The sequence below is a fragment of the Hyperoodon ampullatus genome, assembly GCF_949752795.1.
Source record: "Hyperoodon ampullatus genome assembly, chromosome: 3".
Taxonomy (NCBI): domain Eukaryota; kingdom Metazoa; phylum Chordata; class Mammalia; order Artiodactyla; family Ziphiidae; genus Hyperoodon; species Hyperoodon ampullatus.
The window spans coordinates 72,055,971-72,177,866 of NC_136916.1; the positions used below are offsets into that span (position 1 = coordinate 72,055,971).

The 121,896-nt window shown below is 41.9% G+C and overlaps 1 protein-coding gene across 1 annotated transcript; it reads left to right on the forward strand.

The window, feature by feature from the left end:
* Window positions 1–15,133: 15,133 nt before the first annotated feature.
* On the forward strand, window positions 15,134–115,884 carry GABRA5 (gamma-aminobutyric acid type A receptor subunit alpha5; the record flags this gene model as incomplete). Its single annotated transcript, XM_079700806.1, has 9 exons — window positions 15,134–15,285; window positions 28,477–28,598; window positions 29,422–29,489; window positions 29,595–29,815; window positions 73,663–73,745; window positions 98,567–98,710; window positions 101,269–101,421; window positions 104,124–104,335; window positions 115,585–115,884. The coding sequence occupies exons 1-9, from the start codon at window positions 15,200–15,202 to the stop codon at window positions 115,882–115,884; spliced, it is 1,389 nt and encodes a 462-aa protein (XP_079556932.1). The 5' UTR covers window positions 15,134–15,199.
* Between the last annotated feature and the right edge of the window lie 6,012 nt (window positions 115,885–121,896).

Sequence of the window (121,896 nt, forward strand, 5' to 3'; positions counted from 1 at the left end):
ACTTTCATCACAATTCTTAATTGACCTTATTCTACGTGTTTGTCCAATTCCAACAAATGAGTATTTGAAAGCCAAGAATGCTTCTCCTTTAAATAGATGAGTAACGTAAACAGATCAATACAGGCATCTTTTATTTACATTTTAAAAGATGCAAACTTCTGAGAAAGAAGTTTGCAAATATATACTAAAAACACACATAGAAAACCAAGCTGCTGCTTTGGATCTGATCAAAACTTTCCCAAGTCCTTTATTTTCTCCTATTTTTAGTATTTCTTGAATATCTATAAGGTGTTTGGGAATTTGCAAATTTCTCCCAGATTTTAAAAAATTTATTTAAATATTTATTTTAAATTTTATTTAAATATTTATCAAATAAATATATTCATTTAAACATTTGTTTATATTTATTTAAATATTTATCAGACAGGAAGTAGTATAAATTTTACAGTAGTCATTAAATAAAATATGTATTTTCATTCCTAAGATAAACATTTTATAACCCATTTAGTCATTTTTGTGGCATTTATATTGAGGGTTCAGAATTGTAGTTATACTATATATAGGTGGAGAATGAGCTCTAGTCAGATTCAAAATATTACTACTAACTCCTGGATGATTCCTTGACAGAATTGACATTTTACAGCTGAGAATAACTCCAAATAAAATGTTGGTTTCTGTGAAAAATAAAAATATAGGGTTTTTTTCCTTCCTTGTCCCTGATTTAAATTAGCATAAGTGGTGTAGCCCATGGACGGTGATAGAATTGTGACATGTTGGACACATGAGAGCAAGTCTTTAGGGTTACAGCAGAAGAACCCAGATGTTCAGAGCCCTTCAAAGAGGGTCCATGCTGGGGCTGCTCTTTCCTTGCTAAACATGACTGTGACTTTTTGGTGGTGGGACAACATGCAAAATTATGCATGAACAGAAGACACTCTTGATGACCCATATTCTATATCAATCAAATGTATTTCATCATTTTGAATACTAAAACCCCAAAGTTTTAGCTATGAATATCACTAAATAATCTAAGATAAATAATCTATGAATATGAATCTATGAATATAATAATCTATGAATATAAATGAGTGCTCTGAGTTTCATAGTAATGTCTTCACATTTATATTTTGCTTTATATGTGTCATATATAACATTGCATTTGATCCTCTGGCAAACTGTAGAACAGGTATGCCTTTCATTTTTACAGAGGAGGTAGTGAAAATATAGAGAAAGTAAGTAATGGGTTCAAGTTTCTGAGGTTAATTATGGAAGAAAAGTCTATACCAAAACCTAAATTTTTCTCTGCAAATTGAGTGCTCTCCCTAGTGCCTCATTCTAAATGACTTTTTCAGACTAGGTATAATAGAAATGCTACCTTAATTTATTATGCAACATGACAAATTCACAAAATATGCATTTTATTTCTAGGAATAAGCCACTATGGTCACTTCTAAAATTGTGTATTACTTTTGCCTGTTTTTGAACTTTTAAAAAAATGGCTTCACACAGTAAATACAGTTTTGTGCCTGGCATTTGTTTAGGAGATTTTTGCATGCTGTTACATGGAGGGATCATTCATTACTTTTCATTACTGTATGGTATTTGATGATAATGAATATACCATAATTTATATATTTGACCTATTATGGATGGATATTTGTCACCAGATTTTGTCTATTATGAATAATGCTGTTAGGAATATACTTGTGCCTGTCTTTTGGGGCACAAGTGCACCCATTTTTACTTAGTATGTACCTAGTATTGAAAGTATTGGGTCATAGAGTATATGGATCTTCAATTTTAGTAGATAATATCAAGCAGTTTCCCAAAGCAGTTACATTAACTTACACTCCAATAAATATATGAGTTCCAATTGATTCACATCCTTAGCAATGCTTGAAATTGCCAGTCTTTTCAATTTAAGTCATTCTCACGCTATAGAGTGGTCTCTCATGGTGGTTTCATGTTTATTTCCCTGATGACAAGTGCCACAAAGAATCTTATCAAAACTTTACTGCCCATTTGGTTTCCATCTATGGTGAAACACCTGTTTAAAAGTGTTGCTGATTTTTTCCTATTGATTTTTAAGATATTTTATATTTTTTTAACATAAGGCCTTTGATAGTTAAAAATTTTGCAAATATTTTTCCCACTCTTTGGTTTCTGATAAACAAAAGTTCTAAATTTTAATATAGTTTAATCTATCAGTCTTTTTCTTTGTGCCTTTTCATGTACGATTCGTGTGGAATTGATTTTTGAGTGGTGTGAAGTTGGGAGCAAGTTTCTTTCAATATGAATGTCAAATTGAACTAGCACCATTCATTTTAAAAGACCACCCTTTCTCCACTACACCACAGTACCTCTTTGTCATATCCCAGGAGGTTGTATACCTCTGTTCATATTTGTTTCCTCTCCTTGTGTTGATACCCTATTATTTATATTACCATTGGGGGTTCTGGTTCAAGATGGTGATATGAGAATGTCCTGAACTCACCTCCTCCCATGGAGACACAGAACCTACAGCTAAATATGGAACAATTTCTTCTGAAAAAAACCCTAAAAATTGGCAGAGCTATCCCTTCACATCAGGCAAACAAGAGGGAAATCACATCAAAGTAAGTGGGAAAGGCTGAGACACAATCTCACCATAAAGCTCACCCACAGCAATGCAGCCCATAATCAGGAGGGAACTCAAAATCTGATGCTTCTCCCTGAGGAGCCAAGGGTTTGTACCCTACAACAGGCACCCCAGCTCCTAAGTCACACAACTGAGAGAAGAGCCCCCCCAAAACACCTGTCTTTGAAGACCAACATGGTTCGTGCCCATGAGATCTGCAGGGTTGTGGCAAATTGAGCCCAGGGCCCAGTGCAGAAGCAGCCCTTGAAAAGCTCCCAGACTTTATGTGAAAGAGACTCACTTCCTAATTTTAAAGCATTGGTCTGAGGGGCAGGGACTTGCTCAGATACTCCCCTGGGTTGGAAGCTGGCAGGTGCCGTCTTCCTGCTCTCCCTCTGCTAAAATCAGTGGGCACCGTTTTTTTTTTTCATTTTATTTCCCTTCTTCCTTCTTCTTTTTTAAATTTTCTTTTTTTTTTCTTTTCCTTTATTCAGCAGGTACCATCTTTGCACTCTTCCTCTGCTTCACTCTAACTAGTGAGAGCCATCTTCACCCTCTCCCTCCACCATGCTCCAGAACACCAGTATATCCCAGAGGACAGCTTCTACACATGTCCAGTGCCCTGTTTTTTAAAATTGAGGTATAGTTCATTTACAATATTATATTACTTTCAGGTATACAACATAGTGATTCAAAATTTTTATAGATTATTACTCCATTAAAAGTTATTATAAAGTATTAGCTATATTCCCCATGCTGTACAATATGTTCTTGTAGCTTATTTATTTTATACATAGTAGTTTGTACTTCTTAATCCCCTATCATGCCCCTCCTTCTTCCCTCTCCCACTGATAACCACTAATTCATTCTCTATACGTCTGTTTTCTGTTTTGTTACATTCATTCTTTTGTTTTATTTTTCAGATTCCACATATAAGAGATAACATGCAGTATTTGACTGTCTCTCTCTGATTTATTTCACTAAGCATAATACCCTCCAGGTCCATCTATGTTGTTGCACATTGTGTAATTTCCTTCTTTTTTATGGCTGAGTAATATTCTACTGTACATATAATCCACATCTTCTTTATCCATTCATCTCTTTGTTTTTTGTTTGTTTTCTGTTTTTTTGGGTTTTTTTGCGGTACGCGGGCCTCTCACTGTTGTGGCCTCTCCCATTGCGGAGCACAGGCTCCGGACGCGTAGGCTTAGTGGCCATGGCTCACGGGCCCAGCCACTCCGCGGCATGTGGGATCTTCCCAGACCAGGGCATGAACCCGTGTCCCCTGCATCGGCAGGCAGACTCTCAACCACTGCGCCACCAGGCAAGCCCTATCCATTCATCTCTTGTTGGGTATTTAGGTTGTTTCCATATCTTGGCTATTGTAACTAATGCTGATATGAACATTCTGTGTATTAATTTCATATCCTGCAACTTTATCCAGTTCATTGATGAGCTCTAATAGTTTTTTGGTGGCATCATGAGGATTTTCTATGTATAGTATCATGCCACGTGCAAACAGTGACAGTTTTACTTCTTCCTTTCCAATCTGGATCCCTTTTATTCCTTTTTCTTGTATGATTGCTGTACCTAGGACCTAGGACTTCCAGTACTATGTTGAATAAAAGTGGTGAGAGTGGGCATCCTTGTCTTGTTCCTGATCTTAGAGGAAATGCTTTCAGCTTTTCACTGTTGAGTATCATGCTAGCTGGGGGCCTACATTATATGGCCTTTATTTTGTTGAGGTATGTTCCTCTATACCCACTTCGTTGAGAGTTTTTTTTTTTATCATAAATGGATGTTGATACAGATGATGAACAGGTACATGAAAAGCTACCAACATCACTAATTATTAGAGAAATGCAAATCAAACAACAGTGAGGTACCACCTCACACTGGTAGGAATGGCCAGCATTAAAAAGCCTACAAATAACAAATGCTGGAGAGGGTGTGGACAAAAGGGAATCCTCCTACACTATTGGTGGGAATGTAAGTTGGTGCAACCACTACAGAAAAGAGTATGGAGGCTCCTCAGAAAACTAAAAATAGAGTTGCCATATGATCCAGCAATCCCACTCCTGGGCATATATCCGGACTAAACTATAATTCAAAAAGATACATAGGGGCTTCCCTGGTGACACAGTGGTTGAGAGTCTGCCTGCCGATGCAGGGGACACGGGTTCGTGCCCCAGTCCGGGAAGATCCCGCATGCCGCGGAGCGGCTGGGCCCGTGAGCCATGGCCGCTGAGCCTGTGCATCTGGAGCCTGTGCTCCGCAACGGGAGAGGCCACAACAGTGACAGGCCCGTGTACCGCAAATCAAAACAAAAACAAAACAAAACAAAACAAACAAACAAACAAAAAGATACATAAACCCTTATGTTCATAGCAGCACTATTCACAATAGCCAAGACATGGAAACAACCTGTTCATTGACAGATAAAGAAGATGCGGTATACACACACACACACACACACACACACACACACACACACACACACTGAATACTACTCAGTCATTAAAAGAATGAAATAATGCCATTTGCAGCAACATGGATGGACTTAGATATTATCACACTAAGTGAAGTAAGTTGTAAAAAGACAAATATATAATAGCACATATTTGGAATCTAAAATATGACACACATGAACCTATCCATGAAACAGAAAAGACTCACAGACATAAAGAACAGACTTGTGGTTGCCAAGGGGATGGGGAGTGGGGGAGGGATGGATTGGGAGCTTGGGGTTAGCAGATTCAAAATCTTATATATAGAATGGATAAATTACACGGTCCTACTGTATAGCACAGGGAATTATATTCAATATCCTATGATAAATCATAATGGAAAAGCGTATAAAAAAGAATGTATGTATATGCATAACTGAATCACTTTGCTGTACAGCAGAAATTAACACAACATTGTAAATCAACTATACTTCAATTAAAAAATAATTTTTTAAAAATGAATAAATAATTGGATGTTGAATTTTGTCAAAACTTTTTCTGCATCTATTGAGGTGATCATATGATTTTTATTCTTTAATTTGCTAATGTGGTGAATCACACTGATGAATTTGCAGATATTGAAAAATCCTTACATCTCTAGGATAAATCCCACATCATCATAGTGTCATAGTGTATAGTCCTTTTAATATATTGTTGGATTTAGATTGCTAATATTTTGTTGAGCATCTGGAATCTATGTTCATTAGTGATAGAGGCCTGTAATTTTCTTTTTTTGTGATATTTTTGCCTGGTTTATATCAGAGTGATGCTGGCCTCATAGAATGAGTTTGGAAGTGTTCCTTCATCTGCAGCTTTTTGGAATGGTTTGAGAAGGATAGGTGTTAACTCTTCCTTGCTTGGTAGAATTCAGCTGTGAAGCCATCTGGTCCTGGACTTAGGTTTGTTTTTAATTAGGAGTTTTTAATTACTGATTCAATTTCATTACCAGTAATTGTTCATACTGTTCATACTTTCTATTTCTTCCTGATTCAGTCTTCAGTCAGGTATTTGCCTATTTCTTCTAGGTTGTCAATTTTATTGGTGTATAGCTGTTTGTGGTAATCTCTTATGATTCTTTTATTTCAGTCGTGCTGGTTGTAACTTCTCCATTTTTATTTCTGAATTTATTGATTTGGGCCATGTCTCTTTTATGCTTGATTAGTATGCCTAAAGGTTTATTGATTTTATTTATCTTTTGAAAGAACCAGCTCTACTTTCATTGGTCTTTCTATGTTTTTAAGTCTCTATTTCATTTATTTCTGCCCAGATCTTTATGATTTCTTTCCTTCTATCAACTTTGGATTTTGTTTGCTTTTTTCTAATTCCTTTAGGTGTAAGGTTAGGTTGTTTGAGATTTTTCTTATTTCCTGAGGTAAGGTTGTATCACTATAACCTTCCCTCTTAGGACTGCTTTTGCTGTGTCCATAAATGTTGGATTGCTGTGTTTTCCTTTTCATTTTTCTCTGGGTATTTTAAAATATTTTCTTTGATCTATTGGTTGTTCAGTAGCATATTATTTAGCCTCCATGCATTTGTGTTTTTTTCCAGTTTTCTTTCTTGTGGTTCTTTTCTAGTCTCATAGCGTTGTGATCAGAAAAGCTGCTTGATATGATTTTAATTTTTTTTAATTTACCAAGGCTTGCTTTGTGGCCTAGCATGTGATCTATCCTGGAGAATATTCCATGTGCACTTGAAAACTATGTGTGCTCTGCTATTTGGGATTAGGATGCTCTCTGCATATTTTTTAAGTCCATTTGCTCTGATGTGTTATTTAAAGCCAGTGTTTTCTTACTGATTTTATGTCTGGATGATGTGTCCATTGATGGAGTGAGGTGGAAAAGTCCCTCACTATTATTGTGTTACTCTCAATTTTTCCCTTTATGTCTGTTAATATTTGCTGTATGTACTTAGGTGCTACTATGCTGGGTGCATATAAATTTACAATTGTTATATCTTCTTCTTGTATTGATTCTTTGATCATTATGTAATGTCCTACTTGTCTCTTTTTACTGTCTTTGCTTTAAGGTTTATTTTGTCTGATCGAAATATTGCTACCCTGCCTTTCTTTTGATTTCCATTTGCATGGGATACCCTTTTCCATCCCCTCACTTTCAGTCTGTGTGTGTCTTTAGATCTGAAGTGAGTCTTTTGTAGGCAGCTGATATAATGGTCTTGTTTTTGTGTCCATTCAGCCACCCTATGTCTTTTGATTGGACCATTTAGTCCATTTACATTGAAAGTAATTTTTGATAGGTGTGTACTTATTGCCATTTTGTTAATTGTTTGGGTTTTTTTTTTTTTTAGTTCTTTTTTGTTCCTTTCTTATTCTTATATTCTTTTCCCTTGTAATCTGATGGCTATCTTTAGTGTTGTGTTTGGATTCCTTTCTGTTTTTTTGTGTGTATCTATTATGGGGTTTTGGTTTGTGCTTACCTTTGAGGTTTATACAGATATATATATATACATATATATATATATGACTATTTAAAATTGCTGATTTCTTAATTTCAAACACTTTTAAACAACCTCGGCTTTTTACTTTCTAGCCCCCAAGAATTACTGTTTTTGACTTTATATTTTACACTCTTTTATTTTGTGTATCCCTTAACTACTTATGCAGATATAACTGATTTTACTACTTTTGTCTTTTAACCTTCCTATTAGTTTTGTACAAGGCTGATTTACTACCTTTACTGTATATTTGCCTTTACCAATGAACTTTTTATTTTTGTAACTTTCATGTTTTTAGTTGTGACTTTTTTTTGCTTAGAGAAGTCCCTTTAACATTTCTTGTAAATTTGGATTGATGGTGTGGAACTCTTTTAGTTTTTGCTTCTTTGTAAAACTTTCAATTTTTCCATTAAATCTGAATGAAAGACTTGCCAAGTAGAGTATTCTTGGTTGTAGGTTTTTCCCTTTTATCATTTGAAATAGGTCGTGCTATTCCTTCTGGCCTGCAGAGTTTCTGCTGAAAAGCCAGCTGATAGCCTTATGTAACCCTTGTATGTAACCTGTTGCTTTTCCCTTGCTGCTTTTAATATTCTCTCTTTATCTGTCATTTTTGCCATTTGAATTACAATGTGTCTTAGTGTTTTCCTCTTTGGGTTGATCCTGTTTGGGACTCTCTATGTTTCCTGGACTTGGACGTCTCTTTCTTTTCCCAAGTTAGGGAAGCTTTCAGATGTTATGCCTTCATATATGTTCTCTGCCTCTTTCTCTCTCTCTTCTCCTTCTGGGACCCCTGTAATGTGAATATTAGTATACTTCATGTTTTCTCAGAAGTCTCTTAAACTGTCCTCATTTCTTTTTTTTTTTCTTTTTTCTGTTCAGTTTCAGTAATTTACACTTTCTCACTCTGTTCATCCATTCTTCTCTAAGCTCTTTGATCATCTTTACAATCATTATCTTGAACATTTCATTAGGTAGACTGCCTCTCTCCACTTCACTTATTTCTAGGGTTTTATCTTGTTCCTTCATTTGAAACATATTCCTCTGTTGCCTCATTTTGCCTAATTTGATGTTTTTATTTTTATGTCTCTGGTAGGTTGGTTATGTTTCCTGACCTTTGATAAGTAGTTTTTTGTAGACATCCTATGCATCCCAGCAACATACTCCCCTCTGATTACCAGTGTTATATGCTCTAGGGTTGTCTCCTATGAGGGTTGTGTGGGTCCTTCTGTTGTGGCAGGCTGACAACTGTGGGTAGTTTGGTAAGCATGGCTGGCCCTAAGTCCAGTTGGTTGCCAGGCCCTGCCTTGTGCAGAGCCTGCCAGCTTCTGGTTGGTGAGTCTGTGTCATGGGGTGGCTGTCTGTGGAACCCTGGGGGGTTCTGGGGCTGGCGCTGGCTCAGTTGTGGGCAGAGCCACGTTCTGGGGTGGGTGGTTGCAGGGCTGGGGTTCCTGGATCTAGTGTCATCCTGCTGGTGGGTGTGGCCAGTTCTTGACATGGCTGGCTGTGGGTTCTGGGGTGTCCCAAAGCTGGTGCTGAACTGCTGGTGAGTGGGGCTATGGCCCAGTGGGTCCTGGGGCTGTTACAGGCCTGCTGATGTGTTGGCTGTGTCCTGACAAGACAGGGGGCAGGGCTGCAGTTGTCTTGGGGCTGGTGTCCAACCACTGGTATGTAGGTTCAGGGGCCAGGAGATCCTGGGGTTAGTGTCCACCGACCAGTGTGTGAAGCTGGGTCCTGGGGCTATGCTGGCTCATTGGCAGAAAGAACACAGTACTGGAGTCTCTGACTTCAGGGTCCAGGGGTTCCAGAGCTGCATTAGACTTCTGGTGGGTGGGGCCAGCTGTGGGGTATGCATTGTCCCAAAGCTTGTGTCAGATCTCTGGTAAGAGTGGCCAGATCCTGGGGTGGCTGATTGAGGGGTCCAAGGTGTTGGCCTGTGTTGGTCTGATGGTTGGCAGGACTGGGGCCCAATGAGCTTTGCAGCTGACGCTAGCTTCCTGGTGTATTGCTAGGCCCTGACAAGCCAGGGGTAGGGCTCTTGTGATCTCAGAACTGCTTTCTGCCTGCTAGTGGGTTGGTGGGGCCCAGGGGGCTCTGTGGCTAGTGCTTGCCCCCTGGTAGGTGAAGCTAGGTCTCAAGGTTTCTGGCTGTAGAGCCCTGGGGGTCCCAGTTCTGATGCCTACACACTGCTGTGTGGAGCAGTGTCCTGGGCCTTCTGGTGGACAAGGTCATGTCCAGGAATGGCTGGGGGCTTAGTGGATGTTAAGACAGCCTGTAATTGGTGGGTGGGGCTGTATCCCCACCCAGCTAATTGCTGGGCCTGAGGCTTCCCAGTACTGGTGCCTACAGGCTGGTGGGTGGGGGCAGGGCAGTGTTTCAAGGGTAAAAAGCTAAAGGGAGGCTTCCAAATGGCACTTGCCTGCATCAGTGCCCACATGGTAGAGCAGCTCCCCAAAATAGCTGCCACCAGTGTCTATGTCCCCAGAGAGAGCTGCAGTTGCCTCCTGCCTCTCCAGGAGACTCCAAAATTAGTGGGTGGTTCTGTGAATTGAGCTTTTATCACTTCATGTGCCCTGTTCTTTCCTACCTTTGTTCCTGCTCTTTCTTTTACCTTTTCTGATATCTTCTGTACAAATTCTTTTTCAGAGTCCAAATCAACTGCCACCTTTTCCTAGGAATCTTGCTTCTTCTTCCAGTCAGAACTGACGTTTCTGTTTCCTTAACAACCAAGACCCTCTTGTTTCTGTTCGGGCAAAGCACTAATAAATCCACTTTGAGTACATGTGAATCAATGAAGTTATGATTCCATTAATGAAAAGACTCAAACATTTATTAAACGCCCATCCACCAAAGGCTGGTCCTGCGATATTCATTCATGCTTTTAGCCTACGTTTGCCTCTTCTCAACACTTTTTCTGTATACAGCTGCTACAGGGAATCTGCTCTGGAACATGTACCTCCCCCACCAACAAAACTATTCAATGACTCCTTCTTGCTTGCAGAAGAAAGTTAACTGCTTGGCGCCACATTTCTTGTCTTCTGGCACCTGTCTCATCTTACCTGTTGCTATCTTTACCCTGTACTTGAATTTTCCTAAACACAAAATTACATACAGTTCCATGAACATGCCTTAGTTTACACAGGTGGACTCGGCTTAGAACACCCTCCATTCAACTTCTCACCAAGCTCTTCTTCTTCATGGAGACACTGTTTTCTCATTTAGCCATCTCTACTCCACCTACCCCGACAAACACAGCCTCCCTGTGCTGTCTCTGCTCTGGATGGGGTAGAAAGTGTCCACCCATCTCCCAGTTTCCCCAAGTTCAGCTATTTTAGGCTCTCACACTGGAAACTATTATGGAGACTGGTCCAACCCTAAGGTTATGTGGAACTGTGGTGCCCTCTACTGCTTTCCAGAACTATAACTACTTTGCTTTCTTTCATTCAATACAAGGGAAAATGCTAAAGGAACAAATGGGAATACAGCCGATAGACCATTATTTTTCGGGGCAAACATTGAATTCCATATTAAAACAAACATTATGAAACGGTAATATATATTCTTCTAAAATGTGAATTTCTATAAGGTTATGATATGCCTTATTATTTCACTATCCTTTCAGGTCCATCTGACCTAAGGCTCTGTTATATGTTCATAAATATGGAGAGACTGGGTTACCATTTCATCTCAAGGAGAAGGTAAATATTTAAGCCACATGCTTAAATACAATTTTAAAGATTAGCTCTTAGTAAACATAGTTTCCATATGTTCAATAATATGCACTGAAATTAAACTAATAGGAAAAACATGGAAATTAAAAAAATAATTCATCAAAAGAACATAAATTCTCCTACAGTTGATTTCATTGATTAAAATAATATTGTTAAAAATTAGTATCTGTAACTCTCACTAATCCAAAATAGTCCCTGGTTTATCTACTTTTTTTTTTTTTTTGCAAAAATTACTGAATGAATTTGGTAATCTCTAAAGCTTTAAATTCACTAATTATTTGAACTCTTTGATTTGCTTTATCCTGGGAAGAGTAGCTGTCACTGGTATCTCCAAACCTAGAATTCTAACACTTAGTAGGGTAAATTATATTGATTCTGATTGTTTTTAATTTAATGATTTTGACTGTCAATGAACTTTATCTTAGTGATATGACTTTTGAGAAATTATAAAATAAAGAAATGCCTGTGTTCAATTTATTCATTTTAGAATCAGAAAAGCTTTTCAAATGAGCATCTTACCTAATTTATATTTCATACAGAACCACTAGAATCTCAGTTATTTAATACTGTGACTAACTGTATATTCAGAATAACACTTCCTTATATTTGCAACATTTATGTATTTTTATGTCCTGTTCCTTAAATATATTTACAAGTTGTTATTTTTGGAAAATCTTAGAATTTTTGGAAAGTGCAAGTTCTAGCAGTTAGCTTAGATTTGGAATACATGGCATTAAACATAACTGAAGAACAGAGTGACTTCACACACTGAAAGATTAAAGATATTTTCTGGGGGAAAGCTAGAAATTCGCCTTTCTCACAATTATTCTGTTAAAAGTGATTGTAAACAACTCAGTGTCACAAAAGATGTGGAAATAATAGTACACTGCCCATCATGCTCTTGCTGGTTTTACTTTAAATCTTGAACATCTCCCCCTGGGTGTTCTCATAGCCAAAAGGCAGCTGCCTCCTGAGGAAACCAGATGCTGCCATCTTAAAACCAGGACTGTGCTTGCTTTTGCACCCCTATTCCGCCCAGGCGTCATTAGTGCCAGCCTCACCTCTTGGAGTGAGCACACTGCGGCAGAGACAGACACGATCCCAATAGTGAAATCTCACATGTGCGTGGGTGCAGGAGGCAGTGCCCTGCACCAGTGTCCGCGCCCCAGACCCGTTCTCAGGTCTTCAGACCCCAGGGCCCCTTGCTACTGACAAGGCGGCTTCTTGTCCAGAAAGGGAACTTCCTAAAACGCCCAAATGTATACTGCAATTAGGTAAGTGTTTAATTCTAATTAATCCAATTTTACTCTGACTTTCCTTCCCGTGGCGATGAATTACAGATTTAAAAAAGTAGCCTCACAAGCTAGCTTCCTTCTAAAGCGAGGAGCAGATGCGGACACAGAGGCCTGCGTGGAGGACTAAGGAAGACTGAGGCCAGGCCAGTAAGGTGCTCAGGGCTGGCCCTGGAACAGGAAAGCTCTCGGAGAAACGGCCTCCGGTGGCTGCCTGCTGACACGCCCTTTCCATCTCAGCTCTGAAAAAGAGGGATCGCTGCTTATTACAGGAGGCATCGATATTCTCCCGCAGGCTACCAAGAAACTTCATCGAAAATGTGGCCTATCCCAAACCTGGCCCAGCCGCGGGCCCGGAGCCCTCCCCCTCCGCTGAGCCGGCCCGAGGCGAGGGCGCATTTGGTGAGAGTCTGGCGGCCTCTACCGGAGCGCCTCTGCAGAGGAACGTTCCCCAAAGCCGGAGACGACATGTGGCGCTCGGGCGAGGTGAGAGCGAGCGCGCGAGTGCACTGGGGACGCGGCGGGGCGGAGGGGGGGCGGATCTCTGCAGCAGGGCAGAGCGCGGCCTCGGTCGCGGAGCGGAGCCGCAGGGCGGCGGCGGGAGCGCGGGGGGCACCGGAGCCTTTCGGCCCGGGAGGACTGGGGAAGTTCGCGCTGGCGGCATGGGGCGGTGACGCCGCACTGGCCTTCCGCTCCTGCCAGCCGGTTGAGAGCAGGCGGAGGAGGAGGAGGATGCACCCTTACCGACGGCTTGCCTTCCCGGGCCGGCGCGCAGGGTAAGCCCGGGCGCGCGGGACCGGGGAAGTGGGGTAAGAAGCTGCGGGCGAGGGCGACAGGACGGGCGGCCCCGGCTTGGTCCGCACCCTTATGCTCGGGGCTGCCTGTCTTGGGAAGGCAGGTGGAGACAGGCGGGGAGCCACGGGCGGCCGGGAGCGCAAACTTTCCCCCGGTGACAGCGGAGGCATAGCCAGCGCGGGAGCTCAGGGGGGTCCAGAGCGGCGCAGCCCCGCGGGACGGGGCACCAGGGCTCAGTGCCCACGGGCTCGCCGGTAGGAATTGGGGCGTGGGGCATCCGCCGCCGTCACTGGAGCCGACGGGCGGGATCGCCTATCCGGAGGGCCCCATCGGCCCCAGGCCTTCGAGGCGCGCGGCGTCCAGGAGCTTCCTGCAGGGTGGGCGCCGGCTCGGCGGCGGGGGGCGCGGGCGGGTCGCGCGAGCTGCTCGAGGCCGGGGGACACCAAGCCGGCACTGCACCGCGCGCTTCTCTCCGAGAAAGAAAGCGCCGCCCGGCAGGACGCTCCGCTCGGACCCCGGGCAGGAGCCGGGCAGGTCTGCTGGGGCCAGAAGCTAGCCGGGGAGGGTCGGCGAGCGTTTGGCGTTGGGCGCGCCGCTGCGGACCGGGCAGAAGGCCGACCCTGCCGGGCCGTGGGCACCAAGCCGGCGGAGGCTTACTTCCGCAGTGCCGCCCACGCGCCCACCAGCTCCCGCGAGCCCCCGCGGCGGTCCCGGGACCGTGGGAACGCAGCCTCTCTTTGGGGTCCCGGCTCCGGGCTGAGGGCAGCAGGAGGCGCCGCCCCGGTTTCCCGCATGCAGCGCCGCCTGCTCGCCGCCGGGACTCTGGCCCGGGTTTGGCGACAAGCCCCAGGACGCGCCCAGGCGACCCCCGCCCTGTCTTTCTCGACTCGAGGGCCTTGGATTCTGAGGTGGAAGTACCTGTTGTGTGTTTCCCATTTCCGGAGTTGGCCTGGGGTCGCCTCGGGAAAATGTTTCTTTTGAACACGCGGTGCTCCTATAAGATGTGTATCTATTTGCGTTATGCGCATATTGAGAAATATATGCCTTCGCTAAGGTTAGTTGCAGAGCCCAGGGATTGTGGCTACTTGGATTTCAAATGCATTAATTAGGGCCCAGCACAGAGCCCAGAGCCAAGAGACTTTCCCAAATGCAGTGATTTTTAAGTTCTTCAGTCATGGGGACAGATTGCTGAGAAAGTGGCAACCCTCCCTTATAAGCAGTTCTTATATTATCGTGATCTTGTAGAAGACCTGTTTCTTAAATGTGCCTTTTTCCCCCTCTTTCCATATACTGTCTCTCAGCACCTTGAAGAACAAGGAGTAGCTTGCTGACTTTGAACGCGTGGCAAATATTTCAGAAAGGTAAAAGTATTCCACTTGTGGATTTGACAGATGCAAAATGCAGTTAGATAACTTCAGGCATTGAATTTAATAATAGGACTAATGGATCATTTGATAACATGGTAAAAATAAAACAAAGTATTTGAGGCATGGGAAAAAATAAATTAGGGGAATGATTCTGCACCTTGAGTAAAAGTGAAAATTAAGCCTACTGTAATTTCTTTTTATGCCCCCATAAAAAGGCCAGTGAACACAGATAACTCCTGATGTGGAGCCGTGCTGCACAAGGACAGCCAGGCTCCTTTCTTTCTGAACTGTGTGTGTTAGCAGTGTGATTTGATTCCAGGAACTGCGTCACAGAAACATTCATGTTTATATATTTTTCCCCCTTTCAGCTTCAAGATCAAGGTTGAGAAAGGAACAGTTATTCTTCCAAATTCATCTGCTTCAGCTATTATTCTTATTGGGAATGGACAATGGAATGTTCTCTAGCTTTATCATGATCAAAAACCTTCTTCTGTTTTGTATTTCCATGAACTTAGCCAGTCACTTTGGGTAAGTTATCATCTATGCTTTGATTTTACGATTTTCGGGGCACAAGTGCCTTTCAGAAACTTTGCTGAGCAGTGTATTAGCAAACCTTCGCTGGCCACCTTTGCAGTCCCACACCCTTGAACTTGGTGTAAATAAATAAAAGAGTCCTTGCCCTACCCCACACTTTATTCCTGAGCAAGGCACTTGGAATAAAGGCACTTTATTCCTTTATTCCAAGTGTGGGTCTCTGAAGTGAGTCAGAGAAAAGAGGCACATTATGTTTTCAAAAGTGGAAGAAGATGGTTTCAGAGTTGGCTGTGTTTCCTCCCACTCAGGTTAAAGCACGATTCAGAAGTTGACCTGCCTAAAGGACATTTATTGCTTGTTAGACAAGGCAATGATCACCATTCTGATTGCCCTCCTTGGTGCCATTATGCAAAGGAATTTGCCTTTAAAGCCAGGCTCACACTAGGCAGCACTGACAAGGACTTGCAGTGGTCCTGGCTTGAGGCATAGGCCTTGAACTGTGGCCATCTGAATGCAGAGGTAGATACCAGAAACTACATGTGCCTGAAGATCTGCAGGACACCCAGGCATTTGGCGTTATCAGTTCCTTTCCTCTTCTTCCCCAAACTGTTCTGGCTGATCAAAAGGATTGTCACTTGAAGTTGGTGGAGTATAATTAAGAAGTTAAATTTTAGGACAAAAGTCACCAAGCACCCCTTCTGTGAAAATCAACTGTGGAGGTTGCACTTGTGTGAAACATGGAGGGATCTTCAGGGCACGGTGAATCTGCAACAGATCCCTACTAGCTGGCAGGAAGGAGGACCCTTCCAAGAGCATAACCTTCTCTCTTTGTCCTCTGGACATTTTCTGTTCTTTTGACATTCCCAGGTGTGTACAGAGGAGGAAACAGAGAGAGAGAGAGAGAGAGGCTTGTGACCATCCCCAGGTGTGTGGCTGGTACATGACGGCAGTGGGGCTGTGTACCAGCTCCGTCAGGGACTAGTCCAGTCCTCAGCACCGTGAGGAATGTGCACACTAACCATGCCTGTGGGACGTGCCTCTTAGCCATTCAGGGTATTCCCTTGGGAAAGAGCATTAGTTGTTATTCTTGCCTTGCTGCTTGTCTTGAGTGGTTATTTCCCTACCTGTGCCTTTGGTTTTCTTATCTGTTCAGTGAATGTCTTCCTTTTCAAGGGCTCTCCCTGCTGCTAAACCTTATAGGATTTAACCATGATGTTCCTACATATCTCTGCATGAGAAGTGTGTTTAGAAGTGAAATCATACACAATATTTAAATTTCCAAGTTAATACATTAGGTAGTTAATTTGCTTACTATATATAACGCATATATTTAGCAGTATTTCAGAGGTAAGAAATAGGCTAGGATTGAGAACATGTATTTTTTCCTAAGATTTTGGTCAGATATATTTTTGTGAATCTGCATTCTGTAGTCACGAAGGTATTGTACTCTCTGGTGGATGAAAGTCTGAAATATGAAGGAATGTGCATACCGAGTTTAGCCGTTAGAAGCAGCTATACTTTATTTATTATTTAATTTGATGGCTTTCTGAGGTTATCTTCAAAACAGAGATATATCTGTTAGTTTCTGGAAGCTAATACAGAGCAAGTGGTAGAATACCCCTCAATCTCCTTAGAGAATTAGCTGTTGGAGAAGTTTTGAATCTGTTAGATATAAGGTCAATAGTCCATCCCAAAACGATACCTACTGACTGCAGAAAATGTGTGAGACACAGAATAGTATGTGAAAAAGAAAAACATCCTTAATTCCACCACACAGAAACAATCATTCTTCATATTTTGGTGTGTTTTCTTCCCCTTGTTTCTATGCCTAGCTTTATACAGTTGGGATCATACTGTGCCTTCAGTTTTGTGTTTTTGTGCTTTCTTCATGCCAATACTTTGTTACTACAAACTTTGAAATGTATGATTTAAAATGGATGAATATTATTATGGTGCATAAATGCTTCATCATGGGCTACTTCCCTAATTTGGGGTGTTTACATTGTTTCCGGTTGTGCTGTTATTGCATTTTCCTACAGTGAACATATTTGGCTTACAATTGTTTTAAGTATTTGAGATAATTTCTATTAGAAGATCTTCCTGTAAGTGGGATTTTACGTCAGCTCCCCTGAGTACTTTTAGCTCTTGGTCCTACATGTCCAGTTGCTTCTGAGCACCAGGATCTGCAGCAAAGCAGGAAGCCCAGCAGGGTGTGGTTTTCAACAGAAGACATCTTGACACCTGGGGGCACAAGTCCCTATTTATTTCCCTTCTTATACAAGGCTCCTTTCACTTGCTTATTACTATAAATGAATTTAAGAATAATTTTGTCAAATTGCAAAGAAAGTTTCAGAACACTTATTTGGCTTAAAATCTTGACAAAATAATAGCTATTGCAATATAGAGTGCCTGTTTGTTATGTGGTCTGTTTTAGATAAACCCTAGGAGGAGCCTTATGAGCTAAGCATCATTAGCCCTGTCTTATGGTCGGGAAGGCAAGAGTAAAGGATGGCTAACTGGGGAAGTTCGCCAAGCCGGTCATGCTGGAGTTCCGTCCTCAGCCCTCCTCAGAGTGAACCTGCCTGGTGGTCCTGAGGCTCCCCTCCTGATTTCATGTGGTTTGCAGGGAAGGTCTAAGTCAGACTGATCTATAGAGGAAGGGGACATAATTTTGAAAGGTATTCTCTGCATTGGAGTAGAGAGAGTTTTCTGTTCTGAAATTACAGGAAAAAAAGAGTTTGGGTAAGCTCTGTTATTTCCCCCAAAGAAAGAGTTTATGTGATTTGGTTCTAAAGAAAGGTGAACGGGGAAGCATGTAAGGCCTTAATTTGAACATTGTGGGACAAGAGAAATGCTGATGCCTGTAAATACGTAAAGGAAACCAGACAACTGGTGGAGGGTTAGGAGGGTGACAGGAAACCAGTCAGGGAGCAGAAGGAAAGAGACAAGTACACGTGTGCTTTTGTGCAGTACAAAGTTATACCCAGTGTTTGTGAAAAGCATGTGGATTTGGCAATCAGGAAATTTATAAATGTGATAAGCAAAATGTATTTGGTGATTATATAAGATAATGTGAAATTGCTTTGAAAATATGTCTCATTTCTTCTCCTTCTTCTCCCTTTTATTTTCTAAATTTGATCAGAGCCACAAGTAGCTCATTTTCAGTAGCCTTTGTAATTCTTCTGTTAGTTTTAAGTTATATAACAGAGCATGAGTCAAGTGTATAACAGAACAGAGGCCTATTTGCCTGTCAGCCTTATGCAATGTCACGTTTAGAGACATGGTTTAATTTGAGGCATTATGATTATTTTAATGAGACCAGTAATCAAATGTACATGGTAAAAAAAAAACTAGCACAGAAACAATGTCTGAATCAATGTAATGTCAAAATACATAATATTAAATTTAATCTGGAATTAGTTTATCATCATTTGAAAACTCATACTTTATCAGACTTGATTGACCAGTGTTAATTGTAAGATAAATTTGAGGATTATCAACTCAATGATAAGGTAAAATCTGATTCCATTCATTTAATAGTATTAAACATTTTTTAGAGGTTTATCTATTGGAAAATTAAAAATGCATTAGAATTTTATCACATGGGAGCTACAATTCAAATAGACTTTGGAAAACAGTATTTTATAATTGGCAATTATAGGCAGATTCTTGTAGAAGTAGCTTAAGAATAGGAACAGATAAGGTTCTTCTTTATCTGTCTACACAAGTGTGCTAACCGGGACCTTTGGTTTCATGAAGAGGGCTTATTCATACACTTTCTCAAGGACAGTTCTCTTCTTTTAACTAGAGCAGAAAGTATACTCTCTCTGAGTCATTTAAGTAGTCACAATGTCTTTTTAAATGGCAAGTTCTCTCTTGTGAATCCCCAGATGGCAAGTTCTTCCTGCCTGTAGCTGCTGGTTCACAAGACCCAGGACAAAAAGCCATCGTAACAATTGTAAAAACACAGAGAAGTGCTGTGAAGCAGTTAGGACACACACAGGTGAGGGGGCGTCTAAGTGGAGGCTGCAGAGATGGCCAGAGATCTCACATATAGTAAACATTTTAGGTGACTAAGATCCTGCTACAGAGTAACGCCCAATATTTTTTAAGGCACCAAAAGAAAATACTTCCAAATTACACACTTTGTAGAAGAAACTCTTAGCAGGTTTATCATGCGAACAGGCAGAGCTTAGAAGGACAGTCAGCCAGAGTTGACCCAGCCGGCCCTGTCTGGCCATCAGCTCCAAGATGAGTCACTGGCTTGGTTCAAGGGGAGAAGGAGAATGTGGGCTTTTGGATTTTTTACAAAGGTGCAATTGCATAACATGCATATTTTAATTGGTGTGAAATTTCAAAGGAAAATATTAGAATCAAAAGTAGAAAAATCTTATCATAGAACTATGGTGGCAGCAACAATAATTATCAGTGTTTACATGAGTATTTCTCCTTCATTTCCAGAATGCATTTTCAAAAAAACGTACTGTTTAATTTTCACAAAACCTTCATTTTGTAGGTGAAAAGAGTTCAGGCGATAGAACACAGAGAAACATGTCTAAGTTTCATCACTGGAAAGTGGAAAAGTCAGGATCCATCTCCAGGCTCAGGGCCTGGGCTAGCACCCTCCATGCAGGACCTTTTCCAGAATGTCTGGATATTTAAGGTGCAACGAAAAGGGATAGAATGGGGGAAAATCTATACTTTGAAATGCCCTAACCTAGAACTCAAATAACACTGCTCTAAAGATAGTTGGTTTATCGCAGCCTGAATAAAATCAAATACAAAATATGTACTATGAAATATAATGTTATAGCGAGGGAACCATATTATAGGAAAATTAAGATATACTATGAAACTGGCTTTAGCAGTTCATTGAAAATTCTGTTTTATTTGTATTTATTTAACACTTTATTTCAAGGTCAAAAGGCAAACCTAAAAATAAATGAAACCCAGGACCAGTTCATTTTCAGTTTTAACAACAACAGAAAAAATTGGGCCATCACTCCATAATCAATTTGGTTCCTATTTCAGGGATGTAGGTGTCATTTTGACAGAGGACAGTGAAGCTGCTCTGTGTGGCAGCAGAATTACTAAGCCTGCCTGCAACTCAGTTTCCTAATCTCCAGGTGGAGTTAATAATGGATCTTATGTCACAGGGTTGATGTGAAGGATAAATTGCTGAATGAGTGCTAAATGCTGAAACATGGCCAGGTAGGGAGGGAGTGCTAAGTCCAGGCTAGCTGTCCTGGGTGTTGTGACCAGGAGACCCTGAGGTTTACTAGACCCATGGGGTGGGCACGGCAAAGTCATGTCAGCAGAGTCTCCCTTGCCACGTGAGGGAGCACATTCACAGTCACAGGTTCTGGGGATCAGGATGTGGGCATCCTGCAGTATGGTGCCCTGTGGCTGCATCAGTGTTTACTGAGTCCTTCCTACATGCCAGGCACTGTTCTAGGTGCTGAGACTCTGTGGTGGGCAGAGTAGAGCCTGCCTTCCAGGAGGACTCCTTCTAGTGTGCAGTAAACACGTACTTATCAGTTGGGTCACAAGGATTGCTGAGAAGAGTGATCAGAGTAGGAGGTAGTGAGTGTGCTGGAGAGAAGTGCTCAAGCAGATGTCTAAAGAAAGTGAGCATGTGAGCAGCGCCCTTCATGGAGATGATTGGACAGGTGAGAGAAGCAGCAGATGCAGGGTGATGAGGAAGCAGTGTGAGGAAGGGGAAGGTTGGTGGGAGGCAGGACCAGAGAAGCAGTTGGGAGGGTCAGATCATGAAGGACCTTGTAGGCCACAGTAGGTAGTATCAGGACGAGCAGTTGGCTGTTGAAGAGTGAAATATGAGCCCATTGAGATGTGACCGTAGAATGACAAACGTTAAAGCTGACTCTGGCTGCCGAGTGGAGAATACACTAAGAGTCCAAGGTGGGCAGGCTTAGTAAAGGAGGGACCAGGGAGGAAGTTAAGAGGCAAATGCAATGACCCAGGGGAGGGGCATTTCGGTCAGCAGGATCTGTTGATGGGCTGATGTGAACGTGAAAGAAGAGGAGTCAGGGATGATCTCCCCAGTGCTTGACCTGAAAACATGATGGGTTCAATTGGCTGTTGTTGAGCTGGTGGGGACAGTAGGAGAAGAGGCTGTAGAGAATCATAAGTGCAGCCTTGGACCTGTGAGATGCTTGTTAGATATCCAAGTGGCCAGGCAGACCATTGGACATACGGGTCCGGAGTCAAAGAGGAAGAGATTGGGGATGGAGACATGAACTTGAGAGAGACATTTAAAGCCATTAGATTGAATGAGATCAATCAGAGATTGAGTGTAGACTGAAAAAGGGTCCCTGGACAGCCCTGGAACACACCAGGGTTTAAGGTCAGGAAGGTAAGAAGCAGGCAAGCAAGACTGAGGAGAAGAGGCCAGTGAAGATAAGAAGAAGAAAGAGAGTCATGTCCTGCGATGAGCGGAGAAGTGTTGTAAGAAGGGGATGTGGTCAGCTGAGGGCTGAGACTGGACCTTCGGGTTTGGCAGTGTGGAGGAGTGGCCAGAAGAGAGCTTTCACTGGGAGGCAGTTGGGCAAAGCCTGAGTGGAGTGGAGCAAGAGAAGGGCGGAGAGACAGCAGAGACCTTTGAGCAGAAAACTCCAGTGAGTTTTGATGAGGAGAGAGGCTAAGGATGGAACAATAGCTGGGAGGGGATATAGGGTGAATGAAAGACTTTTTAAAGACTTGATGTAATTACTGATAGGAATGGTTGGGGGGAGGGAGACCCGTGTGTGATAAGCACCAGTATGATTCATGTGCTTTATAATCATATATGTGGGGCACCCAGTGTGGCTGGGGGGAGGGAAGGGGCTGAGTTTAGGGAAGTGGGCAGAGTCAGATGAAGGGGGTGTGGCCTGCAAGACCGGGACCTGGGTTGCACCTTGCAGGTGGTAGGATTCTGAACCAGGCTGCAGTGGTTGGGGACAGGAGTGGAGCATCTACATGGAGGGTGGCAGACAGGGGTAGGGTGGACTTGAGCACTGTCTACGGAGCTGACAGGCAGGACCAGGGGCACCTTTGACAGGGGCACCATCTAAGAGTTCTGGCATAATGTTTTATGGCCATGACTTTATCCACATAAAGCACACATGTCAATCCCCGTTTTCCACCATAAGAGGGAACAACTCTTATTTGGAAACTTGGGGTTGACTTTCACGTCTGGCTATATCCACCATTTTTTTTTTAAATTTTACATATTTTTTAACATGGTTAGCTAAAGTGGCGTGCAATGGAAATTTGAAGAAAACATCACAAAACCATGCCATTTAGAGGTACTTATTTAGTGAGCTTAAAGTAACAAGCAAATAAACTGAAGAGACATTTCTCAGAAGTAATTAAATACTGAAGAAAAAATGCAGAAAGAAATGCAGTTCAAGAAAACAGATAAGCTGCTGCTTAAAAGCAATTCTGTTCCAGTCCCGAAGTAAGTTCACATTCAAGCTGGCCTGCAGATGCAATTACCTATCCTATTTTATGGAAATCAAAAAATGCCTGTCAGCATAAGCAGAGATAACATCACAAGAAATGCATCACACATTGCCATCAATAGCACCATTTGTGGTACGGGACAAAAGATTTTTCTTCCACAGAAATGATGACATAACTTGAACTTGAACTTGAACTTGAACTTGAACCCTTTACTGAAATAAGGAGACCTCATCAGGCATCAGTTGGTAAAATGAAGCACCTTTAAAGATGGACTCCACCTCATAGTGTTATTACTAGCAGAGATTGTAATACTGATAGAAAAGATACACTGGAGTAAAATTTCCTCAAAAAGAAAAAGACTCTTAGATTTGACTACCAGTACAGCTCTTTGCTCACTCCTCTTTCAGAGTAATGCATGGATTCTACTGCAGGTTTCACCCTGTGTTCGTAACTGATTTTGGAGACAGTTCTCTTGGGATCCCTGCGCTGCTGTATTCAGACTCCTCCCTCCCCATTCCTCCCCGACTCCCCATCTGAAACGCTGCTGATGGCCTCATCCATCCCGCCTCTACCCCCTGCCATCACCTGAGCAATGGGTCTCTACGCCTCCAGTCTTGCCTCTTCTAAGTCCATCATCCCCAAGGTGCCTGGGGGCCACAAGGAAAGAAAATGTCCCTGTTAAGATGCTCTGAGTTTCCCACCACCTTCAGGCTAGATCCTAGCGGTGGAGCTTTTCACATGAATGCGCCATGATTTGAGCCACACACGTGGCTCTTCTCACCAGAGTTCAACGTACCCTCTGCAAATGTCGGTATTTCTTTTCTTTTCTTTTTAAAAATTTTTATTGGAGTATAGTTGATTTACAATGTTGTGTTAGTTTCTGCTGTACAACAAAGTGAATCAGTTATAAATATACATATATCCACTCTTTAGATTCTTTTCCCATATAGTTCATTACAGAGTATTGAGTAGAGTTCCCTGTTGTATACAGTAGGTCCTTATTAGTTATCTGTTTTATATATAATAATGTGTATATGTCAATACCAATCTCCCAATTTCTTAGTGCCACTGCTCACAACCCCTTCCTTTGGCTTGAGACCTGATCTTCATGCTTGAAGCCTTAGGTCTGCTTTCCTCTCCTCTGACCCCATACAAAGCTTGATCCCTCCCCTTTGAGTACATAGAATGCCCTGCATATTGCAAAGATTCCTGCACCAACCATATTCTACAGAAATCCTCTGGGAACGTGGCTTATTCTTTTAGATGCAGTCATGTTCCCTAGGTTGGGGATGCCACCTTTCTCATTGACACCACCAGTCCTCACCACAATACCAGGCACATGGTTGATGTCCACAATACCTTTGTTGAGCTGAGCTGCTGGGATAAGCACTGGGCCCAACCCGACAGCCTCTCTGAAGACGTGAGAGAGAAGAGTCACTCTCTGGGGTCATTTGGAGTCACTCTGGCAGTTGGCTCAGAGAGCAACCTTTCTGTTTCCAATCTAGACAGGCTTAGAACAGTACCTCTCCCCCATGGCTGCACATGAAGATCACTTGGGGACATTATAAAATACCAGTGCGCATTCCTCCTGGGTGAATTAAAGCTGAGTCTCTAGGGCCTAGAAACCCCTAGAAACCCTGAAGAGGCTAATGCAGAAGTCACAGAATCAAACGCCTTGAAGAGACCAGATGTAAGACCACAGGGACAGGTGGGAAATTTGCACAATTGCTAGAGTTGACCCTTTCTAAAGTCATTCACATTTATTGTTCTGAAAACTCTGCTGGTGAAATAAACCCATTAGTGGACCACGTTTCATGGCTGTCTGTTCCCCACTCCACCTCATCAGAAGTCTCTGAAAGACCCAGAACCTCAAGCCTGGCAGGGGCCACTCATAGCGTTTTAGGAAGCCCTTCCACCTCCTGAGCATCTTGTACCACCCGTATCACTGCCCATGTCACAACCACCAGCTTCCTTCCTCAGTCTGGAATATGGGGCTCAGAGTTCAAGTTTAGGGATCGAGTCCTTGTGCCTTTTGTATAGACCTGTACCTGGGTAGGAAGTTATAAAAAATGAGGATGTTTTAACATGCGTGGTTAGGTCTACATTTCCTTTATGATCCCTTTTCTGGAATATCAATCTGAAAATATTGCAACTGTTTCATAGACTAAATGTGACATGTGTTTGTAGAAAACAGGCAGTAACTATAAGGAAACAGTTCATATTTTCAGAGAACCTAGTTCATTAATCCTGATACTGAAGGGGAAATCAAATTTTTCAAGCATTTCTACTTTATCTAAGGTCGTTCTCAGAAATAACGGATCTAGTCTCAGCTCACAAAATCTGCTTCTCCCCGAGATCAGAGCCTTCAGCTTATCCTGGAAGCAGCTGTGTACTCACAGCTTACCTGAGGGCCGGCAGAGCTCTTTGGTTTTACTCAGAACAGTGAAGATGCAAGCTGGAGCCTGCTTTCTGTACCTTAGAGGGCTGAGGGCATCTTGTGTTTCCACCTGGAGGACTCGTGGATTTGCTCACTGCGTGGAATTGCTCACCGAAGGCACAGCCCACTCTTTGTGTGTTACTTTGTTTTCCTAGCCCAAATGGAACAAAGCAAGCTGAAGTCACTCTGTATATTAGAAGCAGTCTGTAAAGATTATACAACTTGATATGTATGAGCAAGTTCACCAGACCCCTCTGAGAGTCTCCTGTATGCTGGCACGTCATTTGCTTTCAGTGGTAAGGGAAGGGCCTTCCTCTCCGTAGCAGTGAAGATGGTGCATTTTGTAACAACGAGCTGCAGATGAATGGTTTTTGAGGAGGATCTATGGACTGAGGAGGACTTCCCAGTTGTTCACGAGAGGAACCTCTACTCCTGCCCCGACAGGCATTTTCAGGACTTTTTTAGAAACCGTTTCCTACCTCCTAGGGCCTACCTTCAGTAAAAATAGAGAAAAAAATCACTGCAAATCCCCAGCCATGGCCTCTCTAAAAAAAAATTTTAAATCCACAGATAAATAGAAGAAGCAATTACAGCAAAAGATGGCAGATATTGAAATTCCTGCAAGAAAAGTGTAATTATATGTAAATGGGTGTAGATATATTTGAACTCTTTTTAAAATTTTGGCCAAAAAGTGGAAGAAGAGCTTTGGAAGTCTTAGACATTGCATACTATCCCATTGCTTTTGGCAATGATTTGGGTATTTGTGAAGCAGGATTCAGAGCCATGTGGAATGGTGTTTGTCTGAGTCAGTGGTGGAGCAGTGTACCAGAGTATCTGGGAGGCAGTTCCCCTGGAGACAGGCACTGGGACTGCATGGTCTGTGGGCATCTCCATAGTCTCTATCTCTGGACAGTCAAGGCTATTCAGAGCAAATATAATTTAAGAACATTTTCACAACAGATGTAATAGTTTTTAAAAATGTGCTTGAAACATTAAAGTATGCTTTTTCTTTTATTTTTTCTCATTGTGACTTTATTTTACATTTTTTATTGAGATATAATTGATATATAACATTGTGTAAGTTTAGGGTGTGTTGATTTGATACATTTATATATTGCAATATGATCACCACCTTATCATTAGCTGACACCTCTATCATGTCACATAATTATCATTTCCTTTTTGTGATGGAAACACTTAAGATCTAGCCTCTTAGTAACTTTGAAGTTTATAACACAGTATTGTTAAGTATAATTACTATGCTGTGCATTAGATCCCCAGAACTTATTTACCTTCTAGTTGGAGGTTTGTAACCTTAAATAACATCTCCCCAGTTCCATCACCCCCAGCCCCTGGTTACCACCATTCTACTCTGTTTCTACGAGTTGGCTTTTTTAGATTCCACATACAAGTGATAAGCCTTTTCTACTAGTGTGCATGCTCTCATCCCTCCTCTAAGTTAAAGAGCCAACGGGGACCTTCCAAAAATTGGACACTTGGACCAAGCCCAGAATTGAATAACCAAACTGGTGAGAGTTATGAGCACCATGCGACGTGGACATTGAGGTCAGATTTACTTTGAGCAATAGTTGTTCAACTGGGCATGTTCAGAGTTCCTTTCATAAACTTGGAGGACAGTGTTAAGCCCCTTTGTTCTGACATTAGGTCTTCAAGGCTGAGTGCTTTGTCTTTCTAAAGTGTGAAACTACAATAGATGTCAGAGAAAAGAGAATTCAATATTTTTAAATACTAAGTCACAGAGTAAAAAAAGTATGTGTCTGTGGGCTCCATACTAACAGGGCTGAATTTTAGGTTGTTAGAGCTTCAACAATATGCATTTTAATGGTGATGGGAAAATTAGATCCAAAGAACTTTATAGTGTCTCATTCAAAAGGGAGTCACTTTAGGCCATTAGAGAGTTGATCTGTTTAGATGCAGTCAGTGAAAATGACCAATTTTTGAGAAGTGGGTGGGGCAGGTACTGCCCTCAGTGCTGCCCTCAGATCCACCTGCTGATGGCAGGGCTCAGCGTCCATTCCAGCCACTTCACAGAAGAGAAAGTGCATGAGCACAGTGGGGCCCCACAGTCAGGCACTACAGGGAGGTCCCAGGAGCCCTCTGTTCTTCTCCCAAGTACCAAGGGTGCTTGACTTCTCGGGACCACAGCTGGCTCTCAGCTGGGTTGAGTTCCCCTTGAAGCCAAGCCAGATGTGCAGGTCAGGTTCTTGGTAATAACACATATCTTGCTATTTGCACTTCTGAAAAAGCAGCAATGGATGCCTGAGGTGGAACCCATGATGTTCAGGTGTGTTACCGTCTTCTAGACTTGTGACTTTCTTTCCCTCCAGATAACTTCCTCGGTTTGCCCAAATCTGCTCAGGGCCATTTCTCATTTCCAGGTGCTCCATCAACATACACTTTTGAGGCCTGGATAACTTCACTGAATTGTACAAACTAGACTGTTCTTCCTGTGAACCTCCTAGAAGGTTCTGCCCGTCTTCTCAGGGTTTTATCGTAAGTTGACATGTTGGGTCACACAGAACACTGTGCTCCCTTAGTCTCTCCTCTGTGGCGACATCACGTAAAGCCAGGGTTTTCAGCCTGGGCTTCACAATTTCTGCTCCCTGCATCCTGTGCTTTGGCTGGAGCTGTGTGTGCTGGCAGCTGGCAGTGCTGATGGTACAGAAGCCCACAGACTCTGTCGTCCCTTCACCATATGCTCCAGTCCTGGCATAATGCTCATAGCACAAATGCTCCCAATTAAGGATACAGGGAAATTTGGGCACACCAATCTTACTTTCAAATTGGATAAAGTTTTTAATGTCTCCCCGACACCCTATAGTCCATTGCAGTTGACTCACTAACAAAATGAAGACTCAGTTTTTCTGTGTTTAAACCAAACTTCTGAAATACCCTGTGAGTGGGTTAGGTTCTGCTAGTCCATGTGCAGTGACTAATATGTCTTAAAAATGGCTACACTATTGACACAAACAGCTCTTCAGAATCTGGGAGGGATGGATTTTGAGCATCACGTAAGGTTGATGGGCGACCAGCCCAGAGCCAGCATTCTCTGGCTGGCTATTGAAGAATTAGGGTTATTCAATATATTCAAGAATAAGGCTTATGTATGCAAAACAATAACCTGGGTAGTACAGGAGATCATTCTTAGATGCCCTCCCTTCAAGACAAGTCACCATATTATTCCCTGGTTTCTATACTTTGAGAATAATTTGTAAGAAATAATTAATACAAGCTTGAACTCTTTCTTTTGTTTCTCCATTAAAAAGCTTTTCACAAATGCCAACCAGTTCTGTAAAAGAAGAAACCAATGACAACATCACAATATTCACCAGGATCTTGGATGGGCTCCTGGATGGCTACGACAACAGACTGAGGCCTGGGCTCGGAGGTTGGTGTATGCTCCTTGGCTGAGGCCCTCGAGGCCCAAGGGAAATTTTTGCTTAAACCCAGCTCATGTTTCCTGTGGTTCAAACAATTCCTCAAAGAGCTTCCCTGCTAGGAGTTTGAACTGGTGGTGTTGCTAAGGCTTCTGCATATTATCATTTTCCAGATGCAAGAAGCCAGGGGAAGTGGTTTCCCTGCAAACTCCCTTTTCTCCCCAGATAATGGTAAGGCCATTCTGGTCCACTTAAGGAGGAACCACTTCTTAGGTGTTACTGAAGCGGAGGTTACCCTATGTTAGGAAATACTTTATAATCAATGTCATACCCTCCCATCTATGCGAGTCCTTTTCAGAAATCCACTATTCAGTGCAAGTGCTCATCACACCATTACATGTTACAGGTTTAATTTTTCACTAGAGCCATAATCACAGTTTTTACTTTGACCCTATATAGTTGATAAAACTAAATGTATAGTAAAATATGCTTTCAGGGTACAACTGGCTTAATTTTGTGCTGAGAATCATGTGCCGTTTCAGGCATGTGTGGTGCCCTTGGCTCTAACCGATTTAGATGTGGTACATTTGAACCTGCTCTATTAGGTAAGGAGGGACCTTCTAGCAAATACATTCCCAGAGGAATATGGTTAGTCTTTCTCCATTATTTGCATTTTTAGCAGGGACATTTACTTAAAGCATCATTTGACATTCTCTGCCTTTTTGGCAAGACAAGTCCACATAGGCTCCTTGACACCGTTTTACTCCACCCTGAGTTATGTCCCTCTGAATTGTGAGCTGGGGCCCTGGTGAGGAACCTGTGTCTGTGTTTCAGAGCGTATCACTCAGGTGAGAACGGACATCTATGTCACCAGCTTCGGCCCGGTGTCTGACACGGAAATGGTAGGTGTGAGGCGCGGCCCCACCCAGACCACTCTAAATCCTGAAGGCACTGGCCCAGGGCCTCCTCTCCTTGAGTTGTCACCTGGTTGCCTCCCTTTGCACTAGGAATACACCATAGACGTGTTTTTCCGACAAAGCTGGAAAGACGAAAGGCTTCGGTTTAAAGGGCCCATGCAGCGCCTGCCTCTCAACAACCTCCTTGCCAGCAAAATCTGGACTCCAGACACCTTCTTCCACAATGGGAAGAAGTCCATCGCCCACAACATGACCACGCCCAACAAGCTGCTGCGGCTGGAGGATGATGGCACTCTGCTCTACACCATGCGGTGAGTGTGCTTAGTCGTGCCCTGGGCTGCCGGGCAGGGGTGGGGGTGGGCGGAGCCGAGAGGAGATGGGCTGGTTTGAGGATTCTGTCGTGTGTGTGATGGATATTTTTTACCTTGACCTACCTATACTGATGTCCATGTAGCTTATTTCTTTGGGCTGCTATGGGTTCATAGTATTTATCTATATTTGTTTTTTGATTCAAGATCAAGGGCATCTTTGTTGTTGTTGTTTTTTCTGGCTGTGCTGGGTCTTTGTTGCTGCACATGGACTTTCTCTAGTTGCCGTGAGTGGGGCTACTCTTCGTTGTGGTGCACAGGCTTCTCATTGTTGTGGCCTCTCTTGTTGCAGAGCCTGGGCTCTAGGTGCTTGGGCTTCAGTAGTTGTAGCATGCAGGATCAGTAGATGAAGCGTGCAGGCTCAGCAGTTGCAGCTTGCGGGCTCTAGAGAGCGGGCTCAGTAGTTCTGGCCCACCAGCTTAGTTGCCCTGCAGCATGTGGGATCTTCCCGGACCAGGAATTGAACCCCTGTCTCCTGCATTGGCAGGCGGATTCTTAACCACTGCACCACCAGGGAAGTACAGACCAAGGGCATCTTTGGAAGAGTGACCCAGATAATGTAAGTTAGGGAAATTTTATTTTAAAAGAAATTTTATTTTAAAAATCTAAGGAGAACCCTTTTTTGTTGCAATTGTGCCACGCTTTTGACATTTTAAAAGTCTGTTTCTTGTATGGTTTGATAACATTTCAAATGCTGAGGTTAAAATTTAGTATTTCTCATTTAAAATGATCATTAGTCATTTAAAAAAAATTCTGAATTATTCATTGCATCTGAGTAAATATTGACCAGAGAGACTCCTTTATAGCTTTTCAGGTTCCATGGTGGGCCTAAGTAGACTTTAGAAAATATTTTTTAAATTAACAAAAAAGAAAGAAAGAAAGAAAAAAGGCACTAAAGCCAAGTTAAAAAAAAAAAAAAGCACATGCATTTATGTAGCTGTTATTGGAATTTCTCTATCTTAGTTACAATTCTTCACAATAAACTTTATATTTAAAAGAATAATCATAGTGGAAAATAATATTGATACAGTCATCTTCAGAGGCTGCATGTCCTAACGTAATTTTGAGGAACCCTTTGGCACATTGTGTCCCAAACTTATTTGACAGCAGGTCTCGATTTATAACAACCCAATAAGGATTCTGATCAGTGATCTGTGCACACACCTGGGCATTTTGTTCCAGTCCTCACTCTTCCCTTTTCCCTACATTGATCTGGAAGGTGTTTCACCCATAGATGGAGACAGGAGTTGTGAACCCACGTCAGTGTCCGAGGCAGTGCCTTCTCCATGCAGAGAGTATGTGAAAAGCTGAGAAATATCTTAAGGGTCGACAGTTAGTCCTTTGTCATCATTCTATGGAAAAGGAAGCCTGGGCAATGAAATCAAGAACACTTTGTTCAGCCCTGTGAGCAGAGAGCAGATATGGAGATGAGTTCCACATCCTGGAGGACTCTGGGGGTCCCCACAGTGGGGACACTGTGTGGGCCTACTGTTCTGCGTTCCGTTCATAGAATAAAAATACCCCCGGTCCCCATGGATTATTGCCCTTGATTCACACCTGGTTCCTATCCTGCAGAGATCAGTTAGGTCCATCGCCTAAGTCAATGGGATGCTTTCATCCCATGCACAGTTACTTGGACAGGATGGTGAGATAAACCCCTGGTCTAGAAGGGGAAGAGGCAGCAGAGGGGCCTCTTAATGAGTGTCTGTGTACCAGGCAACTTCACAAACACAGACAGCCCTTCAGTCCTCAGACAGCCCAGCCAGCTAGGGGACACCATTTCCATTAACCAACAAACAGCTTGAGGCTCAGAGATGTTTGGTAATCAGCCCAAGGTCACACAGCTAAAGAGGGGGGCAGCAGGAATTTGAGTTCAGGTATGAGCAATTTCCTTCTTTAATCCACCACATTTGAAAATTGGAGGGATGTAACATTATTAGGCATATAATGGCCTTTGTCTTACCTTTGTTAAAGTGTCATGCGGAAGACGGTGAGACCCAGAGCAACTTGTCAGCAGTAATTTGTCCTTGTTTATGTAGAGGAAGCCTGCTGCTAACGAGTTGCAAAGTTGATGACCAATTTTCTTTTTCAGTCTTATAAAACATTTGGAAAGTGGAAATAGTTCCACTTGAAAGTGTTAGGAATTTTAATATGATAGCTATAGCTGTAATTTGATAGCATTTTAATCTACTGATTTAGCAAAGACAGCAAAATGGCAATAGGAATTAACTAGTGATAGGACGGATCACACACACAGCCCCGTCCAGGTCCCACCCTGTCACTGAGCGTCCAGAGGTACAGCCTTTCTGTTTAGCACCTGGGTCACTCCTGCCAAGCTTTATAAAAGCAGTGATATACTTTGACCCAGTAATTTCTACGTAATGTCCATCTTAAGGAAATACTTAGGAATAAGGACTAAGCTTTAGGCACAAAGGTTTCTATTGTCATATGGCTTATGATACCAAACATTGGAAAAAATATAAAAATTCCATACAGTCTTCAACTAAAATTATATTTAAAAATTTTTATTCAGACTTTGGACCTACCTAAAAAGGTGGAACATGAACATGAAGAACAAACTAGGATTCACGTGATGCACTTTTAACCTGAGACAAATGTTGAGAAATGTCTTAAAAAGTACTGTTAGCAACTTCTAAAAAGTAACTCTATAGCGATTATGGTACATGGGAGGGTTTCATTTATGTAAAATCCCCACCATGCTCCAGAAATCATTTAAGGTAGTATTCAAAAGCACACACAATTCAGATGGCCAAAAAAGCCAAGGGAACATAAGCCATTGATGCCATTTGCTCCCAAAATGTCTTTTCTAAAAAGCCTTATTAGGTGCTTGCCTGGAAGTGATCTACAATTTCAGTTCTGAAGAACTTTCTACCACCCGTGTGTAATCTGTTTACAGGATCTAATGATAAAAGTCACTAGCTGTTCAGGGTAAGCCTAAAGAAAGTGACAGACATTTCCTGTTGGACTGTCAAGCAGAGGACACACAAAGTACCAAGCAGTTTCTTCCAGGATGTTCTTGTAGCAAACAAAATGATATGTTTTATAGAACCATCCCCAGAGTTGTGCTTCAGATGTCAGGCTGGTGGCCAGGCATCCTCAAGGGGACCCTCAGCACAGCAGTCTCCTCGGTCATCCTTGCCAGAGCTGGAGAAGGAAGAGGCACAGAACCCAGAGCCTGACTTCAGTCCACCCAAGGACTGAATGACTGTCTTTCTGGCCAGGCTTGCTAATTGTTTGTTTTTTTTGCGGGGTAGAACTTTAGGTCATCATTGAGTAGCAGCAAGTTCTGATTTCACTCCCCAGCAAGCCCAGGCAGTCCTGGGTGACCACATCTCTCAGGGCACATGCCAAATCTCATGGCACATTTTCTTTATAACAAGTGAGCTAGGAGATAGTGACCAGCTCTCATCTCCTTTCCTCCACACCCTTGGAAGGTGCAGACTCTTGTGAGGACCACCTTAGGGCTTGTTCCCCTGGCCTTTGGGTCCCTGGCAGAAGAGCCAGTCTCTCTTACTTAGTTTCTAGTGTAGGAAACCACAACAGGCAAGAAAGGAATTACTAGAAGGGAGGCTCTGCTAGTACAACACAGTATCAGAAAACCTGGCTGCTGTTCCACCCAGGATCACCATGTCCACGCCTGTGGGCAGGCATTTGAGAGTGCCGGCGACTGTGCCATCGTGGGTAATAGAATGCCCTGCACTTGGGAAAAGAGCACTGGACAGAGAGCACTGCATTGTCACTCTGGCACACTATGAATTCCCCCATGCTATTTTTATTTTGAGAAAGGCATATTTTATGATTGTTTACACCCCATTTAGATTTTCATTATTAGTGAAAAACACTGCTTTGAATTGGGGTGATAGGAAGAGAAAAGAGCGTGGATTTTGGAGTTAGGCTCACTTAAGTTCGAGTCTGGACATGATCATAGAGCGGTCATGAGTACTTTGTTGTTTTACTTTAATCTCTTAGAACCACTATTTGTTCATTTCTTTTTTTTTTTAACATCTTTGTTGGAGTATAATTGCTTTACAATGTAGTGTTAGTTTATGCTGTATAACAAAGTGAATCAGCTACATGTATACATATATCCCCATATTCCCTCACTCTTGCATCTCCCTCCCACCCTCCCTATCCTACTTCTCCAGGTGGTCACAAAACACCGAGCTGATCTCCCTGTGCTCTGCGGCTGCTTTCCGCTAGCCATCTATTTTATATTTCGTAGTGTATATATGTCAATGCAACTCTCACACTTCGTCCCAGCTTACCCTTCCACTCCCTGTGACCTCAAGTCCATTCTATATGTCTGTGTCTTTATTTCTGTCCTGCCCCTAGGTTCATCAGAACCTTTTTTTTTAGATTCTGTATATGTGTGTAAGCATATGGTATTTGTTTTTCTCTTTCTGACTTACTTCACTCTGTATGACAGACTCTAGGTCCATCCACCTCACTACAAATAACTCAATTTCCTTTCTTTCTGTGGCTGAGTAATATTCCATTGTATATATGTGTCACATCTTCTTTATCCATTCATCTGTCAATGGACACTTAGGCTGCTTTCATGGCCTGGCTATTGTAAATAGTGCTGCAGTGAACATTGTGGTACTTGACTCATCTTGAATTATGGTTTTCTCAGGGTAAATGCCCAGTAGTGGGATTGCTGGGTCATATGGTAGCTCTAGTTTTACTTCTTTAAGTAACCTCCATAGAGTTCTCCATAGTAACTGTATCAATTTACATTCCCACCAACAGTGCAAGAGGGTTCCCTTTTCTCCACACCCTCTCCAGCATTTATTGTTTGTAGATTTTTTGAAGATGGCCATTCTGACTGGTGTGAGGTGATACCTCATTGTAGTTTTGATTTGCATTTCTCTAATAATTAGTGATGTTGAGCAGCTTTTCATATGCTTCTTGGCTATCTGTATGTCTTCTTTGGAGAAATGTCTATTTAGGTCTTCTGCCCATTTTTGGATTAGGTTGTTTGTTTTTTGATACTGAGCTACATGAGCTGCTTGTATATTTTGGAGATTAATCCTTTGTCAGTTGCTTCGTTTGCAAATATTTTCTCCCATTCTGTGGGTTGTCTTTTTATCTTGTTTATGGTTTCCTTTGCTATGTAAAAGCTTTTAACTTTCATTAGGTCCCATTTGTTTATTTTTGTTTTTATTTCCATTACTCTAGGAGATGGGTCAAAAAGGATCTTGCTGTGATTTATGTCATGGAGTGTTCTGCCTATGTTTTCCTCTAAGTGTTTTATAGTGTCTGGCCTTACATTTAGGTCTCTAATCCATTTTGAGTTTATTTTTGTATACAGTGTTAGGGAGTGTTTTAATTTCATTCTTTTACATATAACTGTCCATTTTTCCGAGCACCACTTATTGAAGAGGGTGTCTCTTCTACATTGTATTTCTTGCCTCCTTTATCAAAGATAAGGTGACCATATGTGCGTGGGCTTATCTCTGGGCTTTCTATCCTGTTCCATTGATCTATGTTTCTATTTTTGTGCCAGTACCATACTGTCTTGATTGCTGTAGCTTTGTAGTATAGTCTGAAGTCAGGGAGCCTGCTTCCTCCAGCTCCATTTTTCTATCTCAAGATTGCTTTGGCTATTTTGGGTTCTTTTGTGTCTCCATACAAATTGTGAATTTTTTTGTTCTAGTTCTGTGAAAAATGCCATTGGTAGTTTGATAGGGATTGCATTGAATCTGTAGATTGCTTTGGGTAGTATGGTAATTTTACAATACTGATTCTTCCAATCCAAGAACATGGTATTTGTGTCGTCCACAAATCTATTTGTGTCGTCCTCCATCTATTTGTGTCATCTTTAATGTCTTTCATCAATGTCTTATAGTTTTCTGCATAAAGGTCTTTTGCCTCTGTAGGTAGGTTTATTCCTAGGTATTTTATTATTTTTGTTGCAATGGTAAATGGGAGTGTTTCTTAAATTTCTCTTTCAGATTTTTCATCATAAGTGTATAGGAATGCAAGACATCTCTGAGCAATAATTTTGTATCCAGCTACTTTACCACGTTAACTGATTAGCTCTATTAGTTTTCTGGTAGCACATTTACGATTCTCTAAGTATAGTATCATGTCATCTGTGAACAGTGACAGTTTTACTTCTTCTTTTCCAATTTGGATTCCTTTTATTTCTCTTTCTTCTCTGATTGCTGTGGCTAAAACTTCCAAAACTATGTTGAATAACAGCAGTGAGAATGGGAAACCTTGTCTTGTTCCTGATCTTAGAGGAAATGGTTTCAGTTTTTCACCATTGAGAACAATGTTGCCTGTGGGTTTGTCATATATGGCCTTTATTATGTTGAGGTAAGTTCTGTCTATGCCTACTTTCTAGAGGGTTTTTATCATAAATGGGTGTTGAATTTTGTTGAAAGCTTTTTCTGCATCTATTGAGATGATCATATGGCTTTTATTCTTCAGTTTGTTAATATGGTGTATCACAGTGGTTAATTTGTGTATATTGAAGAATCCTTACATTCCTGAGATAAACCCCAGATGATCATGGTGTATGATCCTTTTAATGTGCTGTTGGATTCTGTTTGCTAGTATTTTGTTGAGGATTTTTGCATCTATGTTCATCAGTGATATAGGCCTGCAGTTTTCTTTCTTTGTGATGTCTTTGTTTTGGTTTTGGTATCAGGATGATGGTGGCCTTGTAGAATGAGTTTGGGAGTGTTCCTTCCACTGCTATATTTTGGAAGAGTTTGAAAGGATAGGTGTTAGCTCTTCTCTAAATGTTTGATAGAATTTGCCTGTGAAGCTATCTGGTCCTGGGCTTTTGTTTGTTGGAAGATTTTTAATCACAGTTTCAATTTCAGTGCTGCTGATTGGTCTGTTTATATTTTCTATTTCTTCCTGCTTCAGTCTCGGAAGGTTGTACTTTTCTAAGTATTTGTCCATTTCTTCCAGGTTGTCTGTTTTATTGGCATAAGTTGCTTGTAGTTATCTCTCACGATCCTTTGTATTTCTTCAGTGTCAGTTATTATTTCTCCGTTTTCATTTCTAATTCTGTTGATTTGAGTCTTCTCCCTTTTTTTCTTGGTGTGTCTGGCTAATGGTTTATTAATTGTGTTTATCTTCTCAAAGAACCAACTTTTAGTTTTATTGATCTTTGCTATTGTTTCCTTCATTTCTTTTTCACTTATTTCTGCTCTGATCTTTATGATTTCTTTCCTTCTGCTAACATTGAGTTTTTTCTGTTCTTCCTTCTCTAATTGCTTTAGGTGTAAGGTTAGGTTGTTTATTTGAGATTTTTCTTGTTTCTTGTGGTAGGACTGTATTGCTATAAACTTCCCTCTTAGAACTGCTTTTGCTGCATTCCATAGGTTTTGGGTCATCGTGTTTTCATTTTCATTTGTTTCTAGGTATTTTTTAATTTCCTCTTTGATTTCTTCAGTGATCTCTTGGTTATTTGGTAGTATATTTTTTAGCCTCCATCTGTTTGTATTTTTTACCATTTTTTTCTGTAATTTATATCTAGTCTCCTAGCCTTCTCGTCAGAAAATATACGTGATACTATTTCAAGTTTTTTAAATTTACCATGGCTTGACTTGTGACTCAAGATATGACCTATCCTGGAGAATGTTCCATGAGCACTTGAGAAGAAAGTGTATTCTGTTGTTTTTGGATGGAATGTCCTATAAATATCAATTAAGTCCATCTTGTTTAATGTATCATTTAAAGCTTGTGTTTCCTTATTTATTTTCATTTTGGATGATCTGTCCTTTGGTGAAAGTGGGGTGTTAAAGTCCCTTACTATGATTGTATTACTGTCGAGTTCCCCTTTTATGTCTGTTAGCATTTGTCTTATGTATTGAGATGCCCCTATGTTGGGTACATAAATATTTACAATTGTTATATCTTCTTCTTGGATTGATCCTTTGATCATTATGTAGTGTCCTTCTTTGTCTCTTGTAATAGTCTTTATTTTAATGTCTATTTTCTCTGACATGAGAATTTCTACTCCAGCTTTCTTTTGATTTCCATTTGCATGGAATATCTTTTTCCATCCCTTCACTTTCAGTCTGTATGTGTTCCTAGGTCTGAAGTGCATCTTTTGTAGAAAGCATATATAAAGGTGTTGTTTTGGTATCCATTCAGTGAGCCTGTTTTTTGGTTGGAGCATTTAATCCATTCACATTTAAGGTGATTATCGATATGTATATTCCTATTACCATTTTCTTAATTGTTTTGGGTTTGATTTTGTAGGTCCCTTTCTTCTCTTGTGTTTCCTACCTAGAGAAATTCCTTTAGCATTTGTTGTAAAGCTGGTTTGGTGGTGCTGAATTCTCTTAACTTTTGCTTGTCTGTAAAGGTTTTAATTTCTCCATCAAATCTGAATGAGATCCTTGCTGGGTAGAGTAATCTTGGCTGTAGGTTTTTCCCCCTCAACACTTTAAATATTTCCTGCCACTCCCTTCTGGCTTGCAGAGCTTCTGCTGAAAGATCAGCTGTTAACCTTATGGGGATTCCCTTGGATGTTATTTGTTGCTTTTTGCTTGCTGCTTTTTTGTTTTTTAATTTAATTAATTAATTTTTTTATATAGCAGGTTCTGATTAGTCATCCATTTTATACACATCAGTGTATACATATCAATCCCAATCTCCCAATTCGTCACATCACCACCACCCCCCCCACCCCCCCCACCAAGCTGCTTTCCTCCCTTGGTGTCCATACGTTTTTTTCTCTACTTCTATGTCTCAATTTCTGCTCTGCAAACTGGTTCATCTGTACCATTTTCTAGGTTCCACATATATGCGTTAATATACGATATCTATTTTTTCTTTCTGACTTACTTCATGCTGTACGACAGTCTCTAGATGCATCCACGTCTCAGATGACCCAATTTTGCTAATTTTTATGGCTGAGTAATATTGTATTGTATATATGTACCACATCTTCTTTATCCATTCGCCTGTTGATGGGCATTTAGGCTGTTTCCATGACCTGGCTATTGTAAATAGTGCTTCAATGAACATTGCGGTGCATGTGTCTTTTTGAATTATGGTTTTCTCTGGGTATATGCCCAGTAGTGGGATTGCTGGATCATATGGTAGTTCTAGTTTTAGTTCTTTATGGAACCTCCATATTGTTCTCCATAGTAGCTGTATCAATTTATATTCCCACCAACAGTGCAAGAGGGTTCCCTTTTCTACAACCCCTCTCCAGCATTTGTTGTTTGTAGATTTTCTGATGATGCCCATTCTGACTGGTGTGAGGTGATACCTCATTGTAGTTTTGATTTGCATTTCTCTAATAATTAGTGATGTTGAGCAGCTTTTCATGTGCTTCTTGGCCATCTGTATGTCTTCTTTGGAGAAATGTCTATTTAGGTCTTCTGCCCATTTTGGGATTAGGTTGTTTGTTTTTTTAATATTGAGCTGCATGAGCTGTTTATAGATTTTGGAGATTAATCCTTTGTCCAATGATTCGTTTGCAAATATTTTCTCCCATTCTGAGGGTTGTCTTTTCATCTTGTTTATGGTTTCCTTTGCTGTGCAAAAGATTTTAAGTTTCATTGGGTCCCATTTGTTTATTTTTGTTTTTATTTCCATTACTCTAGGAGACGGATCAAAAAATATCTTGCTGTGATTTATGTCAAAGAGTGTTCTTCCTAGTTTTCCTCTAAGAGTTTTATAGTGCCCAGTCTTACATTTAGGTCTCTAATCCATTTTGAGTTTATTTTTGTGTATGGTGTTAGGGAGTGTTTTAATTTCATTCTTTAACATGTAGCTGTCCAGTTTTCCCAGCACCACTTATTGAAGAGACTGTGTTTTCTCCATTGTATATCCTTGCCTGCTTTGTCATAGATTACTTGACAATAGGTGCGTGGGTTTATCTCTGGGCTTTCTCTCCTGTTCCATTGATCTATATTTCTGTTTTTGCGCCAGTACCATATTGTCTTGATTACTGTAGCTTTGTAGTATAGTCTGAAGTCAGGGAGTCTGATTCCTCTAGCTCTGTTTTTTTCCCTCAAGACTGCTTTGGCTATTCGGGGTCTTTTGTGTCTCCATACAAATTGTGAAATTTTTTTGTTCTAGTTCTGTGAAAAATGCCATTGGTAATTTGATAGGGACTGCATTGAATCTGTAGATTGCTTTGGGTAGTATAGTCATTTTCACAATATTGATTCTTCCAATCCAAGAAGATGGTATGTCTCTTCATCTGTTGGTATTATCTTTAATTTCTTTCATCAGTGTCTTATAGTTTTCTGCATACAGGTATTTTGTCTCCCTAGGTCAGTTTATTCCTAGGTATTTTATTCTTTTTGTTGCAATGGTTAATTTGAGTATTTCCTTAAGTTCTCTTTCAGATTTTTCATCATTAATGTATAGGAATGGAAGAGATTTCTGTGCATTAATTTTGTATCCTGCTACTTTACCAAATTCATTGATTAGCTCTAGTAGTTTTCTTGTGGCATGTTTACGATTCTCTGTGTATAGTATCATGTCATCTGCAAACAGTGACAGGTTTACTTCTTCTTTTCCGATTTGGATTCCTTTTATTTCTTTTTCTTCTCTGATTGCTGTGGCTAGGACTTCCAAAATTATGTTGAATAATAGTGGTGAGAGTGGACATCCTTGTCTTGTTCCTGATCTTAGAGGACGTGCTTTCAGTTTTTCACCATTGAGAATGATGTTTGCTGTGGGTTTGTCGTATATGGCCTTTAATATGTTGATGTAGGTTCCCTCTATGCCCACTTTCTGGAGAGTTTTTTTTTTTATCATAAATGGGTGTTGAATTTTGTCAAAAGCTTGTTCTGCATCTATTGAGATGATCATATGGTTTTTATTCTTCAGTTTGTTAATATGGTGTATCACATTGATTGATATGCGTATATTGAAGAAATCTTGCATCTCTCGGGTAAATCTCATTTGATCATGGTGTATGATCCTTTTAATGTGCTGTTGGATTCTGTTTGCTAGTATTTTGTTGAGGATTTTTGCATCTATATTCATCAGTGATATTGGTCTGTAATTTTCTTTTTTTGTTGTATCTTTGTCTGGTTTTGGTATCAGGGTGATGGTGGCCTCATAGAATGAGTTTCAGAGTTTTCCTTCCTCTGCAATTTTTTAGAACAGTTTGAGAAGGATGGGTGTTAACTTTTCTCTAAATGTTTGGTAGAATTCACCTGTGAAGCCATCTGGTCCTGGACTTTTGTTTGTTGGAAGATTTTTAATCACAGTTTCAATTTCATTACTTGTGATTGGTCTGTTCCTATTTTCTATTTCTTCCTGGTTCAGTCTTGGAAGGTTATACCTTTCTAAGAATTTGTCCATTTCTTCCAGGTTGTCCATTTTATTGGCATAGAGTTGCTTGTAGTAGTCTCTTAGGATGCTTTGTAATTCTGTGGTGCCTGTTGTAACTTCTCCTTTTTCATTTCTAATTTTATTGATTTGAGTCCTCTCCCTCTTTTTCTTGATGAGCCTGGCTAATGGTTTATCAATTTTGTTTATCTTCTTAAAGAACCAGCTTTTTAGTTTTATTGATCTTTGCTATTGTTTTCTTTGTTTCTATTTCATTTAATTTTGCTCTGATCTTTTTGATTTCTTTCCTTCTGCTAACTTTGGGTTTTGTTTGTTCTTCTTCCTCTAGTTCCTGTAGGTGTAAGGTTAGATTGTTTATTTGAGATTTTTCTTGTTTCTTGAGGTAAGCTTGTATAGCTATAAACTTCCCTCTTAGAACTGCTTTTGGTGCATCCCATAGGTTTTGGATCATTGTATTTTCATTGTCATTTGTCTGTAGGTATTTTTTGATTTCCTCTTTGATTTCTTCAGTGATCTCTTGGTTATTTAGTAACGTATTGTTTAGCCTCCATGTGTTTGTGTTTTTTACGTTTTTTCCCTGTAATTGATTTCTGATCTCATAGCAGTGTGGTCAGAAAAGATGCTTGCTATGATTTCAGTTTTTTTAAATTTACTGAGGCTTGATTTGTTACCCAAGATATGATCTATCCTGGAGAAAGTTTCATGCACACTTGAGAAGAAAGTATAATCTGCTGTTTTTGGATAGAATGTCCTATAAATATCAATTATATCTATCTGGTCTATTGTGTCATTTAAAGCTTGTGTTTCCTTATTAATTTTGTGTTTGGATGATCTGTCCATTGGTGTAAGTGAGGTGTTAAGGTCCCCCACTATTATTGTGTTAGTGTTGATTTCCTCTTTTAGAGCTGTTAGCAGTTGCCTTATGTATTGTGGTGCTCCTGTGTTGGGTGCGTAAATATTTACAACTGTTATATATTCTTCTTGGATTGATCCCTTGATCATTATGTAGTGTCCTTCTTTGTCTCTTATAATAGTCTTTATTTTAAAGTCTATTTTTTCTGATATGAGAATTGCTACTCCAGCTTTCTTTTGATTTGTATTATGCATGGAATATCTTTTTCCATCCCCTCACTTTAAGTCTGTATGTTTCCCTAGGTCTGAAGTGGGTCTCTTGTAGACAGCATATATATGGGTCTTGTTTTTGTATCCATTCAGCCAGTCTATATCTTTTGGTTAGAACATGTAATCCATTTACATTCAAGGTAATTATTGATATGTATGCTCCTATTACCATTTTCTTAATTGTTTTGGGTTTGTTATTGTAGGTCTTTTCCTTCTTTTGTGCTTACTGCCTAGAGAAGTTCCTTTAGTATTTGTTGTAAAGCTGGTTTGGTGGTGCTGAATTCTCTTAGCTTTTGCTTGTCTGTAAAGGTTTTAATTTCTCCATCGAATCTGAATGAGATCCTTGCTGGGTAGAGTAATCTTGGTAGGTTCTTCCCTTTCATCATGTTAAGTATATCATGCCACTCCCCTCTGGCTTGTAGTTTCTGCTGAGGAATCAGCTGTTAACCTTATGGGAGTTCCCTTGTATGTTATTTGTCGTTTTTCCCTTTCTGCTTTCAATAATTTTTCTTTGTCTTTAATTTTTGCCAATTTTATTACTGTGTGCCTTGGCATGTTTCTCCTTGGGGTTATTCTGCATGGGACTCTCTGAGCTTCCTGGACTTAGGTGGCTATTTCCTTTCCCACGTTAGGGAAGTTTTCTACTCTAATCTCTTCAAATATTTTCTCGGATCCTTTCTCTCTCTGTTCTCCTTCTGGGACCCCTATAACACGAATGTTGTTGCATTTAATGTTGTCCCAGAGGTCTCTTAGGCTGTCTTCATTTCTTTTCATTCTTTTTTCTTTATTCTGTTCGGCAGCAGTGAATTCCACCATTCTGTGTTCTAGGTCACTTTTATCCATTCTTCTGCCTCAGTTATTCTGCTATTGATTCCTTCTAGTGTAATTTTCATTTCAGTTATTATACTGTTCATCTCTATTTGTCCTTTAATTCTTCTAGATCTTTGTTAAACGTTTCTTGCATCTTCTCGATCTTTGCCTCCATGCTTTTTCCGAGGTCGTCGATCATCTTCACTATCATTATTCTGAATTCTTTTTCTGGAAGATTGCCTATCTCTGTTTCATTTAGTTGTTTTTCTGGGGTTTTATCTTGTTCCTTCATCTGGTACATAGCCCTCTGCCTTTTCATCATGTCTATCTTTCTGTGAATGTGCTTTTTGTTCCACGGGCTGCAGGATTGTAGTTCTTCTTGCTTCTTCTGTCTGCCCTGTGGTGGATGAGGCTATCTAAGAGGCTTATGGAAGTTTCCTGATCTTCCCTTGCTGCTTTTAATATTTTTGTTTGTATTTAATTTTTGATAGTTTGATTAATATGTGTCTTGGCATGTTTCTCCTTGGATTTATCCTGTATGGGACTCTCTGTGCTTCCTGGACTTGATTGACAATTTCCTTCCCCATATTAGGGAAGTTTTCAACTCTAATCTCTTCAAATATTTTCTTAGATCCTTTCTTTTTCTCTTCTTCTTCTGGGACCCCTTATAATTTGAATGTTTGTGTGTTTAATGTCCCAGGGGTCTCTGATAACTGTCCTCAATTATTTTGATTCTTTTTTCTTTATTCTGCTCTGCAGTAGTTATTTCCACTATTTTATCTTCCAGGTCACTTATCCATTCTTCTGCCTCCATTATTCTGCTATTGATTCCTTCTAGAGAATTCTTAATTTCATTTGTTGTGTTGTTCATCATTGTTTGTTTGCTCTTTAGTTGTTGTAGGTCCTTGTTAAACGTTTCTTTTATTTTCTCCATTCTATTTCCAAGATTTTGGATCATCTTTACTATCATTACTCTGAATTCTTTTTCAGGTAGACTGCCTAGTACTCTTCATTTGTTTGGTCTGGTGGGTTTTTACCTTGCTCCTTCATCTGCTGCATATTTCTCTGTCTTCCCATTTTGTTTAACTTACTGTGTTTGGGGTCTCCTTTTCACAGGCTGTAGGTTTGTAGTTCCTGTTGCTTTTGGTGTCTGCCCCCAGTGGGTGAGGTTGGTTCAGTGGCTTGTGTAGGCTTCCTGGTGGAGGGGACTGATGCCTGTGCTCTAGTGGATGGGGCTGGATCTTGTCTTTCTGGTGGGCAGGGCCGCATCTGGTGGTGTGTTTTGGGGTGTCTATGAACTTAGTTTGATTTTAGGCCGCCTCTCTGCTAATGGGTGGGGTTGTGTTCCTGTCTTGCTAGTTGTTTGGCATGGGGCGTCCAGCACTGGAGCTTGCTAACCGTTGGGTGGAGCTGGGTCTTAGCCTTGAGATGGAGATCTCTTGCCAATTGATATTACATGGGGCCAGGAGGTCTCTGATGGTCCAATGTCCTGAGCTCGGCTCTCCCACCTCAGAGGCTCAGGCCTGACACCAGGCCAGAGCACCAAGACCCTGTCAGCCACACGGCCAGGTACGTGGGGATTTTCTTGCCTTTTGGGAAGTCTGCGGTCTTCTGCCAGCGTTCAGTACATGTTCTGCAGGAGTTGTTCCAAATGTAGATGTATTTTTGATGTATTTTTGGGGAGGAATGTGATCTCCAAGTCTTACTCCTCCGCTGTCTTGAAGGTCCTTGTTTGTTTATTAACTTTCTTTCAATGCAGTGAAGCTGCAGGGTCTGAGAATGTCAGTTTGAAAACGTGATTGTATATACAGCTATTCCTTGAATGGCCACTGGGAGGTAGCACAGTCACATTTTTGCATAGCGATAGGCTGATGGCACCATGAAGTTATAGTATAAGTAACTTACTTGAAGGAAATTATATACATGTTACATGTTTGATTTGTGGGCAATATATTTGAAGAAAGTTATACATATGTAAGTAGAAGTTTTTAACTAAACACTGGTATGTGTATGAGAGTGTCTACATCCCTACTTATAACACCAGTATCTGGTTAAAAATGTCTCTCATGGTGGCACAGTGGTTAAGAATCCACCCGCCAATGCAGGGGACATAGGTTCGAGCCCTGGTCTGGGAAGATCCCACATGCTGTGGATCAACTAAACCCGTGCACCACAACTACTGAGCCTGTGTTCCAGAGCCCACGAGCCACAACTACTGAGCCTACGTGCTACAACTACTGAAGCCTGCGCGCCTAGAGCCTGTGCTCCACAGCACGACAAGCCACCACAATGAGAAGCCCGCACACCACAACGAAGAGTAGCCCCCAAGTGCCGCAACTAGAGAAAGCCCGTGCACAACAACAGACCCAAGGCAGCCAAACATAAATAATAGATAAATAATAATAATAATTTTAAAAGTCTTTCATGACACCAACAGATATATTGGCCAAATCTTGAAATTTTTAAGATAAAATTTATGTTAATGACAAGAATCAATGTATTATTTAAATATTTGTAAAACATGGAGAATCACCAAATATGGAATACAGTTATGGCACCCAGACCAAAGAAAATCAATGTTAATGGTTTGATGTGTGTCATGTACATGTGTCTGTGTGGGGGCACACCTGCATACACATGTGTATATCTGTGTGTGTCCACACATACTCTTCTGTAGTTTTTGAGTGGTCTCATTCTCTGAAACTTGTTTTGTAAATAGCTTTATAATTTGAAATATATTGAACACCTTTTTCTTGTCATCAAACGTTGTTCTCAAGTATTGTAATCCATCAAATTCCATCAGGTCAGTATCCTGTCATTATATAGTCTCTAAAAAAATTCATGTCATTTCCATTTTTGTCCTCGGTGATAAACATTGCCATGCAAGCATATAATTCTACCCATTGGATAAATTCCAGGAATTGGCCAAAAGATAAGCCTTTTAATATGTATTTCCATGTTGCTCTCTAGAAAAACTGTACCAATTCCCCTCCCTCCAACAGGCGGAAGAGGGATGGTCTCTGTTACTTCCTCACTGACACTTTATCTGTGAAACTGAAAATGAAGCATCAGCCCATTTTGCTACATGAGATGTGATCAACAATAGAAAAGTCTATGTGTAACAGTTAGCCTGAGATTTATAGTCACACCAGCTCACAAGCTGTTCTGTGAAACGAGTCTTACAGAACAGCTTGTGAGCTGAGTTGACTGAAGATGACCTTTGCTCCTAAATGGGGGGCCTGGGAACCTGGCTGTACAGCACAGCCCTCACCTCCATCTCCCCATCAGGTGTGCACCCTTGCCCTCTCTCGGTTTCCTCGGGCATGGACACCCAGGCTTCCCCAGACGGCTCCCTGAAGCTTCCTGCTCTGCCAGCCCACTGGCACCTGGCTCAGCTCAGGGTCCTCTGGTCGCAGCCCCAAGTCATCTTGTCTGGAGCGTTGGCCACCTGCATCTGATATCCCGGTTGAACTTCTGAGCATCTTGGGGAAGGGCCCATGTCTTGATCATGCATGATTCTGTGTAATTTCATACACTCCATGGACTCTGGGTGCCTGGCTCCTGGGCTGGCCCTCAAGAGGAATTTACTGCATGTTTGTGAAGGAGTATACGGTAATGAACAGACCACATTCCTTAATCTAGCCCGTTTCCGTGCTTAGCCCTTAGCTTCAGGGATTTGGAAGGGAGATCTAGAAAATTTCTCTTCCACAAACATGCTCAGTGCTTAGGTTTCTGCCAGTTTTATATTGATTCAAGTTTATGTTTGGCTAACAAATTGTACTTTGGGGATACACATGAGGACATTTTAATACAGGTTTCTTGCCTATTTGGTTTGAAAACATGACTGGAATTATTCTGGGTCAGTTCACTCCAGTTAGTCTAGACTTTTGGACCATTAGATTGGACCACATCATCCTTTGCAAATGGGCAACTCCAGCACATTTTTGTCTTTTTAGGTTCTGGCCCCACAAAGGTTGTCAGACACTCAGTCCTAGGCTCCTGGCACCGTGCTCTCCTGGGCTGGAGTCTCGGGCTTCCCTGTCCAGGCAGGGACTTTCTTGAAAAGGAGCCACCTGCAAGCTCAGGGCCACAGCTCACACAGTGTTGAGGAATCTCTAGTAACCTCTCCTTGGAGGCAGTTGTGAAAAGTCCCAGGCAGCTGCTGGCTGGGGACTTGGTCCCAGACACCATTCCCAACCTTACAAAGGTAAGGTCCAGGCCCTCAGTAATGTCAAATGGAAAAAACCTCTTGACCTGGGCTGCTAATTGCTTTTCAAAAAGGTATATAGCCTTTATTACTTGCCAGATACTTTAGCAGTATAAACTCATATAACCCTCAAAACACCCTAAGAGGTTGGTACCATCATTATCCCTGTTCATAGATGAGGCAAATGAAGCAGGTGAAAATGAATATGCAGGAATTAGTCCATCAATAAAGCCCAAATGCCCAACTCACCTGCCTATACCTACTTTACCATAATGTCTAAGAAACGTACAGCCGTCAGCTATGCACTCTCAGCCAACATGGGTGAAAACAGTCACCACCAGGTGGTGCCCCATCCACTTACATTTAGGAGGAATGTATCAGACCCAAGGAAACTCTGTTTTCACCGAAACACTTTTCAGTGAAAGCAAAGTGCTGCGTTTCTGGAGAGTTTTCCCATGAGACACACTTAGCGTGTCTGCAACCTACCTGAGGTTTCTCAGAGCCCGGAAATCTGTCCTTAGCCCCACAACCTCACCCGCACACAACTGTCCTGTACCTACCACCAAGTCATTGGGACACCTGGGTGCTTACTCAGTGTCGAAAGGCTGCTGAAGAAGTCCTCCCACCTCCTCACCTGGGGAAACATGAAGGTCCTTCTAGGTTGCTGAAATTGGTGGTCTCAGCTCATGCATAATCATCTGTCCACGCTTTGAGTTTGAGATAATCCATAAATGTCAGACAAGTACCTTTCATAGTATAAAATTCAGAGAGGTCACTGTCTCTCAGTTACGTGGCTAATGCCCTGAGGATTTCTGTATTTACCCTGAAAATGATTATGCATATGTCTGATACTTATGGAGAAGAATGAAGGCACCAAGTCATCAGTGCTTAAAATATTTCCCAAGTGGCATGGAATCATGAGTTTTGGGTTTTGTTTTTCCTATAATCTGTGCTATCTCTAATGTTAAGATACAGGGCTAGCTACTGTAACTTTTTTTTTTTGTGTGTGGTACATGGGCCTCTCACCGCCGTGGCCCCTCCTGCTGCGGAGCACAGGCTCCGGACGCGCAGGCCCAGCGGCCACGGCCCACAGGCCCAGCCGCTCCTTGGCATGTGGGATCCTCCCGGACCGGGGCACAAACCCATGTCCCTTGCACCGGCAGGCGGACCCTCAACCACTGTGCCACCAGGGAAGCCCTAACTACTGTATCTTAATATTAAACTTAAGATTAAATAAAACATTGAACTTAATGGTAAATAAAATTTAAAATTCAGTTTCTCAGTCATACTGGCCACGTTTTAAGTGGTCAATAGCTAGTCAAAGAAGGGCTTCAGTATCTGACAGCACAGATACAGGACATTCATATCATCACAGAAAGTTCCGTTGGAAACCCAGCCTAATCCAACAGAAGCAGAAAAGTTTCTTAAGGGTCATATTTTTCTATTGGCCCTGATCATAGTTGTACACACAGCACATAGACCAGCAATAGCCAGCTTTTTGCTGTAACACATACAAAGAAGGGATGACAGTCAGAGGATACCAGGTATCCTCGGATTTCAGTAAAATTTTAGAATAGCTTTGAAAAAAGTTAAGGCGTTTATGATACAATGCTTTTTGTATATTTGTTTTCTAGTTTTATTAGGGTAATTGACATATAACACTGTATAAGATTAAGGTATACAATTTGTTGATTTTGACACCTTATGTGCTGCAAAATGAAGACCACCATCATATTAGGTAACACCTCCATCACTCACATAATTACCATATCTTTTTTTGTGGTGAGAACGTTTTAGGTCTCCTCTGTTAGCAACTTCCAAGTATGTGATGCAGTATTATAAATATAATCTCCGTGCTTCCACATTAGATAGCTAGAACTTATATTTTTAACTAGAAGTTTGTACCTTTTTACCATCTCCCCTATTTCACCCACCTCCCAACCCCTGGTAATCACAAATCTACTCTTGTTTCTATAAGTTTGGCTTTTTAAGCCACATAATATTTGTCTTTCTCTGTCTAACATAATGCCCTCAAGGTTCATCCGAGTTGTTGCAAATGACAGAATTATCTTCTTTCTCATGACTGAATAATTTTCTGTTGAATGTACTGGTATGTGTATATATCATATCCTCTTTATGCAGTCATCCAGAAAAGGGTACTTAGGTTATTTTTATATCTTGTCTATTTTGAAAAAACCCTGCAATGAACATGGGCATGCAGATATCTCTTGGAGCTAGTTTTCACTTCCTTTGGAAATATTCCAAAGTGGGATTGCTGGATCATATCGTAGTTCTATTTTTAATTTTTTGAGGAGCCTCCATACTTCGTTTCCTGTAGTGGCTGCACCAACTTACATTCCTACTAACAGTGTAGGAGGGCTCCCTTTTCTTCACATCCTCTCTAACACTTGTTATCTCTTGTCTTTTTGATGATGATAGCCATTCTGACAGGTGTAAGGTGGTATTTCATTGTTGTTTTGATTTACATTTCCCTAATAACTAGTGATGTTGAGCATCTTTTCATGTACCTGTTGGCCATCTGTATGTCTTCTTTGGGAGAATGTCTTTTCAGTTCTTCTGCCCATTTTAAAAATTGGATTGTTTGTTTTTTGCTATTGAGTTGTATGAGTTTTTTATATGTTTTGGAAAATAAACCCTATCAGATATACGATTTGCAAATATTTTCTCCCATTTCATAGGTTGCCTTTTCATTTTGATAATTATTTCTTCTGATGTGCAGAAGCATTTTAGTTTGTGGAGTCCCCCTTATTAATTTTTGCTTTTGTTGTTATATCCAAAAAATGGTTGCCAAGACCAATGTCAAGGAGCTTTTCCCCTGTGTTTTCTTCTAGCAGTTTTATGTTTAAATCTTTGATCTACTTTGAGTTAATTTTTGTGAATCGTGTAAGATAGGGATCTGATTTCATTCTTATGCACGTGGTTATCCAGCTTTCCCCACACCAAGTATTGAAGAGACTGTTCTTTTCCCAATGAGCATTCTTGGCTCCCCATGAAATATTAATTTACTGTATATTTGAGGGTTTACTTCTGGATTCTCAATTCTGTTCCATTGGTCTGTGTTTCTATTTTTAAGCCAATGCCATACTGCTTTGATTACTATAGCTTTGTAATATGGTCGAAATCTGGAAGTGTGACACCTCCAGCTTTGTTCATCTTTTTCAGGATTGCTTTAGCTATTCAGTCTTTCATTGTTCCATACAAATTTTAGTATTGTTTTTCTATCTCTGTGAAAAATGCCTTTCAATTTTGATAAGGATCGCATTGAATATACAGACAACATTGGATAACATGGACATTTTAACAATATTGATTCTTCTGATCCATGAACATGGGTTTTTTTCCATTTGTTTGTGTCTTTTTCAATTTCTTTCATCAAAATCATGTTCTTTTCAGTGAACAGCTCTTTCTCCTCCTTGGATAAATTTATTCCCAAGTACTTTATTGTTTTTTGTGCTATTGAAAATGGGATTTTTTTCTTTTTTTTTTTTTTTTGCGGTAGGCGGGCCTCTCACTGTTGTGGCCTCTCCCCTTGCGGAGCACAGGCTCCGGAGCACAGGCTCAGTGGCCATGGCTCACGGGCCCAGCCGCTCCGCGGCATGTGGGATCTTCCCAGACCGGGGCACGAACCCGTGTCCCCTGCATCGGCAGGCGGACTCCCAACCACTGCGCCACCAGGGAAGCCCCGGATTTTTTTCTTTATTTAGATTTTTTTTATTAGTGTATAGAAATGCAACTGATTTCTGTATGTGATTTTGTATCTTGCAACCTTATTGAATTCACTGATTAGTTCTAACAAGTTTTTGATGGAATTTTTAGGATTTTCTATATATAAGATCATATCATCTACAAAAAAGACAATTTTAGTTCTCTCCAATGTGGGTGCCTTTTATTTCTTTTTCTTGCCAGATTGCTCTGCATAAGACATCTGGTAACTATGTCAAATAGGAGTGGTCAGAGTGAGCACTCTTGTCTTGTTCCTGATATTAGAGGAAAAGCTTTCAGACTTTCACTGCTGAGTATGATGTTAGCGGTGCTCCTGTCATATATTGCCTTTATTATGTTGAGGCATGTTTTATACTGAAATTGGTAGATGTTTTTATCATGAAAGGATGAATTCATTTTCAATGAATTCTTCTGTTGAGATGAACATATGATTCCTATCTTTTATTCTATTTATGTGATATATCATATTTATTGATTCCCTGCATCACTGGAATAAATCCCACTTGATCATGGTGTATGATCTTTTTAATATGCTGTTGAATTTGGTTTGCTAATGTTGGTTAGGAATTTTTGCATCTAAGTTAATCTGGGATATTGGTCTGTAGTTTTCTTATAATGTCCTTTCCTGGCTTTGGTATCAGGATGATGCTGACCTTGTAAAATGAATTTGGGAGTGTTCTCTCCTCTTCAGTTTTTTTGGAAGAGTTTGAGAAAGATGGGTGTTCATTTTTCTTTTTATGTTTTGGTAGAATTCATCAGTGAAGCCATCTGGTCCTAGGCTTTTCTTTGTTGGGAGGTTTTTGATAATAATTAAATTTCCTTGCTCATTTTTCATCTGTTCATACTTTCTATTTCTTCTTATTTCAGTCTTGGTAGGTTGTATGTTTCTGGGAATTTATCCATCTCTTCTAGGTTATTAAATTTGTTGGCATGTAGTTGTTCATAGTAGTCTTTTATGATTCTTTGTATTTTGTGATATTAGTTGTAACATTTCCTCTTTCATTTCTGATTTTATTTGTCTTCTCTCTTTTATTCTTAGTCTAGCTAAAGGTTTGTCAGTTTTGATTATCCTTTAAAAAAAAAAAGCAACCCAGCTCTTAGTTTTGTTAATCTTTGTTTTTTCCTGGTCTCTCTTTCTAAAATTTCTGCTCTGATCTTTATTATCTCATTCTTCTGCTAACTTTGGGCTTAGTTTGCTATTTTTCTAGTTCCTTGAGGTGTAGAGTTAGGGTGCTTATTTGAGCTTTTTTTGTTTTTGTTTTTAGTCTAGGCATTTGTCTATAAACTTCCCTCTTATTCCCTCTTAGCATTGCTTTTGCAGCATCCCATAGGATTTTTTTTTTTTTTTTTTTTTTTTTTTTTTTTTGCAGTACACAGGCCTCTCACTGTTGTTGCCTCTCCCATTGCGGAGCACAGCCTCCGGACGCGCAGGCTCAGCAGCTGTGGCTCATGGGCCCAGCCGCTTTGCGGCATGTGGGATCTTCCTGGACCGGGGCACGAACCCGTGTCCCCTGCATCGGCAGGCGGACTCTCAACCACTGCTCACCAGGGAAACCCCCATAGGATTTTGTATGTTGTATTTCCATTTTCATTTGCTTCAAGATATTTTTTGATTCCCCTTTAGGTTTCTTCTTTGACCTATCGGTCATTCAAGAGAGTGTCATTTAATTTCTAGATATTCATGAATTTTTCAGTTTTCTTCCTGTCATCAATTTCTAGTTTCATACCATTGTGGTCAGAAAAGACACTTGGTATGATTTCACTCTTCTTAAGTTTGCTAAGGCTTTTTGTGTCCTATCACATGATCTATCCTGGAGAATGTTCCATGTGCACTTGGGAAGAATCTGTGTTCTGCTGTTTCTGGGTGGTGTGTTCTGTACGTGCATGTTAGGTCCATTGGTCTAAAGTATGGTTCTAGTCCAACTTTACTTATACATTTCCTGTCTGGATGTGTGTATATTGTTGAAAGTGGGGTATTGAATACCCTACTATTATTGTACTGTCTATTTCTCCCTTCAGATATGTTAATATTTGCTTAATGCAAATAGGTGTTCTGATGTTGGGTGCATATATATTTAGGATTGTTATATCATCTTGATGAATTGACCTGTTATCATTATATAATGACCTTGTCTGTCTCTTGTTACAGATTTGGTTTAAAATCTATTTTTCTGGTGTAAATACAGTTATCTCTGCTTTCTTTGGTCCATTTTCGTGGAATATCTTTTACTATCCCCTCACTTTGAGCCAGTGTGTGTCCTTAGAGTTAATGTGAGTCTCTTGTAGGCTACATATGGTTGGTTCTTGTTTTTCAATCCATCCACCTACTCTCTATCTTTTGATTGGAGAATTCAATCCGTTTACATTTACATCAAGTAATTTGGTTGGATAAGGACTTATGATTGTGGTGGTGGCCAGAGCCAGTGGTGTGCACTCAGCTGCAGGGGTCAGTTGCAGACACACATGTAGTGGTGGAGGCCAGGAGAAGCAGCAGGGACAGGGTCAACCGTGAGGGTTCTGGCTGTCTGTGTGCACTAGGGGTTGCTGGATCATGCCATGGGTGCAGCAGTGGAGACAGATGACGAGTCTGGCTGGGGGCTTGCTGGTACACGGCTGGAGGGGAAGGGCCAGCTGCAGGGAGCACAGTGGTGCAGGTGAGTGACAGAAGACAGGGCCCAATTTGAGCCCACCAGCAGTTGTGGCGGCCTTGGCTCTCGTGTGCTCTCTTATGGCTACACAGTCTCCCCTGAGTGTGCACACTGTAGTGGAGGCTGGCAACGTGCACAACCCCACTGGAGGGGCTGGCCTCCAGTGCGTGCATGGTGGTGAGAATCAACGGTGGGTATCTAGGCTGGAACTCATGCATCCACAGAAGCCTGGGATGGCTGCTGGTGTGGTGCCTGTGCTCTGTCAGGGGCACAGGGGAGGGAACGAGGAAAGACCCAGGTGGCTGGAGTCAGTGAAATATCTATGGGGTGAAAGCTGGAGAAATCTACAGGGGTTTGATGGTGGCAGTGCCACCTTTGGTTTCATCAGTGGCAACATCTGCTGGTTTTGTCTACAGAGCAGGGCACTATCACTCTGCTGTCTGGCTGCTCCTAGTAGCCCCTGCTTTTCTTTCTGTTTCTAGCCATGTCTGTATATCAGCTTTGCCGGTCTTGGTTGGGTATAAGTGAAACAGTACCTTTGCACGGTGCCCAGAATAGCTGGGGAACCTTATCGCTCACCCAGCTCTTCCTTTCCTGGAAGTGGAAAGTGAGCTCTAGATCTCCCAGAGCTATTTTTATTCATGAATAGCAATTGTTGATCTTTGTGAGTGGAAGGAGACTGGCGTCTTCAAAATGATGATGTCACTCCCTTACAATCTTTTTTTTTTAAAGATTTAAAAATTTTTTTAAATATTTAAATGATTTTTTAAAAAAGCATTTTAAACGTATTAATGATCAAGTAGACTAAATATTTTTAAAGACATCCAACAAAAAATAATAAACATTGCTAATCTAATTTTTATTATTGAATGTATTTTTTTCCAGTTGAATCTAATTTCTTTCCCATAGTGCTTCAGACAATATTAATAAGGTCAATAAACAGACCTTTAAATATAAACAGAGGAAATGTTATTTTCTATTAGCATTAAAACACAGAGAAGAAAAAGAACATGGGAGAGAATAATAGGAAGGGCCCTTTAGGTTGGGCGTGGGCCCAGGAAAGTCTTCTCTAAGTCACTTTGCAATTGTGGCCAGAAGGAAAAGGTGGCACTGGCTGGCTGTCCTGAGCCAGCATTTTAAGGAACAGAGGAAGGGCTGATGCGGGGAGAGAAGTGCACGGGTTTAAGGTTAGGTATCTGCTGCCTTCTGAAAAAAACAGGGCTTGGAGGAATCAGGCTTCTGACTGGGATCACGATGCTCTTAGGGGCACCTAAGGGCTCCTAAGAGCACCATGCCACATCCAGGCAGGAGACGAGGGCAGATCTGCTGGAGGCAAAACCAAAGAACAAAATGGGTAGACTCATTTTGGAGGGAGAACTGCCAGGACTTGCTGGTAGAATTGAAATGGATAGATATGTGTGTGAGAAGTGTCAAAAACGATTCCCAGATCTGTCTTGCAAAGCAGTGCTGTTCCGTAGACAATAGTTTGAAGGAATGAATGGCTGGGGACACCTGAAGGGCACCAGGGTTTCCTGAAAGGGTCAGAGGAAGGTTGAATTTCATGTTAACTATGCTCAGACTGTGCAGCCCTGAGGCTGCTAAGTGCAGACGAAGATGCAATCACACTCGACATTTTGGGTTGACTTTCAGCACATTGCTAAACCCTTTCCCTGGGTGCCAAACGGCAGAGGCCAAGCCCTGAACAGTGGGCTTGAGGGGACAGCAGATGACAGAGCAGTCCTGATGGGGGTCTGCCGGCCTCCCCGCCCCTGTGGTCACCTGCACCAGGGGTGCTCCATCAGCCTCTAAGTGCACAAGCTGTGCTTAGCCCTGCCTGGAAAACAGACAGTTGTACAGATGTCTGGAGGACGTACTCCTCCTCCCTCCCTGCTCTCTGTTTTCCTAGTGCAGTATTGAGCTTGCGGAAGGACATCGCACAGGATGTCAGTGCCAGAGTCGGAGCAACATGTAAGCCTGTGCGGGTGTGTGGGGGTGGTGGTGAGGGGACGAACCTTAATCTTCCAACTGAAAGTATGTTATTAAACAGGGGAGGGGGAGGCAAGACGAAGATCTGTTTGGCTCATCTCCCTGTGTGTTAATTTAAATAACTAAGCAGTGCTCATGGGAGCAGACCTGTCAGCCGGGATGACAACCTCCTGCCCGTCCCCCCTCAGCCCTTCACTTAACCATCTTTTTCTCCCCACTTGCTCCATCCCTTCTTCAATTTACAGTTACCTGAAAGAACTTTAGTTGGTGCATAAACACCATCCATGGACCCGGATGTCATGGAAATGGAGGCAGGCATATTTAGGAATACGACAGTGGGGGCCTGTCCTCTTGGGCTGGTGGGCAGGGGACCAGGTTAACAGGAGGAGTGATAGAGGGCTGTCTGAGCTGGGTCTTGAGGAGGTGTGGCTAGTGGGGTGAGGGGGAGTTGCAAGGATGTTCTAGACATAGGGACAAAAATGTGCAAAAATATGAAAATAGGAGTCAGAGTGAAGTAGTATAAAAAATGTGTGATGATATCAGAATAGACCTAAAAGGTGGGCAAGGACTGATTTAAAAGGTCCCTGTATTCAGGGCTAGTTACTTCTGCTTTGGGCCACTGGGAACTTCTAGGACAAGGAGCAGAACATTTCCTGACCCCCTGACTGGCCACCTTTCTCCTTTCCTTCTCAGATGTCTTGGGGTAGGGATCACTGTTCTCTGTGGCAGGTCAGCAGCAAGTGGGGCTCATGGCTTCAGGCTGTTGCACTGTCTCTGTTACCTGTTTGTAAAAGCTGGTCCCTGATTGTCAAGGATCAGCCGGGTCAGACCCACTTCCCCTCATGGTCCTTCATCTTAATCCCTTGGCCTCTGAACACTGGGGCCTGAACTCCATCTACAAGTGTTCACCGTCCTTCACTGTATAAACCTGTGTTTTCCTGTGCTCTTCTCTCACCAGACCCTTCCTTTCCTCTCACATTAGGAAGACGCTAATACCTGTTATTTTAGCCTCTTGAGGTGCGTGGTGTACTCTCCCTTGGGGAGGTTGGACATATATTTTTCCCTATTCTGTAGGGCGTTGAACTGAGACTTGGGACCCTCTCAAAGACACACAGACCCAGAGGCACAGCTGGGCCAACAGAACATCAGGCCCTCCGGTGTTTTGCCTTCTCATCTCACTCCCGGGTTCCTTCTCTGAAAATTCTTCAGTTTCCATGGCCCAACCTATCTATTTACTTATATGCTGTAAAACACAAGCCCTTATTTCATCTTGTGTGGTCCCGGGTTCCCAGTGGCCTTTAGGACACCCCCTCATGCACATCTGCTGAGGTCTGAAATGTGGCCCAGAGTTCTTCCCAGATAGCAACTGCTTCCCTAGTTTTTGGTTGACCAAATGGTTCCTTTTCATTCTTTCTCTGTTATGTGGCACTGGCCCTTTTTTCCAGCCCTGGCTACCAGGGGCCGCCTATCCCTCAAGTCCTGCCCTGCCTGCCAGGCCACTCAGGCCCTTCACCTCTGCCGGTAATGTTGCACTTGGCTGACTCCTGGCTCTCGGGGAGCCATTCTGAATTATTCATTCTGAATACAGAAGCCAAGACCATTTAAAACGCAGTCTGAGTTTCCCTTGTTAGGGATGCAGAGCTTGTTAACCAACTTACAAGTTCTTGACCTGACACCACTTGTGTGCAGGCTCTGGAATGATTCCACTTGGGTTGGAATCCTAACTGTGCCACTAATTGTGTGACATGGGAGAAGTTTTGTAACTTCATTTTTAAGATGGGTATAAAAATAGTACCCGTGTTCTAGGATTTTTGTAACTATAAGTGAAAAGAGCTTTTTCACAGCACACGGCCCAGAGGAGAAACCCGTTTAGTTATTGTCAGCCAGGCTGGGTCAAGGTCTCCACGAGAGCCAGGTGGACCCCACTCAGGCTTTCCAATGAAGGGATGAACCTCCCTTTTGTTACACGTTTTTCCTCCAGAGTCGTCAGTTTACATCCTTCCCACCCTCGGCCATTCCCCAACCTTGAATTGTTTTGGAACCCAGCACCTCTGGCTGCTCCTTCACTCTGTATCACACAGGGGTGTAAAGACTATTTGGAATACATTGACTTTCTTTTTAAGGGCTATGAGGTATCACTTGGTGTGTGTGTTAATGTTGCCCCCAGATGAACCAAAGATTTCTTGCTCTCTCTTCAAAGCAACCATAAAAGAGCTGTTCAAAAGATCTCATAAAAGGCATATGAAATGGAACATAATGTCTCACAAATTCAAAAGTTTTCACCCCCTTTTTAAAGTCACTTGTCAACAGTCCAAGTTTAACCAATTCAGGTAGATTTCCTCATTGTCTGTTTCAGTCTGTATGCCATCATTTGTCAAGTCAGAAAGGTGCGGGGGGGGGCTGCAGGTGAGAAACATATGAATTGGCTATTGTCATGGGCTGAATGGTGTCCCCCCAAATTCACACATTAAAGCTAAGCCCAGTTTCCTCTGAGTGTGACTATATTTGGAGATAGGTCCTTTAAAGGGGTAATTAAGTTAAACAGAGGTCTTTAGAATAGGTCCTAATCCACTACGACTGGTGTCTTTATAAGAAGAGGAGATCAGGACACAGGCACAAAGGGAGACCGTGTGAGGACAGAAGGCGGCCGTCTGTAAGCCAAGGAGATAGGCCTCAGGAGACACCAGCCCTGCTTTGATCTCAGACTTCCAGCCTCCAGATCTGTGAAAAAATTCATTTCCATTGTTTTAGCCACTGAGTCTATGACACTTTGTTTTGGCCGTCCTAGTGAACTCACACAGACATCAATGAAAAGCTACAATGCCATACAAACCATCCCAGCCCACTCTGCACAGCTGTCTCACCTGCACACTCAATTCCTTATGAACTTGGAGAAGTACAAGTTACTCACTGATAAAGTCTGAAGTTTCAGAATTCACATGTCATTTATGTCTACTAATGGTAAGGAGAGTGGAACCCAAATCCTCTTGTCGGTTTTCCTGTTTTATGCTCAGCTCCTCCACTACACGTATCTGATCCTCTGCTCTACGAACTTGCATCCTGAAGACCAGTCAGTGCTACTCGTAGGGTATTCACTGTGCTGGGGGTAAAACCAACCCAGAAAGGGACTTTGTAGGGCACATTTTATCATGCTATTTTCTAAAAGTAATGCCATTTTCCTAAGTCGATGGCATTTGGGGACTGGTAGCCTTGAGCTCAGTAATTTCAACAATAGTGAGAGAAAACCTTCCTGATTCACAGAAACTCCATACGGTTCCAAAATATTTGGCCACTTAATGAGAATGATAGACTGACACAAAATAAGTTGCTAGAGTAGAAAATAGAGGATTCTGAAATATGAAGTGGAAAGAAGAGATTGATGGTCAGACCACAGTCATGGAAATCAAGAGGAGTGACACTGAGGGGCAGTTCTAGGTAGAAAATCACTGAGTCTCTGAGTTTGGGCAAAGAAATCCCCACTGTCCAGTGAAGCCAACAGAAAATTTAACCAAGTCCTTGCATTATGGAAGATGTAGCCGCCACTCAGTTGGGGCTCAGCCCTCTAGCATCACCCAGTACAGCAAGTGTCAGTCTACTCACCCACGTGCTCCAACACCACCCTTTCTATCAGCTCTCCAAAAGAAGGATGTGGTCATCATTTGAAAGATTCTGGGTTGTTAAAATATGTTAAATAACTTTATAAATCCTGCTGTAATTGTCCAATATCTGCAACATTCAGAATTCTGGAAGAAGGGATTCAAGGATAGAAAACTGCAGCATCTGTGGTGTGGAAGACTTGCACTGGGGCTGCAGACCCTGTGGGCTTTAGGTCACTGGGCAGCATGCCCTCTGGCTTCTCTGTGAGAGAGGCTGAGGTTTTTCTGTTCACTACTTCACTTACCCAGTCTTTATTATTTCCTTCCTTCAGTTAGCTTTGGGTCTAGTTTGCTCTTCTTTTTCTGGTTCCTTAATATGTAAACTTGGGTTATTGATTTGAAACTTTTCTTCTTTTTTTATTTTTATAAAGTTATTTATTTTATTTATTTATTTTTAGCTGCATTGGGTCTTCGTTGCTGCACACGGGCTTTCTCTAGTTGCAGCGAGTGGGGGCTACTCTTCGTTGCGGTGCGCGGGCTTCTCGTTGTGGTGCGCGGGCTTCTCATTGCGGTGGCTTCTCTTGTTGCAGAACACGGGCTTTAGGCACGCGGGCTTCAGTAGCTGTGGCACACGGGCTTAGTTGTTCCACGGTATGTGGGATCTTCCCAGACCAGGGCTCAAACCCGTGTCCCCTGCATTGGTAGGTGGATTCTTAACCACTGCGCCACCAGGGAAGCCCCTTTCTTCTTTTTTAATGCAGACATTGACAGCTCTGAATTTCACTCTGAGCACTGCTTTTGATGCATCCCATAGGTTTTCATATGCTATATTTTTGTTTCCATTCATCTCAAAGTTTTTTTCTCATTTCTTTTGTGATTTATTCTTTGACCCATTTGTTTTTTAGGATTGTGTTGTTTAATTTCCACATATTTGTGAAATTTTCCATTTTCCTTCTGTTATTGATTTCTAATTTCATTCCATTGTGGTCAGAGGAGATGCTTTGTATGATTTCAATATTTTGAAATTTATTGAGACTTGTTTTGTGGCTGTTCATATGGTCTATCTGGGACAGTGTTGTATGTGCCCTTGAAAAGAGAGCTGTTGTTGGATGAAGTTCTCTATATACGTCTGCTAGGTCTAGTTGGGTTACAGTGTAGTTTAAATCTTCTATTTCCTTGTCATTATTCTCTGGTTTTTCTAACCATTATTGAAAGTGGGATATTGAGGTCTCCAACTATTATTGTAAAACTGTCTATTTTTCCTGAGTTTTGTCAGTTTTTGCCTCATATATTTTTGAGGCTCTGTTGTGAGGTTCATATATGTTTATAATTTCTATATATTTTTACTGGATTGAGTCTTTTGTCATTATATAGTGTCCTTCTTTGTCTCTTGTAACAAATTTTATCTTTAGCTCTCTTTGTGTTATGTTTGGGTGGAATGCTTTTTTCCATCCAGTCACTTTCAACTTATTTGTATTTTTGGAACTAAAGTGAATCCCTTGTGGATAGTATATAGTTAGTTCATATTTCTTTATTGATTCTATCAGTCTCTGCCTTTTAATTGAAGTGTTTGTTTCATTTAGATTTAATATAACTACTGACAAGGAAGGATTAAAGATAATGTAGTAAGGGGTGTTGTTATGGGCCAAACTGTGTCCCTCCAAATTCGTATGTTGGAATCCTAACCCCCAGTACCTCAGAATGTGACTGTGTTTGGGGATAGGGTTTTTAAAGAGATGAGTAAGTCTATTTGCTTTCTGCTTTATTCATTTTTTGGTTCCTCAACTCTTAAATTATTGCCTTCTTTGGTATTTAATTGATTATTTTTTCTAGTGCACTACTTAAATGCTCACCTCACTTCTCATACTGCATATATTTTTAGTTATGTTCTTTTTTTTTTTTTTTTTTTTTTTTTTTTTTGCAGTATGCGGGCCTCTCACTGTTGTGGCCTCTCCCGTTGCGGAGCACAGGCTCCGGACGCGCAGGCTCAGCGGCCATGGCTCACGGGCCCAGCTGCTCCGCGGCATATGGGATCCTCCCAGACCGGGGCACGAACCCGTATCCCCTGCATCGGCAGGCGGACTCTCAACCACTGCGCCACCAGGGAGGCCCTTAGTTATGTTCTTAATGGTTACTCTGGGGATTTAAATTAATATCTACATGTATGACAATCTAGTTTGAATTAATGCCAACTTAGTTTCAATAGTATATGAAAACTTTGCTTCTATATTTCTGTTCCCCCTCTTATGTTGTTATTGTCAAAAATTACATCTTTATACATAGTGTGCCCAGTAACATAGACTTATAATCACCACTTCATGCATTTGTCTTTAAAATCATATAAGATAATAGAGAAGTTTATGAACCAAAAATAAAAATAATACTGGCTTTTATATTTACCTATGTCTTTACCAGTACTGGTATTCTTCATTTCTTCATGTAACTTCCAGTTACTGCTAGTGCTCTTTTGTTTCCACTTAAAGGACTGCCTTTAGTGTTTATAATAGAACAAGTCTGTCACAATGAATGCCCTCAGTTTTTTGTTTATCTGGAATATCTTAATTTCTCCTCCATTTTTGATTATCTTACAAAATTATCTTAATTTTGATTATCATAATATGGATACTTTTTTCTTCCAGCACTTTGAATATGTCACTTTACTGCCTCTGACTTCCATAGTTTCTGATGGAAGTCAGTTGTTAATCTTATCTAAGACCTCTTGTTCATGAGATTATAATTATAATGTGTCTCAGTGTGGATCTCTTTAAGTTTATCCTACTTGGAGTTTTTTGAACTTTGATGTTAGATTAATATTTCTCATTAAAATGAAGACATTTTAGGCCATTATTTCTTCAAATATTCTTTCTGCCCCTTTCTCCTTTTTCACTAGTTCTGGGACTCCCATTATATATGTTTTCGTATTCTTGATGGTATCCCAGAGGTCTCTTAGGCTTTGTTCATTTTTATTCATTTTTTTCTCTCTGTCCTCAAACTGGATAATTTCATTTGACTTATCTTCAAGTTTGCTGATTCTTCCATCTTCTCAGATATGCTGTTGAAACTCTCTAGTGAATTTTTCATTTCAGTTATTTTTTTTTTCACCTGTAGAATTTCTATTTGGTTCTTTTTATACCTTCTATCTCTTTATTGATATTTTATATTTGTTGAGATATTGTTCTCCAGGTTTCCTTAATTTCTTTGTCCGTTGTTTTCTTTAGCTCCTTGATATTTAAGGCAATTGATTTAAAGTGTTTTCTAGTAAATCCAATGTCTTTGCTTCCTCAGAGACAGATTCTGTTAATTTCTTTTTTCCCCTATGAATGGGATATCTATTTTTGTGGGGTTATTTTTTTTTGTATGCCTCAATTTTTTGCTGAAAACTGGATGTTTTGATTATCATAATATGGTAACTAGAGAAATCAGATCCTCCTCCATCCATAGAGTTTCCTGTTTTGCTTTTTGTGGTATTTTTGTTTGTGTAGTGAGTTTTCTCAACAACTTTTAAAAGTTTGTATTCTTTGTCATGTGTGGTCACTCTCATTAGCTTAATGGCCAGCTAGTGATTTGATACAGATTCCTTAATAACCTGGAGCAAAAAAACCAGAAAATAAAAGCTCTCTTAGTCTTTGCAGATAGACTCTGTGTGTATGTTGGAGTGCTCTTTAAAGTTTAGCCAGTTTACAACTTTGCCATAGCTTTCACTTCCTGCCTGTACAGATCCTGAGAGTCAGCTGGAGATGAGAACTTAGAGTCTTCTTGGGTCTTTTCTGAGCATGTGTCCAGTCCTGAGCATGCACATGGCCTTCTAGATTCTCTGGAATATGTGGGAGCTTTTCAGCCCTTATTTCCCCAAGTATCTCCTCCTCAGCCTCTCCTTCCTAGGCTTTCAGTCTGTCTGTTGCTTGCCCCAACTTTATCCATTTCCCCTGTGACTGTGGTGAATACATTTGCCTTTAAATGTTTTCAGTAAATAACACCCTAGGAAGACACCTCTGAGTCAGTTGAAACAAAGGCAGACCCTTGAACCAATCCTTCAGGGACCCACCAGACAGATCAAAACAAGCAACTAACATTCTTTGAGAATAAGGTCCATATCATTCCTGTTACCAGCAACCTGAACGAGGAATGTGAGTTCCCATTTTCATGCCCACTGCAGAGCTAGAGAGTGGGGGCTGGTAACAGGGTAAGTTAAAATGCTACAGAACCTGCTTACTGGTTTTCAGGCATTTTGTTGTTGTTGTTAAGTTTTCTCTGGCTGTTGTAAGTTTTTTATCAGATTCCAGAGTTCCATAAAAAGTCGATGCTGACTGTTTTTGCAGCTTATTCACTGCTTTTGTGGATGTTCCCTAGTCCCCCACTTCTACTGATGTCACCTTTGCTTCTCCTCTAGGATTTTTAAAGCATTTACTGGGTGTTAGGCATTGTACTACATATCTGTATTGGTATTTGGTATGTCAGGACTTAACACTGTAAGATAAGCTTTATATAATCCCCTTTATAGGGAAATGTGGGCACATGAAGACTGAGCTGAGTGTTGGGGCTGGGTCTGTTTGATTTCACTGTCTATTCCATCTTCTCTGTAGCCCATGACACTGTTGATTGCATTGTGCTTTATGATTAGAAATGTACTTGAATTTCACTTTGAGAAAGGAGTGTCTTTGCATAATTTTGCTGCTCCTTATTTGCAGCAGTCTTTTTATTGACCAAGCTTGTGTTTATTTTCCTACATTTTATTTATTAAGGTTTATTGCTGGGTGTGTGGATACACATAAAAAATTAACCAAAATGTTTCCGCTCTCACATCAATCATTACAGTGCCTTCCTGAGGAACACAAGCATTAAAAAAGAAATAGCCATGTTAATCAAAATAAATCAGTAAAGTTTATATCCCTTTTTGATAAGAAATATGGCTAAGTTAAAATTATCACACATCTACTAGTTCTCCCAAAATATAGAAGAATTCCTAGCATCTTCTTTCTAACAGCTGAAGAAGAATGAGAATCCTAATAAATAGTGCAAGTTCAGAGAGGATTTTCAGCCAGAATAATTCTGATGGTTGGTCCCTTGTACATCCCTATTACATTGAAGAGTACAAAATGAATCAATTAGATTTAGAATGACTTATGAAATGTGTAACTCAAGCTGGAAGTAAATTGTAGAATTTGGCTTCATTGCTAAAAGGAAGAGCTTCATTATGTTATCTCAATAACAGTTTTGTGGGTTTTTTTTAAGTATGGAACTTTACAATTGTATAAACCAAAACATGCATCATTTTAGTATAGTCTTATTGGAACTTTCAGATAATGCCCTAAGTTCTGCTTTCTGCAAGCTTGCACTTCACTGAATTTAAATTCTATTGCCTTTTAGACAAGTCACTGCACCCTTTATTCTTCTGCTCTCCACTGGCTGCTGCCCACCCCAACCTGGGCTGTACCTGCTGATCTTGGTATCTCATCTCATCTTTATCACAGGCAAAGGCCCTGCTTTAGCTTTGGGTAGGGTCAGGGTTAGTGCTAAGATGGAGATCCCTCAGGAGGGCGACTAACCAGGATAAGCACCATGGCCAGGCCCTGAAGGAAACTAGGCTTGCAGTTCTGGTTTGGATCAAACTTAATTACAATAGATCTACAACTGTCACCAAAGGGACCAGTATACACAGGTTAGTTAGTAAAAAGATGGGGTGGAAGTGGCTGAACCTGGCTATGACCTCTGGGTTCCAACATACATTGTTCCCAACTTGTCAATGTTTAGATTTAAAAAATTCAGTTTTTACATAGCTGAGCTTTAGAATGTTTTCCTCAAAACATTATTATGAATTGTAGTTAGTTTCAAGGAAAACCAGCGATGCCTAAATGACAAATAATAAACATGGTATATCACTATTTATCACGATACACGGAGTAATGATTGTTTATAAGAAGAGAAATGCATTCATGCATTTTTTTTATTGAATGAATAAGTTTGCAGCTCTTCCTGAGCACAGGAGTATAGAAGAGAAAGCTCCAGTAAACAGGATTTTGACATCAGGCAGAGCTCTTGAGGAAGTTTCTGACGGAGAAGCAGGGCTATCTCTATTCCTAGCGCTAGTGACTCAATAAATACACATGAGTAGACATGTTATATTAATAAAAAGACCAGTTCTTTGTAATACCTGAGTAAACTTCTTTTATTTGCCAATCTAGAGGTAAATCAAATATAAGGAAAACAGGCATATAACCCTCAGAACTGGGCTTCCTTTCAGAGACCTTCCCCCGACGACCCAGCACAACAGGTACTCCTCATGCAGATATTAATCTATAGCTTCTTCATCTCTGAGGATGTGACTCAGGTGTAGAGCAAGGAAGACTCTCTAGAGTGTTGAAGGAGCCCTGCACAGCCCCATCCAGGTGGGAATAAGCCAGAGGCAGCACAATGAGCCTACAGAAAAATAAAGATGTTGCCTACAAAGAGCCAGCTGAGAGTGCCAGCTTTCCTCCATCTCCAAAGCTGGCAGCCCTTCAGATGGGTGCAACCATAGTAAACAGAAGTTATGTACATTAAGTATTCTTATGTTCCTTACAAAGACTCACTTGGAAAAGTATCAGCCAAATTAAGCCTCACCTCTTTCCCGTAACACCAATCATTAGGTGCTATGTTAGTATTGAATTTCAAGAGTCCCCAAATAAATTTCATATATTGCCTGAGAGTCTTGATAGGAAGGTGATGTTTCCACTGAATGACCAGTGGAAGCATGTTATTCAGCCATAAAAAAGAATGAAATAATGCCATTTGCAGCACCATGGATGGACCTAGAGATTGCCATACTGAGTGAAGTAAGTCAGACAGAGAAAGACTATCATATGATATCACTTATATGTGGAATCTAAAATGTAACACAAATGAACACATCTAAGAAACACAAACAGATATAGAGAACAGACTTGTGGTTGCCAAGGGGGAGGGGTGGGGGAGAGAAAAAAGAAAACAGTGGAGACGCAGCTTGCAGCTCAGTCACTGACCAAGCCAGGCCACCTTGCCTGAGGCGTCTGGTCCATTTCATTATCAAGCCTGTGATTTTCATGACAGTGAATACTTTGTGAGCTATTTATAAGTTGACCAAACCAAATTTCTTTCTCAACTTTGTGAAAATTATTTAACAATTGGTTATTGGATTAGTAATATTATTATTATTTTATTTTATGGAAACTACTGTGCTAGTTTTCTATTGTTGCTGTAACAAATTACCACAGGCTTAGTGGCTTTAAAACTATACAAATTTATTATCTTACTGCTCTGGAGACCAGAAGTCTGAAACAGGTCTTATGTTGCCAGGATTGTGTCTCTTCTGGATTCTCTAGCGGAGAATTATTTCCTCACCTTCCCCAGCTTCTGGAGGCTGCCTGCATTCCTTCATTCATGGCCCTGCATCACTCCTTCCACTATCACTGCTTCCAGCATCACATCTCCCACTTCAACTCAGACACTCCTGTCCCCTTCTTATAAGTAGCCTTGTGCTTACATTGGGCCTGCCCAATAATTGGGGTAGTCTCCCCATCCCCAGATCCTTAATTTAATCTCATCTGAAAAGTCCCTTTGGCCATGGTAGGTATCACGTTCATAAGTAGGAAGTATTAGGACATGAACATCTTTAGGGAATCATTATTTTGCTTACCACAATCTGTTTTCTGCCCCCCAAATTCATGTCTGTCCCATGTGCAAAAAATATTAATCTCATTCCAATATCCCCCCAAAGTCTCAACTCATTACGGCATCAAAGTCCATAGTCTCAACTAAATCTCATTAGCTCCAAAGTTCCAAATCTCATCATCTGAATCATTTAAATCAGCTATGTGTGAGGATTTGGGTATGATCTAGCCTGAAGCACAATCCTCATCTGTGAATTTGTGGAACTCAATAAACAAGTTAACTACCCACAAAATACAATGGTGGGACAAGCATAGGATAACAGTTAAAGATATTCCCATTTGAAAGGAGAGAAAATAGTAGGAGAAAAGGAAGCACTATTCCCCCCCAAATTTCTAAATCCAGTTAGGCAAACAACAGTAGGTTTTAAGGCCTGGGGCTAATCCTCCATGATTAAGGCTCTGCCCTTAGAGTCATCCTGCCTTTTTCATGAAGGGTAGCACATGTTTGCAGTTGAGTAGTTTCTTTCAGCCTATTTCCTGCCTGTGGAATGTTGGTGTTCTGACAGCCTTCTTCCATTTTGGCCTCTATCTGTCCCATTCAGCCCAAACTGACAGTGTTTCTGCTGATATAAAATTTTTAAGAATCATTTACATCTCCTGTGTATGTCTTAAGAATTTACACTACCAGACCTCCTTCATAAATCTTTCATGGATAATTCTTTTGCTTACATGGCTGAGAGGACCCATGAGTCACACATCTAATTTCCTCAAAGAGTCTGAGGCAGTAGCAAAAGGTCCAACCACACCCTTGGCTTTCCCTTAAGAGTATGTTTTCCTGACAATGAATCTCCTAATTATAGCATCTTTTGCAACCTGGATAAACTGAGAATTTCCCAAATCAAGTCTTGGTCCCTTTTTTGTTGGCAGTTCTTACCTTAATCTGTCTCTTCTCACATTTTACTATAAGCAACAGGAAGAAAAAACAGGCCACAACTTTAACACTTAGCTTGGACTCTCCTCATCTAAGGGTCCAATTTCATCATTGTATCAGTTTCCTGTGGCTACTGTAACAAATTACCACAAACTTGGTGACTTAAAACACATTTACTGCCTTACATTTCTGGAGACCATGAGTCTGAAATCAGTTTTGGCGGGGCTGTACTCCCTCTGGAGGCTCTAGGACAAAATCCGTTTACTTGCCTTTTCCAGTATCTAGAGTGGCATGCCTGCATTCCTTGGCTCAGGGCACCTTCCTACATCTTCAAAGCCAGCAGCACAGCATCTTCAAACATCTGTGCTTTCATCACATCACCTTCTTTCTTTTATCTATGTACAATTTCCTTTGCCTCTCCCTTATAAGGATCTTTGTGACTGCATTTAGTGCCCACCTGGTTAATCTCCCCATCTCAAGACCCTTAATCACATCTGTTAAAGACCCTTTTCCCATATAAGGTAATGCTTACAGCTTCCAGGAATTAGGACCTTTTATCTTGAAGGGGCATTATTTAGCCTACTGCAATCTTTTACAAGTTCCACTTTCCACATAAGCTTTCTGTCACTATACAGCGAGAATCTCCTTTCCTCCAAGTTCCAGTTTCCTCATTTCCTTCTGTGACCTCACCATTAGGGCCTTTGATGTCCATATTGCTACCAACAGTTTGTTTATGACCATATAATGTAGGTCTTCTCTACCATGTTTCTCACTGCAAGTTCTCATTACAGAATCATTAACATTCACATTTCAATTAACAGTCTGTTCAACGTAGTCTAGGCTTTTTCTATAATGAATCTCAAAATTCTTCCAGCCTCTTCCCGCTGCCCAATTCCAAATCATTTCTACTTTTTTAGGTATTTGCTACAGTAGCATCCCACTTCCAAGTACCAAATTTTGTATTATTTTCCTATTGATGTTGTAACAAATTATCACAAATTTATTGGCTAAAACACAACCAATTTATTATCTTATAGTTCTGGAGGTCGAAATTCCAAAAAAGGTCTTACGAGGCTAAAGTCAAGCTGTAGGCAGTAGGATTGCATTCCTTCTGGATTCTCTAGGGGAGAATCCTTTCCTTGCCTCTTCCAGCTTCTAGAGGCCACCTGCATCCCTGGGTTCATGACCACAATCCCATGACCTCTGCTTTTGTCATCACATCGCCTCTGACTCTGACACTCCTGCCTTCCTCTCATAAGGACTGCTGTGATTCTCCTGGGCCCATCTGGATAATCCAAGATAAACTCCCCTCTCCCAAGGGCCTTAACTCAATCACGTCTGCACAGCCCTTTTGCTATTTAAGATAACATATTCACAAGTCATGAGGTTTGGGGGATTAGGACATGGACATCTTTGCAGGACCGTTATTCTGCCTACCACCACACCTTCTATTGCACTGAATATTCTCAAGTAAATGAAGAAGGCTCAGATCTGGAGAGCATATTGGGTAGAAATCTCTTTACACACCTGTTAACTATTCTTGTTTTTTTCAGAGAATAAAGCAGCTGTTATTATGTCTCTTTTTCAAATGGAAAGGCTGGACTAGAGAAGTTAAGCAGTTTTACAAAGTTGCACAATTCATTAATGGCAAAGCTACTCTAGAATTTGGCTGTTTTTTTGTCTTTTTGTTTGTTTTGCAGTACGAGGGCCTCTCACTGTTGTGACCTCTCCCGTTGCGGAGCACAGGCTCCGGACGCGCAGGCTTAGCGGCCACGGCTCACAGGCCTAGCCGCTCTGCGGCCTGTGGGATCTTCCTGGACCGGGGCACGAACCCGTGACCCCTGCATTGGCAGGCAGACTCTCAACCACTGCGCCACCAGGGAAGCCCGAATTTGGCTGTTTTAACATCTGAAGCACATGCCACTGCGGGCTGCCCCTGGGCAAGCAGAGAGCTCTCTAGGGAGTTTACATCCAAGTTGAAGCAAACAGCTTAACTCACAAAATGCCCTTTTTCTTACCCTAAAATTAAGATGTTCAAAAATGGGATATTATGTTCCAATAAGTCAATGCCTGAATGTCTTTAGAAACAGAAATTTGACCTTTGGGGAAAAAAAGCTGGATCCTTGGATCTACCAGTAATTCAGTAAGTTTTTCCATAGGCATATTCCTTAACCTTTTGAGAAAAGTAAGGGTTTCTAGGAGGTGACCTGGCTGGCTCCTTTGAGCTCTGACAGTCCACATTCCATGGAGTGCTCTGATCTCAATTCTGTGTGAAGGAGGTTGGTTGTACATCAAGGGACACTGCATTTTAAGAACCCCATGAATGGAAGGGTCCCTCTTATCTAGAGATATTATTTGAATACTATAAAAGCATAGGCCTTTTTTGAAATACTTAAAGGATCAAAAATTTAAGTGTTGTTCTCTTACTAAGGTTGAAACATTTGCTATTGGAGAATTTATCTGAATAATACATTCACTCCTTAGAGGAGAGACACTATCATAGATGAAGTATGTTTTTCTGATGTTTGGAATTCAAATTCTAAAGAGGTCTATTAAAATGGGGGAACAATCTGTGAGGCTCTAATGTTAGCATTTATCAAGATGGTAATTGTAGAATTATCTTTTTGATGTTTTCACTGGAATTATTTTTTTCTTCAAAAGGGTTTTCTGGGCTTCCCTGGTGGTGCAGTGGTTGAGAGTCCGCCTGCTGATGCAGGGGACACGGGTTCGTGCCCCGGTCCGGGAAGATCCCACATGCCATGGAGCGGCTAGGCCCGTGAGCCACGGCTGCTGAGCCTGCGTGTCAGGAGCTTGTACTCCGCAACAGGAGAGGTCACAGCAGTGAGAGGCCCACGTACCGCAAAAAAAACAAACATACAAACAAACAAAAAAGGTTTCTTTTTACATCCAGCTAAATTCTGTCCACCTGTCTCTACCCACCCTCTCTCCTCCTGCTATATGCTAAAAGCAGACTCCTTGGTATACATTCCTTGCCATCGTTAAATGTTGTCAGCGCAGTGGTTTTGACCTAGATCTCAGGACCAAACAGCTAGAATAAAACAAGACACCAGATGCTGAGACCAGAGTGACAGAAAGGATGGCTCCTCACCTCTCTTATAAACACACGGTGTTGGCCAAGAAGGAGGAGTACGTGAGGAAAAGGAGGAAAAGCCAGGAGTGGGCAGAGTGCCAGAGGTGGGAGGTCAAGTCTCCCTGAGGGGTCTACTCTGACAAGTAAGGGCAAGCAACAGGAATGCAGGTGGCAGTGCTTCCAGTGGCCCTGGGGATCAAAGCAGAGACCCAGCACCAAACAGTGGGGAGAGGAGTTAACTGTGATTCACCACATCATCAAGAATTCAGCCAACAGATCTGGCTTCAAGGCAGCCTCCAGACCCAGTGGGCCATAGAGTGTTTTCTGGGGAACAGAAGCCCAGTTATGGGAGCTCCAAGACATGGCAGTGTCTGGAGAGAAGATTCTGCCATGGAAGGATCATCTCCACGTCACCCTGCTGGTGGGAGTCCAGCCCATAGTTGTTGATATTATTGGGGGCAACTTGAAGACTGCAGCACTGGGTCTGCTGGTTGAAGTCTGCTGTGCATACAGCAGGGCTTGGACAGTCAGGACCACCTGAAGCACCCTGCCCCCCCTCACACTGTTCCCACTGGCTGAGCCCAGCATCTTCCTTACACCAAGGCCATCAACTGTTGGAACAGAGGCCGTAGACCAGCACTGAGATGTACTTTTCTAATTGGAAGCATTCTCTGTTCTCCCACATCACCATTTCTTCATGTGCTTACTTTCATATTTATTGCTTTGTACCTGGCACTATAGCTTTATATATACTTTTTATTTCCCTACTATAAATTTGCTTCTCAAAGAAATTCTAGATTTACTGAGTCATTGTGATTTTATTCTCTAGAACATATTTGACTGACTTAAGTTTTCTGCCCCACTATTGCTTTGTTTAACAAATGGCTTAAGTTTACTAACAAGATAAAGTAACACTATTTTCCTTTATGTTGTCCTTCTCACAGGCTGTGGTTTTTAAGTCCTGTTTTCTTAATTCTAATAAGTAAATATTCCTTTACCTTCCCCATTTTGTAGTCTCTAATAATAATCCTTTTACATAGTTTATGCTTGAAGATGTCCACACATATACAAATATATGTATATGTATATTACACACACACACATCTGCATGCTAGAATTAAATATTTACCTTTCAAAGTCATGATTATGCAGAGATTTTAAAGATGTGGGAAATACCCCTGCTCTAATGTTAGGTAAACAGAAGACTGAATTTTATAAACCAAGAACAAAAAGAAAACATCTGTAGCTGTGAAGAAGTCTGGACAAGGTGTACCAGGTGAAATTATAAGTGAAATGATATGTATTTGTAATTTTCTTCTTTATAACTTTTCTGTATTTTCCATATTCTTCTACGAATATAGGTGGCATATAATTTTAGATATCATCTCCCCACCTGAATATGAGACTTTTGTGGTATATTCTCATCCATGTGCACTCACACCCTCTGGAACTCACTCCATTTTGGGGAGAGTGGTACCCCCAGGCAGAGGCAGCAGATTTCCTCTCCGTGATGGGCACATACCTTCCTTCCACTGACGTGTTTTAGCTCCATTCAGAGAATACATGAATTGACTACTCCATCTGCAATCATCAAGTGTGAATTACATGCCCAATTTAATAGCAAAAAAGTTAAGCTATCTTAAAAGAAGGAAGCAGTAAGGGCAAAAATGACTGTGTTTACATTTTTATTCTCACCCCAGGCACATGGGCAAGATCCAGACTTAATATAACAAAATAGAATTGTAACGTCTGTTTAAAGTTGAAAATTGTGCAATTTGATTTCATTTTATGCAATTACATTTCATTTTAAATAATAGAATTAAACACTAAGAACAGAAGACTAACTCATTAAAGAAATTTAGATTTACTACTTAATTAGTAAATCTGTAGGGAAATAAAAGCACCACAGCATGATGACTCCACAAATACAAACAGAGCTTTGGGTCACACAGCCTGGGGGGCACGTGCTATTAGGGGCTCTGCATTCTTGTCCGGATCCCTTAATATCCATGCCTCACTTTCTTACCTTGAAACTGGGGCGATAATAGCAATACATTGTGCTACTCTAATTAGATATGTTAATGCAGGTGAAGCACTTAACACAGTCCCTAGCCCAGACCAGCAACTCTTATGATCAGCACTGTTTTAGTCATTGGTGACAGTGGTAGTGGATGGTGGTATTATTATTTGGAAGACCAGACTTGGATTAAAAACCATAAGAAAGTTGCTATCATAACACAATTTCACTTATTCTATAGTTTCATGACATCAGCCCAGTACACAGTAATTATAGCCAGCTTCTGGTCGAAACTTGGACTGTGTATTTATTCCATATTTATACTTTTGAACTTATAAATTATTTTAGAACATACATATATTTTCAGCCTTGTCAAGGGAAGTTTTATTGATTACTGTGGGTAAGTGATGGGAGAATAAAAGAATAAATTATCTTTAAAGGCATCTCAAATTGCTTTACAAGCAGTAATGTATGTACAGACACTCCCAAGCCACAGAACTCCTGAGTAGATTTGATTTAAACCTTATTTCTAAATGATATTCATCTACAATGCAATCCTATGTAATTTGGTGGGACAGTTTAGACAATTTCATAAAAGATAGTAATTAAAATAATGAGTGGAGTGCTTAATATGGCTTTCGAAATGTGATGTCCAGTAAATAGCCAGAGTCAGTGAGTCATTGAAAGGTCCCCATCTCTTGTTTTTCAGCTTGACCATCTCGGCAGAGTGCCCAATGCAACTTGAAGACTTCCCGATGGATGCCCATGCCTGCCCTCTGAAATTTGGCAGCTGTAAGTTATTTTCACAAGTAAGAATCATGGATATATTTTGGGGGTTATGTCCCCCAAAGACAGAGACGCATTTAGGTTCTATATGTGAGTAAGAATGAGATGAGCTGCAGTCTGCTTGGGAAGGCTGGAGAGTATTGTGGGACACACACCAGGCTGGTTTCCTTGCTTGTAACTGAGAATGCAAGTGGAGGCACTTGCCCGTTAGGGTATGCTCCTCAGGAAGCAGTTCCCTACCCCTAGACCTGCACCAGGCAATTCTTTCTTGTCTTCACTTCTCAGATTGCAGGTCACCTCCTCCAACAGGCCTTAATGACCCAATTTCGGTTACCCACCTGATAACTCCTTATTGCATGGTAGTTATTGCTATGCTGAGTCATTTCTTCTCAGATGTTCCATATGAACATTTGATTATTTATATGTGGGTTATTTAATTTTTAAACAGTTTGGGGATTTTCCTGTTATCTTTCTGTTACTGATTTCTAGTTTAATTCCATTATAGTCAGAGGACACCCTCCATATGGTTTCAACTTTCTTTACATTTATGGGGGTTTATTTCATGACTCAGAATAGGATTCATTTTGATATTTGTTCTGTGAACACTTGAAAGTCATGTGTACTTTGCAGTTGCTTGGTGGAATGCTCTACAAGTATTGATTAGATCCTGTTGATTATGGTGTTGTGAGTTCTATGTTGTTTGCTGATTTTCTGTCTACATCAATTGTTGAGAAAGAGGTGCTGAAATCTCTGACTGTAATTGTGCAGTTGACTATTTCTACTTTCAATTCAGTGGGTTTTTTGTTTCATGTATTTCTCAGGTGTTATTTGGTGTATACACATTCAGGATTATAATTTCTTGTGGATGAATTAACCCTTTATGATTGCATAATGTTCGTATCTGTCTCTGGTAATTTTCTTTGCTCTGAATTCTACTTTACCTGAAATCCATATGGCCACTCTTTCTTTCTTTAATTAATATTTGAATGATGTATATATTTCCATATGTTTACTCTAAGCATCATTACGTTAAAATGAGCTTCTTGCAGATGGTGTATAGTTGGGTCATTTTTTTTTTTTTTTTTTTTTTGCGTTATGTGGGCCTCTCACTGTCGTGGCCTCTCCCGTTGCGGAGCACAGGCTCCGGACGCACAGGCCCAGCGGCCATGGCTCACGGGCCCAGCCGCTCCGCGGCATGTGGGATCTTCCCAGACCGGGGCACGAACCCGTGTCCCCTGCATCGGCAGGCGGACTCTCAACCACTGCGCCACCAGGGAAGCCCTGGGTCATATTTTTTAATTCACTTTGCCAGTCTTTATTTTCAATTGGTGTATTTTCATAATTTACATTTTATGGAACTATTGGTATGTTACGACTGAAGTCTGTCATTTTATTTGATTTTTTGGTCTTCCATTCTCTATGTTTTCCATTTCTCTATTTTCTTTTTCCTGACTCCCTGTGGGTTAGCTGAACATTTATTATGATGCCATTTTTATTTATTTACAGTGTTTTTGTGTATATCTTCTTGTACATCTTTTATTTTAATTTTATTTATTTATTTTTGTCTGTGCTGGGTCTTTGTTCCTGCACACGGGCTTTTCTCTAGTTGCGGCAAGTGGGGGCTGCTCTTCATTGCGGTGCACGGGCACGGGCTTCTCACTGCAGTGGCTTCTCTTGTTGTGGACCATGGGCTCTAGGTTCTAGGCTTCAGTAGTTATGGCACATGGGCTCAGTAGTTGTGGCTCGCGGGCTCTAGAGCGCAGGCTCAGTAGTTGTGGTGCATGGGCTTAGTTGCCCCGCGGCATGTGGGATCTTAGTTCCCTGACCAGGGATCGAACCCATGTCCCCTGCATTGTAACAGATTCTTTACCACTGGACCACCAGGGAAGTCCCTAGCCATTCTTTTGGGATAGATTGCTGGCAATAAATTCTCTTAGTTTTTCTTCATCTGAAAATACCTTGATTTCTCCCTTCATACCTGAAGAACATTTTTAATGAATATAAGATCCTGTTCTGACAGTTCTTGTGGCATTTGAAAAATGTGCTACTTTGCTGTTGCCGCCATGGTTTCTGATGAGGAATCTGCTGTAATTCAAACCATATTCTCTTTATAGGTGAGATATCTTTTCTCTCTCTCTATTTATTTATTTATTTATTTTTGCAGTACACGGGACTCTCACTGTTGTGGCCTCTCCCGTTGCGGAGCATAGGCTCCAGACGCGCAGGCTCAGTGGCCATGGCTCACGGGCCTAGCCGCTCCGCGGCATGTGGGATCTTCCCGGATTGGGGCACAAACCCGTGTCCCCTGCATCGGCAGGCAGACTCTCAACCACTGCGCCACCAGGGAAGCCCTCTTTTCTCTCTTGTTGCTTTCAAGTTTTTTTCTTTGACTTTAGTTTCAGAAGTTTGACTATGATGTGTATTAGTGTGGATTTCTTTGGGTTTACTGATTTGGGATTTACTCAACTTCTTGAATCTATAGATTTTGGTCATATTTAGGACGTTTGACCAATTATTACTTTGAATACTTTTTCTGCCCCATCCCCTTTCTCGTCTTCTTTCCTGACTCAAATGACATGAATATTAGATCTTTTGTTGTATTCCCACAAGTACTGAGGCTCTTTTCACTTTTTTTCTATTACATCTGTGTATGGTCACAGGCCCCTCCAGATGGCTGTTCCCTTGTTCTCTGTATATCCCTTGCCTGACCAGTGCCTGCTTCACCTACACCCTACTCATATGACTGGCCTACATACTTGCCCCAGGCCCCAGCTAATGACTGTTCTAGCTTTAGATAAGAACTCTCCACTCTGCTTATCAAAGGGGTGGTGAGGGACAGACCCCTCTGCTGGTTTCCCTGGTAACCAATGAGGTAACCTGATACAATTTCCCCCTATAACTGGCAATATCTCCTTCCACCCCGGGAGCAAAGACAGCCTCATGTCCTGTCCGCCATCCGCTAAACATGGTGGGGTGTCACTCCAGGACCTTGCTTCAGAGGTGTAAGTTCCCCCATCCATTAAATTGTTGATGTTTCTGTCACTGGCTCTTTCTTCAGTCTTAAGGATGGGCAAGTAGAGGCCTTGTAGACCCACAGGGTGCAGCCCAACAATCTGTTTTTCAGATAACTTAATTTTGATTGTTCTATCTTTAATTTTACTGATTCTTTCTTTTGTCCCCTCCATCTTTCTGATGAACTCATTTACTGAGCTTCTTATTATGGTTATCGTTTTCTTTAATTTTATGTGTCAACTTGACTGGGCCACACGATGCCCAGACATTTGGTCAAACCTTATTGTAGGCATGCATGTGAGGATATTTTTGGATAAGATTAGCATTTAAATTGGTTGACTGAGTAAAGCAGATTGCCCTCTCTAATGTGGATGGGCCTTGTTCAATCAGTTGAAGACCTGAATAGAAAAGAAGGGCTGACCTTCCCATGGGTAAGAGGAAACTCCTCCTGCCCGATTGCCTTGAGCAGGAATGTTGGTCTTTTCCTTCCATGCAAACTGAAACAGCTCTTCTTGGGTCTGCAGCCTAACAGTTCTCAGACTGGAACTACACCATCAGTTCTCCTGGGTCTTCAACTTGCTGATTGAAGATCTTGGGACTTCTCAGCTCCCATTATTGCATGAGACAATGCCTTATAATAAACCATGTATGTATGTGTGTGTGTGTATAGATAGACACATATATATATACATATATATATGTAAATATATGTATATGTATATGTGTCTATATATAGAGAGAGAGACACACACACACATATATGTATATATATCCTATTGTTTCTGTTTCTCTGGAGAACCCTGACTAATACAGATTTTGGTTATGAGATGTGGGTGCTACTGTAGCAAATACCTGGAAATGTGGATGTGGCTTTAGAACTGGGTAATGGATAGAGGCTGGAGAGTTTTGTGGTACATGTTAGAAAAAGCCAAGATTGCTATGAAGGGACTGTTGGGTGAAACATGAACGTTAAAGGAGATACTGGTAAGGGCTCAGAAAGAAAAAAGGGAGCTAGAGAGAAACCTTTATTCTTCTTAGAGAATGCCCAAAGAATCATGAACAGAATGGTGGTTGAAACTTGGATGTTAAAGATCTTCTGGTGAGGTCTCAGACAGAAATGTGGGACAGATTATTGGAAAGTGGAGGAAAGATGCTGCTTGTTATGAACTGGCAAAGCACTTGACTACAATGTGTTCCAGTGTTTTGTGGAAGGTAGACCTTGTGAACAATGAAATTGGTTATTTAGTTGAGAAGATTTCTAAGGAAAGTGCTGGAGGAGTGGCTTGGTCCCTCTTGACAGCTTAATAGTAAAATGTGAAAGACAAGAGCTGAATTAAAGAAGGAATTGTTAAGACAAAACAAAAAATGAAAAAAAACCCAGAACTTAAAGATTTGGAAAATTCTCATACTCATATTGCAAAAAAAGAGGAAGTTTCTTCAGGAGAGAACACCAAATAAAAAGGTTACCCATGGTGTTACTGGCCATCTCAATAGAAGGCAGGAAGAAAGACCCCAAAGGCAATTCAGAGACCATCAGGGCTGCCAGTCCCACCCCAGGTGCAGAGTGCACAGGCCCAGGGGGCCAGACAGCCTCCAACTGGGCTTCAAAGGGCAGGGCTGCCACCTAGCAGAGCCCTGGGTGCCACGCCTTGCAGGGCAATGGGCATGAGGCTGCTGCCTCAGAACATTGAACCAAGGAGAATTATTCTCAAGCCTTAAGATCTAACGGAACTTGCCCTGCTAGGTTTTGGACTTGCTTGGGACTTGTCACTCCTTATTTCCTTCCACATTCTCCCTTTTGGAACGGGAATGTCTATCCTATACCCATCCCACCATTGTATTTTGGAAGCAAATAAGTTGTTTCACAAGTTCACAGCTGGAGAGGAATTTTGCCTCAGGATGAATTGAGTCTAGATGATATTTAGATGAGACTTTTGACCTTAGATGTTAGAGTTGATTCTTGGAATGAGTTAAGACTTTGGGGATACTGGGATGAAATGAATGTATTTTGCATGTGAGAAGGACATGAATTTTGTGGGGCCAGTGGTAGAACACTATTGACTGAATTATGTCCCCCCAAAATTCATATTTTGAAACCCTAATCTCTAATGTTACTGTATTTGAAAATAGAGCCTTTGTAATTAAAGTTAATTGAAGTCATAAAGGTAGAACCCTCATCTGGTAGGATTGATGCCTTTATAAGTAAAGGAAGAGAGAAATCTCTCTCTGTCTCCACATGTATGCAATGAAGAAAGGCCATGTGAGAACACAGTGAGAAGGCAGCCCTCTGTAAGCCAGGACAAGAGTCCTCACCAGAAATTGAATCTGCTAACATCTTGATCTTGGACTTTCCAGCCTCCAGAACTGTGAGAAAATAAATTTTGATTGTTTAAGCCAATCAGTCTATGGTATTTTGTTATGGTAGCCCAAGCAGACCAACTCAAGTGCTAAAACTTCTCTTTGTTTTTTTTTTTTCTCTCTTCTGTTTCTTTGCTGAGACTTTCTATTTTTTCACTTGTTTCAAGCATGTTTGTAATTGGTTGTTGCAACATCTTATGGTGGCTGCTTCAAAAATTCTTTTTTAAAAAGGATTTTTAAAAAGTAATTTTTTAAAAGGTAATTCTGACATCTCTGTCATATTTTCTTTGGCATCTATTGATTTTTTAAAAAATTCAGTTTGATCTTCCTGGTTGTTGTTAGGACACATGTTTTTTTTATTGGAACCTGAACATTTTGTGTATTATGTTATGACAATCTGGATTTTATTGAAACCTTCTATTTTAGCTAGATTTTTAAAGCCACTGCTCTGGCAGGGAAAGGTGCAGCACGGCCTCATTACTGCCAGGTGGGCTTCCCTTCAGCCTGCACTGACACGGGGGTGACTGGGCTCTTGCTCCTGCTGGGTGGACGCAGGACTCCGAGCTCTATACAGGTCTTCACTGACACTATGTGGGGTAGGGTGGACTTGGGGTGGCAGGAGTCTGAGCCTCCACTAAGCTTCCTGTGATGCAGCCCCAGCAAGGAGCAGGAGGACATGCTCCTGCTGATTAGGGTGGGAGTCCAGGCTCCCCACTTGGCCTCTAGCCCACTATGGAGAATTGGCATCAGTGCTGCCCAGCAAGGATGGAAGCCCCGCTCCCTCGCGTTGGACCTTCGCTGATACATGCTGAGTGTGAAAGCCTAGGCTCTCCACTCTCTTTGCTGGCCTGGGGTGGGGTAGGGCAACATCTTTTCTGTGGTATTTGACTGGAGTCGAGTGATATTTTCTGTCTTTATAGGCTGACCCTTTCCTGCTCCTTTCATGTGGTGTCCAGAGTTAGTAGTTGTTACCTACTAACAGCAACTCAGCCATTACTGGCAAGGAACTTCCTTCGATTCTGAGGGTTTCCTTTTATATTGCTTCTATAATTCCAAAGGAATTTGGGGGATTAGGAGAAATAAGTATGTGTGATGAGCCAAAAATTAAGTTGGATGTGAATAATTCATTTTTTTCAAACTATGATCTTCAAACACCATGGAGAGATAAAACATACATTTATTTGAGGGAAGTAGTATAATGGAAAGGGACTCTCACTAGGATTTATTTAAACCACTTACTGACATCGGATAGCTATGCACATCAGTAGTTGGGGCAAAGCCTTCAAAAGATCCCTAGGGCACCTCACTTGGGAATCACTGATTCATGTCTCTAAGAGGAAAATGAGTTGTATAACTTAAAATTATGCTACTCTTTGTACCTGAAAGTTATGCTCTTCATTTCATCAAAGGTAAAAACACTAAAAGTCAAGGATTGTTATTTTTTCATCATTAGTTAAATAAATTCAAGTCAATGTGATATTCAGATTTAATGGCAATGGTGTGCCGGGCAGGAGCACAAAAGCAATTTTTGGTGAAAAAAAGTATGTGAGCTTTTAACCGTTCTTCATATCATCTCATATTCAACAACTCACCAGCTGCAGTTATATCATTTATCATATTCAAAGCTAAAGTATGCATCTGATAGGATCTTTTCATTTCAACATTCAACCAAACAAAACAAGATCAATTTATATATATATATATATATATATATATATATATATATATATATATATATAAATTTATTCACTTCTTGAACTCCATAGAGAGACAAAACCAATATAACCATTGCTTGAACTCAGTAGAGATATTGAACTCTCATGCCAAATTTCTTTTTATCTGCCTGATATTTGAAGACTGGTTTGAAATAGATGAGATCACTTATTTATATTTGCTCTTATTATCATTACTATGATATACAAGGCAGTTTAAAAGATTTTCCTGATATATCATGTTTGCATACAATTGATCAAGAGCTAGAAAACTGCATAAACTTCACCTTTCCTCAGCTTGTATGGTTTCAGCTCAGGACTTAATAGATTTAAGAGAAGAAATGCTATTCAATGAAGTGTTTTTCTTACTTGTCTTTCATCTTTTGGATTTACTAAAAATAGCTGCTTGGCCAAGTAGTTCACTTCTACCATCAGCATCGGAGCCTGCAGAGGCTAAATGTGATAGTATAATGAGTTTCAAATTACCCAATCCAACAGTTCTCTGCTATTAGGAGACAAAGCAATGCAAACAGTCATCATTATTCTAACGAGCCACATGCTCTGGCTTCTCTAATGCAGAGCTGGATTAACAGACATTCTGTTATTGCTATCTCCTCTCTCAAGAATTCAAACAGTTGTTGAAATTAGCTCTGACTTATAGAGGGATACTTCTCAGTACATAAGGAAATTCCTTAAATATAATGGCATGGCTTACATTTGGAAGCAAATGCTTAAACAAATCAAGACCATTTAGAAGAGAAAAAAACCAATTTTTTTGTTCATTTTATTTGTGAAATGGTGCCTTAAGTATTAGATTAAGTCATGAGAAAACATCTGGATTCATGAAAATATATTCTATATTAGACATGGACACTGTTTCGGTGGATCTCCAGTAGAGGGAATTTCAGGCCGTCAGGGGTAAATGTCCTGGGGGTAAGCTGTCAGCGCATTCAGACATGTGGGATTACAACTCCACTCCTGCCTTTGTCATGCCCAATACGGAGTGCCTCAGCTCACCTGTCGGTGGTCTAGAGTGCACGTTTCGGAGTGCCTGATGTGAGGTCTTAGAAATACATTGAAGTTTTGTCTGTGTTGTGCGTTAGTTAACCTTGATTACTATCTAACAGCTATGTCGGGTGTGCTCTGCACTCAGCACTCTGCTAGGTGCAGTGAGAAAAAGAAGCATGACCGGTGCTCAAGGAGCTGATGATGGACATGTTAGATAATCAGGTTAAAACCCTTGTGAAACTGAAGGCCATTAGGGGAACCTCCTCATGGGGGTCATATTTTGAACTGAGCCTGGAAGGATTTGGATAGAAGAAGGCATAATGGATATAAGGACAAAGCACAAATGACAGGTGATCAGTGAGTGGAGGACACCCTTTGGGCAAGTGACAGGACAGTGTTACAACCCAGATAGGAAGGGCCTTAAATCCCAAAGTGTAAAAGTAGTAGGCAGAGCAGTGATGTTGTGGAGTAAGGGGAGGATGTGCTGAAATCACTATTTTGGAAGTGAAACCAAGCACTTAGAATGCCATGAAGCAGTAGAAGTGATGAGAGCCGAGAGCAGGGTGGTGGCCGGTGTGACAAGTAGATTTTGAGATGGACTCTGGGCGTGTGTATAAGAGTCAAAGATGGCATCATGATTTTAAGACCAGGTGACTTGGAAGTAATTGGAAGGAGCTGCTGATTTGAATGTATAAAAAGCTAATCAGTTTATGAGAGGGTAAGAAAATACATGGAGGGATTTCCTCCTCATAGTCCCGGCCTTTGACCTGCCTCTCACTCTTCTTCACAAAGGAAGCAGCTTTTCTGCTGGGAGGGTGACAGTCCTTTGTCCTTCTTTCCTGATTTGGTCCCATGTAAGTCTATAGGCACAGAGAGCATGGTCTCTTGACTCTCCCTCAGACCAGCCGAGACAGTGACCCCAAGTAATTTTACAAGGACCTGACTGTGGGGTGGTGATGGGCCATGTGACTAGCAAATCTCAGGCTTCCAGTGTCGCTTCCTGGGTAACAGGGCAGCAGTGTTATCTGTTCATCTCCATCTGCAGAGAGCTGCACTCACTTCCCAGTTGATTCTGGGCAAGGAAAGTGGCCTGGCAAAGCCCCACTGATCTAATTGTTACCTGCTTAATTGAAAGCAGGGATACTGGTTATGCAATAGGCCATTAGAAATAATGTAACCACAGACATTTATATTTTACAAATTTTCTAATTTAGATTATGGAATCAATGTGTCAGGTACTGACTTGATTTTCAGCTCAAGAGACTGAGACTCGGTACCGTTGAGGATGGGCAGGTCACGCAGGTGATGGGTGGTGTCACCTGGGGCAGGTACTCTGCCCGTTCCCACCTCCAGTTTTAGAAGAGGGAGGAAGGCTGAGGACATGGGTGTCAGAGAACTGAAATCCTGTACGTTTTACAAATCACCAAAATTCCAATTACATCCTAACCTGCATTTCTAATGCCAAAGGCAGTGAATGCACAGAGTAAAAGAGGTTTCCTCACTGGTTACTGGCAGTTCCTGGGTGTCTATGCAGCCTGTCAGAAAAGACTAACCAGTGGTCCTCACACACGGGGTTTGCTTTTGACAGACAGTTAGAAAGTGAATTCATGTAGAAAGATCTTCTCATAAGACTGGATTTGACACCAAGCAAAACTTCTTTCCAGCCTATGGCTATGTTTCTTATAACTACTATTTATTTATAACTGTGTGTCAGGCATGAGCTAAATACTTGACATTCATGAATACACTTTACCCTTAAGCACCCCTAGGTTGTTTCCCTCAATCTGCAGATGAGGAAGTAGAGCTTTGAGCGTGAAGAGGTTGTCGAAGATCATCCCATAGTGAAGGTCAGATATGTTTCTCTCTTAGTTAGGCAAAAACTCATTGCTTCTAAAAGGCCTTGGAAATAAGGGGTTGATGTGCCATTGTGGCCTTTTATTCAGGATTTGCAGTGCCAGAAGTGGACAGACAGGAAGTGTCAACCCAGGGACAGAGCTGCTCTGAAAGCAGTGATGAATTCCCAAGTTAGTTGTGGATGAAAATGTTTCAAACCTTCTTGCCTGGCTCTGCTGATGTGTGGTTGGAGGAAGGCAAGCATTATGTTTCTGGAGCTCTAAATCATGACAGATGATGGCAGCATGGCAAACTTGATGGCCTTGTTTACTGTCGTCCCCAGATAAGAGATAGGCTGCCACACCTCTGACACACAGAGAAGAATTTTTTTTTTTTTGCGGTACACGGGCCTCTCACTGTTGTGGCCTCTCCCGTTGCGGAGCACAGGCTCTGGATGCGCAGGCTCAGTGGCCATGGCTCACGGGCCCAGCTGCTCTGTGGCATGTGGGATCCTCCCGGACCGGGGCACGAACCCATGTCCCCTGCATCGGCAGGCGGACTCTCAACCACTGCGCCACCAGGGAAGCCCCACACAGAGAAGAATTTAGTGTTGCTAAATGCCCAAGCAGAAAGGCACATGAGTGCCTCATTTATTCCCATCCTTAATTTGATGGCGAGAGCAGAACTCACGGTGTTGAACTGACGTGCCGGAGGCCGCGCTGCCTCTTGTTGCTGCTGTTACCAAGGCCATTAACATCATCAATATCAATAGGCCATTTAATATTTACAGTTTGAAAAACCAGAGGATATAAATTATTAATATACATTGTAGGTGACATTCATACATCACTCTGATTTCAAGTAATTTTTGTCTAGTTATAATTATTATTTTATTGAGTCCTTATGGTAAGATAAGTATTATTATCCACCCCCACCCCACCCCCCGCCAACAATGGAGAAGGAGGCTTGGAGGACTGGTGCCCAGCGAGCCTGCACGTAACAGAGCCAACCTCTCCCCTGCCACTGATCCCTGCAGGACAGACATGCTTCCCTGGTCAGTGCACCTCTTAGCCCCAGAGCTCAAGGACAGCCACCCCCAGTCCCACTGAGAAGAGTGATGCCCAGCCTGCAGTCAGGACCGTGTCCCCAGCAGTCCAGTCTGCACGCCTACCTCTGTGCCTCCACCACCCCACAGGTCCCACCTGCATCCCCACATTCTCAGTCGACGTCCCTCCAGGCCAGCCGAGGAAGCACCTGTCCCACTCTCCCAAATGCCTCATTCGTCCGGAAAGTCCTCCCTCTTCAGTGTGTTGGCAGCTCTGTGCCCTCTTTCCCCTCTTCCTTGGGGATGCTGGGCACTGAGTAGGTAGCTCCATGGGGGAGGGGGAGGGGGAGAGGGGAAGCATAGTTTTCTGTGCTCCGTACTCTTTTTTTTTTTTTCTTTTTTTATTGAGGTATCATTGACATATGACATTATTTCAGGTGTACAACATAATGATTTTTTTTACATAGTTTTACATCTATATTGGAGTATAATTGCTTTACAATGGTGTGTTAGCTTCTGCTTTATAACAAAGTGAATCAGTTATACATATACATACGCTCCCATATCTCTTCCCTCCTGCATCTTCCTCCCTCCCACCCTCCCTATCCCACCCCTCTAGGTGGTCACAAAGCACCGAGTTGATCTCCCTGTGCTATGCGGCTGCTTCCCACTAGCTATCTATTTTACGTTTGGTAGTGTATATATGTCCATGCCTCTCTCTCGCTTTGTCACAGCTTACCCTTCCCCCTCCCCATATCCTCAAGTCCATTCTCTAGTAGGTCTGTGTCTTTATTTCTGTCTTACCCCTAGGTTCTTCATGACATTTTTTTCCTTAGATTCCATATATATGTGTTAGCATACGATATTTGTCTTTCTCTTTCTGACTTACTTCACTCTGTATGACAGACTCTAGGTCCATCCACCTCACTACAAATAACTCAATTTCATTTCTTTTTATGGCTGAGTAATATTCCATTGTATATATGTGCCACATCTTCTTTATCCATTCATCCGATGATGGACACTTAGGTGGTTTCCATGTCCTGGCTATTATAAATAGAGCTCCAATGAACATTTTGGTACATGTCTCTTTTTGAATTATGGCTTTCTCAGGGTATACGCCCAGTAGTGGGATTGCTGGGTCATATGGTAGTTCTATTTGTAGTTTTTTAAGGAACCTCCATACTGTTCTCCATAGTGGCTCTATCAATTTACATTCCCACCAACAGTGCAAGAGGGTTCCCTTTTCTCCACACCCTCTACAGCATTTATTGTTTGTAGATTTTTTGATGATGGCCATTCTGACTGGTGTGAGATGATATCTCATTGTAGTTTTGATTTGCATTTCTCTAATGATTAATGATGTTGAGCATTCTTTCATCTGTTTGTTGGCAATCAGTATATCTTCTTTGGAGAAATGTCTATTTAGGTCTTCTGCCCATTTTTGGATTGGGTTGTTTGTTTTTTTGATATTGAGTTGCATAAGCTGGTTGTAAATTTTGGAGATTAATCCTTTGTCAGTTGCTTCATTTGCAAATATTTTCTCCCATTCTGAGGGTTGGCTTTTGGTCTTGTTTATGGTTTCCTTTGCTGTGCAAAAGCTTTGAAGTTTCAATAGGTCCCATTTGTTTATTTTTGTTTTTATTTCCATTTCTCTAGGAGGTGGGTCCAAAAGGATCTTGCTGTGATTTATGTCATAGAGTGTTCTGCCTATGTTTTCCTCTAAGAGTTTGATAGTTTCTGGCCTTACATTTAGGTCTTTAAACCATATTGAGCTTATTTTTGTGTATGGTGTTAGGGAGTGTTCTAATCTCATACTTTTACATGTATCTGTCCAGTTTGCCCAGCACCACTTATTGAAGAGGCTGTCCTTTCTCCACTGTACATTCCTGCCCCCTTTATCAAAGATAAGGTGACCATATGTGCGTGGGTTTATCTCTGAGCTTTCTATCCTTTCCATTGATCTACATTTCTGTTTTTGTGCCAGTACCATACTGTCTTGATTACTGTAACTTTGTAGTAGAGTCTGAAGTCAGAGAGCCTGATTCCTCCAGCTCCATTTTTCGTTCTCAAGATTGCATTGACTATTCGGGGTCTTTTGTGTTTCCATACAAATTGTGAAATTTTTTGTTCTAGTTCTGTGAAAAATGCCAGTGGTAGTTTGATAAGGATTACATTGAATCTGTAGATTGCTTTGGGTAGTAGAGTCATTTTCACAATGTTGATTCTTCCAATCCAATGACTTGGTATATCTCTCCATCTATTTGTATCATCTTTAATATCTTTCATCAGTGTCTTATAATTTTCTGCATAAAGGTCTTTTGTATCCTTAGGTACGTTTATTCCTAGATATTTTATTCTTTTTGTTGCAACGGTAAATGGGAGTGTTTTCTTGATTTCACTTTCAGATTTTTCATCATTAGTGTATAGGAATGCCAGAAATTTCTGTGCATTAATTTTGTATCCTTCTACTTTACCAAATTCATTGATTAGCTCTAGTATTTTGCTGGTAGCATCTTTAGGATTCTCTATGTGTATTATCATGTCATCTGCAAACAGTGACAGCTTTATTTCTTCTTTTCTGATTTGGATTCCTTTTATTTCCTTTTATTCTCTGATTGCTGTGGCTAAAACTTCCAAAACTGTTGAATAGGAGTGGTGAGAGTGGGCAACGTTGTCTTGTTCCTGATCTTAGTGGAAATGCTTTCAGGTTTTCACCATTGAGGACGATGTTGGCTGTGGGTTTGTCATATATGGCCTTTATTATGTTGAGGAAAGTTCCCTCTATGCCTACTTTCTGGAGGGTTTTTATCATAAATGGGATTTGAATTTTGTCAAAAGCTTTCTCTCCATCTATTGAGATGACGGTATGGTTTTTCTCCTTCAATTTGTTAATATTGTGTAAGACGTTGATTGATTTTCGTATATTGAAGAATCCTTGCATTCCTGAAATAAACCCCACTTGATCATGGTGTATGATCCTCTTAATGTGCTGTTGGTTTCTGTTTGCTAGTATTTTGTTGAGGATTTTTGCATCTATGTTCATCAGTGATATTGGCCTGTAGTTTTCTTTCTTTGTGACATCCTTGTCTGGTTTTGCTATCAGGATGATTGTGGCCTCGTAGAATGAGTTTGGGAGTGTTCCTCCCTCTGCTATATTTTGGAAGAGTTTGAGAAGAATAGGTGTTAGCTCTTCTCTAAATGTTTGATAGAATTCGCCTGTGAAGCCATCTGGTCCTGGGCTTTTGTTTGTTGGAAGATTTTTAATCACAGTTTCAATTTCAATGCTTGTGATTGGTCTGTTCGTATTTTCTATTTCTTCCTAATTCAGTCTTGGCAGGTTGTGCATTTCTAACGATTTGTCCATTCCTTCCAGGTTGTCCATTTTATTGGCATAGATTTGCTTGTAGTAATCTCTCATGATCTTTTGTATTTCTGCAGTCTCAATTTTTACTTCTCCTTTTTTATTTCTAATTCTATTGATTTGAGTCTTCTCCCTTTTTTTCTTGATGAGCCTGGCTAATGGTTTATCAATTTTGTTTATCTTCTCAAAGAACAAGCTTTTAGTTTCATTGATCTTTGCTATCGTTTCCATCATTTCTTTTTCATTTATTTGTGATCTGATTTTTATGATTTCTTTCCTTCTGCTAACCTTTGGGGTTTTTTTTGTTCTTCTTTCTCTAATTGCTTTAGGTGCAAGGGTAGGTTGTTTCTTCGAGATGTTTCCTGTTTCTTAAGGTAGGATTGTATTGCTATAAACTTCCCTCTTAGAACTGCTTTTGCTGCATCCCATAGGTTTTGGGTCGTCATGTCTCCATTGTCATTTGTTTCTAGCTATTTTTTTATTTCCTCTTTGATTTCTTCAGTGATCACTTTGTTATTGAGTAGTGTATTGTTTAGCCTCCATGTGTTTGTAGTTTTTACAGATCTTTTCCTGTAATTGATATATAGTCTCATAGCGTTGTGGTCAGAAAAGATACTTGATACAATGTCAATTTTCTTAAATTTACCAAGGCTTGATTTGTGACCCAAGATATGATCTATCCTGGAGAATGTTCCATGAGCACTTGAGAAAAATGTGTATTCTGTTGTTTTTGGATGGAAAGTGCTATAAATATCAATTAAGTCCATCTTGTTTAATGTATCATTTAAAGCTTGTGTTTCCTTATTTATTTTCATTTTGGATGATCTGTCCATTGGTGAAAGTGGGGTGTTAAAATCCCCTAGTATGAATGTGTTACTGTTGATTTCGCCTTTTATGGCTGTTCGTATTTGCCTTATGTATTGAGGTGCTCCTATGTTGGGTGCATAAATATTTACAATTGTTTTATCTTCTTCTTGGATCAATCCCTTGATCATTATGTAGTGTCCTTCTTTGTGTCTTGTAATAGTCTTTATTTTAAAGTCTATTTTGTCTGATATGAGAATTGCTACTCCAGCTTTCTTTTGGTTTCCATTTGCATGGAACATCTTTTTCCATCCCCTCACTTTCAATCTGTATGTGTCTCTAGATCTGAAGTGGGTCTCTTGTAGACAGCATATATATGGGCCTTGTTTTTGTATCCATTCAGCCAGTCTGTGTCTTTTGGTGGAAGCATTTAATTCATTTACATTTAAGGTAATTATTGATATGTATGTTCCTATTCCCATTTTTAAAATTGTTTTGGGTTCGTTATTGTAGGTCTTTTCCTTCTCTGTCTTTCTGGCCTAGAGAAGGTCCTTTAGCATTTGTTGTCAAACTGGTTTTGTGGCGCTGAACTCTCAGCTTATGCTTGTCTGTAAAGGTTTTAATTTCTCCGTCAAATCTGAATGAGATCCTTGCTGAGTAGAGTACTATTGGTTGTAGGTTTTTTTTCCTTCATCACTTTAAATATGTCCTTCCAGTCCCTTCTGGCTTTCAGAGTTTCTGATGAAAAATCAGCTGTTAACCTTATGGGGATTCCCTTGTGTGTTATTTGTTGTTTTTCTCTTGCTGCTTTTAATATGTCTTCCTTGCATTTAATTTTTGACAGTTTGATTAATATGTGTCTTGGCGTATTTCTCCTTGGATTTATTCTGTATGGGACTCTCTGTGCCTCCTGGACTTGATTAACTATTTCCTTTCCCATATTAGGGAAGTTTCCAACTATAATGTCTTCAAATATTTTCTCAGTCCCTTTCTTTTTCTCTTCTTCTTCTGGAACCCCTATAATTCGAATGTTGGTGCATTTAATGTTGTCCCAGAGGTCTCTGAGACTGTCCTCAGTTCTTTTCATTATTTTCTCTTTATTCTGCTCTGCAGTAGTTATTTCCACTATTTTATCTTCCAGGTCACTTATCCGTTCTTCTGCCTCAGTTATTCTGCTATTGATCCCTTCTAGAGTATTTTTAATTTCATTTATTGTGTTGTTCATCGTTGCTTGTTTCATCTTTAGTTCTTCTAGGTCCTTGTTAAATGTTTCTTGCAGTTTCTCTATTCTATTTCCAAGATTTTGGATCATCTTTACCATCATTATTCTGAATTCTTCTTCAGGTAGACTGCCTATTTCCTCCTCATTTTTTAGGTCTGGTGGGTTTTTATCTTGCTCCTTCATTTGCTGTGTGTTTTTCTGTCTTCTCATTTTGCTTATCTTACTGTGTTTGGGGTCTCCTTTTTGCATGCTGCAGGTTTGTAGTTTCCGTTGTTTTTGGTGTCTGTCCCCAGTGGCTAAGTTTGGTTCAGTGGGTTGTGTAGGCTTCCTGGCAGAGGGGACTCATGCCTGTGTTCTGGTGGATGAGGCTGGATCTTGTGTTTCTGGTGGGCAGGTCCATGACTGGTGGTGTGTTTTGGGGTGTTTGTGGCCTTATTATGATTTTACGCAGCCTCTCTGCTAATGGGTGGGGTTGTGTTCCTGTCTTGCTAGTTGCTTGGCATAGGGTGTTCAGCACTGTAGCTTGCTGGTCGTTGAGTGAAGCTGGGTGTTGGTGTTGAGATGGAGATCTCTGGGAGATTTTCGCCATTTGATATTACGTGTAACTGGGAGGTCTCTTGTGGACCAGTGTTCTGAAGTTGGCTCTCCCACCTCAGAGGCACAGCACTGACTCCTGGCTGCAGCACCCAGAGCCTTTCATCCACACAGCTCAGAATAAAATGGAGAAAAAGTAGAAAGAAAGAGGATAAATAAAATAAAATAAAATAAAGTTATTAAAATAAAAAATAATTATTAAGAAAAAAAAATTTTTTAAGCAAAAAAACCCCCAAAAAAACAGACGGATAGAACCGTAGGACAAATGGTGAAAGCAAAGCTATACAGAAAAAATCTCACACAGAAGCATACACACTCAGAAAAAGAGGAAAAGGGGAAAAAATAATGAATCTTGCTCTCAAAGTCCACCTCCTCAATTGGGATGATTCATTGTCTATTCAGGTATTCCATAGATGCAGGGTACGTCAAGTTGGTTGTGGAGATATAATCCGCTGCTCCTGAGGCTGCTGGGAGAGATTTCCCTTTCTCTTCTTTTTTTGCACAGCTCCCGGGGTTCAGCTTTGGATTTGGCCCTGCCTGTGCGTGTACGTCGCTGGAGGGCGTCTGTTCTTCGCTCAGACAGGACAGGGTTAAAGGAGCTGCTGATTCGGGGGCTCTGGGTCACTCAGGCCGGGGGGGAGGGAGGGGCACGATGCGGGGCGAGCCTGCGGCGGCAGAGTCCAGCATGTCGTTGCACCAGCCTGAGGCGCGCTGTGCCTTCTCCCGGGGAAGTTGTCCCTGGATTATGGGACCCTGGCAGTGGTAGGCTGCACAGGCTCCCCAGAAGGGAGGTGAGGATAGTGACCTGTGCTCGCACATAGGCTTCTTAGTGGCGGCAGCAGCAGCCTTAGCGTCTCATGCCCGTCTCTGAGGTCCGCGCTGTTAGCCGCGGCTCGCGCCCGTCTCTGGAGCTCCTTTAAGCAGCGCTCTTAATCCCCTCTCCTCGCGCACCCGGAAACAAAGAGGGAAGAAAAAGTCTCTTGCCTCTTTGGCAGGTCCAGACTTTTCCCCGGACTTCCCCCCGGCTAGCCGTGGTGCACAAACCCCTTCAGGCTGTGTTCACGCCGCCAGTCCTTTCCCTGCGCTCCGACCGAAGCCCGAGCCTCAGCTCCCAGCCCCGCCCGCCCCGTCGGGTGAGCAGAGAAGCCTCTCTGGCTGGTGAGTGCTGGTCAGCACCGATCCTCTGTGCGGGAATCTCTCTGCTTTGCCCTCCGCACCCCTGTTGCTGTGCTCTCCTCCGTGGCTCCGAAGCTTCCCCCCTCCACCACCCGCAGTCTCCGCCCGCGAAGGGGCTTCCTAGTGTGTGGAAACCTTTCCTCCTTCACAGCTCCCTCCCACTGGTGCAGGTCCTGTCCCTATCCTTTTGTCTCTGTTTATTCTTTTTTCTTTTGCCCTACCCAGGTACGTGGGGAGTTTCTTGCTTTTTGGGAGGTCTGAGGTCTTCTGCCAGCGTTCAGTAGGTGTTCTGTAGGAGTTGTTCCACGTGTAGATGTTTTTCTGATGTATCTGTGGGGAGGAAGGTGATCTCCACGTCTTACTCTTCCGTCATCTTCCCCCGGCCTCCCCCGTACTCTCTTTAGATACATGTCTGTGCTCTCAGTCTTTCCTGACTCTCAGAACTGCCCTGGTCACTGGGACCTGTTGCCCCAAGGTTTGAGCTGTTTTTTCCTTTTGAGCTTTGGGATTCATGTTTCCCAACCCACTCACATCTTCCAGGGGTTATGGGGGCCACCTTAACTCTTTTGGCCAGGGTACAGACTCACAGCCCACGTGTGGATTGGGACTGGAGTGGGGGTTGTTAGTGGGACATTGGCAGCCCTCCTCACTGCAAATGTAGCCGGGAAGGGGGAGGCCAGCTTCACAGTGCAGCAGCTCTGCTTGCCATGAGGCAGAGGAGCTGGAGGAAGATGCAGGACAGTGGCACAGGACAACAGGAGCACAAGCTGCCTGAGCCAGTCTGGGGACTGCCAGGAAATGCTGCCTCATCACCATGTACCGTCCACTCCATACTCACAGCCCCAGCTAGAATCCAGTGTGGCCACTCTGCTCAAGTCCATGTCTCAGTACCATGGCCCTTCAATATTCAGGGTCCTGTAGCATCTAAATAATAGGAAGATAGAAATCTCATGTCTTTCATAGGGAACTCAGGGCACCATCCAAGTCTCAGCATATGCGTGGTGGTGTCTGTGACCAGACACTTAGAAAACAGCTTGCCAGGGTGGAGCACATCATCAGGCCTCACCTCCCTCATCCCCAGCCATGTTCCCCCAGTAGAGAAGGGAAATTACGGCAGAATGCACTGTGTTGGGTAGCTCCAGTGCTGTCCATGTGAAATCAACACTTGTGTAATACCTGAAACTTGGAAATGGTAGGTCATGCTAATTTAAATAAAACATGACAAGAACACTCAACCTCCACCTGCTGTGTAAGTCAAGTGTAGCATCCATGTTATTCCATTGACTGCTGTAGCTGGTCTACTCTATTTACGTCCTTCTATTTCATGTCTTACTAATATGCAGATGAACATTGGAATCATGTCACTAATTCTCAGGGTTCTGACCACCCCCTCGCCGAGCAGTCTTCTGATAAGTTGGGATCCCATATGGCTTTGCTCAGAGACAGGATACACTGGTTTTTGGAACCATGTTGAGTAACACACATCTGGAGGGAGAATGTCTAGCACAAGAAAGAAAGTGATACAACTTCACTGAAAGATATTTCAACCTAGAAGACTACTTTGTGTTGTTCTCAGCTCATACATTAGCAGTCAGAAATGCTCTGTGACTGGGAATGCCTGGGGTGCTCATCTGGGCCCATACTACGCATGGCGGCCCCTCAGACATTCCCTGACCAGAGGCAACGCTGAGGCTGGACTGGCCTTTGTGGTTCCCATTACGATTGCAAGGCATTCTTAGCAACAACCACCAGGGAACTTTGAAAAAACAAGGCTTATTACTCAAAGGTCTCAGAGGGTACACAGCACGCCCAGGGCCACACAGCACTGTCATGGGTAAGGGAGAGAGAAAGAGTGCAGACCCAGAGCTCTACCCTTATTGGGGTCCCGGGTCGGGTGCTTAGGGTTTCACCAGTTCAATCTTTATTGGCAAATTTAAAACATAAGAACAGGAATTAGGCACTCTAACTAGGGAGAAGTGGGGTCATCAAATGACCAGTTATCTAGGTCACCTTGGGTTTTCTAGAAGGGGAACCGCATGGGTGGCCTTGCCCTTTATCTAGTAGTGTAGCTGGGAATATGCCTATGTGAGGTGGATGCCTTTTAAATAGTTGCCTCGGCAATGGAAAACTTAATGCCAGGCACTTACAGTACAATCAAAAAGGCTTACTGTCAGGCACTTTCACTCCAAAGACCTAAATACACATCAAGTCCGTGATAAAAAGACTCAATACCATAAGATGTCATGTCTCCCCAATCTGTAATCTATAGATCCAATTCATGTCCAACATAAATTTCATCAGAGTATTTCTGGGAAAGCCTGATGAGCGGATTCTAACATGTATATGGATGAGCAAAAGATCAAGAACAGCCAGGGCCCCATGAAGAAGAAAAGGGGGCACCTTGCCCTTCCAGCTGTTCTTGTCTAGAATTCTAAAGTCTGCGTAGTTAAGACAGGGGAGATTGAAACTGGGGTAGAAAAAAGGAGAAGAACAGAGAATCCCACAAGAGAGAACCCACGCCTGATGAAGACCTTACTTGTCAGAACAGGCCCTGCAAGTACGTGGGTGGGAGGGACGGCTTAATGATTTCGGTGGCAGCACCAAAAACCACATGGAGAAGATCTGATTGGATGCTTGTGTAGGAAAATATATACAGAAGTCAACTCTCTGTGATCAAGGCCCTAATGGTTAAAGATGGAGCATTCCAGCTTTGATACAGGGAGGCCTCCAAAATAAGATGCAGAAAGATTAAAAGATTGGTAGATTTGACTAACTTAACATACCATGTATCAAAAAATTAAAAAAAAATGAACAAAGTGAAATAGCCACAAACTTGAAGAAGACATTTGCAACACATGGAGCAAAAAAATATGTATATCAGAATATATTTGAAAACATGAATCAATGGGTAAAAAACACAAAACAGATTTCACAAAGAAAACATAGGCAAGGCAAAAAAAGCCCCTTTGTTTAGTGCTGTCTGCCCAGAAGGTACAACTACAAAGCAAACAATGCAATGATTATCATAAAGTTCAGAATACCACCTGTGGGGAGAAAGTGAGCCTTTAGTGAGTTGTGCGTGGAGGGCCTAGAAGGTTCTGACATTTTCCTCTGTGTTAAGCTCAGTGTTTGCTACATACATGCTTGTTTTATTATTTTCCAAGTGTTATGTATACACTTTTGCACATAAAGCAAGAATAAGGAAGTGATGTGCACTAGCAAAGAAACTCCCACACTTAGTGGGAACACGGCTCATTACTAACGTGACCTCTTCTGGCTCCTTCTGTGGAGAGCTCTGATCACGCGTGTAGTCCTGCTTGTCTGCCCCAGCAATGGCCACACCAGGAGCCCATTCGCAGTGTTGGGCACCAGCCCTGCCTGGTGGAGTCCCGGAGCCTGCTGTCCTGCTTAGGGATGCCTTCCCTGCCAGCCCATCCCATCTCCTGAGACGTCTGCCGAGGCCTCCCTGTGAGGGTGCACAGGTTCTGTTCCATCTGGAGTTGGCGTCAGGCTGCGAGCCAAGCACACAGCCTTGTCCAGAAGGCATTGGGTGCTGTGTGTGGCAGCTGGGAAGATGCACAGGTTTGTACTACAGAACGGGTGTGCGGGTTTACCTTCAGGGCCCTCAAGAGCCAGGGGGAACACTTGAGCTCCCCTGTTCCTTAAAGCCAACTACTCCTCTGGAAGTGCTCTTGCCGAGGTGAACAGATGCCATGAGGCCCCGAGGCCGCTTCTCAGCTGTCCTCTGAAGCCTGTGGCACAAGCCCCTGGGAAGCACACTCCCCATGTCCTCCCACTGCAGTGGCCGCTGCGCCAGTGGCTCTGCAGCTCCCTCCTCACCTTCCCAACCTCTAGGCCCTGCAGCGCCCCCCACCTCCACCAACATTCACTCTGCAGGTGACCCTGTCACCAGCCCCTGCTTCAAGTGACATCTGTGTGCCGATGCCTCAAGGAGTCACATCCTCACCAGGGACCACTCCCATGAACTCCTGACTTGTGTGGCCCACTGTCTGCTCAGCATCCCGAGGAGACCTCTCATAGGCCTCTCAACTCTGAAATGTCGGCACCTGAATGCTGCTCTTTCCTCAGAAGTTGGGTTGTTCCAGAATCTTTGCCATCCTAGAGCGCAAATGACCCGTCCAGATGCCTGGTTTGGTCACCCTCTTCCTCTCACAGCTCACATCTGATTTGTTAGCTGATTGGATGACCCTTTCCTTTAAAATGTATCCCTATTTTCTCCTCTTTTTACCACTTCCAGCCACTATCATCTTTCACCTGAATTATTTTAATATTGCCCTAAGCACTCTCCTGTTTCTGTTCTTTTCCCCCCTGCATTCTAGTCTCCTGTCTCAGCCAGATGGGTCCTTTTACAGCATGAACTAGGCTATGTCACTTACTTGCTTATCCCCGCCCCCCCCCCCCCCCCCCTTCCTGGCTAGCTCAGAGTAAAAGGCAAAGCCTTAAATAGCCTTGAGGCAATGTTTATCTCGTCTTTTCCTCTGCCCTCTTCTGTCTACCCTGGGCAGCCACACTGCCCACCTGCCTTCTCCCCAGGCATTGTAGGCACACTCTTGCCCCAGGACATGTGCACCTGCAGTGCCCTTTTCTGGGATACATGTCCTTCTGACAACCATGTGGCAGGCTCCTGCACAGTCCTTGGGTCTCTTAAGTTATGCCTTCCCAGATTACCTTATTTAAAATAACACCTCTTTCCTCTTCATAGCTTATATTTCTCCATAGCACTTACTACCACCTCACATGTAACATGTCTTATGTATATTTGTCTCCCTCCTCTGGGAGAAAGTCTTCTGTTTAGCAGTCCATCTACCTGTTCCAGTTTTCTACTGCCATGACAAATCATCACAAACTTAGCAATTTAATTGAAGCAACACATCTATTAAGTAAGCTTATTGTAGTGATCATTTTGCAATATGTATCAATACATGTATAAAGTCATGATGCTGTACACTTTAAACTTATACAATGATACATGTTAATTATATCTCAATAATTAAAAACTTATATTATCTTACAGTTCTGTAGGTCAGAATACAGTGGATTTGCCTGGTGTTTCAGCTCTGGGTCTCCCATGGCCAGAATCATCGTGTCAGCAGGGCTGCTTTCCCTTCTGGAGGCTCTGGGGGCAAATCCATATCCAGCCTCTCTCAGGCTGTTGGCAGGATTCAGTTCCATGGGTTGTAGGCTGAGGTCCCTGTCTCCTGCTGGCTGTCACCTGAGGGAGTCATTCTTGCCTTCTATGGGCTGCCCACATGCCTTGGCTCATGGCCCCTTCCTCCACCTTCAAAACCAGCAATGGCAGTCGAGTCCTTTCTTTCTGCTTCGAATCTCTCTGAGCTGGGTCTCTCTGACTGGCCCCAGCTGGAGAAAGTTCTCTGTTTCTAAAGGCTCGAGTGATTATACGGGGTCCACTGGGATCATCTAGGATAATCTCCTGATTTTAAGCCCATAGCTTTAATTCCATTTTGCACAGTGCCTTTTGCTGTGTAAGGTAACAGTCACAGGTGTGACACCAGGGGTAAAGTTTCTGCCTTCTGCACCACCCTCCCACCAGGGCAGCATGGACAGCAGGGCAACAAGTGCCTTCTGAAAAGAGAGACCTTTATAGTAGCTGATGTGGTTAGATGCTGCTCCAAGTTGTTAGAATCAAAAACAAACAGAGGGAATTCCCTGGTGGCACAGTGGTTAAGAATCTGCCTGCCAATGCAGGGGACACGGGTCCAGTCCCTGGTCCGGGAAGATCCCACATGCCGCAGAAACCCACATACTAAAGCCCACGCTCTGCAACAAGAGAAGCCACCACAATGAGAAGCCTGCACACCACAAGGAAGAGTAGCCCCCGCTCGCTGCAACTAGAGAAAGCCCACACGCAGCAACGAAGACCCAACGCAACCAAAAATAAATAAATAATTAAAAACAAAAACAAAAACAGAGACCAGACTTGAAAATTCCCTGAGCAGACAACCAGTTTAGTCCTACAAACAAAGCTTAATTTAGCTTATTTTGTAAGGCTAACTTGACCTGGGTCATTTCTTCCTTATGCTTCTGAAAATCATAAGCAAAACTTAAACTGTTTCCCAAGGTTGATATGAGGTAAGTACTGACCATTTCCCTATCATTTAAGAAAATTTTGATACTGTAACCAACACTGTGAAGAATAAACAAACCATCACCACTTTCCCACTATACAGGATGCTTTGCAACAGTGTACCCCTGAGCCTCAATCCATGTTTTGGTTTGAGTGCTCCCGGTTTCCAAACTGTCTTTTTGGTGTGTATTCATTACTTCTTGGGTGATTCATTGTTCTTACTTTGACTGTTTGTGAACTGTTGACAAGGCACTCTATGCATTACATCCTTACAGAGCTCTTGTAATGACAACAGGAGCCCTAAGAGCTGGGAGAGCCCCAGGCCCTGTGGTCTCAGGCCCGTGCAACAGTGAACCCTGAACAGAAGATACCCCGTAGGAAGCACTGGGCCCAGTTTCTGAGCACTCTGCCCTTTAGAAATGAGAAGGGCCTGAACTGTGATGCTGTCTGCCCTGGTCTGACTGCCTGTACTTTCTTTAGGTCATTTAACTTTGCCTTTCTAATCATCTCTCTTACTACTTTTATAAACATCGTTGGTTGTGCCACGCTGCAAATGATTCCATGTTTACACCCCTTTTTTCTCCCCCATACAGATGCATATCCTAATTCCGAAGTTGTCTATGTCTGGACCAATGGCACAACCAAGTCAGTGGTGGTGGCAGAAGATGGCTCCAGGCTAAATCAATACCACCTGATGGGGCAGACAGTGGGCACAGAGAACATCAGCACCAGCACAGGTAAGCCTCACCCCCCATTCAAGGCGCACACCCTGGGAGAGCCCAGGACTCTCCTTAGCTGCCCGGGGCCTGTTGTGCTGTGCTGGCCACAAGGAGCCTTCCGCATCGGGCCCCCTCCCTCCAGCCGCACATGGAGGCATCAGCTGTGGCATCCTGGCATTAAGGGTCATGAGAGGCATTAATCTGAGGTGCATTTGCCTCCATGTGAGCAGCCCTGGTGACTGCAGGTCCTGGCCGGAGGCCTCATGGACCTACTTATATAACATAGTCTTGCCCAAGCACTGAGACATGAGGGCAGCAGCCTCTGCAGGAAAGGTAGAGAGCTTCCTGCAAATACTCTCATTTACCTGTTCTGCTATCTCCCCACTTTGAACATTTCAGAGGTTTTCCTGGGGTTGAATTTGGGAAAGCACAACCGGGCAGCATAGAAATAGACGAGGCCTTAGCAGGTGCTGTCACACCCGCAGGCACAGGGCTGGCCTGAGCCCGCAGGGCAGCACAAGCCGGGCTTCACCTGACACAAAGTGGGCAGGATGTCCAAAGGAACACAATGCGTTCCCTTCTTGCACCTGCAAAGGGTGTCCTCAGACACCTCCTGGCCACAGGAAGCCCAGCCCTAGAGGTCATGGTCACAAACTTGGCTGTGAGCAGGGGAGGGTCCTGCAGGGCTTCTCATGGCAGGAGAAATGTGGAACAGGGATGGCGTAAGTCCTGCTTGCAGCATGAGTTCTAAGCCTCAAATGTTACCCTGGTCAGCGTCCCTCTGTCAGCATCACCACCCCCTGGAGCTGGCTGGAAGCACAGGGACGTGCAGTGCATGCCTCTTCTCACACAGGCACTCTGTGGCCGTCCACTGGTGTGGGCTGCCATCCTGGGGAAAGGGCCTGGCAGGGCTGGAAGGAGGCTGCTGTGCCATGTGGTTACCGTGTTAAAGGCAAGGGAAGAGGAAGCAGACCTGATTTTATGGGAACAAGTGAAAAGGTGGCACCGCAGAGGTTTGGGGTTAAGAATCGCAATGCTCATGGAGGGTGCTACAGTTGGGAGTCGTTTCATGTCGTTCTTTAAAAATTTATAAATGGGTTTCTGCTCCTATTTGCATTCCAAAAAGATGGTCTTTTTTTGAACGTTATCTTATATTGTTATCCTCAACTCAAATATAGAATGAAAAGAACCACCACAACAAAAGAATTATAAGGAGAGTAACTTCAAATCCTAATGCAAAGAAACAGAACGGCATTCTCCCTCTTCTCAAGCATTGAGAGGCAAAATCGGATCATGATAAAGATGTCTTTGCTACTAAACGCATCTTGCCCCCCTTCTCTCTGTCCCTGTCTCCTTCTGCTAGGCCTGAGCCTATTCCCCTCCTCTCACCTGCTCTCATCTGCCTGGGGCTGTGGGGAGGGAGTGGTGCACCTTGGCCCTGAGGGAATTTTGGTCCCCTCTTCTGTAAGAGGGCAGAGTTCGCCACATATGATCTTAACTCATGCTGTGAGAAAAGGCACGTAGGGACACATCCACAGCTGGCCTTGCTGAGCACTGGGCTTTGAATCCAACAACAAGCGTCCGAGCTATGTAATCAGTCTCAAATGTCTCAACATTCTGCCCAGGCAGCCAGCCGACCACCCTCGAACAGATGGCCCCACCGGGGGTCTACCTTAGCAGAGACCCCAGGCCCTTCCGCCCACATTCACAGTTCCACCAGGTTCCCTGGCCACACCATCTACTTCTTGCAATTCAGCTGAAGAACTCTTGTCCTCAGATCAACTCAGCTCTGCCTCCACTTCTCAAAGCATCCTTCCCATCTCCCCAGGGAGATGCAAATTCACACAGCAAAGGAGACTCTGTCTAACACACCCTCCCACCGCAGCCGCCTTGGCTCCTTACCAGTTCACCGTCAGGGCAGCATCGTTCTCCGCAACGAAGGGGAGGTCTGCACTCGCCTCCCACACAGCCAGGCAGATCCAGAGAAGGCACTGGGGCATCGCCAAGGAAATGCCCTCACTCTCTCTGTGGACCAGCGGAAGCTCAGAGCGGCCAGCACCCGTGGCCTCCGGAGGCTCTTGCTCCTCACCCCAAGCCGGCTGAGGGGGCACAGAGCCTGTGGGGAAGTGGTAGCCCCCCACTCCTTCCAGCCCTCCCTGGCTGGGGAATGAGAAAACAATCCGCCCACGACAGGGCTCTGTGATCTCCTGAGTTATATCTGGAGAGGCTAAATCCTGAAATCCCGATGGCAGTAGCAGTGAGGGGGGCCGGTGGAGAGTGGCATAGATTGTGGCCAGGGATTAGGAAAACACACAAATCTGATTTTCCCCAGCAAAGCATCCACCAGCAGAGCCTCTTCAGAGGCTGGGGGTCAAAAGACTTACTTATAAAATGACCGTTAAGAAATCCATGCATCCTTCAGCCTCTCCTTCACCCAAACAATACAAATAAATGCTTTTCCAAAGGGAGGGTGGAGAGAAGGGAGGCTCCCAGGCTCTGACCAGGGGCAGGAACCACAGGGCAGGACTGTAGGGTTTCATTTAGGTGGCTGACTGCACTAATTTGCTCATTTGCAGGTGAATACACAATCATGACGGCTCATTTCCACCTGAAGAGGAAGATCGGGTACTTTGTCATCCAGACCTATCTCCCCTGCATAATGACTGTGATTTTGTCGCAAGTGTCCTTTTGGCTGAACCGAGAATCAGTCCCAGCCAGGACAGTGTTTGGTGAGTGTCCCCAAGCCAGGCCTGCAGACTGTGTTCTGTGACTGCCTCTAACACCCCAAAGACAGCAGCGTCAAAGTCCCTAGTGCTGCCTGTCTATTCTGTGACCTAGAAAACAAACGGACCAGTTAGTTATGAATTCAGTGTTAAAGACTAGATTTAGGGCTGCTCTCTGAACCAGGGTTCAGAGCAATTCGATCACTGTTTCCCTTTTGAAAAGTCTTTCACTGGGAGCCTTTTTTTTCTTGAGGTTTGAAATTGCCAGCAATCTGTCTTATGTGGGGTTTTGCTACGGTATTTTCACAAGTCTCATAAAGTACTGTTTTCTATGTTATCAGGCAGTTTTCTTTGAAATGTGCATGCCACTTTAACATTAGCTCCCAATATTAACAGTCAATGTGTTACATGTAATATGATAGATTAAATGTATATAAAATATAATATATATTACCTTATGTATATATAAATATAATATATATGAGATATACATACGTACGTATGATACATGTATATATGTATACATATATATGATAAGAATTTAGAAAATTATCTGACATCCCTGAGACATAAATCAAGTTTAGCAAGATCCAGCTCAGGAGGTACCTTAGCACAGCAGACATGGTCGAGTGTTTGACTTTTACGTGGAAGCTCATTTCATCAAAATCAATGTTAGAAGTAATTTTGTGGGTCAGTTGTAATGGATGCTCACATCTTTCTAAACTGTAAAGTACTATTCCCGCCTCAGCTTTTCCTATTGCACTGTCCCTTCCAAAGAAGGAAAGCGTGCCCTGCATTTCCCGCCAGCGCTCCTGTAGGTGGAGGAAGCGGGGGTGGGGGGTGGGGGCCTCGGGATTTCCAGTGACGGCCCTAGATTACTCCTGTCCGACCATCTCTCTACCTCGAGCCACATACCCAGCTTCACCTGCCTCACCTGATTTAGCTTCAGGAAGGTGTGGAGGTTGGCTTGTGGCCAGGCAGTGCTCCCCCAGCTCTTTAGGGGAGCATTAGTAGGTGGGCAAGGAAAAAAATTTAGTTTGGAGAATGCCCTATATTCCAGTCTGCTTCCTCTTAGAGATTCTCAAAGCACATTAGGATGTTAAAGGACTCAAGGAGACACAAGAAGCCTGTTCAAGGTCACACACAGAACACTTCTCTCCAGCACAATGATTAACTGGATTTCTAAGAAAAATCAAAGATGACTACTGATTTCTCATTTAGTGTTAATTCCATGCACAGTACCACGTTCAGTGAGGGTATATAAATACCTCTGAAGGATGACACTGAATGAAGACTAAGCTGCTATGACCACCAGCAACATGACACTCTTTTGGTGCTCTTTCCTGAGGCTGCCCTAACAAGGTACCACACACTGAGTGCTTAAGCAATAGAAATTAACTGTCTCACAGTTCTGGAGGCTACAAGTCCAAAATCAGCAGAGTTCTTTCTTCTGAGGGCTGTGAGAAAGGCTCTGTTTCTGGCCTCTCTCCCAGTTTCTGGTACTTCCTTGGCTTGTGGCAGCATAATTCCAGTCTTCACGTGCTGTTCTCCCTGTGTGTGTGTGAGAGAGAGATACCAGTCATATTGGATTAAGGCCTACCCTAATGACCTCATTTTAACTTGATTACTTCTGTAAAGACCATATTTCCAAGTAAGATCTGGAAAGTAAATCTGAGGTTCTGGAAATTAGGAATTCAACCTATGCATTTGGGGGGGTACACAGTTCCACTCATAACAGGTGTGTTGCACCCACACCCCATACACATACGTGCACCTTTTTGCAAACAAAACTGCAGTAAGAAGAAAGACACAGAGCATGTGGAAACTACATGGGCTGTAACGGTTCAGCAGACCTGGGTCCCAGTACAGGTTCTCATTTGCCAGCTGGCGACTTTGGGTACATTACTATTTTTAAATTTTAAGCTCCTCACTTGCAAAATGGGGATAATGACACCCCTCCAGAATGTAGCTTAGATCAGAGTCTGGCCCTTAGTAGACGCCTGTTAGAGGGTCATCATCCCCTTCCGAGGATCCAGACTTCCTTTATGGTCACTGCAAATTTCCCCAGAAGACAAGGCAGATGGCTACAGGCATCTTGCATGGCAGTATCGAGGTGGCCCAGATCCTCTTAGAGGGAGTGAAGTGCCAAGACCCAGATTCAGATGTGGTGCTTCTGTTGCACTCTGGTCCTCGGAGTCTCGCAGGCTGCATTAATCCATGTGAAAGCAAGCTTGTCTCATCAGTTTTCTGGAGCCCACGACTTGTAAGGTGCACAGTGAGTCTTTGTGAAGCACTTCGTTAGAGCAGTGGGAACGTTCTTGCCCTTCTCAGCTGGACTTAACTTGGGGCCACTAAGATGCCCCACTCCTCTGACCCATCCTTGTTGAGCACCAGCTCTCTGCAGGGTCAGGTCAGGACAATGGGGACACAGTTAGGGTATGTGTATGAATCAGACCCAAATCCCTGCCCACCTCGATTTATGTTCTAGAGGAAGGAGACGATTGACAAGGTAAATAAACTAAGCAGCGTTTTAAATGCTACGAATGTGTTGTGCTGTGAAAATTGTAGAGGGAAAGGGAGACCTGGGCTGGGGATTAAAGTCGTAGTTCCTTTCTTTCTTTGTCACGTTCAGGGGTGTTATACTGGGGTCCAGTGCTGGTGCTGATCCTTGTTCCCATTGTCCCCACCCCTGTCATTGACAACCACAGGGGTGACCACGGTGCTGACTATGACGACCCTCAGCATCAGTGCCCGGAACTCTCTGCCCAAAGTGGCTTATGCGACAGCCATGGACTGGTTCATAGCCGTGTGCTACGCTTTTGTGTTCTCTGCGCTGATCGAGTTTGCCACCGTCAACTATTTCACAAAGAGAGGCTGGGCCTGGGATGGCAAAAAAGCCTTGGAAGCAGCCAAGATCAAGGTACTGACTTCATTTTCCTCCGTACTCCAGAGAAAATGTGCCTGATTTTATGTCCAAGTATAAGACCAGGTGTTTGTTTTCCCTACATCCCTCCCCCTGAAAAATGATTTCTTCCCTTATACTCAAGGTCCTTACAAAGTCTTATAACAGGTCTTGTTTTACCTTTATTTTGAATCACCAGCTTCATTCAAGGGAAAGGTCTGATATCAGGCCTATTACTTTTGCTAAAGTACCTTCTGTCTGTTCAGGGACTATTTATCCAGTTTTGAATGGTACAGTCAATTCTTCTGCTCACTCTTGCCACTTCACCATGCAGCGTGTCTTCTGCAAGGTGGCTTGAAGGTCATGAAGGGAGCTTTCGAATTATTGGGAGCGACACAACAGGCAAACACACCCAATTCCACTGATGAGATGATTTGTCTTGCTTAAACGATGCACGTGAGTTATTGTGGGAAGCATTTCTCTATTCAAAGCAATTAAGTGTTGAGTAATTAGAGGGAGGTCGGTGCCTGAATCTAAAAAATATTTGAAGAAAAAAGGTTGCACAACATTCCAACCTGAACCAGATCCTTGGGGAAAAGAAAATAACATACATAGAATAGAAAATAAATAGCACGTGGTAAAGTGCTAATTATGCCACATTTAAAACAAACAAGTCCTTTGCTCTGAGAGAGGAACAGGCCGGAGTTATCAGGGTAGACTTGAAAGCGAAACTTCATCTGTCCTTTGGAAATCATCATGAAGGGAGTCTGGAAGGCCCTACTGGAGACTGTGCCCCAAACCCGTGACTACACCAGGATACTCTGCTGCTGCTGAGGGCACTCAGCTGTGCGCACCCATGGCCCCACACCTGCTTTTTGCATTCAATGCTGTTGTTCCTTTCTTGTGAAAAGTCAGAAGTTCTGACTTGACCTGGCCTATCGGATTCTTCCCACCTCCAAACGCCATGAGTCCGTCCACTCCCATTCCTGGGTTTCAGTTACGGAAGAAAGACCCACTTCCAGATGTAGCTCACCCAGAAGGAGGAAGGCCTAGTGGGACCCATTCCAGTCCCCTCAGGGAAGAAGGGAAGGGGGGAGATGCCTGGGGAGGGCCTTGACAAGCAGGAATCTCATGAGGGGGTGTGTTTTGGGGGATGATGGGGGACAGGAGTGAGCTGACAGCAGCAGGCGATTGGTGGGCAGCTGAAAAAACATGGCAGAGGCAGGGCGTCTTCAGACTGTGGGAATTCTGGACTGAAGTGTCCCAACAGACAGAACCATGGAGGATGTTTGTTGGGGGACATGGAGTCTGGGGAGAGGGGCTTCCCGACACCCAACACTGTGTTGCCAGAAAGTAAATGTTTGCTACAGGCCTGGAGACAGCCTCCCTGAGCCTGAGCGGGGCAACCGCCTGGGAGGGGCTGCAGGAATTGAGGCCGTCAGGCTCATGTCTGTGAGTCTAGGAGGAAGGTGGAACCCGGGGGCAATGGAGAGTCCGTGAAGGTTGTCGAATGGGCTGTCATCATCGTCGGCCACCTCGCTTGCTCACACTCAGCCTCAGTGTCCTTATTACTCATCACAGATCTGAATGCAGACCTGGAGGGAGAGGAGGACATGGAGGTAACTGGCTCATCTAATCTCAGATTAGCACTGATCTCCTAGAAGACTAGGTTTTATCCCCCAAGGCTGTGGTGCTGGGGATACCATCCCTTAGGCCAGTGGAGGCATCGGGGCATCTGCATGTATCCCGGCAGGCAAGTCATACTGTTACACACGGTGGTGAGCATGAGTAAGTAAGTATAGCATTACTGGCTTTTACTTAGAAGTGGAGAAAATTTGAACACCTGACTGTGTTCACCTTCGTTACCTGTTGGGGTCTTCAGAGTTGGGATTGCAAGGTTTTTAGGTGTGAACACCTGTGAAAGGACAGAGGAAGAAGTTGAAGTTCACCGTGTAGGGAGCTGTCTGCCCTCAGCTGGGCAGCAAGTCGTCCCAGAAGGAGGACAGAGGCCCGTCTCTGGACCACTGTGGCCATCCTGAGTCCTGTTTGAAACACCCACTTCCGAGACCCATCATCCTCTCCTCCAGTGTCTGCTCTGTCCTGGTTACACCCAGAGACAAAGGCCGTGCAAACCATTGAGGTAGCTAGTCCATCATGCTGATGGACTTCTTCTGGCAGCCCAGTAAGGGTGTGTGCATGGCACCGCGGGGGCTGCAAAGAACCGTACCATTTCTGAGGAGTGGCCCACAGGCCCTGCTCTGCTCTGACGCTGTGCTCACCCTCACTGTGGCCCCGGGGTCGTTGTGCTCCCTGCATCTGGGTACATATGCACTCTTATTCCACCTCACTTTTCACTGCTTCTTCTTGCTCCTTCTCCATGCGCTTCCTCTCTGCTTTTCATCTTTCACATATTTTTTTAACATCTTTATTGGAGTATAATTGCTTTATAATTGTGTTAGTTTCTGTTTCATAACAAAGTGAATAAGTTATACATATACATGTATCCCCATATCTCTTCCCCCTTGCGTCTCGCTCCCTCCCACCCTCCCTATCCCACCCCTCTAGGTCGTCACAAAGCACCGAGTTGATCTCCCTGTGCTATGCAGCTGCTTCCCACTAGCTATCTATTTTACGTTTGGTAGTGTATATATGTCCATGTCACTCTCTCACTTTGTGCCAGCTTACACTTGCCCCTCCGCATATCCTCAAGTCCATTCTCTAGTAGGTCTGCACTACTAGATGTTTATTCCCATCTTGCCCCTAGCTTCTTTATGACCATTTTCTTTTTTTTAGATTCCATATATATGTGTTACGATACGGTACTTGTTTTTCTCTTTCTGACTTACTTCACTCTGTATGACTGACTCTAGGTTCATCCACCTCACTACAAATAACTCAATTTCGTTTCTTTTTATAGCTGAGAAATATTCCATTGTATATATGTGCCACATCTTCTTTATCCATTCATCTGTTGATGGACACTTACGTTGCTTCCATGTCCTGGCTATTGTAAATAGAGCTGCAATGAGCATTGTGGTACATGACTCTTTGAATTATGGCTTTCTCAGGGTATTTGCCCCGTAGTGGGATTGCTGGGTCATATGGTAGTTCTATTTGTAGTTTTTTAAGGAACCTCCATACTGTTCTCCATAGGGGCTGTATCAATTTACATTCCCATCAACAGTGCAAGAGGGTTCCCTTTCTCCACACCCTATCCAGCATTTATTGTTTGTAGATTTTTTGATCATGGCCATTCTGACTGGTGTGAGATGATATCTCACTGTAGTTTTGATTTGCATTTCTCTAATGATTAATGATGTTGAGCATTCTTTCATGTGTTTGTTGGCAATCTGTATATCTTCTTTGGAGAAATGTCTATTTAGGTCTTCTGCCCATTTTTGGATTGGGTTGTTTGTTTTTTTGCTATTGAGCTGCATGAGCTGCTTATAAATTTTGGAGATTTTGTCAGTTGCTTCATTTGCAAATATTTTCTCCCATTTGGAGGGTTGTCTTTTCGTCTTGTTTATGGTTTTCTTTGCTGTGCAAAAGCCTTTAAGTTTCATTGGGTCCCATTTGTTTATTTTTATTTTTATTTCCATTACTCTAGGAGGTGGGTCAAAAAGGACCTTGCTGTGGTTTACATCATAAAGTGTTCTGTCTATGTTTTCCTCTAAGAGTTTGATAGTGTCTGGCCTTATATTTAGGTCTTTAATCCAGTTTGAGTTTATTTTTGTGTATGGTGTTAGGGAGTGTTCTAATTTCATTCTTTTACATGTAGCTGTCCAGTTTTCCCAGCACCACTTTTTGAAGAGGCTGTCTTTTCTCCACTCTATATTCTTGCCTCCTTTATCAAAGATAAGATGACCATATGTGCGTGGGTTTATCTCTGGGCTTTCTATCCTCTTCCATTGATCTATATTTCTATTTTTGTGCCAGTACCATCCTGTCTTGATTACTGTAGCTTTGTAGTATAGTCTGAAGTCAGGGAGCCTGATTCCTCCAGCTCCATTTTTCGTTCTCAAGATTGCTTTGGCTATTCGGGGTCTTTTGTGTTTCCATACAAATTTTGAAATTTTTTGTTCTAGTTCTGTGAAAAAATGCCAGTGGTAGTTTGATAGGGATTGCATTGAATCTGTAGATTGCTTTGGGCAGTATAGTCATTCTCACAATGTTGATTCTTCCAATCCACGAACATGGTATATCTCTCCATCTGTTTGTATCATCTTTAATTTCTTTCATCAGTGCCTTATAGTTTTCTGCATACAGGTCTTTTTTCTCCTTAGGAAGATTTACTCCGAGGTATTTTATTCTTTTTGTTGCAATGGTAAATGGGAGTGTCTCCTTAATTTCTCTTTCCGATTTTTCATCATTAGTGTATAAGAATGCAAGAGATTTCTGTGCATTAATTTTGTATCCTGCTACTTTACCAAATTCATTGATTAGCTCTAGTAGTTTTCTGGTAGCATCTTTAGGATTCTCTATGTATAGTATCATGTCATCTGCAAACAGTGACAGCTTTACTTCTTCTTTTCCAATTTGGATTCCTTTTATTTCTTTTTCTTCTCTGATTGCTGTGGCTAAAACTTCCAAAACTATGTTGAATAATAGTGGTGAGAGTGGGCAGCCTTTTCTTGTTCCTGATCTTAGTGGAAATGCTTTCAGTTTTTCACCTTTGAAGATGATGTTGGCTGTGGATTTGTCATATATGGCCTTTATTATGTTGAGGTAAATTCCCTCTATGCCTACTTTCTGGAGGGTTTTTATCATAAATGGGTGTTGAATTTTGTCAAAAGCTTTCTCTGCATTTATTGAGATGATGATATGGTTTTTCCCCTTCAATTTGTCAATATGGTGTATCACATTGATTGATTGTCATATATTGAAGAATCCTTGCATTCCTAGGATGAATCCCACTTGGTCATGGTGTATGAGCCTTTTAATGTGTTGTTGGATTCTGTTTGCCAGTATTTTGTTGAGCATTTTTGCATCTATTTTCTTTTTTTTCTTTCTTTTTTTTTTCTATTAGTTTCTGCTTTATAACAAAGTGAATCAGTCATACATATACATCTGTTCCCACATCCCTTCCCTCATGCATCTCCCTCCCTCCCACCCTCCCCATCCCACCCCTCCAGGCGGTCACAAAGCACCGAGCTGATCTTCCTGTGCTCTGCGGCTGCTTCCCACTATCTATCTACCTTACGTTTGGTAGTGTATATATGTCCATGCCTCTCTTGCATCTATTTTCATCAGTGATATTGGCCTGTAGTATTCTTTCTTTGTGACAGCTTTGTCTGGTTTTGGTATCAGGGTGATGGTGGCCTTGTAGAATGAGTTGGGGAGTGTTCATCCCTATACTATATTTTGGAAGAGTTTGAGAAGGATAGGTGTTAGCTCGTCCCTAAATGTTTGATAGAATTCACCTGTGAGCCATCTGGTCGTGAGCTTTTGTTTGTTGGAAGATTTTTTATCACAGTTTCAATTTCAGTGCTTGTGATTGGTCTGTTCATATTTTCTATTTTTTCCTGGTTCAGCCTTGGAAGGTTGTGCATTTGTAAGAATTTTTCTGTTTTTCCAGGTTGTCCATTTTATTGACATAGAGTTACTTGTAGTAATCTCTCATGATCTTTTGTATTTCTGCAGTGTCAGTTGTTACTTCTCCTTTTCCATTTCTAATTCTATTGATTTGAGTCTTCTTTTTTTTCTTTATGAGTCTGGCTAATGGTTTATCAATTTTGTTTATCTTCTGAAAGAACCAACTTTTAGTTTTATTGATATTTGCTATCATTTCCTTCATTTCTTTTTCATTTATTTCTGATCTGATCTTTATGATTTCTTTCCTTCTGCTAACTTTGGGTTTTTTTTGTTCTTCTTTCTCTAATTACTTTTGGTGTAAGGTTAGGTTGTTTATTTGTGATGTTTCTTGTTTCTTAAGGTAGATTTGTATTGCTATAAACCTCCCTTTAGATCTGCTTTTGCTGCATCCCATAGGTTTTGGGATGTTGTGTTTACATTGTCATTTGTTTCTAGGTATCTTTTGATTTCCTTTTGATTTCTTCAGTGATCTCTTGGTTATTAAGTAGTGTATTGTTTAGCATCCATATGTTTGTACTTTTTACAGATTTTTTTCCTGTAATTGATATCTCATAATATCTCATAGTGTTGTGGTTGGAAAAGATAATTGATACAATTTCAATTTTCTTATATTTTCTGAGGCTTGATTTGTGTCCCAATATAAGATCTATCCTGGAGAATGTTCCATGAACACTTGAGAAGAAAGTGTATTCTGTTGCTTTGGGATGGAATGTCCTATAAATATCAATTAAGTCCATCTTGTTTAATGTATCATTTAAAGCTTGTGTTTCCTTATTTATTTTCATTTTGGATGATCTGTCCTTTGGTGAAAGTGGGGTGTTAAAGTCCCCTGCTATGATTGTGTTACTGTTGATTTCCCCTTTTATGGCTGTTAGTATTTGCCTTATGTACTGAGGTGTTCCTATATTGGGTGCATAAATATTTACAATTGTTATATCTTTTTCTTGGATCGATCCCTTGATCATTATGGAGTGTCCTTCTTTGTCTCTTGTAATAGTCTTTAATTTAAAGTCTATTTTGTCTGATATGAGAATTGCTACTCCAGCTTTCTTTTGATTTCCATTTGAATGGAATATCTTTTTTTATCCTCTCAATTTCAGTCTGTATGTGTCCCTAGGCCTGACGTGGGTCTCTTGTAGACAGCATATATATGGGTCTTGTTTTTGTATCCATTCAGCCAGTCTATATCTTTTGGTTGGAGCACTTAATCCATTTACATTTAAGGTAATTATCGATATGTATGTTCCTTTTCCCATTTTCTTAATTGTTTTGTGTTTGTTATTGTAGGTCTTTTCCTTCTGTTGTGTTTCTTGCCTAGAGAAGTTTCTTTAGCATTTGTTGTAAAGCTGGTTTGGTGGTGCTGAATTCTTTTAGCTTTTGCTTGTTTGTAAGGGTTTTAATTTCTCTGTCAAATCTGAATGACATCCTTGCTGGGTAGAGTAATCTTGGTTGTAGATTTTTCCCCTTCATTACTTTAAATATTCCACTACCTTCTGGCTTGCAGAGTTTCTGCTGAAAGATCAGCTGTTAACCTTATGGGGATTCCCTTAAATGTTATTTGTTGTTTTTCCCTTGCTGCTTTTAATATTTTTTCTTTGTATTTAATTTTTGATAGTTTGATTAATATGTATCTTGGCATGTTTCTCCTGGGATTTATCCTGTATGGCACTCTCCGTGCTTCCTGGTCTTTAACTATTTCCGTTCCCATATTAGGGAAGTTTTCAACTATAATCTCTTCAAATATTTTCTCAGTCCCTTTCTTTTTCTCTTCTTCTTCTGGGACCCCAATAATTAGAATATTGGTGCGTTTACTGTTGTCCCAGAGGTCTCTGAGACTGTCCTCAATACTTTTCATTCTTTTTTCTTTATTCTGCTCTGCTGTAGTTATTTCCACTATTTTGTCTTCCAGGTCACTTATCCGTTCTTCTGCCTCAGTTATTCTGCTATTGATCCCTTGTAGAGAATTTTTCATTTCATTTACTGTGTTGTTCATCACTGTTTGTTTGCTCTTTAGTTCTTCTAGGTCCTTGTTAAACATTTCTTGTATTTTCTCCATTCTATTTCCAAGATTTTGGATCATCTTTACTATCATTATTCTGAATTCTTTTTCAGGTAGCCTGCCTATTTCCTCTTAATTTGTTAGGTCTGGTGGGTTTTTTGCCTTGCTCTTCACTTGCTGTGCTTCTCTGTCTTCTCATTTTGCTTAACTTACTGTGTTTGGGGTCTCCTTTTCGCAGGCTGCAGGTTTGTAGTTCCCGTTGTTTTTGGTGTCTGTCCCCAGTGGGTAAGGTTTGTTCATTGGGTTGTATAAGCTTCCTGGTGGAGGGGACTAGTGCCTATGTTCTGGTGGATGAGGCTGGATCTTGTCTTTCTGGTGGGCAGGTCCATGACTGGTGGCATGTTTTGGGATGTCTGTGGCCTTATTATGATTTTAGGCGGCCTCTGTGCTAATGGATTGTGTTGTGTTCCTGTCTTGCTAGGTGTTTGGTGTAGCGTGTCCAGCAGTGTAGCTTGCTGGTCGTTTAGTGGAGCTGGGTCTTGGCATTGAGATGGAGATCTCTGGGCGATTTTTGCCGTTTGATATTATGTGAAGCTGGCAGGTCTCTTGTGGACCAATGTCCTGAACTTGGCTCTCCCACCTCAGAGGCACGGCCCTGATGCCTGGCTGGAGCACCAAGAGCCTGTCTTCCACATGGCTCAGAATAAAAGGGAGACAAAAAAAAAAAAGAAAGAAAGAAAGAGAAAGGAGGGAGGGAGGGAGGGAGGAAGGAAGGAAGGAAAGAAAGAAAAAATGAAGAGAAAATAAAATATAATAAAATAAAAGTTATTAAGATAAAAAATAAGTATTAAAAACATTTTTAAGTATTTAAAATAAAGAGAGAACAATGGAGCAGAGCAACCAAACCAAAAAAACAAATCCACCAACGATAACAAGTGCTAAAAACTACACTAAAAAAAAAAAAAAAAAAAGGACAGAGAGAACCCTAGGACAAATGGTAAAAGCAAAGCCTTACGGACATAATCACACACAGAAGCATACACAGACACATTCACAAAAAGAGAAAAAGGGAAAAAAATATATACATCGTTGCTCCCAATGTCCACTTCCTCAATTTGGGATGATACGTTGTGTATTCAGGTATTCCACAGACGCAGGGCACATCAAGTTGATTGTGGAGATATAATCCGCTGCTCCTGAGGCTGCTGGGAGAGATTTCCCTTTCTCTTCTTTGTTCTCACAGCTCCTGGGGTTCAGCTTTGGATCTGGCCCTGCCTCTGCGTGTTGGTCACCTGAGGATGTCTGTTCCCCACCCAGACAGGACGGGATTAAAGGAGCAGCTGATTAGGGGGCTCTGGGTCACTCAGGCTGGGGGGAGGAAGGGGAACGGATGCAGGGTGAGCCTGCGGTGGCAGAGGCCGGTGTGACGTTGCAACAGCCTGAGGCGCACCATGCGTTCTCCCGGAGAAGTTGTCCCTGGATCATGGGACCCTGGCAATGGCAGGCTACACAGGCTCCCGGGAGGGGCGGTGTAGATAGTGACCTGTGCTCGCACACAGTCTTCTTGGTGGCGGCAGCAGCGGCCTTAGCTTCTCCTGCCCTTCTCAGGGGTCCTCGCTGATAGCTGCGGCTCGCACCCATCTCTGGAGCTCCTTTAAGCGGTGGTCTTAATCCCCTCTCCTCACGCACCAGGAAATAGAGAGGCAAGACAAAGTCTCTTGCCTCTTCGGCAGGTCCTGACTTTTTCCCACCCTCCCTCCGGGCTAGCCACGGTGCACTAACCCCTTCAGGCTGTGTTCACGCAGCCAGTCCTCTCCCTGCGATCCAACCAAAGCCCGAGCCTCAGCTCCCAGCCCCCGCCCGCCCCGGCGGGTGAGCAGACAAGCCTCTCGGGCTGGTGAGTGCTGGTCGGCACCGATCCTCTGTGCGGGAATCTGTCTGCTTTGCCCTCCGCACCCCTGTTGCTGCACTCTCCTCCGCTACTCCGAAGCTTTCCCCCTCCACCACCCGCAGTCTCCGCCTGCGAAGGGGCTTCCTAGTGTGTGGAAACCTTCCCTCCTTCACAGCTCCCTCCCACTGGTGCAGGTCCCGTCCCTATTCTTTTGTCTCTGTTTATTCTTTTTTCTTTTGCCCTACCCAGGTACGTGGGGAGTTTCTTGTCTTTTGGGAGGTCTGAGGTCTTCTGCCAGCATTCAGTAGGTGTCCTGTAGGAGTTGTTCCACATGTAGACGTATTTCTGATGTATCTGTGGGGAGGAAGGTGATCTCCACGTCTTACTCTTCCACCATCTTGAAGCTCCCTCCCACATATTTTTAATGGTTAATATATTTTCTTTCTTTTTTTTTTAAACCATAGTTACCAGGCTGTGTATTACGTTTCCCGATCTTATTTATCTTACAACTGGAAGTTTGTACCTTTTGACCACCTTCACCCATTTTGCTCCCTGCCCCCCCACCTCTGGTGACCACCAATCTGCTGTCTGTATCTATGACTTCAGCTTTTTGTTTTTTTGTTTGTTTGTTTGGATTCCACATATAAGTGAAATCATATGGTATTTGTCTTTCTCTGTCTGACTTATTTCACTTAGCACAATGCTCTCAAGGTCCATCCCTGTTGTAAATGGCAGGATTTTCTTCCTTTTTTATGGCTGAAGAGTATTCCATTGTGTTCCAATGTGTATTCTATTGTGTGTATGTATATATATATATATATATATACAAACACACACGCACACACACACACCACATTTTGTTTAACCATCTACTGGAAGATACGTTGTTACCATATTTTTGCTATTGTGAATAATGTTGCTATGAACAAGGGGATGCAGATATCTTTTTCAGATAGTGATATATCTTCTTTAATTATTCTTATGTTTTCCAATTTTAATTTAATGAGATTGTTACTTTGGTAAAGGAATAGAATTTTCCCCAACATTCTATCATGCAAATTTTCAAACATACAGAAATGTTGAAGAACTACAAAATGAAAACCTGTCTACTATTAACATTTTACTGAGCTTGTGTCATCACCGCCCATCTATCATTTATCTATCTATCTATCTATGTTACCTAAAATCTGTCTATCCATTCATTCATCCACCCATCCTCAATCCATCTGTCAATACATCTTATTTTTTGATGTATTTCAAAGTAAATAGTACATTTCCCACTAAATACTTCAGTAAGCATATCACTAACTAGAGTTCAATATTTGTTTACTGTTTGATTCTTTTGAAGCAAAATTTACATAGTATGAAATGCACAAATGTTAAGGGTACTTTTGCTGAGGTTTGATGAACATGTTCACCTGTAAACCCAAATCCCTATCAAGATAGAGAACATTGCCAGCACTCCAGAAAGGTCACCATGCCCCTCCCCAGTCCATTCCTATCCCCACCACAACAAAGGTAACCACTATTCCGAATTTTTCTACCATAAAGTATTTTGCCTGTTCTAGAATTTCACATCCAAGACTGGCCATGTGGGGTTCTAGGCTTAGAAGTCTGTGGAAGGCTGCCCTCTGCCAGAGCTAAGCTGATACCCTCTCTGTCTCTGTCTCTGTCTTTATGTCTGTCTCTGTCTCTCTCTTTTGAGAGATAAACCTTCAGAACCTTTAGAAGTGAACTGACCGCTGCCTGCAAATGTCATGCCCTTAAATTTTTTGTATTTTGCAGAAAAAGGAGCGTGAACTTACACTAAATAAATCAACAAATGCTTATACTACTGGGAAGATGACCCACCCCCCAAACATCCCAAAGGAGCAGACCCCTGCAGGGACCTCAAATGCCTCTTCAGCCTCAGTAAAACCTGAAGACAAGACTTCTGAAAACAAAAAGACTTACAACAGCATCAGCAAGATCGACAAAATGTCCCGAATTATATTCCCAGTCCTGTTTGGCACTTTCAACCTAGTTTACTGGGCAACATATTTGAATAGGGAGCCAGTGATTAAAGGGGCTACCTCTCCAAAATGAGCTGCCATGCTCCCAAACTCCAAGACAACCATATGTTCAGTGACGGGCACCAAGGAGAGGTTGAGCTTGGGGGACCTCCCTTATTTGGGCACTATCTTTCAGGAAATTTTTGCATGTTTAATTATATGTACAAATAATATTGCCTTGATGTTTCTATATATAATGTCAGATGTTTCAAAGATGTCACATTGATAAATCAAGCCACTTTCTAGAAAAACAGGAGACAATGGCTCTGACACTCAGATGCTCAGTATCTTGCATTGACAGTTTACAAACAAGTATATTTTTAACTGTTCCAAGTGTTACCTAACAATGTTTTTTATACTTTGAATGTCATTTCATACAAATTTTCCCAGCAAATAAATATTTTAGGAAATACTCCATGATTACTACTTGACCAACTCTCACAAGAACAAATATCACAAAGAGCACATTTTTCATTGAAAAAGAAACTGTGGGCATTTATGTACAAAACTAATTGCCTTTGATAATTCTTACTGTTCTGAAATTAAAAGTACTGCATGATCTTATGTTAAGAAATAGAATAAACAAATATTTATGCAGACATTTAATAACAGAAATATATGGTATGTTAGATTAACAGATACAATGTTTCCCCAAGGAAAAATTTAACTGCTTAAAAATAGTTTTTTGGGGGGAGGTGGGAATGAAACTTAACTTCTCTCCCTCTGACTCCCCCCACTAACTGAACGATGACCAAGAAAGAAAACATCTTAAAACAAAAAGTAGTGTGATGACAGTCTTGGCATTTGGCCTGAGCATCCACTGTCTGAAACACTGACCACACCTCACTGCAGCCAGTGTGTAGTGCTTCAGTGGTGAGAAATTGTAAATGAGTTATTTTCCATTTTATTTCCCTGTATGTTATTTCATGATTGACTTATTGCTCTGTTAGCTTTTGTATATGAACCTTAAATGTTCATTAAAAAAATAAACTGATCTTGTGGATAAATGTCATATTTTGAAAAATATTTCATATTTTGGTGGACGGATTGACTCATTTTCTAAAAATGATGTAAAGGAAACCCATTATGAAATTGCTTGGGAAAAAGTGTCTCACTTGGCTGCTTACCTCTGTTCCAATCTAATTCTTCTGGGTAGTATGTAGAGAGAAAGCGGACTTCAACCACAGTGAGGTGAATAGGTAGAATTGGAAGTTCTTTCCATCTCATACATCTCCAGGGTGCGGAGCCCTACGGGTCTCTGCTTGATAGAGCTCTACCTGAAGGTGTTCCCAAGGTGGGTGCTTGCTGTGGGCAAAGTGACTGCTCAGTTCTCCATGGCTCTCCTTTTGCTGTTTGTAAAGAGTGATACGAAGAACTGCATGTGGACCAGCTACTTACTGTTAGAAGAAGTATCCAGGAATAACATGTATAAAAAGAACAGTTTCTGTCTCCTCTATGACTTGTAAAAGGGAAATTATGACCATTAGCAAATGGTATCAAAATTAAGCCTGCCTAAATTGACTACTTCATGGTACCTAATTCTTAAAAACCCATCCACCTCACCATGTTTGGTGGACACAGACATGATCATGGCCATGGACACACATATAGGCAGATATTCAGCAGTCTTTCATCTTGAATAACCAGATAAATGCCTATAGCATCCATTCACTGAAAACTCCAAGTACTTATCCTGAAAAGCCTTTTCACAGGATTCAAGATCAGGTATTACATTTTATCAGAGTTGTATGAGAGATGCACAGAACTACTACCTTCTTCAAAAAGACTGGTGCCCATTTTTGGCATCACTTGTTCATTAAATACACAGAGGTTCCATTGCCACTACTCAGGCTCTCATAATAGAAAGGTAAAGGTCAACAAAAGGGGTGCTCTTAAAACTTCACACAAGAAGCATTTCTCTATTTCAAATGGTGCTATATTTGTAGAATGATGTTTGTGCTTTCTATTATACCACAGCATAAAATCAGCCAAAACCAAAGGCAGGCGTGAAGCTGACTATGAAGCTTCTGTTTTCATTTACTGTTTATTTATATTTCTCTTACAGTCTTTACAGTTTAGCCTTGCATTGTAGTTTGGAGAAAAATATACTATAGGTTAGATCTAAAAGGCTACACATACAAATGCTCACTTTAAACATCTCAGTCCTAATGGGAAATGATATCTTCCATATCAGGTTGCAATCATTTTCTTGACAAGTTCTAGCTTTTGTTACAGGAAACCCTGGAAGCCCTGCTAGGTGAATTCCAGTTTGAAGATATAACTACTGCATTTACATGCTGCTCAGCCTTAAATCTGATGAATATTTAGTGAAAAAGATCATATCAGTTGTCTGCTGATTTTGTAGTATAGATATTTCAGTGTTTGTTTGTTATTTTTAATGAGGACATAATGAAGAATCACCGTGGGAAAAATGACAACAAGGCAAGGAATAAAATTTTTTGAAAATAATTATAAATTACAGTGCTCTACTTTTAGAACCAGAGTATTTAAATGTATCTCTTTTGACATCAACATAAATAGACAGAATATTCTAATAAGTCAGCAATCAGTATTACTTCTCTATTTCTCAGGAAGCGATGGGTCTATTTAGGGCAGGCTATGGTGAAAGTTGACCTAAATGTTTATATGCAACAATTGGGTTCAGATATTTCGAGAGTAACTATCAAAGTTAAAATGGTACAACACCCTGCATTGAATATTGACAAGGAAGTTGTAAATCTTCTAATCTATTTGTTATGTTAATGCTTTAGGAATAATGCTGTACGTCTCCTTTGTGATAAGTTAGGGGAATTAGGTAAGGTAAATGAGAAATCTCTATTTTACAAATAAAGATATCGAAACCCAAAGAGGTTAATCTATTGGCTCAAATCATTAGGAGAAAGTAGATTGCAGTTCCCATAGTTTCTAAATCTGGGTTCACAACACCATGTAGTTTCTCCAGATGGAAGTTGATTCCGAACAAAAATGTAACCTAAAATGGAAAATCTTGCTTTAAGCACTGGTTGAATGATAAGAATGCCCTACAGAACATTTTTTACACTGAAAGCGTGACCTTTAAGTCTGTTCCTTCTTATATAAGATTTTTGTGCTTCTGTGATCCTAGAAACTTCTCTTGATAGAATGGACCTGTCACAGTAGCACTCTCCCCATCTGAAAGAGAGAGAGAGAGAGAGAGAGGAGGGAATAAGGACGCAGGGACCGAAGAGAGAGAGAAGCACTGATTGACTAGAACCCCGTGTTTGTATGTGATTGCTCCTTTCGGAGCACCCATGTAAATGATTATGGTGACTGCAAGGAGCGGGGAGTCTACATCAAGGGGAAAACGTAACTACGATGGCACAGAGTCTTCAATCAATGTTAGCCTGTACTGTAAGAACTAGCTTCAAATCAAAAAGAACTTTTTAAAAAAATCGGAAATGCTATAGTTCTCTCAGTGAAAACAGTAGTTTAAATATTTAAAAATTAGTCTTAATGTCTTTTTTACAATACTACTACATCTGGGACAATCAATGCCATGAGCAAACATGGTGAGGATTTGAATATGAATTACTACTCTGATCGTTGCAATTACTTGCCAGGTTTGCAGTGATGTAAGGTAATGCTTTTGAAGTGTGCAAAAAAGTTCATTTCATCAAAGATTTGCATGATTATGTTTGTCAATGTCATTTTCAATAGACTATCTCAACTCCAATCTTAGTGGCTCTGTAGCTTATTTTAAAATGAGCCTGGGTTCTTTATGGAAACTTGTGATTGAAAAATATTTACTGCTTAGAATTTCCCTAATATAAAAGTCTGAAGAAATGGGTTTCCCTTAGTTTTTCTGAGTTCAGATCAAAAGACAAGTAAAAACAGAGATTGGATACTATATTTTGCAATGCATAGCCTTAAAAGGAAAATTTGAAATGAGATTTAATTGACTCAATATACTAATTTAAGCCTAATTTATTATACATTCTTCATGTTGCTACCACTGTCTCCCTAGCAGCCAACACTATTCCAGGCCAGTGACAGGTGCTCAGTGAATGTAAATTGATGGAGGGAATGAATACCGGAAAGTGGGTGGCCTGGATGTGATGAAACCTCTTTGGGTAGGGGCGGTTGTATCCCACCCAAAGAAAATATGTCTTTAAGAGTTTATAAAATAAAAATTTCGGGATTTTTTACAAACCTATCCATATTCCACATAACAACATTGGGAACACAACCCACACACGGCGACAACTCGCTTGGCCTGAGTAGCAGGCTGACCCTTTAGGTCAGTGGTCCCCAACCATCTTGGCACCAGGGACCGGTTTCGTGGAAGACAATTTTTCCATGGACGAGGAAGGGGGTGGGGTGGAGGGGCGGAGGAAGGTGGTTCAGGCTGTAATGCGAGCAATGGGAGGGATGGTTCAGGCAGTAATGCCAGCGCTGGTTCAGGCCATAATGCAAGTGATAGGCAGCAGCAGCAGATGAAGCTTCGCTCGATAGCCCGCCGCCGCTCACCTCCTGCTGTGCGGCCCGGTACTGGTCCACGGCCCAGGGGTTGGGGACTCCTGCTTTATGTAGAGTGGCCATATAATTTACTCTTCAGAAGTGAGACTACTAGATGGTGGAGAGAGTACCTCAGTAAATCTTCTCACCTCAGAAAGCAATGCCAACCCTGGCAAGATTATCAAAAGCAACCATTTCAGAACTCTGGAAATTTAGATGAAGGCACACAAAAAATTAAAAGTGTTTATTGAAGAAAACTACTGAGCCTCAATTAGAAAAGTGGGGTCTGTGACACTTTAACTTAGGGATATTCCCATCTCCCTACCAGCTCCTTGGCATGGTTCCATAAAGACCAGCAGCTTTGCTGCCACCAAGTGGGCTAACTTGATTTGGAACTCCAGAAAAAGCCCTGTCCCCAAGGCTTTGCCACGATTCGACCTGACTTGGAGCTCCAAGGAAAAGCTTTATTCTCAGGGCATTGTTGATAACAGAAGTCAGTAGCAGTCAGGGAAGGTAAATAGTATAGGTTCCTAGGGCTGTGATATAATCTGGGGCTAAAAAGAGTCCAGCCAAAAATTTTAAAAGATAATGTAGGGACTCACATGTCCACAGTGAACTATGAAAACCTCTGACATATTCCTAGATCTGGAAGGCTGTGTGCATGTTCAGGGCTGTGTGAACAGTCAAGAATGAGCATAGAGAGCTATGCTGATCCAGAAATGACACCTAGAAAGATGACTACAAATTAAACGAAATTAAAACAAACAAACAGAGATTTCATACTCTAGGAAATACAAATACTACAGAACTGGTCCAGGAAAGTTACTAAACAACAACAAAAAATCTAACCTCCAACAACAAAAAAAGTACAACAACAAACAGTAAGTAGGAAGGGAAGAATGACTGGATTTCAAAGTTACTGAAACGTATGTCTTGTATGTCCAGTTTTCAACAAGTACTGTGAGATATGCAAAGAAACAGGGAAATATAGCCTATATACAGGAAACAAAACAATCCAAAGAAACTAACCTTGAGGATACTCAGATGTTCAACTTAGTAGGCAGACTTTAAATCAGCTTTTATAAATATGTTCAAAGAGCTAAAGGACACCATGTTTAAAAAATTAAAGAAAAGTAGGACAACAATGTTTCACCAAATAGGTAATAGCAATAAAGAGACAGAAATCACTTTTAAAAAGAACCAACTAAAAATTCTGTAGCTAAAAAGTACAATAACTGAAATGAAATATTCAGAAGTTGGCCTCTGTATTGGATTTGAGCAGGCAGAAGAAAGAACCAGCAACTTTGAATGTAAGTGAATAGAGAGTATTCTGTCTGAGGAACAGAAAGAAAATACAGAGAATAAAATGAACAGAGCCTGAGACACCCGTGGAACACCATCAAATAGACCAACATGTATGAAATGAGTCCTAGAAGGAGAGAGGAGAGTTAAAGAAGAAAATTATTGAAGAAATAATGGTCAAAAGTTCTGTATCAAGCAAAGTTATCCTTCAAAAAGGTAATTGAAATAAAGACATCTCTGGGTAAATAAA